The sequence below is a fragment of the Rattus norvegicus genome, chromosome X, assembly GCF_036323735.1.
Source record: "Rattus norvegicus strain BN/NHsdMcwi chromosome X, GRCr8, whole genome shotgun sequence".
Taxonomy (NCBI): domain Eukaryota; kingdom Metazoa; phylum Chordata; class Mammalia; order Rodentia; family Muridae; genus Rattus; species Rattus norvegicus.
Window position 1 is genome coordinate 75,686,920 of NC_086039.1, and position 144,179 is coordinate 75,831,098.

Sequence of the window (144,179 nt, forward strand, 5' to 3'; positions counted from 1 at the left end):
ATTATATAAACAAACTGAAAGAACAAAACCACATGATCATTTCATTAGACGCTGAGAAAGCATTTGACAAAATTCAACACCCCTTCATGATAAAAGACCTGGAAAGAATAGGAATTCAAGGCCCATACCTGAACATAGTAAAAGCCATATACAGCAAACCATTTGCTAACATTAAACTAAATGGAGAGGAACTTGAAGCAATCCCACTAAAATCAGGGACTAGACAAGGCTGCCCACTCTCTCCCTACTTATTCAATATAGTTCTTGAAGTTCTAGCCAGACCAATCAGACAACAAAAGGAGGTCAAGGGGATACAGATCGGAAAAGAAGAAGTCAAAATATCACTATTTGCAGATGATATGATAGTATATTTAAGTGATCCCAAAAGTTCCACCAGAGAACTACTAAAGCTGATAGACAACTTCAGCAAAGTGGCTGGGTATAAAATTAACTCAAATAAATCAGTTGCCTTCCTCTATACAAAAGAGAAACAAGCCGGGAAAGAAATTAGGGAAACGACACCCTTCATAATAGACCCAAATAATATAAAGTACCTCGGTGTGACTTTAACAAAGCAAGTAAAAGATCTGTACAATAAGAACTTCAAGACACTGAAGAAGGAAATTGAAGAAGACCTCAGAAGATGGAAAGATCTCCCATGCTCATGGATTGGCAGGATTAATATAGTAAAAATAGCCATTTTACCAAAAGCGATCTACAGATTCAATGCAATCCCCATCAAAATACCAATCCAATTCTTCAAAGAGTTAGACAGAACAATTTGCAAATTCTTCTGGAATAACAAAAAACCCAGGATAGCTAAAGCTATCCTCAACAATAAAAGGACTTCAGGGGGAATCACTATCCCTGAACTCAAGCAGTATTACAGAGCAATAGTGATAAAAACTGCATGGTATTGGTACAGAGACAGACAGATAGACCAATGGAATAGAATTGAAGACCCAGAAATGAACCCACACACCTACGGTCACTTGATTTTTGACAAAGGAGCCAAAACCATCCAATGGAAAAAAGATAGCATTTTCAGCAAATGGTGCTGGTTCAACTGGAGGTCAACATGTAGAAGAATGCAGATCGATCCAGGCTTATCACTCTGTACAAAGCTTAAGTCCAAGTGGATCAAGGACCTCCACATCAAACCAGACACACTCAAACTAATAGAACAAAAACTAGGGAAGCATCTGGAACACATGGGCACTGGAAAAAATTTCCTAAACAAAACACCAATGGCTTACGCTCTAAGATCAAGAATCGACAAATGGGATCTCATAAAACTGCAAAGCTTCTGTAAGGCAAAGGACACTGTGGTTAGGACAAAATGGCAACCAACAGATTGGGAAAAGATCTTTACCAATCCTACAACAGATAGAGGCCTTATATCCAAAATATACAGAGAACTCAAGAAGTTAGACCGCAGGGAAACAAATAACCCTATTAAAAAATGGGGTTCAGAGCTAAACAAAGAATTCACAGCTGAGGAATGCCGAATGGCTGAGAAACACCTAAAGAAATGTTCAACATCTTTAGTCATAAGGGAAATGCAAATCAAAACAACCCTGAGATTTCACCTCACACCAGTGCGATTGGCTAAGATCAAAAACTCAGGTGACAGCAGATGCTGGCGAGGATGTGGAGAAAGAGGAACACTCCTCCATTGTTGGTGGGATTGCAGACTGGTAAAACCATTCTGGAAATCAGTCTGGAGGTTCCTCAGAAAATTGGACATTGAACTGCCTGAGGATCCAGCTATACCTCTCTTGGGCATATACCCAAAAGATGCCTCAACATATAAAAGAGACACGTGCTCCACTATGTTCATCGCAGCCTTATTTAAAATAGCCAGAAAATGGAAACAACCCAGATGCCCTTCAACAGAGGAATGGATACAGAAAATGTGGTACATCTACACAATGGAATATTACTCAGCTATCAAAAACAACGAGTTTATGAAATTCGTAGGCAAATGGTTGGAACTGGAAAATATCATCCTGACTGAGCTAACCCAATCACAGAAAGACATACATGGTATGCACTCATTGATAAGTGGCTATTAGCCCAAATGCTTGAATTACCCTAGATCCCTAGAACAAACGAAACTCAAGACGGATGATCAAAATGTGAATGCTTCACTCCTTCTTTAAATGAGGAAAAAGAATACCCTTGGCAGGGAAGGGAGAGGCAAAGATTAAAACAGAGACTGAAGGAACACCCATTCAGAGCCTGCCCCACATGTGGCCCATACATATACAGCCACCCAATTAGACAAGATGGATGAAGCAAAGAAGTGCAGACCGACAGGAGCCGGATGTAGATCGCTCCAGAGAGACACAGCCAGAATACAGCAAATACAGAGGCGAATGCCAGCAGCAAACCACTGAACTGAGAATAGGTCCCCTATTGAAGGAATCAGAGATAGAACTGAAAGAGCTTGAAGGGGCTCGAGACCCCAAAAGTACAACAATGCCAAGCAACCAGAGCTTCCAGGGACTAAGCCACTACCTAAAGACTATACATGAACTGACCCTGGACTCTGACCGCATAGGTAGCAATGAATATCCTAGTAAGAGCACCAGTGGAAGGGGAAGCCCTGGGTCCTGCTAAGACTGAACCCCCAGTGAACTAGTCTATGGGAGGAGGGCGGCAATGGGGGGAGGGTTGGGAGGGGAATACCCATAAGGAAGGGGAGGGGGGAGGGGATGTTTGCCTGGAAACCGGGAAAGGGAATAACACTCGAAATGTATATAAGAAATACTCAAGTTAATAAAAAAAAAAAAAAAAGAAATACTAAAGTATAAAAAAAATGGGGTTCAGAGCTAAACAAAGAATTCACAGCTGAGGAATGCTGAATGGCTGAGAAACACCTAAAGAAATGTTCAACATCTTTAGTCATAAGGGAAATGCAAATCAAAACAACCCTGAGATTTCACCTCACACCAGTGAGAATGGCTAAGATCAAAAACTCAGGGGACAGCAGATGCTGGCGAGGATGTGGAGAAAGAGGAACACTCCTCCATTGTTGGTGGGATTGCAGACTGGTACAACCATTCTGGAAATCAGTCTGGAGGATCCTCAGAATATTGGACATTAAACTGCCTGAGGATCCAGCTATACCTCTCTTGGGCATATACCCAAAAGATGCCCCAACATATAAAAAAGACACGTGCTCCACTATGTTCATCGCAGCCTTATTTATAATAGCCAGAAGCTGGAAAGAACCCAGATGCCCTTCAACAGAGGAATGGATACAGAAAATGTGGTACATCTACACAATGGAATATTACTCAGCTATCAAAAACAACGAGTTTATGAAATTCGTAGGCAAATGGTTGGAACTGGAAAATATCATTCTGAGTTAGCTAACCCAATCACAGAAAGACATACACGGTATGTACTCATTGATAAGTGGCTATTAGCCCAAATGCTTGAATTACCCTAGATACCTAGGACAAGTGAAACTCAAGACGGATAATCAAAATGTGAATGCTTCACTCCTTCTTTAAAAGGGGAACAAGAATACCCTTGACAGGGAAGAGAGAGGCAAAGATTAAAACAGAGACTGAAGGAACACCCATTCAGAGCCTGCCCCACATGTGGCCCATACATATACAGCCACCCAATTAGATAAGATGGATGAAGCAAAGAAGTGCAGACCGCCAGGAGCCGGATGTAGATCGCTCCTGAGAGACACAGCCAGAATACAGCAAACACAGAGGCGAATGCCAGCAGCAAAACACTGAACTGAGAATTGGACCCCCGTTGAAGGAATCAGAGAAAGAACTGGAAGAGTTTGAAGGGGCTCGAGACCCCATATGTACAACAATGCCAAGCAACCAGAGCTTCCAGGAACTAAGCCACTACCTAAAGACTATACATGGACTGACCCTGGACTCTGACCTCATGGGTAGCAATGAATATCCTAGTAAGAGCACCAGTGGAAGGGGAAGCCCTGGGTCCTGCTAAGACTGAACCCCCAGTGAACTAGACTGTTGGGGGGAGGGCGGCAATGGAGGGAGGGTTGGGAGGGGAACACCCATAAGGAAGGGGAGGGGGGAGGGGGGAGGGGGATGTTTGCCCGGAAACCAGGAAAGGGAATAACACTCGAAATGTATATAAGAAATACTCAAGTTAATAAAAAAAAAAAAGAATGTGGTCTTGCAAATATCATTAAAGTGAGATATCGGAATAGCAAAAAAAAAAAAAAAAAAAAAAAAAAAAAAAAAAAAAAGAAAACATTGACACAACTGTCAAAGATAATGTAAACCGCAAAGCTCCTAACCTAAAATATCCAGGAAATCCAGGACACAATGAGAAGATCAAACCTAAGGATAATAGGTATAGAAGAGAGTGAAGACTCCCAGCTCAAAGGACCAGTAAATATCTTCAATAAAATCATAGAAGAAAACTTCCCTAACCTAAAAAAGAGATACCCATAGGCATACAAGAAGCCTACAGAACTCCACATAGATTGGAAGAGAAAAGAAACACATCCGTCACATAATAGTCAAAACACCAAACGCACAAAATAAAGAATATTAAAAGCAGTAAGGGGAAAATGTCAAGTAACATATGAAGAAAGACCTATCAGAATTATACCAGACTTCTCAACAGAGACTATGAAAGTCAGAATATCTTGGGCAGATGTCATAGAGACCCTAAGAGAGCACAAATGCCAGCCCAGGCTACTATATCCAGTAAAGCTCTCAATTAACATAGATGGAGAAACCAAGATATTGCATGACAAAACCAGATTTAAATAATATCTTTCCACAAATCCAGCCATACAAAGGATGATAGATGGTAAACTCCAACACAAGGAGGAAGACAACACCCTAAAAAAGGCCAGAAAGTAATCTTATTTCAAATAACCCCAAAAAAGTAGCCACATAAACATAATTCCAACTCTAACAACAAAAATAATATGAAATAACAATCATTGGTCCCTACTATCTCTCAACATCAATGGACTCAATTCCCCAATAAAAAGACATAGACTGTCTGACTGGATATGTAAACAGGACCCAGTATTTTGGTGAATACAGGAAATGCACTTCAGTGACAAAGACAGACTTGCTCAGAATACAATATTAGGGAAGAAAGTTTCTTAGCAAATGGTCCCAAGAAGCAAGCTGGAGTACTGATTCTCATATGGAATAAAATTGACTTTCAACCAAAAGTTATGAAAAAAGATAAGGAAGGACACTTCATATTCATCAAAGGAAAAATCCACTAAGATGAACTCTCAATTATGAATATCTATGCTCCAAATACAAGGGCACCTACATTCATAAAAGAAATTTTACTAAAGCTCAAAGCACACATTGCACCTCACAATAATAATGGGTGACTTCAACACCCCACTCTAAACAATGGACAGATCATGGTAACAGGAACTAAACAGAGACAGGATGAAACTAACAGAAGTTATGAAACATATGGATTTAATAGATATCTATAGAACATTTCATCCTAAAACAAAAGAATATACCTTCTCAGCACCTCATGGTACCTTTTCCAAAACTGACCACGTAATCAGTCACAAAACAGGCTTCAACAGATACAGGAAGATAGAAATAATTCTGTGAATCCTATCAGACCACCATGGACTATGGCTCATTTTCGATAAAAACAAAATTGACAGAAAGACCACATACACATGGAAGCTGAACAATGCTCTACTCAATGATAACTTAGTGAAGGAAGAAATAAAGAAAGACATTAAAGACTTTTTAGAATTTAATGAAATGAAGGCACAACATGTCTAAACTTATGGGATACAATCAAAGCAGTGCTAAAAGGAAAACTCATACCTGTCATTGCCTCTAAAAAGAAACTGGAGAAAGCATACATTAGCAGCTTGACATCACACTTTAAAGCTCTAGTACAAAAAGAAGCAAATGTACCCAAGAGGAGTAGATGGCAGGAAATTAACTCAGGGCTAAAATGAACCCAGTAGAAACAAAAGGAACTATACAAAGAATCAACAAAACCAGGAGCTGGTTCTTTGAGAAAATCAGCAAGATAATAACCCCTTAGCCAGACTAAACAGAGGGGACAGAGATATTATCCAAATTACCAAAATCAAAAATGAAAAGGGAGACATAACAACATAAACTGAGGAAATCCAAAAAATTATCAGATCCTACTACAAAACACTATACTCAGCAAAACTGAAACATCTAGAAGAAATGGCCAATTTTCTAGACAGATATCAGGTACCAAAGTTAAATCAGGATCAGATAAACAATCTAAACAGTCCCATAACTCCTAAAGAAATAGAAGCAGTCATTAACAGTCTCCCAACCAAAAAAAAAAAAAAAAAAAAAAAGCCCAGGACCAGATCCTTTAGTGATAAATTCTATCAGACCTTCATTGAAGACCTAATGCTGGTACTCGCCAAACTATTTCACAAAATAGAAACTGAACACTACCCAATTCGTTCTATAAAGCCACAGTTACATTTATACATAAACCACACAGAGACCCAACAGAAAATAGAACTTCAGACCAATTTCCCTTATGAATATCAATGCCAAAATGTTCAATAAGATGTCCAGAAACTGAATCCAAGAACATATCAAAATGATCATCCATCATGATCAAGTAGGCTTCATCCCAGGGATGCAGGGATGGTTTGATGTATGAAAATCCACCAATGTAACCCACAATATAACCAAACATGCTCATCTCATTAGATGCCGAGAAAGCATTTGACAAAATTCAACACCCCTGCATAGTCAAAGTCTTATAAAGATCAAAAATTCAAGGCCCTTACCTAACCATAGTAAAAGCAATATACAGCAAACCCGTAGCCAATATAAAACTAAGTGGAGAAAAACTTGAAGCAATCCCACTAAAATCTGGGACTAGACGAGGCTGCCCCCTCTCTCCCTACTTATTCAATATAGTACTTGAGATTCTAGCCAGAGCAATCAGACAACAAAAGAGGTCAAAGGGATACAGATTGGAAAAAGGAGAAATCAAAATATCACTATTTGCAGATGATATGGTAGTATACTTAAGTGACCCCCAAAATTCCACCAGAGAACGACTAAGCCTGATAACCAACTTCAGCAATGTACCTGGATAAAAAATTAACTCAAATCAGTAGCATTCCTCTACTCAAAGGATGAACAGGCTGCAAAAGAAGTTAGGGAATTGGCACCCTCTACATTAGTCACAAATAATTTAAAAATCCATCGGGGGTGACTCTAACAAAGGAAGTGAAAGATCTGTAAGACAAGAACTTCGTGTCTCTGAAGAAAGAAATTGAAGATCTCAGAAGATGGAAAAACCTCCCATGCTCATGGATTGGCAGGATTAATATAGTAAAAATGGTCATTTTGCCAAAAGCAATCTACAAATTCAATGCAATCCCCATCAAAATTCCAACTTAATTCCTCATAGAATTAGAAAGAACAATTTGCAAATTCATTTGGAATAACAAAAAAACCCAGTATAGCGAAAACTATACTCAACAATAAAAGAACTTCTGGGAAAATCACCATCTCTAACCTCCATCTGTATTACAGAGCAATAGTGATCAAAACTGCATGGTATTGGTACAGTGACAGGCAGGTAGATCAGTGGAACAGAATTGAAGACCCAGAAATGAACCCACACACCTATGGTCACTTGATTTTTGACAAAGGAGCCAAAACCATCAAATGGAAAAAAGATAGCATTTTCAGCAAATGGTGCTGGTTCAACTGGAGGTCAACATGTAGAAGAATGCAGATCGATCCAAGCTTATCACCCTGTACAAAGCTTAAGTCCAAGTGGATCAAGGACTTCCATATCAAACCAGATACACTGAAACTAATAGAAGAGAAAGTGGGGAAGAGTCTCGAACACATGGGCACTGGGGAAAATTTCTTGAACAAAACACCAGTGGCTTATGCTCTAAGATCAAGAATCGATAAATGGGACCTAATAAAACTGCAAACCTTCTGTAAGGCAAAGGACACTGTCATTAGGACAAAATGGCAACCAACAGATTAGGAAAAGATCTTTACCAATCCTTCATTTGATAGAGGGCTAATATCCAAAATATACAAAGAACTCAAGAAGTTAGACTCCAGAGAGCCAAATATTAAATAGAGCCCTATTAAAAATGGAGTACAGAACTAAACAAAGAATTCTCAACTGAGGAATATCGAATGGCTGAGAAGTACCTAAAGAAATGCTCAACATTCTTAGTCATCAGGGAAATGCAAATCAAACAATCCTGAGATTCCACCTCACACCAGTCAGAATGGCTAAGATAAAAAACTCAGGTGACAGCAGATGCAGTTGAGGGTGTGGAGGAACAGGAACACTCCTCCATTTTTTGGTGGGATTGCAGACTGGTACAAGCACTCTGGAAATCAGTCTGGCAGTTCCTCAGAAAATTGGACATTCCAGTACCTGATTACCCAGCTATACCTCTCCTGGGCATGTATCCAAAAGATGCTCCAACATACAACAAAGACACATGCTCCACTATGTTCATAGCAGCCTTATTTATAATAGCCAGAAGCTGGAAAGAACCAAGATGTCCCTCAACAGAGAATAGATACAGAAAACATAGAAAATGGAGTACTACTTATCTATTAAAAACAATGACTTCGTAAAATTCATAGGCAAATGGTTGGAACTAGAAAGTATCATACTGAATGAGGTAACCCAACCACAAAAGATTACACATGGTATGCACTCAGTGATAAGTGTATATTAACCCCAAAGCACATATCTTGAAAGTAGAAGCCCTTGGTCCTTCCAAGCTTGAACCCCAGTGTAGGGGAATGCTGGGGGGGTCGGGTGTTGGGAAGGGGTATTGGATGGGGAGGGGAACACCCTGATAGAAAAATGGGAGGGGGGAAGGGATAGGGAGCTTATATCCAGGAAACTGGGGAAGGAAATATCATTTGAAATGTAAATAAAAATATCCATTAAAAAAAATTAAAAAAATAGATGGGGAAACTAAAATACTCACAGGAGGAAATATGTAGTCAATGTCTGGAGCAGAATCTGAAGGAAAGTCCATCCAGAGATGGGCCTACCTGGGGATCCGTTCCATACACTGTCAGCAAACCCATATATTATTGTGGATGCCAAGAAGTGCATGCTGATAGGAGCCTCATATAGCTGTCTCCTGAGAGACTCTGCCAGAGCCTGAGAAATACAGACGTGAATGCTCACAGACAACTGTTGGACTGAACACGGGGTCCCTAATGGAGTGGTTAGAGAAAGGACTGAAGTAGCTGAAGGGGTTTATAAGTCCATAAGAAGAACAATAATATCAACCAATCAGAATCCCCAGGGCTCCCAGACTAAACCAGCGACTCAAGAGAACACAGGGATGAACTTATGGCTCAATTAGCATATGTAACAGATGATGACCTTTTCAGGCATCAATGGGAGGAGAGGCTCTTCGTGCTGTCAAGGCTAGATACCCCAGTGTAGGGGAATGTCGGGGTATCGATGTGGGAGGCAGTGGGGAGGTGGGTGAGAGAGCCCACTCATAGAACGGGGGTGGGTGGGTGGAACGGATAGTGGGTTTCTGGAGGGAAAACCAGGAAATAGGATAACATTTAGAATGTACATAAAAATCCAATAAATGAAAAAATGCAAAACGGGAAAAATATTTGAAATTATGAAACAATTTCGACATTTCTCCTTCTCTGCCTCCAAACCCTCTCTTCATACACCCTTTTCTACTCTCTTTCCAATTCATGGCTTATTTTCATTGTTATTGCATGCATATATGTATATTTTAATGAATTCTTAATCATACAGTTTTAGGAAAACATCCAGAGGTCTTAACAGCTGGTATCCTTTAGAATTTGTTTCCAGACTAAAAATGATTCAAGGGCCTGATTTCATTTTCTCATTGAAAACTTAGTGGCTGAACCTCAGAATGATGGCAGATACAGACAGAAGCAAAGATAAGCAGGAAAGGAAAACACAGTCTTTGTGTATCTCAACACTTTATATGTAAACCCAACACTTCAGAGGGTGAGGCCAAGTGAGTCCAGGTTCACCAAAATCCTATAGGAAGGAAGACAACAAAGGAAGATATCATGAATTACAGGAAATAAAAAAATCTGTGCTGAATTATTGTTTCAGTGCTCTGAGAATATTCCCAGTGCAATAGAACTATGCTGCCCACAGTTCACGCAGCAGTAGTGAATATCCCAGTATAAAGTATTTAGAAACTCCAAAGAGATAGAAGACATGGATCTAATTCTCCTTAGAATGAAGCAAACTGAAATGGGTGTTTATTGAGAAGATCAATTTGTGTTTTAATCAGGCAGACCAATTCAAACCAGACTTTGTTTCTACCTGAACATCTAGTATATGTTACCTAGAATACTACCTTTCACCTTCTGTAAAATAATTATGCAGAAGGTTATAATCTCAGAATTTGGAAGAACTATGCACAAGAAATAAGATACATAAAGTGCAATGCTCAGATTTAACAACCAGGGAAGCCCTTAATAGCCACATACACTATACTTAGATATTTTAAATTTTGCATAATTTTAAAGTTTTCTTTGCCATCTGTTCCCAAGTGATTACAATGATTTTGATTAGTTGATAAAATTTCAAGTGAGAATGGTCTTAACATTCTCTCATTAACAGTGCTTTTACTATTACTTTTTGTCTACTCAGACACCCTGCTTAATCTGAACCCAGTCTTCATGCTTAAAAATGATACAAGTTCATCACTGATAGTGAAATGGTCACTTTGTATTCAGTATAATTTGGATAAAAAATTTAAAGTTTTTAAATAGGCAAAACCTCATTTAAAATCTTTGAAAAGCAGTTCTAATTTGAGGATATGTCTCTGTTTTAAAGCCAAACTGCTAGAGTAATAAACAAATTTCTTCCTACTAAGAAAAAATGGAAGAATGGCAATTGGACTAACTAATTATAGATTACTGTTACTATTGCTATAAAAATTTTAACATAAAATGGATTAAAGGCCCTCAAAATCCCCATGGTACACACAGATGTCTTCCTATGTTGGAGTAACTTCAAGTCTATTGACTCTCGTAGGTATGCCTTGCAATTTCCTATTTTTATATAAATTGTATGAATCGATCAATCTCAAAGAAATAATGATTATAGCATTTTATACCTTAAGAATCCACGTTTTATGTTTACATGAGTCTGTAATATGTCACCAAAGAGTTGGCACTATACCTATAACTTTATGTAAGTATATGTAGTTATCTTTATTTGTAAATAATATTCATATTTTGTCAATGAGAACTAGAGACAAATAATCTGACTATTTTAAGTCTCTTTAAAAGTTATTATTGTGAATATCCTAGTAAGAGCACCAGTGGAAGGGGAAGCCCTGGGTCCTGCTAAGACTGAACCCCCAGTGAACTAGTCTATGGGGGGAGGGCGGCAATGGGGGGAGGGTTGGGAGGGGAACACCCATAAGGAAGGGGAGGGGGGAGGGGGATGTTTGCCCGGAAACCGGGAAAGGGAATAACACTCGAAATGTATATAAGAAATACTCAAGTTAATAAAAAAAAGTTATTATTGTACACACCATTGTGTCTTACCTAACATTCTTGTGACTATCAAAACCTTGTATTCTTTGTAGAACATTAGCTTCCACCAATTTAAAAGCTAAGAGTGTCATCAAATAGCATCTGGAATCTATAGCATAGTTTCTCCTATTTTTTTGTAACCCACCCGGGGACTCCATCAAAACATTTAGTAAATATCTCTATTTATGATGGAACATGGTATTTGGGGGGGTAATCTGAGTGTGTGTGTGTTCCTGGACCATGGTTACTAACATTTAGTTCTAGAATAAACTATCCTTTATTCTTTGGATTTGAAGGCTCTGTGGTTTTGCCTAGACAAGAACCAGCAACACTCCCAGCTGTGAACTCTTTGAAGAAATACATTGTTTATTAATTTTTAAATGTACTTCATAGATTTCGTATGTACTTATGAGCATCCATCTTAGCTTACCTAATGTCTGCCACCACATGGAAAGACAGAAGTTTTTTTTTTTCTCTGTAGGCTACATCTTCCTAAAGAATTGGAATATTTGTTAATTGTTCAAAAGGATAGTTTGGATCGGGTTTGATGGTGCACACCTTTAGTATCAGCACTCAGCGGGCAGAGGTAGGCAGATCTCTGAGTTCAAGGCCAGTTTGGTCTACAGAGTTAATTCTAGGACAGCTGTGGCTACAGAGTGAGTTTCTGTCTCCAAAAAAGGAAAGAAAACCAAAACATATGCTTTCAATCCTTAAAGTGCTAGAAGAAAACATAGGCAATACTCTATAAGATATAGATATAGGAAAGGACTTTCTGAATAGGAATCCATTTACTTAGGATTAAAGCCAATAATTTACCATACAAAACTGAAAGTCTGGCCTGGAGAGACTGCTCTTCCAGAGGTGTAGGGTTCAAATCCAAGAACCCACATGGCAGCTCACAACTGTCTATAACTCCAGAATCTGACACTTTTGTGTAGACATACATGCATACAAAACACCAATACATATAAATTAAAGATAAATAAATAAACATTAAATTACTGAAAAGTCTTCTGTACTACAGGAAACAATTGAATGAAAAGTAAGCCCACAGGATGGGAGAGAATCTTTGCTGGGGACCCCTGTGGTTGAATTTGGGAGGGGCTTGAGGAAGCTGAGGAGGGTGACCCCATAGGAATAACAGCAGTGTCAACCGACCAGTATCTCTCAGACACTGAGCCACCCACCAGGAGGCATACACTAGCTGATATGAGGCCTCTGACACGTATACAGCTGAGGACTGCCTGGTCTGGCCTCAGTGGGAGAAGACACACTTAGCCCTTGAAAGACTTGAGGCCTCAGGGAGTGAGGAGGTCTGTGGGTGGGGTGGGGACATCCCCTTGGGACAGGGGAGGAGGAATGGGATGAGGAATAGTCTGAGGGCAGACTGGAAGGGGGATAACGACTGGATTGTAAAGCAAGATTAAATGATAATAATAATAATAATAATAATAATAATAATAATAATTGTGTTTTACCCCTAAGGGAGGGAATCAGAGCTGAGAAAACAAAAACCAAATTAAAAATGGGCTATGGACCTGAACAGAGAGTTCTCAAGAAAAGAAATTAAAATGGTTAAGAAAGACCTTAAAAAGTGTTCAATATCCAACAATGCCAAGCAACCAGAGCTTCCAGGGACTAAGCCACTACCCAAAGACTATACATGCACTGACCCTGGGCTCTGACCTCATAGGTAGCAATGAATATCCTAGTAAGATCACCAGTAGAAGGGGAAGCCCTTGGTCCTGCTAAGACTGAACCCCCAGTGAACGTGATTGTTGGGGGGAGGGCGGCAATGGGGGGAGGATGGGGAGGGGAACACCCATAAGGAAGGGGAGGGGGAGGGGTTAGGGGGATGTTGGCCCGGAAACCGGGAAAGGGAATAACACTCGAAATGTAAATAAGAAATACTTAAATTAATAAAAAAAGTAATAACAAAAAATATATACACACACACAAAAAAGAAGAAAATAATATGCCAGTTGTGGTGGTACACATCTGAAAGTTCAACACTAGGAAGGTAAACTGAGGAGAATCAAAAATTCAGGTCATCTTCTGCTACATAATGAGTTCAAGGCCAGCTTAACCTACATAAATAGTGTTATAAAAATTGGATAGCCATAGAAAACAAAATGTATTGATTCAAATTTATTAAGACCTGAAATATGTAAGATCTGAAACCATTACCTTCCATAATTTGGGGAAACCACCTTGATATTGGTCTCCACAACAGTTTTTGTATATAAGACATCAAAGCACACAGGCAGAAAAATCAAAGATAAAAATCAATAAAAGGAAATTTTTTCATTGGAAAAGAAATAATCAAAAGAATGAAAAAGCAACTTACCAATGAACTTAAGAGTGTTCTGTGAATTGTATATCCGTTAAGTGTTTAAGATCCAATTACATCAAACATTTTTGTCACTGAGTAGAAAAACTACAATGGGCAGATATGTAAAAAAAAAGTGTTCAATATCCTTAACAATTAGAGAAGTGTAAATTAGGACAATTTTGAGATTTCATCTTACCTTAGTCAGAATGACTAAGCTCAAGAAAACAACTGACAACAAACGCTGACAAGAATGTGGGGGAAAAGAAACTCTCACTCAGTGTTGGTAGGATTGCAAACTGGCATAGCCATTCTGGAAATCAGTGTGGAGAATCCTCAAAAAGCTAAAAATTAGTCTACCTGTGACTCAGCTCTACCACTCCTTGGCGTAGGCTCAATTGTACCAACATCCTACTCCACAGATACTTGCTTAGCCATGTTGACTGCCACCTATGTACCCTTCAGCTGATGAATGGATAATGAAAATGTGGTGCATATACACTATGGAATACTAGACATCTGCAGAGAAAAGTGAAATCCTGAAATGTGAACATGAATGGATGGAATTGGAAAGTATACTGAGTGATGTAATTAAGACCCAGAAAGAAAAATGCCACATGTGCACTTTTTATTTCCGGATCCTCCTTCTGAATCTTTAGATGTGAGTATACAACCTGGAATCAGAAAAGGAAAAGGTGGTCATGGGAAGTGGGGTCTTTACAGAAAGGGGTTGTAGTCTACAGGTGATATAAAGGGGTAGATGGGGAAAATGGAAGATGTTTAAATGGGAAGTAGGGAGGAAGGGCCATATAAAGGAAGAGGGAGGAAAGAAGGAAAGAAGCTACAGAGAAACATTACTTTATGTTAACAACAGATGAGGCTGGGCTGTAGGGATTTATCAGAGATTAAGAGCACTTGATGGACTATACTGATAGATTTCCATATATTGAACCATTCCTGAATCTCTGGGATGAAGTCTACTTGATCATGGTGGATGATCTTTTTGATGTGTTCTTGGATTCGAGTTTGCAAGTATTTTCTTGGATATTTTTGTATTAATGTTCTTTCTTTGTTGACTCTGTGTGGTTTGGGTATCAGGGTGAGTAAGGCTTCATAAAATGAATTTGGCAATCTTCCTTCTGTTTCTCTTTTGTGGAATAATTTGAGTAGTATTAGCTCTTCTTTGAAAGTCTGGTAGAATTCTACATTAGAACCATGGAGGAGTGTATGGGGTGGGGACAGAGGGGAAGTGGGGGGAAAGACTCAGGAGGTGGAGAGGAGGGAGGTAAAACTACAGTCTGGAGGTAAAATGAGAAAAAGGAAGAATATATATTAAGAGTACTCGCTGCTCTCACAGAACCCAGGTTCTGTTCCCACCACTCACTTGGTAGTTCAAAACCATCTGTAATTCTAATTCCAGGAGACCCAACACCATCTTGCAGCCTCTGCAGACATCAGGAATGCAAGTGGTGAACATACATACTTGCAGACAAATACCTACAAACAATAATAACAATAAACACACCTTTGAAAATACCTAATATATAATAATATCTGTAAGTGTATGTGCACATACATTATTTTTGAATGAAGTTATGTTACTTGGGATATTAAGACTTCCCTTAGGGTTGGGGATTTAGCTCAGTGGTAGAGCGCTTGCCTAGTAAGCACAAGGCCCTGAGTTTGGTCTTCAGCTCCGAAAAAAAAAAAAAGACAAAATAACAAAAAGACTTCCCTCAAAAGCCATAGAGCATTTAACAAAAACTCTAGTGCCAGGCATGGGATATTTCCCCTCATCTTATTGGTCAGGAGATTACATGACAATGTAGGCTCCCAAAATTATATAGGCTATTGTCATTGCCATTCGTTGCATCCCAGAAGTTGAAGGTAAAATTCTACTGCTGAAAACACCACATATGCTGGACTCAGGACTTGGAAGAATAAAACCTGGATACTACCTCCCTGAGTACTAGTATCTAAAGCTGCCAAGGGAAAAAAAGCAAGCACCAGTCCCATCCAGCTTTAAAGCCTAGGGACTAGAACAAAAGGTGTCTGCAAGGATGCAGTAGTGGCACATCTTGGGGATAAACATCAGCTGTCTAGATGGACTTACGGCTTATTGAGTGGGAGGGAAGTCATGTCAGGTGTTGTAAATCTAGACAACTACCTGTGCATGGCAAGGTCATGAACTCAGGGCACTTATTATTCCTGCGATGCTTCGAAGGCAGTATAGTTCCTAACTGCATTGTAAATTCTTATTTCACACCCAGAGGTAATGTAACTCTTAGCCTTCACCAAAGAAGCTTCTTTTTGAAGCATATGGACAACGTTACAGAAAACTACAATGGGTGAAAATGCAGAGAATAAGTGAATGTGTGTTACCCAGTCCCGGGTAATACATCTACGATACAACCCCTATATCACCAAAGGTTTAGGGAGCGTCATGTAAAAGGAGGCAGAAAGATCATAATCAGAGGACCAGGATGTGTGCTGTGAGGTAATATCTTCTATACATGATATGCAGCTATAAAATCTCAAAAATATGGTCACCTTAAGAAGATATTTATAACACCACCAGCTAATATACCAACATAGATGGAGGAAATCTTACAAGGCTCTACCCCTAGATGCTGAGCTACAGGCAATTAATACCTGCTGAGAGGAAAAATCAGTCTTCTCTAGGAAAGAGATCCCTGATAGGTTATCCAACCCTAGTCAGTCAACCCTAAACACAAATAGATAGGAATCATAGTAAATCAATGCAGCAGCCAGTGTGTGTGTGTGTGTGTGTGTGTGTGTGTGTGTGTGTGTGTGTGTGTATTTAAAGAAGAGAGTCATACATTTAAAAGGAAGTGAGGAGACATAGGAGTTGGGGAGAGAAAGATTGGAAATGATGTACTCATTGTACTCATGTAAGAATTCCTTAAAAAAATAAAAAAGCATACTTCCAAGTGGCTGGACATGTCACATTGGTTAAGAATATGCTCTACTCTTGTAGAAGACTGGCATTCAGCTCCTATTACCCATAGAAGTTGGCCCACAACTTCCCATAATTCCACCTCTAGAGCAGCTTATGACCTTTTCTGGGACTCTGTGAGCCCCAGTTGTCTTAAGTGCATAGACCCACATATATACATATAGTTAAAAATAAAAATTATGTAAAATGTTTAGTTTCAAGAGGTCAGGATGCCCAAATACAACAATTCCTACTCAAGGAAGATAATAACAGCTAACATGTTTTGCTAATTGGCATCAATAACTCAAAGAAACTAAGCTACACAGAGTATTGTATATATGTAATTAACAACTTATTTATGTTTTAATTTCATTTCATTTTTACTCTGACAATTTAACACACAGAGACATATTGTATTTTGTTTATTCTTACCCATATTACAGTGTTTCATCCTCCTCCTCCCGAGTCTGTCCTTTTCCCCAACAAATCTAAATTTCATTTCATTGTTGTTTTGTGACTCACTGAGTTTAATTAGCGTTGTTTGTGTAAGCGGATGAAGGGTCATTTGTTGGAGCATGCACAACTTAGCACTGGTTACATCACTGAAGAAAACTGCTCCCTTCCCCCGGCAACCATTAACTGCCAGTATTTCCTCAAGGAGGGGTGGAGCCTTATTATCTCCTCCCCATCCACGATGAGAAGCCCAGCCTTATTCATGCTTTGTTTAGATAACCAAAGCTTTTGTGCTTATGAGTATGATAGTCATGGCACATCAAAATATAGTTACAGAATATCGAAAATTTTTACAGACTTATACAGAATAATAGAATATTGAGTATAGCTTCATAGCACCACTTCCGTCCTACTATCCCCGTCTTCCAAATGTTTTTTTTTCTTTTTCTTTTTTTTCAGAGCTGGGGACCAAACCCAGGGCCTTGCGGTTGCTAGGCAAGCGCTCTACCACTGAGCTAAATCCCCAACCCCTCCATAATGTTTTTTGAGAGATGATATAGATGTTCTATTTAGATACTAGCACTGAACAGTCACTCATTACCCATACTTGACCATTTATAAGTCTCATTTCTGTTGTCTTCTGCACAAAGAGCCTTTTCTGACCAAGGTTAAATGCATCACTAATCTAGGAATACAAACAGAAATATTTAGAGAATGATTTGACACCATGCACTTTTAGTGAAACATCAGTATTAGATTTTCAACTAGTGTTTACGATCTTTCTAAATACAGGATTTTCAACAGATTTACAGAATCAGGCATGATTACCATCCTGTAGAATTGTTCTCAAATCCAAGTGGAAAATGGTTGGTTGTCCCCATAACTGTCATGCCACTATTGCACCAGTGGGCATATTTTGCCTAATAGGTTGCTATTATAGCATGCAAGATCCTTTATTGCATAAGACTAATGATGTTTTTTTTCCCAAAATGTTCTACATATCACATTTAGGCAATGTGAAAGGTAGTAAGTAGGTAAGAAAGATCAATTATAACTTGATTTCTCTATGTCTAGCAACCAAACTGTGTTGTGTTTTCAGCAATAGGATTTTACTTTCCATCTATTTCTGGGAAGCTACCAAGAGAAATGGCAATAGCCTATGTTATCTTAGGAGTCTCCGGTAACTCATATGCAATATCTCACAGAGATTTTCATTTACTAATTTATGTCTTTTAGGAGAAACATTACTCATGCATGCAGGGTACATATGTTTAAACCATTTTTCCTCTAAAGTGTCATTTCAAACTATATTGCAAAGAGTATTTTCCATGTATCTTTAGTTTTAGTTAACTTATCTCCCCCTGTCTTATCTCCCTTTTTAAAACTTAGTATTGCACCTCATACTATCCTATCACATGGAAGGGGAGAGTAGAATACATAATGACTTGAACAAGTCCTCTTGTATGTCTAAAGACGGAAGAATAAAAAGTCAAGAAAAGGTTCTTTAAGATTGATTTCATGTCAGAATACTTTCTCAACGCTTAGATAGGCTACTTACAATATGCCCTTAGTATTTGTTTTTAATTTTTTTTGAATCAGGACCAGGGAGTGGAAAGTGGTGGTTTGAATGATAAATGTCCCACATAGGCTCATATATCTAAACACATGATCCCCAGTTGGTAGCACTGTTTGGAGAGGTTATGGAATTTTTGGGATGTGGCGCTTGCTAAAGGAAGTGCTGGATGATTGGAGAACTGATAGCTCTACCTTCCATCTGCTTTTCTCTGTTCCCAGTATGTGGTTAGAGATGTGATCTCTAAAGAGGTTTTCTGTTTGTTTGTTTTTTTTTTCTTTTTTTCGGAGCTGGGGACCGAACCCAGGACCTTGCGCTTGCTAGGCAAGCGCTCTACCACTGAGCTAAATCCCCAACCCCGAGGTTTTCTGTTTTGGTTGACTGCAGTTATGCCTCTTCTGTCATTATGAACATTTCCTTTGGAGTTCTAAGCCAAATCAAACTCTTTTTCCTGTAAGTCATATTTGGTCATGACATTTTATCACTACTTCAGAAGAGAAACCAGTAGAATCATATTCAAGTTCAGGGTCATATTAGGCCTTTCCTGAGCATGGATTCAGTTTTGTGTATAAGCACAACATTCCAGATATCTTAGTGTATGCCATTGCTTTAAATATTCTCCCTGTGTTCTTTTCAAAACCTCTTTATCTCCAGGATTTTGCTTCTGTATTTTGCTTGTTCTGATTGTTTTCCTGTGTCACTAAGCCCAATTATTTTACCTTAAAATTTTCTTGGCCATGGTTCCCTAGGAGAGCACTTCTGTTCTGAGATTAATTCATGCCAGTAGAAAGAAAAGAGTCTTCCCGCTAGTTCTTGAGTTAGCTGCCAGACAACTTAAAAAAGATGTGTGTGTGTGTGTGTGTGTGTGTGTGTGTGTGTGTGATTCAATTCTTAGAGAGCTAGCCCATGTTGTTCCTTATGTCACTATTAACCTTCATTGTGAATGAGAGTTGCTGTCTTCCTGGCCAACAGAAAACTATGGGATGACGGAAGATAAACATTGGTCACAGTGTGCTCTTATTACATGTAGCAAAGGCTTTCTTCATTCAAGTTGGCTGAAACTGCTGCAGTATATTTTTAACTAGATTTCAGAGTTCTGTGAAAGTTGATCATGATAGTTATGCCATCTTATTGCTATTTTTTGGTTCTGAATGATGAGAGAGTCCAGACATTGATCGTTTGTTTGTATTATTGATTTTTCAATTTTTACTTAAAAACTTTAAGCACTACATTTGGTGTGCATATGTGTGTGTGTGTGTGTGTGCGCGCGCATGTGTGCGCTGCTATGCATTTGAATGCAGGCATGCATTTTGAGGTCAGAGGTGAACTTGCTGGAGTCAGTCAGTTCCTCTTCTTTCACCATGTGGGGTCTAACTCAGGTTATCAGCCTTGGTGGCAAGCACCAAGCTGCTGAGCCATTGTGCTGGCTAGGTTTTATGTCAACGTGACACAAGCCAGAGTTATTTTAGAAGAGGGAACCTTATTTGAGAAAATGCACACACCAGATTTGCCTGTGGGCAAACTTGTGGCACAGTTTGTTAATTGATGACTGATGTGGAAGGGTCGAGCTCACTGTGGGCAGTGTCACTCTTGGGCTAGTGGTCCTGAGTGGTATAAAAAGGCAGGCTGAACAAGCCATGTGGACTTGCCAGTAAGCAGAACTCCCTCGTGGCCTTTGCATCAGCTCCTGCTGCCTCCATGTTCCTGCCCTGTTTGAAGTCCTGTCCTGCCTTTGATGATAAACTGTGATGCACAAGCACACACCTTTCCTCCCTAAGTTACTTTTGGTCATGGTGTTTGATCACAGCAATACAAACTCTAATTAAGCCATCTATCCAGCTCATGATTCTTATTTTCACACCACTTTAGCTTAAAAACGTATTATTGGTATAACAACAATTTAAATGAGGTTTTATTGGTTTACTCTTCCACATTTTATTTCCATGAAGGGTAAAATGTATTGGAGAAATACTTATAAAAATACACAGAATACAGAGGCAGAAGATGATGACTAATATTCTCTGAGAATTGTCATCTCACAGCTGTATCAGTTTGATTATATAATTTGATAGTCTTCATGATAGTTAAGGAATTCAGAGGAAAAACTGTAGTTCTTGGTTTAACATACTAAAAAGGCAGGTGCATTGAAGAAGCCAGGAAGCAAAATCTGACCACATCATCATTTTCCCAAATCCTATCAGTGGAAAGATATCTACTTCTTTTTAAGGAAATGGAAATTAAATTAAATTTAGATCTTAGACTAAGCCTGCCACAGTGAAACAAATCCTCTGCCTCTTGTGGTGCAGGGATAGAAAAAGATTGGGTCAATGCTAGAAAAAGATTGTTTATTGATATTCAGTGATGGGCTTACTGAGGTGAAACAATATACAGCATGGAACACAAAGGTCTCTTCTTTCTGACCAGAGTTTGTAGATGGAGCCTCCATATCTGAACTGGCACCAGAGTACTATGTGCTACTGTGATGTACTTGAGTTTCAGGTGACACTTGGTTCACTTGTCAGCCTTGGAGTGGGCCTAACACATTGGTATGTCCCCATATACTTGAGGCAGACAGCACAATTATTGTCATACCACTGCTCAAATCTGGAACCTCTAGGCCTGGCTTAGCATCAGGCAGAACCTGTATTTCAGTGAGATGGACTCACATATCAGTTTGCATTGCCACCAGTTGTGACACATGCCTTGATGCACTTCTGAGATTACGTAGACTTTGAAACCGTAAGAAGCATGTGCAATCCTGTTGATTTACATAGTGGAAAGATTGCCTTTACCTATGCCACATCAACCTTGGAGAGGATAGCATCGAACAAGACATTGTTCTCTGTGTTTAGGATATGTTAGAAAGCTCAGGACTTGGCCTTGGAATTCAGTGTTGGGCTGATGAGATGAATTCTAACAAGTATCATTATTCAGTGCCTTTAAAGGCAGCCACTGGAACAACATTACAGGCAGGTATAGATGTGACCCCAGACTGTGAGGTGTCTATTCCATCAAATCTCCACTGTAGTTGGTTGTAGGGATCATAGACCATAATTCCACCTGAGCAGTCAACACGGCCTAAAAGTGTGGAGCATGATCTTACCTCAGAGCTGTATTCACCAAGCTTTAGTTCAAGGCTGGTGTAATGCTGCATTAATATTCACAGGTACAGCACAAAAAGTAGCTGGTCCTTCCATAATGATTCTACCTAGAGTAAAATAGAATCCCAGTGCTTGCCTACTGGCTAGTGGCTATAATTAAGATATCAGGGCTCATGTTGTCCATAGGAGAGTTCTGTTGGGGCCAGTTTTCCCATTTAGATGTGTTTCAAGAGGAGAAGCATTAATTTCACTGGGAAGGAAAAATAAAATAGATAGTTGGTGGGGGAATTGGTGGTGGATGGAGACAGGAACAAGGGGGATTTGATGGGAGGAGACTGAACTGGGAGAAACATCTGGAATTGAGGGTGTGCAAATCTCAGGGATGAGCTAGAAATCTAGTTCAATGGAAACTTCCAGGAATCTATGAGAATGAACCTAGCTAAGATTCATAGCAATGGGTGGGTATAGAGCCTGAAGTGGCCATCTCCTGTAACCAGGTGAGACAGGTACTGGGACACCAAGAGAAACACAAAACCTTTGACCTACATACAATTTGACCTGATTCCAAGGTGTGCTGGGATAAAGGTGGCGCAGCAATTGTGGGAGTGTCCAACCAATGAATGGTCCAGCTTGAGACCATGCTATGAGAGGGAGCCTAGCCCTGACACTGTGTAGAGGCCCAGGACCCAGAGGCTGGGGAACCCAGAGACCTAAGATAGAAGCAAAAATGACTGGTGTACCGGCTAGTTTTGTATGCCATTTTGACACAAGCTGAAGTTATCACAGAGAAAGGAGCCTCAGTTAAGGAAGTGCCTCCATGTGACCCAGCTGTAAGGCATTTTATCAAGTAGTGATCAAGAGTCCAGCCCATTGTGGGTGGTGCAAACCCTGGACAGATATTCTTGGGTTCTATAAGAAAGCAAGCTGAGCAAGCCAGGGGAAGCAAGCCAGTAAGAAACATCCCTCCATGGCCTCTGCATCAGCTCTTGTTTCCTGACCTGCTTGAGTTCAAGTCCTGACTTCCTTTGGTGATGAACAGCAATGTGGAAGTGTAAGCTGAATAAACTTTTTCCTCCCCAACTTGCTTCTTAGTCATGATGTTTGTGCAGGAAAAGAACCCCTGACTAAGAAAACTGACAAAAATCAATGAAATGATTCCTAATTATATCCTGCTAAACTCATAGATTGGTGTCTACCCCAATTGTCATTAGAAACACTCCATTCATCAACTGAATGAAAAATATGCAGAGACATACATCCAAACATTAGGCAAAGCTTGGGGAAAACCTATGGAAGAAGGGTAGGAAGGGTTGTATGACCCAGAGGGTTCAAGGTTACCACAAGAAAACCCACAGAATCAACTAACACGACTCATAGGAGTTCACAGAGACTGAACTGTCAGCCAGTGAGTTTGCATGGGTTTGACCTTGGCCCTCTGCAAATATCATACAACATATGTTATATGTTTGGTTTTCAGTTTGGTTCTCATAGATTCCTTGGTGTTATTCTTGGACTTCTAACAGAGGAAGCATGGGACTGTCACTGACTGTTGCTTGATTTAAGAACCCTTTTCTCCTACTGGGTTGCCTCGTCCAGCTTCAGTGTGAGGGGAAGTGCCTAGTCTTACTGCAATATGAAATAGCATATTTGGTTGATATCCATGGGATGCCTGCCGTTTTCTGAAGAGTAACAGAGGAGGAGATAATATAGGACAGAGGGGAGGTGGTAAGGAAGGGACTTGGAGGAGAATAGAGAGGGGAAACTTGAGTTGGGACATTAAAAAATAAGAAAGAGAAAAGGGAAACAGTTTAAAATATTGTTAAAATAAATATGTCAATGCAAAAAGAGGGCACACCCTGAAACTGAAAATGTGTAAAGCAGAGAACCCAGTCAATAAGACAAAATGGAAGTCTACAGAATGGGAAAAGATTTTTTTTCTGACCACATCTCACATAGGGCTAATATCCAAATATATATAAAGAACTCAAGAAACTAGAAAAACAAACCAAAAATCCATTTTAAATCAATAATTAAAATGAAGAACAGATTTAAATAGAATTCTCAATAGAGTAATCTCAAATGGTTGTGAAGCACTTAAAGAAATGTTCAATATCCTTAGCCATCAGGTAAATGCAAATCAAAATGAATCTGAGATTCCATCTTCTACCTGTCAGTATGGTTAAAAATCAATAACACAAGTGACAACTCAGGGTGGCAAGGGTGTAAAGTAAGGGGAACACTCCTGCATTGCTGATGAGAATGCAAAATTGTAGAGCCACTGTGGAAATCAATATGGCAGTTCCTTAAAAAATTGGGAATTGATCTAATTCAAGATACAGATATACAACTCCTAGGCATATATTCCAAAGATGCTCCACCATGCCAAAAAGACACTTGTTCAACTATGTTCATAACAGCTTTATTCATAATGGCCAGAAACTGGAAACATCTTAGATGTTCCTCAACTGAAGAATTGTACCTTTACACAATGGAATAATACCCAGCTACTAAAAATAATGACATCATGAAATTTGTAGGCAAATGAATGGAACTAGGAAAGATCATCCTGAATATGGTAACCCAGACCCAGGAAGACAGATATGGTATGTATTCACTTCAACTGGATATTGGTTTTTAAATAAATGATAATCAAGCTACAATCAAAAGACCCAGAGAGGTAAATTAAAGAGGAAGGCTCTAAAAGACACTCATGGACCTCCCTGGGAAGGAGAAATAAAATAGATTTTGAAGGTGGATGGGGGTGGGGTCGGTGGAGAGTCTAGTAGGCAAGATCAGGGGGGAAGCAATGCAATGAGTGAGTGAGTGAGTGAGTGAGTGAGTGAGTGAGTGAGTGCAAGGAGACAGCTGGTATTGGAGATTGAAGTGGAAACTTCTGAATATGTCAAGTGATGCAGACTCATGTGGTTTTTTGCTGAGGCAAGACCCATGAGAGGACACATGATGTTTGGAAAGAATATAAATAGGACTCAAGGGATAGTGACAGTGCACTTGCATAGCTAGCCTGGCAGTGCTTTGTTCGTTTCAAGTCCTCATTGATCTTCACTTCTTTGAGAAAGCCATGGCAGAGAACTTCTTCTGGTGTCCTGGCTGGTGCTCCTGCTGACTTTTGTTGATTTGATGGAGTCCTGATGGTTTCTGCTGGATTGTATCATCACTGCTGATTTGTATTTGGTGTCCTGACACTTCTGAACTAAACTGTTGGTATCCTGACAAACAGAGATTTTAATCATCACAAAGTACTATTTCTAAAGAGGTCCCCATCCCCTTATCTTATTTAACATATTTTCTTCCCTACTTTTTGATAGTTGGCTAGAAGAGTAGGGCCAAAGCATTTGAGAATCCATATTAAAAGTAGGTTTTAAAAAATGCAAATGCCTGCACCCGGAGCTGACCCTGTGACACAGCGCTCTGTACACAGATCCAATGGAGAAAGAGCTGGATTCTCAGAAGTGCAGACAATCCTGAGAGCCCAAGTGAGACCACCACTTCTGTTCACATTCCTGGCCCAAGAGCAACTTGCTTGGAGCCCTCTGGGCCCAGGAACCAAAGAGTAGTCTGGGACAGGATCCTTCCAGTTTACACCCATGCCTGGAGCTGAACCTGTAACACAGCTCTCTGTACTCAGATCCTGCTGGGAGAAAACAGGTCTCCAGGACTGCTGACACACAGGTTTACAGGAGGGTAAAGCCACTGTTAGAGACAGCAAGACCAGCTAACACCAGAGATAAGCAGATGGCAAGAGTCAAGGGCAAAATCATAAGCAGCAGAAACCAAGGCCACTTGGCATCATTAGAACCCAGTTCTCCCACCAAAGCAAATACTGGATATTCCAACACACATGAAAAACAAGATTTGGATTTAAAATCGTATCTCATGATGATGTTAGAGGACTTTAAGAAGGACATAAATAACTCACTTAAAGAAATACACAACAGAACCTCACTGATCGGGCCCGCAGTTCCCTGCTCCCAAAACCCGTGGGAGAGAGAGCTGATTGCCCAGACGTGTGGGCAATCCTGAGACTGCAGGGCAGGAGAGATTGGCACTTCTGTCCACCTTTGCCCACATTCCTGGCCCAAGAAGAAACTGTATAGGGTCTCTGGGCACAGGAAGATAGGGGCAGTCAAATTGTAGGAGCACTGTGGTCCAGACTGCACCTGGATCTGAAAGGACCTGGTCAAACAGCTCCATGAACCCAAATCACATGGGAGGCAGAGCTAGACCTTTGGAGGGGCAGACACACCTGGGAAACCAGAGGAGACTACTCTCTGCCCACATTTCTGACTCTAGAGGAAAACACCTAACGCCATCAGGGCTGCCTGCGCACAGGGACCCAGAAGTAGGAGCAGGCCATTCTGGTTGCTGCCCTCACCAAGGACTGAAACCAAGCCCTGAGGAGCAACATCAGCCCGAGACCAGAGGTAAGACCAACTTTTCTGCTCCAAGCAACCTGCCTGGTGGACTCAGGACACACGCCCAAAGGAATAGCTGAAAGCCAGTAGACAGGAACGACTACACACCTGAAAGCAGAACACTCTGTTCCCATAACTGGCTGAAAGAAAACAGGAAAACGGGTCTACAGCACTCCTGACACACAGGCCTATAGGACAGCCAAGCCACTGACAGAAATAGCAGAACAAGGTAACACCAGAGACAACCTGTGGCGAGAGGCAAGCACAGGAACCCAAGAAACAGAAACCAAGACTACATGGCATTATCAGAGCCCAATTCTCCCACCAAAGCAAACACTGAATATCCAAACACACCAGAAAAGCAAGATCTAGATTTAAGATCATATTTGATCATGATGCTGGAGGACTTTGAGAAAAACATGAAGAACTCCCTTAGAGAAATGCAGGAAAACACAAGTAAACAAGTAGAAGGCCTTAGAGAGGAAACACAAAAAATCCCTGAAAGAATTACAGGAAAACACAATCAAACAGGTGAAGGAACTGAAAATGGAAATAGAAACAATAAAGAAAGCACAAAGGGAAACAACCCTGGATATAGAAAACCAAAGGAAGAGACAAGGAGCCGTAGATACAAGCATCACCAACAGAATACAAGAGATAAAAGAGAGAATCCCAGGAGAAGAAGATTCCATAGAAATCATCAACACAACTGTTAAAGATAATGTAAAACAGAAAAAGCTACTGGTCCAAAACATACAGGAAATCCAGGACACAATGAGAAGATCAAACCTAAGGATAATAGCTGTAAAGGAGTGTGAAGACTCCCAACTCAAAGGACCAGTAAATATCTTCAACAAAATCATAGAAGAAAACTTCCCTAACCTAAAGAAAGAGATGCACCATAAATATAAAAGAAGCCTACAGAACTCCAAATAGATTTTACCAGAAAAAAACTCCTCCTGTCACAAAATAGTCAAAACACCAAATGCACAAAACAAAGAATATTAAAAGCAGTAAGGGCAAAAGGTCAAGTAACATATAAAGGCAGACCTATCAGAATTACACCAAACTTCTCACCAGAGAGAAAAAGCCAGAAGATCCAGGACAGATCTCATACAGACCCTAAGAGAACACAAATGCCAGCCCAGGTTACTGTATCCAGCAAAACTCTCAATTAACATAGACGGAGAAACCAAGATATTCCATGACAAAACCAAATTTACAAAATATCTTTCCACAAATCCAGCCTTAGAAAGGATAATAAATGGTAAAGCCCAAGACAAGGAGGCAAGCTACACCCTAGAAAAAGCAAGAAACTAATCGTTTTGCAACAAAACCAAGAGAAGACAAGCACACAAACACAATCTCACCTCCAAATACGAAAATAACAGGAAGCAACAATCACTATTCCTTAATATCTCTCAACAATAACGAAAGAACACCCACATATACATGGAAGTTGAACAATGCTCTACTCAATGATAACCTGGTCAAGGAAGAAATAAAGAAAGAAATTAAAGACTTCTTAGAATTTGATGAAAATGAAGGTACAACATACCCAACCTTATGGGACACAATGAAAGCTGTGTTAAGAGGTAAACTCATAGCTCTGAGTGCCTGCGAAAAGAAACAGGAGAGAGCATATTTCAGCAGCTTGACAGCACACCTACAAGCTCTAGAACAAAAAGAAGCAAATACACCCAGGAGGAGTAGAAGGCAGGAAATAATCTAACTCAGAGCTGAACTCAACCAAGTAGGGACTATACAGAGAATCAACGAAACCAAAAGGTGGCCAAAAGGTGGTTCGTTGAGAAAAATCAACAAGATAGATAAACTCTTAGCCAGACTAACGAGAGGACACAGAGAGTGTGTCCGAATTAACAAAATCAGAAATGAAAATGGAGACATAACAACAGAATCTGAGGAAATTAAAAAAATCATCAGATCCTACTACAAAACCTATATTCAGCAAAACTGGAAAATCTGCAGGAAATGGACAATTTTCTAGACAGTTACCAGTTAGTGAAGTTAAATCAGGAACAGATAAACCATTTAAACAACCCCATAACTCCTAAAGAAATAGAAGGAGTCATTAAAGGTCTCCCAACCAAAAAAATCCCAGGACCAGTTGGGTTTAATGCAGAATTCTATCAGACCATCATAGAAGACCTAATACCAATACTGTCCAAACTATTCCACAAAATAGAAACAGAAGGAACATTACCCAATTCCTTGTATGAAGCCACAATTATGCTTATACCCAAACCACACAAAGATCCAAAAAAGACAGAGAACTTCAGACCAATTTCCCTTATGAATATTGATGTAAAAATATTCACTAACATTCTCGCAAACTGAATTTAAGAACACATCAAAATGGTCATCCGTCATGATCAAGTAGCCTTCATCCCAGGGATGCAGGGATGGTTCAATATACAGATATCCATCATTGTAATCCAATATATAAACAAACTCAAGGAAAAGAACCACATGATCATGTCCTTAGATACTGAGAAGACATTTGACAAAATTCAACACCCCTTCATGTTAAACGTCCTGGAAAGAACAGGAATTCAGTGCCCATATCTAAACATAGTAAAAAGCCATATACAGCAAGCCAGTAGCCAACATCAAACTAAATGGAGAGAAACTTGAAGCAATACCACTAAAATCATGGACTAGACAAGACTTTCCACTCTCTCCCTACCTATTTAATATACTACTTGTAGTCCTAGCCAGAGCAATCAGACAACAAAAGGAGGTCAAAGGGATAGACATTGGAAAGGAAGAAGTCAAAATATCACTATTTGCAGATGATATGATAGGATAATTAAGTGACCCCAAAAATTCAACCAGAGAACTTCTACAGCTAAGAAACAACTTTAGCAAAGTGGCTGGATATAAAATTAACTCAATAAAGGTGTTCTTCTCCCCATCCACCCCTGCTTACCGCCTTCCAACATTCCCTTACACCAGGGGTCCACCTTTGGCAGGCTCAAGGGCTTCTCCTTCTATTGGTGCCCAACAAGGCTATCCTCTGCTACATATGCAGTTGGAGCCATGGGTCAGTCCATGTATAGTCTTTGGGTAGTGGTTTAGTTCCTGGGAGCTCTGGTTGGTTGGTATTGTTGTTCTTTTTTTTTCTAAATTTAATATAAAACTTTAGTGCAGAATTAGGACAAGCAAAAGGACATTTTATAGTTTAGAGATAGAACTTAGGAATATACAATGAAATGTCTCAGAACCTAATAAATTCCAGTAGCTTTTTAAAAAGACCAGAATCTAAGAACTAGGACTGAATCTATTCAAAATAAGTCTGAATAGCTTTGTATAAAAATAGAAATGAAAATATGCTTTTGTATGAATGGGCTTTTATTTTTAACTGAGGGCCTTTCAGCCCCCAACATCTCAGTAATGCATGAAGAAGTAACTAGAAGATCGTAGAGCCTCCTGGCCTCTCTACGAATTACCCAGTTCCACCCACCACCTCATATGAATTTTTTAGATAAACATAATAAATTTGGATGAAAATGAAGGACTAGCAGTTGCTGTCTTGAGTACTTCCTATAATGTAAGATTGCTGATGGTATCACTTTCTCGATATGAGTATGTATATCTGGGCAAATTGACTGAATACTCCTAAACCCTGGTAGAATGCTATCCTGTGGTTTAATATCATACAATTACCTGATGAAATTAACCCTTCGCCTTCCCAACAGCCAAACCTTTGACATCTGTGACAACCAGTGAAGAAAGACTACCTAGGGCTCCAGTCAAATCCTGGAGGATACAGGAGTACGAAGCTGTATCTGCTAATACAAGTTGACTTAGCAGACATAGCAGTGCCTGACCTCACTGATGTTGTGCCGACATCTTGAGATCCAAAGGCACGAGGGCTGGTCTTCACACCAACTCAACCTTTTCACATTGCCCTCCTGGGTAGGTTTTGCTTTGATAGTGCCTGTTTTATATATTCACTGTATACCTTGGTGTTAGTTATCCAAGAGGGTTTTACAAACTATAAACTTCTACCTCACCTTGCCACAGCAGAACACTTGTTTTGTCATAATTCAACGTTTTGGCCTCAGTTTTTCTGCTGTGTTCAACATCATATATTTTATAAAGTTTAAAGCAATGAGAACTAAATAAATGTTATGCAGTCTTCAATTATGATATGATAGAATGTTGATTATGAAAGGATTACTGGGGAAGTAGTGTTTTCCATCCATTAGTATATTTTTCTGGCCTTAACTGCAAAGGTCCCTAAGTGGGGTAAATGCAATGCTTGCAGGAAGACCCTACATCAGAAACTGGTCACGTGACACGCAAGTGCCAGAAAACAGGAACCACACAAGTTGTGGGCACTGCAGTGTCTGGCCAACTCAGAGAATGTGCACAAGAAGTACGCTTGCCATTCCTGTCAACTAGCATATGTAGTATATTAGGCACCTAAATATTTGTTGAGTGCGGTTTTATGAGAGGGACCCAGTGTGCAGAGCCTTGCTGGCAGTGAGCTGTGATTGCCCTGATGTGTTCCTCAGAATGTAGAGATTGCCACACTGCAGAGCCAGGCCTGACAACACTAGTAGGATTTGATGTTGTGAGAGCTCAACTTAACAATATAAACAATGTGGTAAAAGCTAGATGCATTTGACATGGCCAGCATCAGATAAGTCATTTTGCATTTCCAGGGTTTTGGCAGTCATGGTAGCTACCAGCTCCTTACATCCAGCAAATGGATATCACCATCAATTGCTAGTGTGTCGATGCTGCTTAGGTTTTTAAATCTGTGCTTGTACTCCAGGCTGTGCACACCATTTACCACAACCTTATACTCTTGGACATCACAGTAAATTATCATCTCAAGTACATCCCAGAACTAAATGGGAAGCAAGTAATATTTCTCTCCTCTTCTCCCCAGGCAACCTGAAGAAAGGAATTTCTTACAAATGCTTTCACATTCAGGCATGGGTTCAAGTACAGAGCGATATCCCTTGACTTTCCTGCCACTAGGTCAACGTTAAAGCTTTTGGCATTTGTCTTCACTTCTCCTTTAATGACAATAGTTCGTCCAGGGCCCATGGAGGCATTCAACCTTGCTTCAAATGGCAGGCTCAACTGGAGCTTGCCAGATTTTTGTATATTTTCTCTACTTATCTGTGTCACTCCGAGAGTAGATGTTTCCATACTCTGTAAATCGGAGCTGAATCTGAACCCAATAGAGTGAATGTTCACTTTGCTGTAGGTTCCTAGTGTGTCTATCTTCTCTGGGCTGATCCTGTGGGCGTACAGCAGAATGTGCTTTCCATTCACAGCCACCTGGAATTTGTTCTTTAGCACCATGATCATGATCTCAAAGGACTTTTCTTTTCTGAAGGGCATGTCGTGGGTGATCTCCTCCCAGCCCAATTTCTCATTTGTCAGTGTGTTAAAAACAATGCAGTTGAACCTTTTGAAGCGAGGGTTAAAGTGGAAGGCCACATCAGCTCTCGGCTTCAGGCTGTTGCCATGCTGAAAGTCTACCTGGAATCTTTCTGAATCTTTAGGAACATGCCCACGGATTACAATCAAAGAGTCAGGCTTCAACTGCTCAGTAATGGTACTGACATAGGGGATTGTTGGGTTATAGATGATATTTTGTAGATTGCTTAAGGACAATATTTTTCTTCTTTGACTTATTGATATTGTTGATTGGAATCTCTCTTCTGCATATGGGCTTTACCCACTCTTCATTTAAAGATTACTCAAAGTGAAAACTTGTCCCCAGCCAGGTAGTAGTAGGTGCTGCACTCCAGGTATTGTTGTTGCAAGTCCCTTCAGCTCTTTCAATCATTTCACTGATTCCTCCTCATTTCAGTGGTTTGCTGCTAGCATTTGCTCCTGTACTTGACATGTTCTAACTATGTCTCTCAGGAAAGATCTATATCCAGTTCCTGTCAGTGTGCATGTCTTAGCTTCATTAATCATATCTAGTTTTGGTGGCTGTTTATATATGCACCACATGTGGGGCAGGCTCTGAATGACTCTTCCTTCAGTCGCTGCTCTAAACTTTGCCTCCATATTCCCTCCTACGGAATTTTTTGTTCCCCCTTTTAACAAGGAGTGAAGCATCCTTCTTGAGATTCATGTGGTCTGTGGATTGCATCTTGAGTGATTCGAGCTTTTGGGCTCAAATCCACTTATGTACTTACCATTGAGTACAAACCATGTGTATTATTCTGTGATTGGGTTACCTCACTCAGGATGATATTTTCTAGTTGAATCCATTTGCCTGTGAATTTCAGGAAGTCATTGTTTTTGATAGCTGAGTAGTAATCCTTTGTGTAGATGTACCATGTTTTCTCTGTTCATTCCTGTGTTAAAGGGCATCTGGATTCTTTCCAACTTCTGGCTATCATAAATAAGTCTGCTATGAACATAGTGGAGCATGTGTGCTTGTTTTAAGTTTGAGCAAATTTGGGACATATGCCCAGGAGTGGTATAGTTGGTTGCTCAGGTGGCACTATGTCCAATTTTCTGAGGAACCAACAGACTGATTTCCAGAGTAGTTGTACCAGCTTGCAATATCACCAACAATGAAGGAGTATTCCTCTTTCTCCACATCCTTGCCAGCATCTGTTGTCACCCAAGTTGTTTATCTTAGCCATTTTGATTGGTGTGAGGTGGAATCTCAGGGTTCTCTTGATTTGCATTTCCTTGATGAGTAAGGATTTTGAATAATTCTTTAGTTGCTTCTCAGCACTCAATATTCCTCAGTTGAGAATTCTTTGTTTTATTTCTTTATCCAATTTTAATAGGTTTATTTGATCCCCTGGAATCTAACATCTTGAGTTCTTTGTATATTTTGGATATTAGCCCTCTATCAGATGTAGGATTAGTAAAGATCTTTTCCCAAACTCTTGGTTGCCATTCTGTCCTAATGACAGTGTCCTTTGCCTTACAAAGCTTTGCAATTTTATGAAATCCTACTTGCTGACTCTTGATCGTAAAGAATAAGCCATTGGTGTACAGTTCAGGAAATTTTCCCCAGTGCCCATGTGTTTGAGGCTCTTTCCCACTTTTTCTTCTATTAGTTTGAGTGTATCTGGTTTTCTGTGGAGGTCCTTGATCCACTTGGACTTGAGCTTTGCATAGGGCTTTATGTTTACCACCAATTGAACCAGCATAATTTTTTGAAAATGATATCATTTTTTTCCACTGGATAGTTTTAGCACCTTTGTCGAAGATCAAGTGACCATTGATGTGTGAGTTCAATTCTGGGTCTTCAATTCTATTCCATTGATTTACCAACCATGCAGGTTTATCACTATTGCTCTGTAATACAGATGGAGGTTAGAGATGGTGATTCCCACAAAAGTTCTTTTATTGTTGAGGATAGTTTTGGCTATTCTCTGTTTTTTGTTATTCCAAATGAATTTGCAAGTTGCTCTTTCTAACTCTATGAAGAATTGAGTTGTAATTTTGATGGGGATTGCATTGAATCTGTAGATTGCTTTTGGAAAAATGGCCATTTTTACTATATTAATCCTGTCAATCCATGAGCACGGGAGGTCTTTCCATCTTCTGAGATCTTCAACTTCTTTCTTCGGCGACTTGAAGTTCTTGTCATACAGATCTTTCACTTGCTTGGTTAGAGTCACACCTAGGTATTTTATATTATTTTGGACTATTGTGAAAGGTGTCATTTCCTGTTTATCCTTTGAGTAGAGGAAGGCTACTGATTTGTTTGAGTTAATTTTATTTTATTGGATATTTCTTTATGAACATTTCAAATGTTATTCCCTTTCTTGGTTTCCTGTCCATAAGCCCCCTATCCCGTCTCCCTCCCCTTCTTCTATAGGGTATTCTCCTACCTGAGGACCCAGCTATACCTCTCTTGAGCATACACCCAAAAGATGTTCCAACAAACCACAAAGGCTGAAGGAATGGCCATTGAAGAGCCTGCCCTACCTGAGGATCCAGCCCATATACATATAGCCACCAAACCCAAGCAATATTGCTGAAGCCAAGAATTCTGTGCTGACAGGAGCCTGATATAGCTGTCTTCCGAAAGGCTCTGCCAGAGCATGACAAATACAGAGAGACAAATGCTAGCAGCAAACCATTGAACTGAGAATGAGGTCCCCTTTGGAGGATTTAGAGAAAGGATTGAAGGAACTGAAGTGTTTTGCAACCCCATTAGAACAGCAATACCAACTAACCAGAGCTCCCAGGGAATAAACCACAACTCAAAGAAATTCTGTCCAAACACTTGGACAGACCCATGGCTCCAGCTGCATATGTAGCAGAGGGTGTCTTTGTTGGGCCCCAATGGAAGGAGAAGCCCTTGTTCCTGCCATGGCTCAATCCCCCAGTGTCAGGGAACATCAGGGAGGGGAGTTGGGAAGGCCTAGGTGAATGAGTGGGGAATTACCATTATAGAAGAAGGCGGGGGATGATGGAATGAATAGGGGGTTTATGGACAGGAAACCAGGAAAGGGAATGACATTTGAAATGTAAGTAAATAAAAAAATCCAATTAAAAAAATCTAAGCCTATAGGGGAACACTGGGGGTTGTTGGGAAAACCTAGTCCTGTGGAAACTTCCAGAATCTATGACAGTTATCCAAGTGTGACTTCTAGTAAGTGAGGATTTTCAGTCTGGACTGGACATCTTTTGTAGCTAGGCATAGTTTACCCTGCTGAGACTGGGCTACATTTGGTTGGGTTGTTGGCTGAGAACGTCCATTGGTGATCCCTAAACAACCCAGGTTGATGCTAGGACAGAAAGTTGCTCTCTCAATACTCATGGCTGGAGGACATTGCTGAGGACATTATCCACACAGCTCATTGAAAGTATAGAAGTTAAACTGGTTCCCATATGGAGCTCCCACCCACACATGCTAGTCTTTTTGGCTTGAAAAGGTATTCTGTTTGCTACAGAATAGAAATCTGGATACCAAACTAACCATAAAACCCTTGACCTACATTATGTCTTCCCTGCAAAATGTGCTTGGTACAGAATATGTGGGAGTGGCCAATGACTGGTCCAGTTTGAGGTCCAGGGCATGAGAAGGAGCCTATGCCTGACACTGTGTGGAAGGCTAGGAACCAGAGGCTGGACAGTTCATGTATTTCATATAGAAACAAATACAAATGGCTCCAAAAATCAGTGAAATGATACTTAATGATGTTCTCTATACTCGTAGTTTGATGGTTAGTCCAGTCATCATCAGAGATATTTTCTTCAGCATCTGGTGGGAGCAGATGCAGAGACCCACAGCTAAAATGTAAGCGGAGAAACATCTCAGGTTGGAGGTTTATATCAGGTCCCTCCATTTGGAGCTTGGGGAATCCTGCAGAGGTTTGGGAAGAGGAATTGTGGGAGTTAGAGTGGTCAAGGAGCAGGAGAACACAGGTCACAGAATAATCTCAGAAGGGCTCATAGGAGTTTACAGATTGAAATGAAAAACACTGAGCCTGCATTAGGCTAACCTAGGTCTTCTGCATATATGCTATGGGTGTTAGCTTGGTGTTTTATGGGACTCCTAACTGTGGCAGAGGGTGAGTCCCTGGATATTTTGCTTTCTCTGAGACTCCTTTCCTCCTACGGGGCTCTCTCATCCAGTCTTGATGTGAAGGTTTATGCCTCATCTTATGAATCTTGTTGTACCCTGTTCAGTTGATGTTTCTTGGAGGCCTGCTACTTTCTGGGGGAGACAGGGTAGGTGATTGAATATAGGGGAGAAGGAAGGTCTGGTACAGTGAGAGGAGTAGAGAGAGGGCTAACTGCTATCAGGGTATATCGTATGAGAGAAAAATAAAAGTAGAAGAAAAATGAAGTTAAAAAATTACAGGAAAATGGATGGACTTCGAATGTATAACATTAAGTGATACCAGACAATTTTAGAAAGAAAAAAATCCACATGTCAAATGTGAGATTTAGCCAATAACAAGTGTATATGTGTAAATAAATTTGTAAGTGGTTAAAATATAACATGAAGAGATAAGAAATGCTAAATATAAGGGGAATGAAAAAATACTGAATGCAGGTAATGAATGTAAGTTGTGAAAGAGGATGAAGTGGAAACTTACGGGTTCTTTGGAAAGTCAGTTGTGTTGGAGGGTGTTTTGCTGGGGCTAACATGTGAAGGAATATTTTGATGAAATGACACAGGTGAGAGGATATTCTGCTAAAACAATCACATGAAAGGACAAGTAATGAATTTTTTTCTAATGACACACATGTATTAGTCTGCCTTACATTGTGTAGTTGAGCTCTGTTTGTCAGGACTCCATAGAGAGAAACTCACCAAAAAACTTCTGGTGGTGTGTTGCAGCTTCTTGCTGTTTCCACAGACTCAGGATGATTGGCACAGTGTATTAACTGAGACAGACTCAGATGCTGAGACAAGACATGTAGTGAGACAAGACCCATAGAAGACACATGATGTTTAGTGGGAATATAAAAAATGTCTCAACGGACCGTGACATAGGTTTGGCCAGGCTTGCTTATAGAGCTAGTTGTACAGTGCTTGTTAGTCTTTAGTCTTCACTGATCTTGGATTCATGGAGAGAGAAACAGCCAAGAACTTCCCCTGGCATTTCTGTTGGCCCTGTCCCCTCCTGCTGACTCATAGTGTTTCGGCTGAGGCCTGACTGTTCCTGAAAGGTCTTTAACACTGCTGCTGCTATTCTGACACAACCAAATTGTACTGCCGATATATCCGTGAAGTGTTTTCTAGTGGATCAAGCTGCAGCTACTTACCTGTAAACCGAACTGCTGATTTCTTGACAATGCAGATTGCATCTGCTCCAAAGAACCATTTCTAAACAGATCCACTTCCCCCTTATCCTTTCTTTTCCACTACCTCTTGTAGGTGGTGAGCTATAAGGGAGGCTAAAGCATTTAATAACCATCATTACTAATAGGGTTAAAAAATTAAAAGTTACAAGAGGATATAAAGTTTTATTCTTTTGTTTTGGTGGTGGGCAAATGCATAAAACATATTAGATACTGAAAATGTAAAATTTGGTATGAGGCTCCACAGCTGCCATTTGATTGCCTATTCTAACTGTATAGAGGTTCATTGAGTTGTATAGATTTTGAATCTGGTTAATTTTGGTGCATGATGTTTTTAATTATTTGCAAGTTTTTAAAATAATAAAGTTAAGTAAAACCAAACCAACTAACCAAATAAACAAACAAAGAAACAAAATTGGGGTGGGGTTGCCTTCAAGTGACCATTGACAACACATTAAAAATTGACTTGTGACAAATCTGAGCCTCTGTGCCACCTCGCTATAAGAAAGGGGAAATGACTATAGGTGCAAAGACAGTAAGCCCCTGATTAGAATTTCTTGGAGTGCAGGAAAAGACAAAGCCACATGCACTATGGAAGTGCTCAATCCTTCAATGTGCAGATGATGCTGAGTACTAGCAAGGATTATGAACTTTGTGAAGGATGACACAAAGAATCTTTACCTTTTTTTGTTTGATTCTCTTGAATATAGTTCTTTATGGGGGGGTCTCTCTCATATCTGATCCATCTAACTCTGGAAGGTGTCCAGAATCTAATCACCTTTTCTAAGAACACAAACACAAACCTTCCTCCCAAATTTGTATGATCTTTAGCTAGTAACTAGGAAAAGTTTTAGCTTGACCTTTCTCCCAGAGGAATAATAAAATAACCACAAAATTCAAAATCACACCCATCTTGATAATTAAACAATTTAAAACAAGTAAAGAAAATTAAACAAACATAGTATAAGCCTATTATTCAGGCTTCTCTAATTTGTCAGTCTAGGATATTTAACTAAAAATTCCCGTGGAGCCCACATTAAAGAGAATATGAGTATCTTATAGGACTATTAGAGCATTTTATCTTAATATAATCTCCCTATTATCTTTTTTGGAGGCTGCAGCTTTTTCTGTTAGCTCAGCCTGCCCTTGTAGCACAGGGGCTTCCAGTACATCTGGGACCAAGCTCCCTGATTGGACAAATGTGCCCTACATTACTCTATTGCCCATCTATGAAAACCCTAGCTACTTGCAGCTTGTCCAGGCCACATGGTTCTGGTTCATCTTCATCTCCATCTTGTCTCCCTCCATCCTCCATCTTGTCTGCCTCTGTCCTTCTCCCCTTTTCTTCCTCTCCTGCCTGGAAGATCCAGTCTCCTTATCTTTGCCCAGTGATTGGCTTCCGGTCATCTTCATCAGCCAATCAAATAACTTGGGGGAAATTCCCCTACATAATATTCTGTGTCGGTAGTTGCGATTGTTCAGAACTTGAAATACATCTTTCCAAGATCTTCTGGCTTTGAAAGATTTTATTGAATAACCAGCTATTATTATTCTGAAGCATGTATCTTTACTGTGATTTGGCCCTTCTCTCTTGTAGCTTTCGATGCCCTTTCTTCATTCTATATTTTTAGAGTTTTAACTATATCATGGAGAGCTTATTTTCTGGTTCCGTCTATTTGGTGTTCTAAAGGCCTCTTGTATCTGGATAGTTCCTGTTTTCTTTAGGTTTGGGGAAATTTCTTGCATGATTTATTGAGAATATTTTGTATGCCTTCGATAAGATACTCTTCTATGTCCGTAATTTAGAGGTTTGGTCTTTTCATTGGCACCTCATAGCACTCCCATGTTTATTCATTTTAATACTTATTTTAAAAATCTATCATTGACTTTTACTGAGTGATCAAATTCTTCTACCTTGTATTTCAGCCCTGGTACTTCATTTTTCCTATGAACCACTGTATCAGTATGGCTTTCTATTTGGATTACTGAGTTTTTAATTTTGAACTTAATTTTAGTTTATGTTTTCTTAAGAAATTCTACAACTCTTTCGTTCTTCTTTGAACAAATTTGCATGTATATGTGCACAAATATGTACCCTGGCATGTGTATGAGGGTCAGTGGACAACATGTGGGTATTGGTTTTCTCTTTCCAGCATTTAGTTCATAGGGACTAAATTTAGGTTATCAGGCTTGGCTATAAGTGCCTTTACCCACTGAAGCCATCTCACTGACCAGATTTTACTTCTTTATTAAATTCTATTTTCTTATCCCGAATCGAAGTCCTATTTTATTCAGTTCTTTGTTTTTATTCTCTTGTAATATTTCATGTTTTCTTTGAGTTGTTAGCTATGTTTATAATCATTATTTTCAGCTCTTTTTTGGAAGCTCTCCAGAGTCATTCTTTTGGGGGAAGGCATTACTGTGGGCCTGGTAATTTTCAGGGAAACATGTTGCCTTGTTTTTTTTTTTTTATTTTATTTTATTTTTTTTTTATTATCTTGAGTATTTCTTATATACATTTCAAGTGTTATTCCCTTTCCCGGTTTCCGGACAGACATCACCCTCCCCCCTCCCCTTCCTTGTGGGTGTTCCCCTCCCAAACCTCCCCCCATTGCCACCCTCCCCACATAGTCTAGTTCACTGGGGGTTCAGTCTTAGCAGGACCCAGGGCTTCCCCTTCCACTGGTGCTCTTACTAGGATATTCATTGCTACCTATGGGGACAGAGTCCAGGGTCAGTCCATGTATAGTCTTTAGGTAGTGGCTTAGTCCCTGGAAGCTCTGGTTGCTTGACATTGTTGTACTTTTGGGGTCTTGAGCACCTTCAAGCTCTTCCAGTTCTTTCTCTGATTCCTTCAACGGGGGACCTATTCTCAGTTCAGTGGTTTGCTGCTGGCATTCGCCTCTGTATTTGCTGTATTCTGGCTGTGTCTCTCAGGAGCGATCTACATCCGGCTCCTGTCGGTCTGCACTTCTTTGCTTCATCCATCTTGTCTAATTGGGTGGCTGTATATGTATGGGCCACATGTGGGGCAGGCTCTGAATGGGTGTTCCTTCAGTCTCTGTTTTAACCTTTGCCTCTCCCTTCCCTGCCAAGGGTATTCTTTTTCCTCATTTAAAGAAGGAGTGAAGCATTCACATTTTGATCATCCGTCTTGAGTTTCCTTTGTTCTAGGGATCTAGGGTAATTCAAGGGTAATAATAGCCACTTATCAATGAGTGCATACCATGTATGTCTTTCTGTGAGTGGGTTAGCTCACTCAGGATGATATTTTCCAGTTCCAACCATTTGCCTACGAATTTCATAAACTCGTTGTTTTTGATAGCTGAGTAATATTCCATTGTGTAGATGTACCACATTTTCTGTATCCATTCCTCTGTTGAAGGGCATCTGGGTTCTTTCCAGTTTCTGGCTATTATAAATAAGGCTGCGATGAACATAGTGGAGCACGTGTCTCTTTTATATGTTGAGGCATCTTTTGGGTATATGCCCAAGAGAGGTATGGCTGGATCCTCAGGCAGTTCAATGTCCAATTTTCTGAGGAACCTCCAGACTGATTTCCAGAATGGTTTTACCAGTCTGCAATCCCACCAACAATGGAGGAGTGTTCCTCTTTCTCCACATCCTCGCCAGCATCTGCTGTCACCTGAGTTTTTGATCTTAGCCATTCTCACTGGTGTGAGGTGAAATCTCAGGGTTGTTTTGATTTGCATTTCCCTTATGACTAAAGATGTTGAACATTTCTTTAGGTGTTTCTCAGCCATTCGGCATTCCTCAGCTGTGAATTCTTTGTTCAGCTCTGAACCCCATTTTTTAATAGGGTTATTTGTTTCCCTGCGGTCTAACTTCTTGAGTTCTTTGTATATTTTGGATATAAGTTGCCTTGTTTTTTTGTGTGTTATTTTTCTTTCTATGCTGGGCCTTATACATCTGGGCAGACTCTGGGCTTAATTGATTGAAGTTCTGCTGAATAGGGTTCTCTTTCATGTCTACTTTCCAGAGACGGCTCAGATAATGCTTTGGCTTTCTAGTTCACATCACATTTTGGTATCATTTAGAACCATCTGAAACTAGACCTTACTGTTCTCTTCCTCAGTCAACTTGCTGAGGGAATTCCCCATGAAGTGTATTACATCCTACATTCTCTTATAGGTATTGGTTGAGGGAGAAAATATAATGTAGCTGGACTGGGAACCATGGACATTTGGCCTACTTTCTCAAGTAAACTTGTTGGGTCTTAGAGTCTGGTAAGTTTGTTTATATGTGTGTGTGTGTGCATGTGTGTGTGTGTGTGTGTGTGTGTGTATTTATCTTTCATTTGATGATGAAATCTTATGCCATGGATGTGTAACTATGTGACTTAATGGTCAGAGAACATTCAATTTCATAATGGGTTGCTCAGATTACATCTGTGAATCACAGTGATGGTCTAGTAGCAAATCTCAAACTAGTTCTTAAAAATGAGTATAATAATCTGAAGAGTATAGTAGAGCTTTGCTCCAAAATTCTACGTGTTGGACATGTGATGATAGAGGAACTGTAGCAAAGCCTTTTTAATGTAGGATATACTCAAAATCAGTAGCTTTTAAGTCTTGTGGTAAATAGCCTGAAGTAGCACAATTGACAAGAAAAGGGGGCTTTCATGATAGAAAGATACTTACTGAACATTTTTAAACATTTGGTTACAGGACAGGACTTAGAAGTGTTAGCTGGGCAGATTCCTGTTGGTTCTCCAGAAATTTTTCTAAGGTGGAAGACTTCTAAATCTGGGTTATATTTATACCCCATTCTCTGACATTCAAATATCTTAACAACATATTTACCCTAGTTATTTCTTCTGTCTGAGTTTAGTCCACATAGTACCAGGAATGGAAAGGTCCAGCATATCTTTGGAAATGTCAAGGCGAATGAGTATTCTTCAGATTAAATTATGACAAAGGGACCATGAATTTACATATCACTGAGGTGGGGATGGTAAAAGTATATTACTAGGCTTGGCGGCTGTAAAATGAACTGCTTCATGGTCTTTTGAACAGATATGGAGATAAAAGACTTGGCATATAAATAGCTACAGACTGAATTCCAGGGGATGAGTTAATTGGCTGAAGTAGCTAGACCAGCTGAAGCTGGTATAACAGCTGCAATGTAGTCATCACCAAGTTAAGCCTACAATATTGTACTGTTATTCTTCCAGGTCCATCTGTTTTATGTACAGACTGACTGTGTGAGTTTAGTGAGGCTGTGGTAGAAATCACTTGTATCTTTCAAGCCCTTGACAGTGGCATTAATCTCTGAAATTTCTCCAGAAATGCAATATTGTTTCATAGTTAAATATGTTTTGTAGAAGAGGTTCTGGAGTCTACAAATTATTGACTATGTTTATACACATTATTCCTTTCAGCATGTGAGTAACAGTCACAGCATATACTCAGAAATCCACTAGACTCATTGAGATATCTGAGTTTAGGCTCTGTGATCACTACATCACAGTGGAACTTCAATTTTTCTGAAATGACTGCCATTTTAGAGCTAATGTCTAGTAATCCTCCAAAAGTCTATTCTTTTTCTTACTATAATGTCACTTTATGATATAGTGAACCCAAGAGAAGTCACATTTCCCCTCTCTTAGTGGAGGAAGTAGAATGGATATTATTTGCAAAATGCCTTGTTCATTCTGGTAAATATTTGAGAGATAACTGAAATCAGATAGGGAATCATAGCATAGCTCATATTTCATTCCCAGGAAAAGGGAAAGATTTTGGATAAGAGATCACAGAGAGTAATATGAGAGAATGTCTAAACTGTCTATAAGGATCTGGAGTTCTTTGGTGGTTCAGTCTTTGAAAGCTCCCCTGAGTATTCCCTTACCCTCGGTCATCAAGTCTTTGCATGATTAGTTGTCCTCTCCCACTGAGGTCAGACAAGGCAGCCTTGTCCTACATATGTTCAGGGGGCCTTGGACCAGCCTGTGTATGCTCCTTGGTTGGTGGCTTCATTTCTGGGAGCTCCCAGGGGTCCAGGTTAGTTAACACTGTTGGTCTTCCTTTGGGGTTGTCATTTTGAGAGCCTTCAATCCTTCCCCCAACTCTTACATAGAAGTCCCTGACCTCTGTCTAATGTTTGTCTGTGGGTATGTGCATCTGTCTCAGTCAGCTGCTGGGTAGAGCCTCTCAGAGGGCTGCTCTGCTCGGCTCCTGTCTGCAAGCATAACAGAATGTCAATAGTGAGAGGGCTTGGTGCTTGCACATGGGATGGGTTTCAAATGGACCAGTCACTGGTTGGCCATTCCTTCAGTTTCTCTTCCATCTGTGTCCTTGCATTTCTTTTAGACAGGACCGATTTTGGATGAAAAGCTTTGTAGGTGAGTTGGTATCCCCATCCCTCCACTGAGCGTCCTGTCTGGCTCCTGGATGTGATCTCTTCAGGTTCCCTATCCCTACTATTGGATATTTGCACACACACGGGCTGTAATGAGGGCCCTGGCACATAAGTAGCACACTTGCAGCTCAGTCTCCATGTGGCCCTCTCAACAAGTGGAGCACAGGAGTTCCTTAAAGCTGTAGCCTGTCTGTGATATCCGTTCCCCAACAGTGCTGCCTCCTTTGGCCTCAGTGGGGGATGATGCATCAAATCCTGCAGAGACTTGATGTACCAGCATAGAGGGAATACCAGGGTGGGGTGCTGCCCTCTCATAAGCAGAGGGAGGGGGGCTGGGAGAGGAACTCTGCAAGGGTGGACTGAGAGGGGGAAGCATTTTTGGGATGTAAATAAATAAATAAATAAAATCCAGAGTGATGTATTTTTGAAATTAAGACATTTAAAAATACCATATAAATTGAGCAGGTATCTATCTTCTTTGTATCATATGTATCTCTGTCTGTCTATCTATCTATCTATCTATCTATCTATCTATCTATCTATCTATCTATCTATCTATCTATCTATCTATCTATTTATCTATCTATCTGTCCCCAGCAGAGACAGGTCAGTGAAGAACAAAGAACCTTAACCTGCTACCCAACACTGACTCAACACTCAAGGCTGAGGCTATGCCTTGCTAATTAGCAAAAATCTTTCTTGGCTAGTTAAACTGTGAAATCCAGAAGAGATTGTTATGCTTTCAAATTTCTAATAACCTAAATTCAAAAGACATCTATAAAGAGAATAAAAACATTATCATTATTAAAAGGAAATAAACTGGCATAAATCATTTAGAGGGAAAATTGACATCAAACATGTAAGTCAAAAACTTTTGTTATTTATATTTTAAAATTAAAAGTTTAGGTTACCATGAATGTATTGGCATCTTCAACGTGTATGTTATTATAAATTGTCCTTATTCATTTCTTCCCTACACTGATATTTTCCATGCTTCTTCTCTCCTTCCTCAGTTAAGGCCTCTGCTTTCTTATTGTAGGTATTCAATCACCTTCTTTATTTTCCACCTCCTTAAGATCTCTACTTCCCCCTTTCATAGCCCACATATAAATAATATGTATAAATAAACATATAGAAATGTAAATATATTTCTTCATATGAAGTATTTGTTTCTTTGAGTCCAGATAAACATAATGGCTTCTCGTATCTGCTTCCCTGAAAATGTCACAATTTAAGTTTTCTTAGCAGCTGTACAGAATTCCAACTTTTTTCACTTATTTGATGATGGATATCTGAGTGGCTTCCACTTTTTGGTTACTTTAAGTAGTGCAGCAGTAAATATGTATGTTATGACTAGAGTCCTTCAGGTATATATCTAAAAATGATATTCTTCATATAATAGTTCTGTCATTTAGGGTTTTGAGGAACCTCTAGATTTATTTGAATAATAGCTAAGTAAGTTTATTTTTCCCTCCAAGAGTAAAATTTTATCTTTTCTTGTATTAAGATAAATACCTTAAAACAACTTCCCAGTTTTTTAAAAATTATTTTTGAAGTAAACATATAATGGGCTTCATTATAGCATATATATCTATATATGTTATTATACTTTTTTATAGCTTTTTAAAAAATTTTATCTTCATTAACTTGGGTATTTCATATTCACATTTCGATTGTTATTCCCTTTCCCAGTTTCTGGGCCAAATCCCCCTAACCCCTCAACTCCCCTTCTCTTTGGGTGTTTCCCTCTCCATTGTCCCCTCAATACCGCCCTCCTCCCAACAATCACGTTCACTAGGGGTTCAGTCTTGGCAGGACCAAAGGCTTCCCGTTCCACTGGTGCTCTTACTAGGCTATTCATTGCTGCCTATGAGGTCAGAGTCCAGGGTCAGTCCATGTATAGTCTTTGGGTAGTGGCTTAGTCCCTGGAAGCTCTGGTTGGTTGGCATTGTTGTTCATATGGGGTCTCGAGCCCCTTCAAGCTTTCCAGTCCTTTCTCTGATTCCTTCAACGGGGGTCCCGTTCTCAGTTCAGTGGTTTAATGATGGCATTCGTCTATGTATTTGCTGTATTCTGGCTGTGTCTCTCAGGAGAGATCTACATCCAGTTCCTGTCGGCCTGCACTTCTTTGCTTCATCCATCTTATCTAGTTTGGTGACAGTATATGTATGGGCCACATGTGGGGGCAGGCTCTGATTGGGTGTTCCTTCTGCCTCTGTTCTAAACTTTGCCTCCCTATTCCCTGCCAAGGGTATTCTTGTTCCCCTTTTAAAGCGAAGCATTCGCATTTTGGTCATCCTTCTTGAGTTTCGTGTGTTCTGTGCATCTAGGGTAATTCAAGCATTTGGGCTAATAGCCACTTATCAATGAGTGCATGCCATGTGTGTTTTTCTGTGATTGGGTTACCTCACTCAGGATGATATTTTCCAGTTCCATCCATTTGCCTGTGAATTTCATAAAGTTATTGTTTTTGATAGCTGAGTGATATTCAATTGTGTAGATGTACCACATTTTCTGTATCCATTCCTCTGTTGAAGGGCATCTGGGTTCTTTGCAGCTTCTGGCTATTATAAATAAGGCTGCTGTGAACATAGTGGAGCATGTGTCTTTGTTATATGTTGGGGCATCTTTTGGGTATATGCCCAAGAGAGGTATTGCTGGGTCCTCAGGTAGTTCAATGTCCAATTTTCTGAGGAACCTCCAGACTGGTTTCCAGAATGGTTGTACCAGTCTGCAATCCCACCAACAATGGAGAAGTGTTACTTTTTCTCCACATCCTCGCCAGCATCTGTTGTCACCTGAGGTTTTTATCTTAGCCATTCTGACTGGTGAGAAGTGGAATCTCAGGGTTGTTTTGATTTGCATTCCCTGATGACTAAGGATGTTGAATATTTCTTTAGGTGCTTTTTGGCCATTCAGTAATCCTTAGCTGAGAATTCTTTGTTTGGCTCTGAACCCTATTGTTAATAGGGTTATTTGGCCCTCTGGAGTCTAACTTCTTGAGTTCTTTGTATATATTGGATATTAGCCCTCTATCAAATGTAGGATTGGTAAAGATCTTTTCCCAATCTGTTGGTTGCCATTTTGTCCTAATGACAGTGTCCTGTGCCTTAAAGAAGTTTTGTAATTTTATGAGGTCCCATTTGTCCATTCTTGATATTAGAGCATAAGCCATTGGTGTTTTGTTCAGGAAAATTTCCCCAGTGCCCATGTGTTCTAGGTTCATCCCTATGCTTTCTTCTATTAGTTTGAATGCATCTGGTTTTGTGTGGAGGTCCTTGATCAGAAATATATTCTTATGAGTTAGTGGTGATGATGGAAGAAATTATATAATACATAGAAACGTGAAACGATTAGCAAATGAATGAGGATTTAGAAATTCTTTTGTTTTTACACTTGATCTTAGACAAAAGGCCAAGAAATGACTTGTAATTTCTTTTAGACTAACAGAGGGCTGAACCAAAGAACAACATTCTATCTTTGTATTGTTCAAAGATAATCTAACCCAGGTCACACACATGAAGCAAAGTAGAATATATTATTTTCCAACCTTCTAATGTGATCATCTTCATGAAAATGTATCTCTTGAGTTTATATCACTATAACACTAATCTCACCTTTCAAAGTTGTAAATTTTTTTGTAGTGCGAATCACTAGTGTTTTAGTAAGAGGAAGTTCTTGAAAGATATATTTGATTATCTTAAAAGGCCAATTAAAATTGTACTTGGATATTTACTTTCCTGCAAACTCAGGAGACTTTATAATCACAAAAACCAGTTTACAGTCTAAGAAGAACCCACAAAATCAATTGTTTATTTTAAAACTTAACATACAGAACATTTGCTTAAGACCAGAAATGCATTTTAGGGATACATACAATACTTGCTGAATGAAATAAAAAGTTAAGTATACAATGATAAACAGTTTTGACTACCTGATGAGATTTGAAAAGGCTGCTAGTGACCATAGGGATATATGTAAAGACTGTGGAGTGTTAATGCTATAGATTATTATTATTTTGCTACTAGGAATTGCAAATATGAAGCACCTTCTAATTTCAATATTCTAAGTGACTTTTACAGCATTCTTTGGGCTAAATCATAAGTATGTGTAATGCTCATCATATAATTTACACATTTAAGCATTCAAAGACACCAGGAGAACGTGGCCCACAGAATCAACTACGCAGGGCTCATAGGGGCTCACAGAACTGAAATGGAGATCAGGGAAGCAGTTGAATGTGTATGGGTCTGAGCTAGGTCCACTGCATATTACATTATGGTTGTATAGCTTTGTCTTTTTTATGGGAGTCCTAACAGTAGGAGTGGGGTTGTTTCTGACTCTCTTGCCTGTTCTTGGGATCCCTTTTTCTTACTGGGTTGATATCAGGGTTTATGCTAAGTCTTATTGTATTTCATGGTATGTTTGTTTGAAATCACTGGGAAACCTGCTTTTTTCTGAAAAGAAGTTGAGGAGGAGAGGATCTAGGGAACACAGGAATTGGGGAGAGGGAGAACTGGGATGAGGGAAAGGAGGAGAAACTGGAGTTGGGATATAATATATGAGAGCATAAATAAAAACTAAAAATTCATGCAGATACATATGTATAAGTAAAATATTTTAAAAAGCGTTAAAAAGCATACACTTTAATTTATCATCGATTCATCCAATTTCTCTCTCTGTCTCTCATTGCTCAATCATGTATTTCTCATCTGTTTGCAGTAAGAGCAAAGCATATCTGTCCTATTAAAAAAATAAAGGCACAGTGATAATGGAAGGCATAATTTTACATAGTAAACCTCTAGAACTTATTTATCATGTATACCTGACACTTTGTACATGAAAATGATGGCACAGATACCTAGCAAATTAAGAATATAGTTTAGCAACAGAATGCCTAGAGTTCAATCTTGGTTAAAGCTTGCTGACAAAATGAGGCTTTTGTACTTATGAATTGGCACAGATAAAGCATTTAAAACATTTGAAAAGCTTTTAAAATAAAAAATTATATATATATATAATGTATTTTTACCTCAAGGATGTAATTTTTAACCTCAAGGAATTGATACTTCTACACAGAGCACTTCCCTTTATGAGAAAATACTAAGACACATGGAGAAACTGGAAAAAGTAGTAAGAAGTAAGTTGTATGGTATCAGCTATAAAGGCATAGTTCAAGAAAGAACAATACATTCATTGTACGTTTGCATGTGGCTGAAGTTTTGTGGAATATCTATATGGTACATATGGGTACATATGTGAGTGAAATTGCAAATACAGACAAAAGCTTGGACATAGGAATAAATGAGCAACATGATTATATGCATTAGAATTAAATTGTGGCAGTATTTTGTTCTCATTCTTTCAAAATTAAAATGGATACAATAGATATGAGTTAGCATATTTAACAACTCTCCTAAAAATACTTTAAAATGGCATCTTATAATACATTTTAGGATACAATTTTAACATATCTGCCCATATTTGAATCCTGCAAATGTCCATAAGAAAGCAAAACAAGTATCATTCTCATCTTACAGCTGAGAAAGTTAAGGTTTTAGGCTTATAAGATTTGGTCATAGTTACGTTAACTTTGTTAAAAGTTAAAAGAGACCAGGTTAGCATGCAGACATCTTGGCTTCCAGTGTTGGGCCCTTCTACTACAAAGCAGAAATGTAGAAAATGAGGCCTGAAGTCTTATGACAAATATGTTTCATATTTGTCTCAAGCAAGAGGTAACAAGAGTAATAGGCACTGTCAATTTTCAGACATGTTCAACAGAAATCAATGAGTTCCAGTTAGTTTTGATCCTCAGAGTCCTCTCTTCATTATGCTTTAAATTTTTTCCCAAGGGGTCCAGCAGAAGTGAAATTTAAAAAGTTTACATGTGGCTGGTGCAGATAGAACTCCATTCATGGTTTTTCTTTATTCCATCTCTATTATCATTTATTCCTTCTGATGTAATGTGACTTTTGAAACTCAGAGTTGGGGCAAAGTGGCCTTCAGCAAAACTTTGCCAATGAATATCATATCAAACAATCAAGTTGTTTTCAATGGTTTGCTTTAAGAACAAAGTTTCTGCTATAATATGAAAATCACTATAAACAATTATTACTTTCAACATGCTAATGAAAAAAGCAGGAAGTATAAAACAAAAATATATTTCATAATTAACTTACTATAAATGCATGTCATAGAACAAGATATATTACTTATATTTATATATATACATAAGTGCATATACTTATTAAAGAATTAATGACATGGATATTCAAATTTTCTTCTGGTATCTGACATAGTTAATTTTGATTCCAACAAAACTTGTGTAGAATAGTAGACCTATTTCCTTTACTTCAGATGAATTTTGATTGCTTCTGCTCATATATGGAAATGCCAGTTGCCTTACTCATTAAGGAAGGATTACATGTAGAATTGGGATTGAACTGTAGTGAGCAAGAACAAAATCATTCTTTGGGGGGGGGGAGTGGACAGCTTGAGTCAAAGGCAGAAGAAAATTAAGAAACAAACTGGCCTTTGATCGGATTTATCTTCCTTACTTTTCAGATGGTAAATTTCCTGCAGCCTGCGGAGCTCTTGGCTGAATCTTGGTGTGTTCTAGCACTTGAACATTCTCTTCTGGAAGACAGTGCACTGCTTTACCTAGCTAGTCTGTACTACAAAGGAAACCATGACCGTACATTTCTGTAGGTCCTGGGTCATCTCCAGGTCTCATCTCATGGCATGCATGCAAAGGGATATGTTAGGGTGACTGATGACTATTTGCTAATTTCCAAGCTATATTTAAAAGCTGGACTCAAAAGTCTAGTACATAACTTTTGTAACCCTTTTGATATTCTTGATTTCATACTCAGTTTTATAGTTCAGAACCACAAACATTCTCCACTTTCTGGTGAGTCATTGAAAAACCGAAGGGTTGGTTCACAGTTAGAAACTGAATTTTGAACACTTAAAATATCAAATAATGGTATTTATAAATGTCATACATATAATGATTTGTAAACTACTCATGGGAAACTTTTTTAAAATTGTGATTTAAAAAAATGCTTGTCAGGAATTTACTTTTCATTGCTCTGCACTGGAAATGGGTCTGAATTATTCTTTACACATTTCTTCTCCTTTTTCTGGCAAGGAAGCTTTCTTTTTGGGTATGTAAGTCATACTGGACAAAGAATGCTTTCTAAATGTAGACAGCCTTCTCCTAAAGTTTCCACCTGAAAAGAAATATAGCAGAGGATCAAAGCAACAATTTGATGCAGCTAGAGATAAGGTTATGACCACTGACTTCTGCATCCTAAGGACAGAGTCACAGGATCTAGTTTCACTGTGTAAAAAGTGAAGGTGGATAGCTCGTTGAATATGATATGGCATGAAGCTGACTAAAAAGGCAGCTGTCACAACTATGATCATTCCTATAGCCTTCCTTCGACTTGGCAGGTTTTTCTTCATTGTATTTTTTAGTAAGGTCAGAATGATCATTGTGTAACAGACAATTATGGTGACAAAAGGGATGATGAAACCAAAGATTAATGACACATAATGCAAGACCAAAACATATTTTTTAGTTTGTTTGTCCTGTGGAGGCTCAAAACATTTAGTATTGTTTTTCTCATCTTGGTAAGATTTGCTCAGTAAAAATGGAGAACTTGTCAAAATCACAAAAATCCAAATTCCAACACACACAAACCTGGCTTTTTTCTGTGTAACCAAATTAATGTTCTGGACTGGAAAGACAATTGCAACACACCGGAAAAAGCTCATGGCTGTCATAAAGAAGATGCTACAATAGAGGTTAACATATAAGGCATAGGTGGTGAGGCGGCACAAAAAGTCACCAAAGAACCACTTGCCTTTGTGAACATAGTAGACCACACGGAGAGGCAATGTACATACACAGAGTAGATCTGCTATGGCTAGATTAATCATGTATACTTGGAAGGCTGATTTCTCATGGTATGTTTTTATGAGGACATAGAGGACAAAGCTATTGCCAAAGAAACCCACAACGGAGATCATAGAGTACATTGTGGAGTACACCTGATTTCGGAATTCATCAATTGTGTCATGACATCTGTTATTACTGAAAGATGCTGTCATATTTTCAGCTCCAACCATGTTCTCCAGGAATGTCTGCTTGGTGCCTATAACATATGAAAAGGATCTTGTTAATTAAACTACATCTTTATAGTGCACCTCAATGTTTCATTTCATAGTATCACTACAATTTTCTGTGCAACTAAAAATTAATACATTTTTATTACTCTTTGAAAATTTCATACTTCTATACAATGTATTTTGATCGTGTCCAACATCCACTTTGCTCTCCAAGCTCCTCATAGCACAGCCTCCCTCCCAACTTCATGCCCCCCCTCTGTTTAAGAAATAATCCACTGAGTCCAATTAGTGCTGCTCACATGCAATCCACCACAGCTGGAAGCAATTGTTGTCAGGTTATGAGGAGAGAGTCAGTTGAACTTTGCCCCCAGGAGGAAGGTTTGGGTCCTCCAGACATCCCCTTTTGTCATCTATGTTTGCCTGGTAGACTTCTTGTTAATCCCAAATCTAGATAAAATATTCCCTTCCTATTGTAAATTGGACTGCTCTAAATTTTCACTTCAAATGAATTTATGATTTTTCACTTATAGAAAAAAACTTCAACTATATCAATTTTACACAGATGACTGTGTATGTATGTATCTGTCATCTTCTTCATGTTTATCATGTTTAACATATCAGCATTTAATTATCAGTGTATTGCTTATAAGAGCTTTAAGTTCAGTTAGAGACTAAAATCTGCAGAAAACACTTGCTTTCCCCTAAAAGAGAATTTCTAGGTAACATCTTTTGGATGGAGGTCATACCTAGGAAAAATGATCTAATTTATGTTGGTGAAATTCAATCCTGTGGGAAAGATTCTTAATTTGGGATCAATCTCTATTTAGATCCATAGAACACCACATCAGGAGAAACCTAGTGGCCACATAGTTATAATACTGATGAGAGAAAATTTTCCAAAGAGGTTAAATTTACAGTTTAAAAACGTGTACCATAATTTAAGGCTCTGAGGAAAACTGTGATATACTTAGTTAGAATATACTTGTTGGATGAGGAAATTGCTGGCTGTTCATTCCTGTTCTTTTCTCAGATTTATTCTCAAAGCTTTTCGTTTAGGCATATACAGTTAGCTCTTTCATAACAAAAGATTGTTACTTGGCCTGTCCAAGTTCTTCTGGGCAGACAATAAACTCCGGTTCGAAACAGCCAGGGATAAGATAGCAAAATAGAGTTACTTCTGTAGTGCTCTTCAGGTCCATTTAGTTACTTATTAAAGTGGAAGCAATTCAATACCGAGTCTTGTATTGACTTGTTGACTTTTATTTGGCTCTTGGTTTCTGGTAAACAAGATGTGTGGAAGAATGCCAGCATATTAAAGAGCTCCTACTAGTGTGTAATAGGATGAATCTTGTCCACATAGTGGGTATATGGAAATAGACAGCTCTGGTAGTTGTTACAGGTAGGATAGAATGTGTCAGGTTTCTAACCAAGAACATTTTCATCCAATCAACATGATGTCTCTTCCATCCATCTTGCTATACCACATACTTATATCTTTCTAGTATTTAAAATTCCATTTCTCCCAAGAGCTTTTTATATGAGATTTTAAAAAAAGATGAGGAATAATTCCAAGACCATAGAGAAAACCTATTCCTAATATCTGCATTCGTTTTCAATTTGTGTTGTTATTTTTTTCCTATTGGCTCTATGAATTCAGGTAAAGGAAGGGAAACGTTCCCAAATTAATCTTCTCTTTTTGTTAATATTGTCTTAGGTATTTTCTTCAAACTGAGCCATTTTATGTCATGAGGCACTAGATGGTGCTATTGAGATTTTTGATATAGCTTTCCCCTTAAGTTTTACTCATGATATTTGAGAAATAAATGTAGCATGTTTTAAATCTGTGTCTATAATGTGATATACAACATTACCTTATATGGTCACCATGAAATGGTTACTAATCATGTCATAGAATGATAATTTGATATAGACATATACTGTGGAATGCCTGCCACTATAAAGCTAATTAGCAGCTCTATCACAAGCCCTCCTTGGAGGTACATTTCTGCAATCACAGCCCTTGAGAAGCCAAAGCAGGAAGAGGGTAATTTGAGATCAGCCTGGTCTCTACACAGAGAGACCTTGACTCCAAAACAATACACAGACAAACTCAAAACCACATCCATCACCTCATATGTTTCTTCTTTTGTTGTTCAGACTAAGCTGCACCTTTTTGACCATGCCTCCTCTCATGCTCCATTCAAAGACATTTCTATCGTTGTAGAACTCCTAGAGAGTTTTCGATCTGCCTTGCACATAAATGATGTGGTATCGTTCCTTCCAGGCTCTCTGGTTGATAAATAACCTTTACAGCACCTTGCACAAGAACAGCCACTCATCTTCTTTGCCCATAAATGCTCAGTGTTAATTGGAGTGGTAGAAACCATTTATCATTTGAAAGTATAATTATCCATTTGAAACCACTTAGAGTGACCATCTTATTGCACTATAATTTAAAGTCTTTTCAACCCTAGAGACTAGAGATGTTGATGTAGACAAAATTGCTTCTTAAAGTACTAAGGTACTAAGTTATAAAGCTTAATTGCAAGGGTCAAAAATACCCATGCCATTTATCCACAAATTATTTGTTTGTCCGTTACATGTTACAAATGACTTGCAACTCTCAGCTTCCTGAACAAAAGATGCCAAACAGAGCCGATAAATAGTAATTAAAAGTACACAAAGAAGGGAAAGCCATTTAATTCCATTAATAAGCAGACCTCTTTGAAACAGAATAAACGTTCTTTAAAAATGCAATATTTAGGTTTGATTATTTGCACAAGAATCAAACCAATTATTTATATTAAGGCAAAAAAGAAGATTATAAAAAATTTTAAACAAGGACTAGATTTTAAAGGGGTAGATATGATTTAATGTAAAGTAGTCACTTCACTTAAAATGATATAAAGTATCTAAGCAGCATTTAATTAGATTTTGAATAATTTACTATGATTTTTTTAATGATGTGACTCCTACGGGATGGATGCAGAGAGTTAACTCCTTTGGAAGTCTATGATTTCTTAACAACCCAGTCCTTCAAACAGCTCACAGTTGGGGAAGGAAGTGGGTGCTGAGGAGTAATAACTCAAATGTTTGGGGAGGTTGTGATAAGTCTAGTAAAAGCAACCTTAGCACAAAGCAAACGAATCACGAATTGATTAATGAAAGGAAGCAGTAAACACAAATGGTGTCGACTTTTACTTCAGTACAAATGATAAGGAGTGTTGCTTCATTAAGAAAATTGCACAATGAGCAAACTGGGTTTTGAAAAGGGAGTCATACCTCTTTTTGGCCCCACAGCACCTTTCACAAATTTTCCTTCTTACTGTGGCCACTGTCCTTACGTTGTAGTGTCAGGGTACGTTCAAGCTGAAATCATAAGATTAAAAAAAAGGAGTTAGTGACCCTCAGAAGCAATCTGGAAGGGTCATGGGAATTTAGCAGCCTTAAATACAGATCCAGAGTGTGATGGGACATCAAAGCTATACTGACAGATTTAGGGCTGGCCATTGGCTTCCATGGTCCGTTGTTTTCCCTTTATTCTTTTTTACATTCCCAAGGGGAGGGAGACTTGGAATACGGACCATGAGTGGTCGCAGATGTTTGCTGATGTATGCATTCAGCCTCTATACCTAAAGATAAGCATAACATTATAAAATGTTTCTTTATATGAAATCGTGTTTCCTTTCATAAAGATTTAACTGTAAACTTCAAAGAAGGAATGATTTGGAAATTTTCATCCAAGGATTTAGTTCACTAGGATTAGGAGTTAGAATACTAAACAAACTTTTCTGAAATGGCTTAGGACACAGTGTTCTTTGAAAGAAGAATGGCTTAACAGAGCTTCAACTAGACCCCAAGACTCATAAATAGTACTTGTTGGTTTTGGTCACTAGTTTTACATATGTACTTCTGGAGAGCAATACTTTTAGAGTCTTGGATACTTAAACTTTAAGGGGTGTTTATCCTTTTAACAAAATTACTGTTGAGAATCAAACAGAAAAAACAAATATGTCAGAAATGAATAAAGAAAGGCTTTCCCTAGGCAATAGCAACCTGACACCTCTCAATTTTTGTTGTGTTATGGAGACCCTCATTCTTGTCTGCCAGCAAGATTCCCTAGAGGCTGGCCACTTTTTCTTTATGTGTGGTCCGAGAGCTAATAAAATAAACACCTTCCTCCAGTTTATTTTTATATAGTAGAAGCTGACTGGAACTTTCCAAAGGAAGTCTACTAACAAAAGAGGGGGAAATCAAAAAGAAAATAAAGGAAATTCAAAGATATAAAATGTGTCTACTCCATACGTAGATAACCATTTTTCAGAGCATCTCCAGATTCTTCTCCCTCTTCCATTGTCCTCCTTTCTCCAGGTAAGTAGTGAATCCTCAGAACCTGCTAGTCTGTGTCAAGTGTTGATTGCTGATTGAGAATTACTCAGAATTTGCTCTTAAACTTTCTTTTTCAAGAAGTAACATTTTAAAATGTTTTTTCATGTCTTAACATGTGAATAAAGATATACTAAATGAATATTAAATGTACAAACTAGTTCTGATCATAAAATTGTGAGATTTTACTTATCTGAGCTAGAAAGAAAATTAACTTCAACACTGTCAGATTCTTGTTCAAACAAAGCTGGCATTTCATCCTAGATTACTGCAAAAAGGGAAGCTTACGAATTTCTAAAATACATATATGAGAAGTGTGATCTTACAAATATAGCATGCTGAGAAGTTATTCATTTCCATGGTGGTTGTGCGATTACAATCTAACCTAACAGTTACACGCACAAGTGAGTAAGTGTCACATTGTCGGGTAAATAGCATAGTTTTTTTGTTCTTCAACTTAGCAATTGTAAGGCAACCCCAGTTCCTTTTCAATTCCTTCTTTACACATCGCAGGCATTTGGTGCTCTGTGATCCCATATCTGGCTCCTCTTTCTCTTTCAGTTTACTTGCAAACTCTTGTTTCTGAAGGCAGGCTTTTCCTGCCTGTATTAGATATTGACATTTTTAACTGTGTGCAGGAGAGGTGATGGAGTAAAAGCATAATTATGTGATTTTTATGTGTGTGTATGTGTACTGGCTATTGAACCCAGGCTCTTACCAATGCCAGCAATCTTATCAGCAGCCTCTCTGTCTCTGTCTCTGTCTCTGTCTCTGTCTCTGTCTCTCTCTCTGTCTGTGTGTGTGTTTGTGTATGTGTATATATGTGTATATATGTGTGTGTATGTATGTATGTGTATGTATGTATGTATGTGTATCTGGGTATGTGTGTATTTTCTGGATACATATGCTGTGTGGTGATGCATGGGGGCCCGATGAGGATACCAGGTATCTTTTTTATCACTCCTCTTTATTCTCTTAAGACAGAGTCTTTCACTTAACCTGGAGATGTCCTTTTTCAACTGATTTGACCAGTCAGCAAGCATAGCCCCAGTGCTGGGGTTATAGATGTTAGTGGCTATGCCTGGGCTTTTACATGGATGCAGGGGATTTGAACAAGGGTTTTGATGCTTGTATAGTAAGTCTTCTTACCACAGAGCCATAATTCCTAGCCCTAGATATATGATTCTGATACAAATAACTTAATTATTTTACTTGGCACAAGTTCAGTTAATAAAATTTATAGAGCTCTTATTATTTTTTAAAATTATCTTTAATCCCTTTTTACAGTCCAGTCATTATCCCCTTCCTGGTATGCCCTCCAACAGTTCCTCATCTCACTCCTCCTCCCCCTTACCCCCTTCTCAAAGAGAATGCCCCACCCCCACTCCACCCTGCCAGACCTCCCCACTCTCCACTCCCTGGGGCCTCCAGCCTCTTGAGGGTTAGGTGCATCTTCTCTCACTGAGGCCAGGCCTGTCAGTCCTCTGCTGTATATGTGAGAGTTCTTATTCTTATAAAGGATATTTTCTTATAAGGGAAAGGGTATTTTCTTGTTAGACTTTGAATACATTAAAAGAAAATAAGAGAATAAATTAACAAAATAAATAAGAGAGCTCAGAAATATTATAAGAAGAAATGGGCCTAACTTATGTACCTACAGCTCTGTAGATGTGATGTGATGTATGTATGTATGTATGTATGTATGTATGCATGCATGTATGTATCAGCTATGTATTATTTTAACCTAAGTAGTCCCCAGGCTGGTATATTTTAAACAAAATGGTACTGGTGATGTTTTGACTTAGCAAAACAAAAGTCATTCTTGACCATCTTAACCCATTTTAATATTTTTTCTCTTTTGATGTGGGTGTGATGGAATATGTTGTTTGTACCTTTCTTGATTTTTATTTATTGCTTTGTCATATTCATCTGTGATCACTCAATATAATGTTCCTTATTATTCTTGCTTGAATTCCACTAGCAAAAGCAGAGCATTTTCTTAATTTTATATTTCCTGCTGGGCATAGTATATGTACACTTTAAATATTGGTTGGTTTGAGTCTAACTTTCTATATCATTTTATTATGTGTTTTGAAAATGAGAGAGAATTCTTGTATGGAGAAAGACCATGACTGGAAATTTAAAGGACTAGGTTCCAGCAGACCTGGTTCATACCTCAGGCTGTGGTGGGAGATTAATTAAGTGATTTTTAGAAAATCACTTCCTTTCTGTCAAACCTATGCTTATTTGTAATACAATAGGGTTAGAATTTATGACCTTTAAAGTCCCTTCTAATTTATCATTCAATAAATCTGTAATGATCAGGGCTATATTTTTCTCTAGAGCATGTAATATAAGTGATTTATAGTTGCAGTGATGAACGCAGACATAAATTGTTTGCAATCTTGGCTGTGTTTAGAATCTAATAGGCTTGGTCAGGCCTTATAAAGGCAGCACTTGTAGGTCTGATTCTGTTTTCTAAACTAAGTGATAATTACTATGATTAGAAGTTGCTCTACTTGCCAGGGCTCAACGAGACTTCTCTATGCTCTTACCCCTGTTAAAGTTACATTTCTGCTTCCGATAGTACATATTTTCATATGAAAGTAGCTTTAATAGCTTACACTCATATATAGGCTGTATATCTCTATTCAGTGAACTCACTATATAAACTTCAAGATAATGCGGTAAAGTAAATGTTGTTAGCCCAGTCTCACATTTGGGAATATTGAGGCAAGGAGAAACTACTAGCTTTGGAGCTCATTAAACTTTAAAGTTATTGTTGTTTGTTCCTTTTGATTATGCCCTGCTTGATCACATGACTCCAAGGTTCCATAACCAATCATTTAACCACCCAGATCTTAGTGGATGTCTGAAACCTCTTTGCAAAGTAAAGAGTCTTGGAATGCTGGCGAAGAGTGTCTTTTCCTTAATATGGACAATAGTTGTTTCCGTGCCTTTAATAATCTAAATAAATGAGTCCTTTCCTTCCCAAGTAGAAAGGTTTTTTTCTTTTTAAATTTTGTTTTATTTAAACTAAGTGGAGTCAATGATGTAAAGATACCAAATTTCACTTAAGACAACTGCTATTTCCTGTGTGTTTCTGGGAAATTTCTTAGTCTTCAGGGATCCAAAGTGTAAAATTAGATCATTTGTTTTAGATAACTTTTGAGTTCAAATGCCTCAAAGCACGCAAATTTGTTCTCTTCTCCCTACTGATCAAAGTTGCCCTTGTATCTCTGCTGGTTGCCAGTTATATCTAACTACATTTGGATAAGCTTCCTGTAATAAATCAAAACTATTTTGATTAAATTAATACTATTAAAATAAACGTTTTTGTGTTAAAAAAAACCTGACCATGTAGTGTATTCTTCTTACCTGATTGAAAAGTTTGTTGACTGGTAGATTCGTGTATTCTATTCTCTGATTCCCTGACCTTTTACTCCATTATTCTGATAATATAACTATTTTAGGTAATTCATGGAAATAGAATGATGCAGTATTTGTCTTTCTGTGATTAGCTTATTTCACTTAGCATAATCTTGTCAGTATACATCAATGCCATTGAAAGTTTCTTCTCTTCTAAGGATGAATTTTACTCTGTTTTATGAATATACTGTCTTTTGTCAATGGAGGCTTATAATTATATCCTATATTCTTTTATTAAAAAGTTGCTTATTTTATGAAGGAAGACTGCTCTTTCTTTTTAAACTGGGAGGAGTGCCAATCCCAGTCCCTCCACTACCAGGAATTATGCAGTCAAATTTCCCACATGGAGAAATCACAGAGGTCAGCACATCTGGAGGGAAATGAGTGAGTTTAGCCCTGGGAAGACCACCTTCTCGATCATTGTCTCTTCCTTGTCAGGTAAGTATAAAGACTACTTCTTATAGATAAGGCAAATCACTTCTCTTTTTTCAAGAAAACAGAAAACAAACCTTAATTTTCTAAGTAGGTTAGAAAAATATAGACATAGAGGCAAAACTGCAGTAATCTTTGAATGAATGAAGAGAGTTTTGATCATAGTTGCATCTGTACTTAACTGTCTGATCTCGGCAAGTTGCTTAATCTTTCTGATATCTGGTATCCTCTTGTTAGTTGTGCGAAAATAAGATAACAAAACTAAAGGCAAAGATATGTGTGCGTGTGTTTCTGTGTCTGTGTAAATGAGTCTTTGTTAGGTAAAGTCTAAGAAACTCGGAAGAAGATCAAGAAAGGACAAAAACAGGTGATGAGAAAGCATGAGGGATCAATGAAGGGACATGGGACATCAAAGAAGAAAAGAGACTTGGCAGAAGATAAAAGGAGGGGTTCAAGTTAGAGAAGAGATGAGGGGGAGGCGGATCACCAAAATGCACTTTGCTCAAAAATGCCCTAATGAGATCTCTGATACCTTGTATAGTAATTACAATAAACATTTTAAATGATGACAAAGGAGCGCAACTGATAAAAAAAAAAAAAACCTGAGAACATAGCTGAAGGTTCCAAGGTGAAGGCAGGTTTGTGAAGTGTTGAAAGGTGTTACTGCAATGTATTATGCCATGTTTGGCTGGTATCCATGGAAGGCCTGCCCTTTTCTGAAGAGAAACTAAAAAGGAGTGGTTGGGGGTAGGGAGCAGAGAGGGAAAGTGGAGAGAGGGCCTGGGAGGGTAGGAGAGAGGAGAACCTGCAACTGTGTTGGGCTATTACAAATTTTTTAAAGGAAAGGAAAAAATGATATTAAGTGAAGCTTGGGGAATCATTCAGAAGAGGAAGGGGAAGGAAGGGATGAAGGAGCCAGAGGGGTTGAGGACACTACAAAAAACCCCACAGAATCAACTAATCAGGGTCTCATACCATCCCACAGAGACTGAACATCCAACAAGGGACCATGGACTGACCCAGGTCCTCTGTAACATGTGTAACAGTTGTGTAGCTTGGTCTTCTTCTGGGACTTCTAGCAGTGAAAGCAGGGACTGTCTCTGACTCTGTTGCCTGTTTTTGGGACTCTTTCCCTTTACTGGGTTGCTTTGCCTAGCCCCAGTAGGAGATGTTGCACTTTGTCCTACTGTAACTTGCTATGCTAAGGCAGATTGATATCCATGGGGAGGTCTTCCATTTTCTAAGGAGAAAGGAATGAGTGGAAGATGGGGGTCCAGAAGGGAGGTGAAGAGAAAGGACTGGAAGGAGAGGAGAGAGGGAAAACTGTGTCGGGGTATATAATGATGATGACGATGACTACAATGACAAAGATGATGGTGGTGATGGTGGTGATGATGGTGATGATGGTGATGATGATGATGATGATGATGATGATGATATAATGTGATGGTAATCACAAGATGCCACTGAAGAAGAAACCAAGAGGAAAGCTGACTATCATTGCTTGCTGTTGGGCACTATTGATCTGAAGAAGTGAACTGTACCATATGTCCTCAAGTGTGGCAAAAACAGTAATATAGATAACATGTTTCTCAGGCACACTTAGCCAGGTAACTTGTCTTAGTGGATAGAATGAATTGGAAGTTAGCCCTGTGGCTATGGCACATAGAAGTTATAAATTGACTCAACATGCATTTGGACTAACTTGGCTTTGCCTATACAGTTGAAAGCTTATAGTCTAACCATAAACAGAATAAAATGAAATGCCCATTTAAGCTTATCTAAATTACTCTAAACTGCTAGCTTAATTAATTTTACTAAATATATCGATCTCCAACTAAAATTTTAAAGACTAGAGTTTGATATTGACTCTCTAAATTTAGCTTTATTCTCGAAGGTTGTTTACACATAGTCTCAAGGTAAATTTATACTAAATTCTAAAAGGTATCAACATTAAGTTAAGCAGTTTTTATTCAGACAAACCAACTAGTTTGGTCTAAAACTCCTCCCTTGCATAACGAAGCACATTGATATAGTATAACTGCATAATGTCCTCATTTAAAAATGTTTTCTAAATGCCTAGGTGCCTATCTACACATTTTGCTTAGTTTAGCTGAATCTGTGTAGGAGAGTATATCTTATCCATCTCAATCTTCTTAGCAAGTAAAACTGAGGGCTTGGGACACACCATACCCTTAGTAGGTGTTTATGTTTTGCAATGACTTGGTAGCAGGAATCACAATTGAGGATGATACCTGGTTCTTATTGGTTCAGGAATACTATGCAGCAACTGGGTTAGCCTTAGCTATCTGTGTTATTTGTATCTTTGATAAAGGAAAAGAATGGGGATTACACAGATATTATTAGTTGGTGAGTGGGGTTAGAATTCCAAATAACTTTGAAAAACTTAGGTGAAATAGGTGATGTTAGTAAGGTTGCTAGCAATTATATTTATGTAATTTGTTAAATACCAGACAAGAGTGTGCCCATCAGAGGAAGGAGAATTTGAAGGGGAATGAAGAAGAGCAGAGAGGATAAAGAAAGATGAGAAGAAGAGAAGAGGAGAGGAGAGAAGGGGAAGGGGGAAAGGAGAAGGGGGAAGGGAGGGAGGTGGGATGTATGGAATGCAAACTTCAATTTGTTCATAAATCAGAAATAAAAAAGTAGATGCTATTAACACCATATTTATCATGCTTTCTCTTGCTGTAGAATCTTCTGATTGCCTATAGCAAGAGTGTTAATCTCCCTCAGTGGCATTTTGAAAGACTAAATGCTATCATAATGTCAAATTTGCTTCCCTAATCCATATTCTGCTATAAAATCTTACTCTAAGAATAACTTGAGAGTGTCATGCTTCAGGATTTCAGGAGAAGCCAAGAAAAGACATAACCACAAAATGAGTCATAAAGAGCATAGCAATAAAACGATTCCTTATGACATATTACTATATCCATAGGTCAGGGCATTGGTCAACTTTTATGAGAGAAACATCTCTCATAATGGTAATTAACAACAAGACGCACAAGTGGACAGTGACTGGGGGTAAGAGACTTTGAAACACTCGGCTCTAAATAGGATATCTTTATCAAAGCCCTCTTATCAAGGCTTAGGGATCTATGCAAGAGATTATAAGATTTGAAGAACCAGAGGGGGATGACTCCGAGGAAACAGCTTCTTCTAGACAGGACAGAGGCACAAATGAATTCACAGATTCTGTGACAATATGCACAGGACCTGCACAGGTTCAAACCAGAAAAAAAGTCCCAGCTCCAAGAAAGGATGGTGGGCATAAAATCCCACACAATCCTAACCAAGAAGCTATTTGCAATGGATGCCTGCTGGGAAAGGCGATATCAGTCTCTCCCAATGGAAAGTCACTGGGATATCAACCATACACCAGAGCTTCCTGATTTGTGTTGGTGTTTTTCATCTTCCCCACAGTCCCAGAAAGAGCATGACACTGAGTGGCAGTGATCTGGGAGGAGTTAGGGGACTGCAAAGAATATGATCTGACAATATTGTATGACTGTTTTTAAATTAAAAGGAAAGGAAATGAAAGCTATATTTGCACACAGTGTAAGCTAAATGAGATCACTAAACAAGCAAATGAAAATGGAATACATATTAGAATACTGAAAAGAATCTCGGAGCTACTCAGTAAAAAGGAAGCTACTGGAAGGGACTATAAAAATGGTTTGATATCCATGAAAGAAGAAAAGAGACCAGAGTGGGGAAGCTACAAGTGGGGGATCAGAGTAGTAGGAGGGTTTGGGAGGTGGAGGGGAAGGAGGATCATGACACTTTGTTCCAAAATGTCATAAGACTACCTAACACTTTATAAGGTGATATCAATATTTGACAATTAAAAATGGTTTTTTGGAATTATGTGGAGAAAGACTCTAAGTTGGAGGTCTCCACTGGGTTCCTCCTTTCAGAGATTGGGGAACCTTCACAGAGAAGGGGAAGAAAGATTGTAGGAGTCACAGGGGATGCAGGACACCAGAAGAAGAAGGTCCTCTGAATCAACTAAGCAAGGCTCCAAAAGGCTCGCAGAGACTGAAGCAGCAAGCAGGGGTCTGTCGGGTCCTGTGTATATGTTATGGTTGTTACTTTGTTGTTTTTGTGAGACTCATAACAGTGGGAGCATGTGTATCTCTGACTCTTTGCCTGTTCTAGGGACTCCTTTACTCCTATTGCCTTGTCTATCCTTTATATGAGGACTTTGCCTTGTCTTGTTATATCTTGCTTTAGCATATTTGCTTATAATCTCGTGGAGGCCTGCTCTTTTCCAAACGAGACAGAGGGGCAGTGCATGTGGGGGAGAAAGGAGGTGGGAGGAGGTGAGAGGAGTGGAGGGAGGAAAAACCATGGTCAGGATGTATTTTATGAGAGAAGGGTCTATTTCCAAAGGAAAATGTATGGAATGAAATCGTTTAGACTCATGATTAGTGATAGAAGAGCATCTAGAGAACATCTAATAGAACCCGATTTTCTTTATGACTCAAAAAGGCATTGGTGGAAGTAGCCGAGTGAATTAGTGGCCAACCCTGGATACCAGAATGGTCCTTTAGCACACCATACGGTTAGGTTTCAGATGCCTCAAAGTGTTTCACTAAACACTGATGCATATGTCAATGCCAGGTAATGTGCAAGCCACAGCAATTGAACACAACCTTGCATAGAGGGTCATAAAATTGCTGTGGATTCAACTGTGCCTTTTGCTTTTGTCGCTTCATACTATGAGTATATCATTCACTGGGTATCAGAAATGTCAAAATATTCTTGTTTCTCTTCAGTTTACCCTGTCTTAAAGCACAGCCCAGTCTTATTTAATCCTTCTCAGGGGTGTCCAATGAAATCTTAATTCAATTTGGAGAAGTATTCAACAATACAAAAGGATTGCATTTCAGTCTTGTATTCACTTTCTCATTGTTTTTTTATATGGACAGCTTATAGACATGGCCTTCTCAGTAACTCCATTTGATTTCCTTTCCTTTGCTTGGGCCACATAACCACATGGGAAGTATTCTTCATTCGCATTGACATCAGATGTAATTCAAATCATCTTTAAGCCAATCATTTACATCATACTCTTCATACAATACTTTTCTATACCCTGTGGTGATATGCTAGCTATATAAAAAAAAGATACTTTATTAGCCATTTAATATATCTATGTTTTCTCTTACGTCTTTGAAGTACATATACCTTCCCCATGAAGATTTTCCTGCCTTCTAGAAAGAGGACACAGATATAATAACAAATTAATATACAATGTCATTACAGCTGCCGCAATGGAAATATATAAATACACAGATAAACTGGGCCTGGTGGTTAATGCCTAAAAGCCTAAACCTTGAAGGAGTGGGAAGATTGTGTGTTCAACTCCAACTTAGGCTACATAGTAACTGTCTAGCTAACCTGGGCTACATAGTAAATCCCTACCTTAGAAAAACAAAACCCATACAAAATAAAATGAAACATAATAAAAAATATGTTATGAATAATTAGTACATGTTAGAAAAGGCCTTCTAAAAGCGAATAGGGTGGGAATAGGTGAGTAGAAGTGTAATGAATGAGAGACTATGGTGTGAAAGAGCCTGGCTCATTCAGGGATTATGTCACTTTGATCGAGCTGCGACATAAGATGGCAGGTTATTTGCAAATATATGTATATTTGGATGTGTGGGTGTCTGTGCTTGGCTGGCCTATGAGAAATAGAATTAAAAGTGAGAAATCAATTCGGGAAAGAATGCAGGAACTAGGTGATAGAAAGTTGCAAAAGGTATTGTATACCATTCTGGAAAAAGCTTAGTTCATGTAGGTAATGCTAAGCTTATAACAGAATGCAGACTAAGGAAGGAATACTGACAAAGACAAAAAAACACAATCTGTGTGGATGCTGAGTTCACTGAGTTATGGTCTGCTATAGTGAAAGTGAAGCCAGGAAATTCAACTGTATTGTAAATTCCTTGGAGATGGGAACTACATCTTCACATTTCCTCTTTCAACCATTTAATTTCTTCTTCTACTTTCCCAGTTCTCTCTTGAGTGGTTAGCATAATCCTTTGCGTTTGCAACAGAAACACAATTGGTAAGATTCTATGCCACACCTTCAAAGAAACTCATGTACATTGCACCCTTTGTTGCTTCAAGAATCTTTACTAATTTGAGTTTGAAGGGGTCTTTGAACGTGTGGCAAAACGGAAGTCTGGGGCTGAAAATAGAGTGGTAATGACTTGGTAAAGAACATACCTCTCTTGGGCATATACCCACAAGATGCCCCAACATATAACAACGACACGTGCTCCACTATGTTCATAGCAGCCTTATTTATTATAATAGCCAGAAGCTGGAAAGAACCCAGATGTCCTTCAACAGAGGAATGGATACAGAAAATGTAGTACATCTACACAATGGAATATTACTCAGCTATCAAAAACAATGCCTTTATGAAATTCATAGACAAATGGTTGGAACTGGAAAATATCATCCTGAGTGAGGTAACCCAATCACAGAGAAACACACATGGTATGAACTCATTGATAAGTGGCTATTAGCCCAAATGCTTGAATTACCCTAGATGCATAGAACACATGAAACTCAAGACAGATGACCAAAATGCGAATGCTTCACTCCTTCTTTAAAAGGGGAACAAGAATACCCTTGGCAGGGAATAGAGAAGCAAAGATTAAAACAGAGACAGAAGGAACACCCATTCAGAGCCTGCCCCACATGTGGCCTATACATATACAGCCACCCAATTAGACAAGATGGATGAAGCAAAGAAGTGCAGACCGACAGGAGCCGGATGTAGATCGCTCCTGAGAGACACAGCCAGAATACAGCAAATACAGAGGCGAATGCCAGCAGCAAACCACTGAACTGAGAATAGGACCCCCGTTGAAGGAATCAGAGAAAGAACTGGAAGAGCTTGAAGGGGCTCGAGACCCCTTATGAACAACAGTGCTAAGCAACTAGAGCTTCCAGGGACTAAGCCACTACCTAAAGACTATACATGGACTGACCCTGGACTCTGACCTCATAGGTAGCAATGAATATCCTAGTAAGAGCACCAGTGGAAGGGGAAGCCCTGGGTCCTGCTAAGACTGAACCCCCAGTGAACATGATTGTTGGGGGGAGGGCGGCAATGGGGGGAGGGTTGGGAGGGGAACACCCATAAAGAAGGGGAGGGGGAGGGATTAGGGGGATGTTTGCCCGGAAACCGGGAAAGGGAATAACATTCGAAATGTAAGTAAGAAATACTCAAGTTAAAAAAAAAAAAGAACACATAGTTAGTCCAACATAGTGGCACATGCTTTTCACCCATAGCACTCAGGAGGCAGAGACAGGCTGGTCTATGTAGAGAGTTCTAGGCCAGCCATGGTAGTGAATGATACCCTGTTTCAGCAAGCAAGCAAGCCAGCCAGCCAGCCAGCCAGCCAGCCAGCCAGCCAGCCAGCCAGCCAGCCAGCCAGCAAACAGACAGAAACATTATACACTGGGTCAAAATTCACTGATAATCAGAGCAATTCTACTAACACACTGCTGCACCCATCCCCATTGTTTCTCTTAATACCATCAGAGGTCTGTTTTTCAGATGCCTTATTGAGGTAGGCAGTGTGGTCAGGATTTGCAAAATTTGCATTTGTTTCTGTTGTTTTGTTTTTGAAACAGGGCCTCATTTTGTATTCCAGGATAAACTTGAATTCGCAATCCTTCTGCCTTAGTTTTCTGAGTGTTGAAGTTCTGCTTTTTTTTCTTTCTTCTTTTGAAGTATTTATCAACGTCCATGGGGGTGACAGAAATCTCTTACTAACAAACTATATACTTAATCTTTAGTATTGCATTTCCCATGTTCCTTTCAGCTGCTGTACATGGGACATTTGACTTTTAAAAAAATTTAAATTTCAGCCATCTTCTCCCTTAAGTTAGCTTCTTCAAGAGACTTTTCTGCTTTCTCTTTTTCTGTATTATACAACTAACTTTCTAATTATGAGTGCACAGAATCTAGTAGTTATATTTGACACCAGCCACCCTTGTCCTTCATCAAGTTCTGTTGAGTCTTATTTTGAAATACATGACTCTGTTTTATCATCTTAGTTCAGGATCCTAACTCTTTATTCCTTGTCTCCTTGAAGACACTGGAACAGTATATCCTTTTGTACCTCCACACAGCCAGAGGTGAGCCTGGGAACTTGAGCCATCATCACTTGTTGTATATCAGGGTTCAGTTTAAAGTTGTCCTCTATGAATGCATCCATGTACATAGTCTACTACCTCATCCATCACAGCAATTATTCTTTTTTGTGTGAGTACTCTTGTTTACATGACTACTTAGGCTGCTAATGAGCCCAGTAATGAGCGTGAGAGTGCTCTATTCAGTTTTGCTCCTTTTTCTCCCAAGTGGTCCATTTCAGAGGGGTAACAATAGTTTTAAGTGTTTTTTCATATTAGAGTACTTAACTTCCAAAAGTGGGTTTGGATCTACCCTTTGATCTAAGGGGTAGAGCAAAGATAATATTTTGTGGGTGGAATGTTGGTGCCATTGTGCAGGAATATAAATAATTGTGTAAAACAGAAAGGAAAGGTGGGTACCTACCTGTATCAGTGTAGAGGCTACTAAAAACACTTGAAAAATATTTAAAAGGGGCAGAGAACCCTGTGTTCAAAAACTGGCTAGATCTGAGACTGAGAACCCAAAAATCTGATGATGTGTTTGATAACGCGTCTAGGAGAGGCTGATGATGTGTGTTTTTAAATCAAAATCAGAAGAGATCAGGTGATTAAATCAGTAGTTGGATGCAGTTTTGTGATTGTTTTGAGTTCTATGTTTCCTGAAGACTTCCTTTACCTTTCTAGTAAATGATGGTCTGTGCTTGTGCTGTTGGAGAGCTGCCATCAGGGGTGGGTAGTTAGGCTAGGGCCAAAATGGAAGGGGAAGTTGGGGAGGCTGGGACTCAGGGCTCAGTCTCCTCCAACAGACACTTCCTCCATTTCTACTGGGCGGTGGCCAGATGTAGATAATAAGTTGGTGAAGGTTCAGCCCTGTAGAGGCCCAATTTGTTTGAGCAAGTCCCGAGAGCCCTCTTCTTCTTTATGTAGCTTAGTGCTGGGACACGAAAAATAATTTACTGTTATTAATCTTGTAAGGCCACAGAGGGCAGTAATTCTGTTATATTGATTTTTTGATAGAGCAGCCACTTACTAATATTTGTTGGATGGATATATAAACTAATAGGAAGATCAACAAATATGAATGTTTTATAGACTGAAAACATGGAAATACTAAAGTCTTTTTTCCTATTTATACAAGAACGAATTTAGGTGTGACATTGTGATACTGACTTTGTCTGCCTAATCCCTCACTTCTCTCATTTTTTACTTACATTATGCCTATTATCTGTACCATAATATAGTCATCAATATATTTTAATATAAGGCATTTTCAACATGTAGGAATCTTGTATTTCCAGTGAAATTCTCCGAGGTAGGAGAAAAAGAGCCAGTTATTGTTTTCCTAAGCACTCTGATCCCAAAGCGTCATCCCAGTGTTTCCATTTATAAAAGCATGTAATAAAAATGCTTATTGAGTGATGGGCTATTGATTGTTTGGAATAAGATAACCCATCTTTCATAAGGATTTATCTATATAAAGTCAAGCTGTACCTACAATTTTATGGCACTTCCCTGTGGTGGTAATAAGAAATCTTCAGACAGATGTATGATATGCCCCTGTCCTACCATTCCTATAAGTAGTTCGTTCTCTCTCTCTCTCTCTCTCTCTCTCTCTCTCTCTCTCTCTCTCTCTCTCTCCCTCTCTCTCTCAGACATGGTTAGCAGCATTTCCACTGCTATGGAAAGCTCCATGTGTGCTGAGATGGCATTGCTGATATCTCTCGCGTGTTGCTTTAGTGAGAGCTTCTTTCTGTTAAGAAGATCTAAGCAGCTCTGCTGTTGGACAGTTGGAAAGCAAACACAGGACAATATGAAGCTCCAAAGAGCCTTAGACAGTGACATTTCAGAACTGAAAATACCGAATGTCTCACTGCACACAGTAGTCAGATCAAAGTTTATGTAAGACCTATCCAGAAGGGAGCTACAAGTCACACAAAGGCTACAGAGCTCTTGATGATTGCATAAGGGTGGGTATGTGGTGGTGGTGGCAGTGGTGGTGGTGTTAGTGATGTTGTTGTTGTTGGTGGTGGGTAATTTTACTCCTGTATTGGATGATAGAAATATATTAGAGAAAATCTGCATGCTTTTGAACATTTTGTAAGGACTAACCAGATGGCTCAGTGTCTTCCAGACTTAAATAATTTTGTGCTAATTAACAGCAATTTGGAATCTCATGAAATACTATGGTTATTGTTCACAGCTAGTTCTTAGTCATGCTCTTAACCTCTTAGTATTTGGATCCCTGGATCTTGGCAGCAAACTCTCTCTTATCAAGGGGATCACTTGTGTATATTTACTAAGAATTTACGTGAAGATTAGGCATAAATGTTAACCAGCTCGAAAAGAAGAGCAGTAGCATTTAATAACACGTGACACCTGGAGACTCCTTAGGAACATTGGAACAAGTGCATAGGATGTGTCAGAAACTGTTTGAGTCTTATTGTTAGCTCAGCTCCATGGAGCCTGTTTTAGTTCATGACAGTACAAGCATAATCCTATGCAAAAACAAAGGCTACTGATCCGACAGATGAGAAAGCTTATTCAACCTTATGTTTTAAATTTCAAAAATGTATCGCTTCTCGGCCTTTTGGCTAAGATCAAGTGTAAATTTCAAAAATGTGATGACAAATCCCTTTTATCAAAAGGGAATTGATGAAAGATTAGAACAGAACAAACAAAATAAAAACAAAAACAACCTCTCCCCGCCAAAATCAAGCAGACAAAAATTCTTGAGGGTGTCCAGAAATTCTTTAAATCTGTATCTCAAGTAATTTTCCTTTTATGCCAATTCCTTTAAAGTGAAACCTCAATTGCTTGCAATGTATTCATTCTACAAGTACCAAAAAATTTAAAAAATGACAATTTGTTCATCAAAAGAAAAGCCAACCCTACATTTAATTGTCTATGAGTCTTTACTTATCCTTTTTTTGTGTCCCTTCCCCATTTTATTCCTATAAGATCCCCTCTCTGGTAAATCTTTTATGAAATTTTAAATGTTTTTATTCCCCTCAATATAATCATACTCATCTTGAACCTACAGAAAAGAGTGGTGGGGGACCAAGAAGGGAGAAACCATGATGTGACAGCACAGAGTGGTGGAGAGTGAATGAGCAGAGTACAAGACTTTGATTCTGTGCAAGCTATGTTTAAACAAACACTCTAGTAACCTATAAAAATTCTGAAAGGTGAAAGGAATTGCAATGTGAGGGTGTTTTAAGATCAGGACTATAACATGGATTAATGTACTTTTGATGTCTTTATTTAACTGAAGCAAAAGGCTTCCTCTATTGGCTTTTGTAGGCACAAGGATATGCCACTACTTGCAATGAATCTGTCAGACTTTAATAGTAGTTGTATTTCCTCACTGAGGATAAGAAAATTGGCACTCTGCCTTGTGAACCAGTCTCTTTTGTAGGGCTGAGTAGTATTAATATATCTCTCAGGTGGTTGCTCATGCTAGGAAGGTTTTTCTTGCCACTCCTTAAATCATACTACATAGATGTTCACATGGCCAGAAACCCAGATGACACTGAGGTAAGGGGTAAAAGTAGCTATAAGGTGTTTGTATTTTAGAAAGCGATATATGATATATAGGTTATGTGTGTATATGAAATATATTGTATGGAGTTATTTATAGGAAAGAGATGTACATTATGACTAGCTATATTATTATACAAATGGCTTTAGCTTACAGTAGTGGAGTGCTTGTATTATATTCTGAACTTAGTGTATTCTGAACTCAATGTTATTTTGATAACTAGCTTTTGATTGTAAGAATCAGCAGGTTTAATGGAGTTAGGCTAATAAAATCAAGTAAATAGATCTTAAATGCTATTTTTGCTCTTCTCAGAATGCACTTTGAAACATGCACGGCAGGCGCTGCTCCTGGCAAACCAGTGGCTAGACCATGGTAACAGGCCATTATCCTATAGCTGTGGTATAGAAAGTGGGAAACAGCTAGGCCTACAATCTCCCATAAGCATTCAGTTGTATGAGACTTTTTTTGTTTCTGAATTGAATGAACTTTGAATAAAGCCCTTTGGATGATTTGAGCTGTGAAGTTTCTTTCACATATGTCATTGTAATAAATTTAGAAAAATACTCCTATCACTAACTTATGGCATTTAATACACAAAGACACAAAAATATTGATATTCAGTAACTTGTTAGATAGAACACAGTTAAATGCCAAAGCCAAGGCTAGGATGAGCTCCAAGTTCTCTGGCCTAGATTCCTTCTTAATGACATGTGCCATGGGACAGTTCAGAGTAGCTACTGAAAGGGCGCAAAGAACTTATGAATTCAAGCTGGAAGACATCTTGAGGCAGAAGTTCCCAATGCTTGATTATGCTTATGCTAGAGTCATTATGTTATGTTCATTTCTATGTTCATAGTGTATATAAGACATCATTCTAGTTACTGCTGGGTCAGGGGAGCTCGAAAAATCACCTATTTGAGAGAAGGGGAAGAGGAGGTATATTTTAGGGGTTGGAGGGAAGAAAGGAAAATATGTATTTTAATTTTAAATAAATACATGGATAAGTAGATATCGATAGACAGACAGACAGACAGACAACCTGGCACGTTCACTCAAGACTTGGCTTTTGGGAAGCATAGTAATTATCTTTTTGTGGGTCACGTTCCTATGGAGTCTCTTCTCTCTTTTGCCTGAAGATATAGGCATTGACATTTTCAGCCCTTAATTTGTTCACTGAAAATATATTTTGGGTTTCTGTTTGTTTTTTGAGACAGGATTTCTCTGTGTAGCCCTGGCTGCCCCGGAACTTACCTTGTAGATCCGGCTGACCTCAATCTCAGAGATTTTCCTGCCTCTGCCTCCTGAGTGCTGGTAGTAAAGGAATGCACTACCACCACCAGTACTTTTGGGTATTTATTACCCTTTGTTAGCACGTTCCGTAGATTTAATATTAGTCTTAAGCGCTTATCTGTCATTAACTTCTAATCACCATTAGACATTTCCTCTTGGATTCTTGCCCTCACCTTAAACTCAAGAGCTCATCTTGTCCTGCATTCCCACTTTTATCCAGGTTACCTGTTGTTACCATTAGCATTAGTACCACTGCCTGTGTTCTACAGGATTACTATCTTAAAGTAAGTTACTCTAACAATGCCTGCAATTTTACCACTTCCCAATTTACATTTGGTCTTTCTCTTGAGTTCTCCATCTCATTTCCATGACCACCAACCTAACTTTGAACTTTTATTCAAATTTCCTTTATGTTATTTTTCAACCCAGTCTGTTTAGATTAGACTTCTTTGTGCACCGGGCAGGTATAAAGCACACCCCTGATGCTATTTGTGGTACTAGAATGAATGGAGTTTAAGTACTGCAGGATTTTGACCATTTACCACAGGCAAACTTGCTCAACATAGTCCCAAATTTTGTCTCCTTTCTGAAGCCAGCTCCACTACCTCTGGCCTTATTTAACAATAAAAAATGACACTAGGTAATTATCTAGTCTTGTTACATTCTTTATGTTTTATGGTCACGACAGCACTGTAGTTTTCCCTAAGCATAGGAACTATGTCTTATCCACATTGGAGGTTTGTATTAAACTTAAACAATAGATATTTGGATAGGAATACGAGAAATAGTAAAATAGACAAAAGTAATAGCTAGGGATGTAGCTCAGTAGTAGAGTGGTTGCTGAGCATGTGCAGAAGCCTGTGTTCAATCCCCTCGCCCCCAAAGTGGAAGCCAAGAGAGAGAGAGAGAGAGAGAGAGAGAGAGAGAGAGAGAGAGAGAGAGAGAGACCAATTGAGAAAGTATTATATGGTATCAAGGCCTTAAAATATGTCATGTCCTTTGAGTTCTTTCTCTTTAGGATTCCTCATTATCAGCCCATGGTACAACAAAGGCCAATTTATAATTTCCTGGGCCATAGAAGAGTCATTCTTCACAGATAGCCTTTATAAATTCATCAGAAGTTTGATTCAACTTAGGAGGGCGGGGGAATGGGAAGTGAGAATGGCTAACAGTTAGTCAGGAAGACTCTGACAAGGCTGTCTCAGCCTTGCCTCAATCTGCGACATTTTCTGTTTTGATTTATTGGTCTAGATTATTTTTTGTAGGACTCAAATGACCAGCGTAATTAGGATTTTCAGAGAACGAGGAGCAGGATTGTTAAAATAGATGTAAACATAATATTTTTGATTATGTTTATTTACTATGTAGACACATGTAGATTTTAGTCACAATTGGGTTACTAATAGTAAAATAATGACAGGCAATAATTTTTCAGTGACTAAAACTTGATGCCACAGATATAATAAATTTAAAATTGTGTAGACTCAAATTTTATCTAAAATATACTCTGGTCATAGTACTTTGTAAAACTTTATAATATGTTTGCTATCGTTCTTAAAGCCTTATAAAAACAGATCGATGTTAGTTGCCCTCTAAGTATATGGTAGCTTGATCTCCTTGATTTCAAAACAATTGCAAAAACGGGGATTTAGAACCACTGGATTTAAAGAGGTAGCACCATTGAAAATAACATTTGCATACTATTGAAAATAGCTAAGAAATGTTCTTGTCCCAGACAGTTGATTCAATTGTATGATTTCTTAGTCTAATGTTAACCTAGTGAGTTTAATACTAAGTTACAAAATAGGTCATAGGTATTTCTACTAGCTACCTGTAGTTGATGGGGCTTTCTTTCGGAAGTCTTTAGTTGAATTGCCAATTTCCAGCAGCATGGTGTGTTGCAAGGAAATTCCTTAACCTATTTGAGTCACTTTTCTCTTTTTACCTAAAAGAGGGGCCTGGGGAGATTAGAATGAGAACTACGATGAGAATGAGGGAGTGGTGGGGAGAGGAACATCCTGTCTCAATTATAGGATGCCAGAGAAGTTTAAAAGTGTGAAACTGTGAGCAGGATGTAAAGTGAATGAGTAAGAAGAAAAAAAAGTGTGAAAGTGCCTTGTGAAAATTCTGGGTCAGCCTTTGATTGTTTGGTTTACCTGAAGCAGCCGTTGTACACATTCTTTCCGCATTTAAAGGCGTTTGCCACTGCATCACAGAAGCTCCACGGGTAGCCTTAGGTTAGGAGCTTAAGATCTGTTTTGCACTTCTGGCGGAGTTGTAAAGGTGCTGGAGGCTTGGGGAATGCCACCTCAACAGTTTGCGATTTTGAGCCTGCAACCGAGGCAGTGAGCTACAATTGCTGACAGGCTGATTAGACGATCTGGCCAAGAACCAAAGCCGAAAGAATTCAGATGTTCAGATTAGCAGCTTAATTCAAGGCAGATAAGGCAGAGCAGTTATCCCCAATCTCTGAGGTATTTGGTAAAATCTGCCGTCAGTTCAACTTTACTCCACCCACCGAATTTTCTTACCTGCTGGTTCCAAGCTTCACAGTTTAAGGTCCTTTTGAAGTTGCTCCCTGAAGCAACATCCAGATCTTCAGAAAATCCAACCTGCTAGTCCCCTGGTGAGCTAACCCTGGATGGTGAGCTGCAGAAGAAATCTGGATACTCTGGATGGTCCACTCCATTCACAGGGCTCCCGCTTTTTAGGAACGTTTCTTTTCCAGAGGAGAGAGGTCAGGGCATGGCACATTTGCTAAACAATATACACCGACTCTTCTTCCTCTTTCTTAGTAGTTCTCAAGCTGCTTCAAGCCCACCAGAGTTTAGCTTTCCTGGTTCAAAGTGGGGGAAGGAAAAGAACAGAGAGGGAAGAAGCCTAGAAACTTAGAAACTGGAGACTTGCAGGTTATGTGCACAAATGAGTGTTTATCTCTGGCTACTGCAGTAGAACCCTCAGGAAGTCATGCAGCTGCTCTGAGGTGGGAAGTAAGGAGGAGTGTCTGCTGTTCAGCTTACTTCTCTCTGATTTTTATGACTGGAGGGTGGTTAGGCTATTTGTAGGCGGGGAAAGATAATCCTACCAGTATACGCTAATATAACTGGCATTATGTGAAACTGGATCTTAAGATGTATTTCCTCTTTCCTCTCTCTCTTTCCATATCTCCTCCCTCCCCCACCGTGTGTGTGCGTGCGTGTGTCTCTCTCTCTCTCTCTTTCTCTCTCTCTCTCTCTCCCTCCCTCCCTCCCTCCCACCCTCCCTCCCTCTCTCTCTCTCTCCCTCCTTCCCTCCCCCCCCCCTCTCTCTCTCCCTCCTTCCCTCCCTCTCTCTCTCTCTCTTTCTCTGTCTCTCCCTCCCTCCCCCCTCCCTCTCTCCCTCCCTCCCTCCCTCCCTCCCCCCCCCCCCTCTCTCTCTCTCTCTCTCTCTCTCTCTGTGTGTGTGTCCCTCCAGGACATTTGTGATTCTATAAACATTTTAAAAAGCCATTTTCTTTTTGATGCCTCATATCCTAGAAGAAAAAGGACATGCCAATCTAGTATGTGCTCATTAGAACCTGAGGTACAATTTGATGTTGAAAGCAATTTGATAAGGCTATGCAGTAAACTGGGTAAATGAACTACATTGGATTTTACTATTTAAGTCCTGTGTTGGGAGACTTATCCTCACTATTAATAACTAGTTGGAAGGACTTGTAAATGTCCTTATAACAGTCTAACAGTGCTTTCTGGCCTGTTATGGGCTACAAGAAAGAAATTCCTCGAATTTTCTATTTTTAGGCAGCAGAGTGATTTTACAGACACTCTTCATCCTCTTCCACAGAATCCTTGAATTCAGTGGTAATAATTATGCATGGGAGAAAAGGTCATCCAAGAACATTTAAAAGGGATGAACATTTGGATTCAAGAGCAGGCTTTAATCCTAACCTTGGAAACTTTACTATTTTAGCCAGTATTTATTCAATGGAACTGGGATCCCCTGAGATCCACAAGGAAGTTTATAAGAATACAGAGTGTAAATTTTTATTTCCCCTCCAGTATGTGCTGTTTACATGGAGTTGGAGCTATGGTGGAAGGGGTTTTTATATTTAGACCCTGAAGAAGAGTGCTTTAACATAGCACCACTGTAGGAATAGCATGGGGGGTGTACTTTACTTCTTTAGTTGTGTCTCTGTTCCTGAGGGATGGGAAGAACAGGGTTTTTTTTTTCTCAGCCCCAACAGGGCTTGACTTTCTATTAGCTGCTCCAATCTTACTGTTTTTCTGGAATTGACTGCATTCCATTTCTCCGTTCTTCCTCTTCCCATCCTCTCTTCTCCATCCAGTTTCATCACAGCTATCTCCTCACATTTTCAGAAGATGTTGAATTGGGTAGACTGACACCGCTCTGCTGTTACCTCCCCACTTCCCGTCTCATTTTTCTAGATCCTTTTCAGTTCTGACATTTTAAAAAGTGTGGCAGAGAAGATCAAGTAAGGAGGGCAATGGAAAATGGGGACTTACATCTATATTACGTGGTGAATCTGTTTTAGTAAAACACCACTTAGGCAAAAAGTTAAGGGGTTTTCAGTCATGTGGTATTCACACAGCAACTGTAAGCCACCAGATCTTCTATGGAGAGTATACAGATGCGGAGCTGAAGGGGCATGGAAAATGACCTTGTTTAGATTTAATTTTAATTGAAATGGATATGACATTCCCGTTTTATTATTGTTTTCTCCAGGTGTTTAAATAATACTGTTCAGCTTTCTCATACTTCAGATAAGAAAATAGACCGCAAGAGAAGAAGCTCTCACAAGTTGTATTTCGGCTTACATCTAAACTGTCTTTCGCAGGTTCACATTTTTATCATTTTCTTATGCAATATAGTCTGGTAACAGTTTTTCTTTCTTAATATTCTCCCAAATCCTCCCCTACTCTCCGGATCTCCGACTCTATTGCTTCTTTCTCTCCTGCTTAAGAAAACAGACAGACAAATAAAAAAACCAAAAAACAAAAGCCAGGATTAAACAAACAGACAAACAAAATAATGAGAAAAAAAGAAACAAAGAAAGAATATGAGAAATGATATACACACGTGAAGAAAATAAGTCTTCACATACTTTTCTCCAACATCTCGCCATTTAGCTTTTCTATTTGCTTATTCTGTGACATAACCAACATATTCCCTAACACTCTCTCTCACACACACACACACACACACACACACACACACACACACACATTAAAAAATATTCTGTTAAATGTTATAGTGTCTAGCCACGTGCAGTCACTTCAACTTGAATGCAAATTAATAAAGCATAAAATATATCTTTTATGGGCTCTGGCTACATTTCAGGGGCTCAATAGCATAGCCACACGTGGATATAACTACTGTATTTTAAAAATAATGATCTAGAACAAGTTTTATAACTAATACCTGGTTTGTGGTAGAGGATGCCACAATGGCAGGCATGAAATTTACCAACCCTAAGAGGTATAGCTTAGTCAAACTTTTGTTTATTGTTATAACATTGTATAAATGGAAAATTATCATGAAGAACCCAGATTTCTCTCCTTTTCAATCAAGTGTAAACAATTTTATTTCGACCTTCTATGTGGTCATTTCTCTCGGGTGTATCTGTGACTACTGCTCAAAGCAGAGTTTTCCTGATTCCATGTGTGGGCTTTGAAGGTTTTGGTGTGAGGAAAAAAGTGGAGGATTTGTTTAGTATCTGTGAGGGAGGTCTTTTGTATAGTTTTTTTCTTTCCTGCTAGAACCAAAAGAAGAAATACATATTGAACTACAAAGAACAAGTTATGCAAAATTAAAAGCTCTATTAATTATAATGATCTCTCTGGTTTTACCTTCCCTTACACAATGTATGTCCTGTGTCCAGCTGATGATTAGTGGAAATGGAGACTAGAGCTGGTTTGGTGGGTTATTTGATAGCTGAGTATTTTGGGGGCGTGGTCAGGAAACTCACAGCACTATGAGTTCAATGTCATCCTTGGCCACATAGCGAGTTTGAGGCCAGCTTGGATCATTCTCTCTCTTAGAAGCAAAAGCCCAGAAAGTATGGTACAGATAAAAACATGTTCACCTCTTCCCACAAAGTTCCTTTCTTTCACTGCAAATGTTCCATGACTTGTTTAAGGTTTTGGAATGAGATGACTTGGGATCATGTAGAGCATTATACTAGAAGTAGAAGGGACTGGGGAGCTACCTTATATCTGGAACTATGTTTGCCACCATGGTGGCATTTACCAGGTGTATTTGTATATCCTCTGTCTTTCTCTGTCTCTGTCATTCTCTCTATCTCTACTTTGAAACTGTAGCTTAAGCAATACTGAAGCACTATTTGTAAAACTAGTATATGAAAGTAAAATAAAGGTTCTCATTTGAGTCAAAGCTGGAGTTGTAAGATCAAGGTTTATTGTAACTCTATCCCTTTTTGACCTAGGACATAATAAATAATTTACATGTAATGGTTGTCACTTTTTCCAGTTATGATGAGTAAAAGTAAGGGGGAGGTGATGATACTTCTTCACTAGGATGAGACTCCAAGTGGGATAATGTAAGTTAAAGGCCTTGCGATCTGCTACAAAAATAATCTTTTGATTATTTCCTAGTAGCAGGGGAAATCCCCCAGGGATGTGCTCATAAATTATCATTGGTCTCTTTCCTTTATCTCATCAGCAACCAGTAAATTCTTGAGAAAACAAGCAAAATTTGCTTAACTATTTGATTTGCGGCTTAGTCCTTAATCTAGATTCCCCTCTTTTGTCAAGAAGCCCTGGCTTTCAAAAAAAAAAATACCAACAGAAAGGCACAGGATGTAGTTAACTATGAAAGGTACTGGGTTCAGTTAGTTTGCTTACAATAAAGTACTTATAATATATTTGAAAAGATAAGATATGCATCTATATTTTAGGGCTGTGGCTCCCTGTAGAGTGCGTGTTAAGCATGAACAGGTTTCTTTGTACTGTTTCTAGCACCAAGGTAGAAACAGAGCTAGACATGGGAAAAATTTTTGAAATCAATTGAGTTTTCAAAGATTGCATTTTTTATTTTTTGGCTGTTTGAAACCCCCAGAGTATGGAGCAGAAGATAATAGGAAGAGAGGCTTCACTCCAAGAGGTTGAGTACCTTAGTAGATAGTTAACACCTTAAACTCTGTAGGTAGATCTGGCATAAATGTTCTTTTTTTTTAAATTGATGAGTTATGCTTTGGATAACCAATTAAACTTCTCGGCTTCTCAGATCTCTGGTTTACAAAATGAAAGTACTGTCTTATGTTATTAGGCCTAAATGTAATATTTTCTGTCAAATATTATATTTCCAATAAATATAATTTTTGGTTCATATTATAGTTCTTGTTCTTTCAGGACTACTTATATTCTAAAAATTTCAGCCTATAATTAAAGAGTATTACAAAGAATGATATCTGGTTTCAAGTTTGGTAATATTGGACATCAATTTGAATTCAAAATGAGATCTCGACTTTTTTTTTTTGTTTTCTTTTTTAAAAAAGACTTATTTATTCACATTACATCCTAATCACAGCCTTCTCCCAGTCCCACCCTCACAACCCCCTTCCCCAATACCCCCTCATTTTCTTCTCAGAGAAGGGGAGACCCCCCTCCCATAGTTACCAACCTGCCCTGGCACATCAAGCCTCAATAGGAAGATCTCGACTTTTAAAAAATATTTTTATAGCCACTTGATTTTGGGGGCTATATTTTTGGTGTACAGATGATCAGCAATGATTTTCTTTATCATTATCTCTCTTTTTTTTTTATTAACTTGAGTATTTCTTATATACATTTCGAGTGTTATTCCCTTTCCCGGTTTCCGGGCAAACATCCCCCTCCCCCCTCCCCTTCCTTATGGGTGTTCCCCTCCCAACCCTCCCCCCATTGCCGCCCTCCCCCCATAGACTAGTTCACTGGGGGTTCAGTCTTAGCAGGACCCAGGGCTTCCCCTTCCACTGGTGCTCTTACTAGGATATTCATTGCTACCTATGGGGTCAGAGTCCAGGGTCAGTCCATGTATAGTCTTTAGGTAGTGGCTTAGTCCCTGGAAGCTCTGGTTGCTTGGCATTGTTGTACTTTTGGGGTCTCGAGCCCCTTCAAGCTCTTCCAGTTCTTTCTCTGATTCCTTCAATAGGGGACCTATTCTCAGTTCAGTGGTTTGCTGCTGGCATTCGCCTCTGTATTTGCTGTATTCTGGCTGTGTCTCTCAGGAGCGATCTACATCCGGCTCCTGTCGGTCTGCACTCCTTTGCTTCATCCATCTTGTCTAATTGGGTGGCTGTATATGTATGGGCCACATGTGGGGCAGGCTCTGAATGGGTGTTCCTTCAGTCTCTGTTTTAATCTTTGCCTCTCCCTTCCCTGCCAAGGGTATTCTTTTTCCTCATTTAAAGAAGGAGTGAAGCATTCACATTTTGATCATCCGTCTTGAGTTTCGTTTGTTCTAGGGATCTAGGGTAATTCAAGCATTTGGGCTAATAGCCACTTATCAATGAGTGCATACCATGTATGTCTTTCTGTGATTGGGTTAGCTCACTCAGGATGATATTTTCCAGTTCCAACCATTTGCCTACGAATTTCATAAACTCGTTGTTTTTGATAGCTGAGTAATATTCCATTGTGTAGATGTACCACATTTTCTGTATCCATTCCTCTGTTGAAGGGCATCTGGGTTCTTTCCATTTTCTGGCTATTATAAATAAGGCTGCGATGAACATAGTGGAGCACGTGTCTCTTTTATATGTTGAGGCATCTTTTGGGTATATGCCCAAGAGAGGTATAGCTGGATCCACAGGCAGTTCAATGTCCAATTTTCTGAGGAACCTCCAGACTGATTTCCAGAATGGTTTTACCAGTCTGAAATCCCACCAACAATGGAGGAGTGTTCCTCTTTCTCCACATCCTCGCCAGCATCTGCTGTCACCTGAGTTTTTGATCTTAGCCATTCTCACTGGTGTGAGGTGAAATCTCAGGGTTGTTTTGATTTGCATTTCCCTTATGACTAAAGATGTTGAACATTTCTTTAGGTGTTTCTCAGCCATTCGGCATTCCTCAGCTGTGAATTCTTTGTTTAGCTCTGAACCCCATTTTTTAATAGGGTTATTTGTTTCCCTGCGGTCTAACTTCTTGAGTTCTTTGTATATTTTGGATATAAGGCCTCTATCTGTTGTAGGATTGGTAAAGATCTTTTCCCAATCTGTTGGTTGCCGTTTTGTCCTAACCACAGTGTCCTTTGCCTTACAGAAGCTTTGCAGTTTTATGAGATCCCATTTGTCGATTCTTGATCTTAGAGCATAAGCCATTGGTGTTTTGTTCAGGAAATTTTTTCCAGTGCCCATGTGTTCCAGATGCTTCCCTAGTTTTTCTTCTATTAGTTTGAGTGTGTCTGGTTTGATGTGGAGGTCCTTGATCCACTTGGACTTAAGCTTTGTACAGGGTGATAAGCATGGATCGATCTGCATTCTTCTACATGTTGCCCTCCAGTTGAACCAGCACCATTTGCTGAAAATGCTATCTTTTTTCCATTGGATGGTTTTGGCTCCTTTGTCAAAAATCAAGTGACCATAGGTGTGTGGGTTCATTTCTGGGTCTTCAATTCTATTCCATTGGTCTATCTGTCTGTCTCTGTACCAATACCATGCAGTTTTTATCACTATTGCTCTGTAATACTGCTTGAGTTCAGGGATAGTGATTCCCCCTGAAGTTCTTTTATTGTTGAGGATAGCTTTAGCTATCCTGGGTTTTTTGTTATTCCAGATGAATTTGCAAATTGTTCTGTCTAACTCTTTGAAGAATTGGATTGGTATTTTGATGGGGATTGCATTGAATCTGTAGATTGCTTTTGGTAAAATGGCCATTTTTACTATATTAATCCTGCCAATCCATGAGCATGGGAGATCTTTCCATCTTCTGAGGTCTTCTTCAATTTCTTTCCTCAGTGTCTTGAAGTTCTTATTGTACAGATCTTTTACTTGCTTGGTTAAAGTCACACCGAGGTACTTTATATTATTTGGGTCTATTATGAAGGGTGTCGTTTCCCTAATTTCTTTCTCGGCTTGTTTCTCTTTTGTATAGAGGAAGGCAACTGATTTATTTGAGTTAATTTTATACCCAGCCACTTTGCTGAAGTTGTTTATCAGCTTTAGTAGTTCTCTGGTGGAACTTTTGGGATCACTTAAATATACTATCATGTCATCTGCAAATAGTGATATTTTGACCTCTTCTTTTCCGATCTGTATCCCTTTGATCTCCTTTTGTTGTCTGATTGCTCTGGCTAGAACTTCAAGAACTATATTGAATAAGTAGGGAGAGAGTGGGCAGCCTTGTCTAGTACCTGATTTAGTGGGATTGCTTCAAGTGGGATTCTTTCAAGTTTGGGGCATAGATATTTAGGATTGAGAGTTCATCTTGGTGGATCTTTCCTTTGATGAATATGAAGTGTCCTTCCTTATCTTTTTTGATGACTTTTAGTTGGAAATTGATTTTATTTGATATTAGAATGGCTACTCCAGCTTGCTTCTTCTGACCATTTGCTTGGAAAGTTGTTTTCCAGCCTTTCACTCTGAGGTAGTGTCTGTCTTTGTCTCTGAGGTGTGTTTCCTGTAGGCAGCAGAATGCAGGGTCCTCGTTGCGTATCCAGTTTGTTAATCTATGTCTTTTTATTGGGGAGTTGAGGCCATTGATATTGAGAGATATTAAGGAATAGTGATTATTGCTTCCCGTTATATTCATATTTGGATGTAAGGTTATGTTTGTGTGCTTTCATTCTCTTTGTTTTGTTGCCAAGACGATTAGTTTCTTGCTTCTTCTAGGGTATAGCTTGCCTCCTTATGTTGGGCTTTACCATTTATTATCCTTTGTAGTGCTGGATTTGTAGAAAGATATTGTGTAAATTTGGTTTTGTCATGGAATATCTTGGTTTCTCCATCAATGTTAATTGAGAGTTTTGCTGGATACAGTAACCTGGGCTGGCATTTGTGTTCTCTTAGGGTCTGTATGACATCAGTCCAGGATCTTCTGGCCTTCATAGTTTCTGGCGAGAAGTCTGGTGTGATTCTGATAGGTCTCCCTTTATATGTTACTTGACCTTTTTCCCTTACTGCTTTTAATATTCTTTCTTTATTTTGTGCGTTTGGTGTTTTGACAATTATGTGACGGGAGGTGTTTCTTTTCTGGTCCAATCTGTTTGGAGTTCTGTAGGCTTCTTGTATGTCTATGGGTATCTCTTTTTTTAGGTTAGGGAAGTTTTCTTCTATGATTTTGTTGAAGATATTTACTGGTCCTTTGAGCTGGGAGTCTTCACTCTCTTCTATACCTATTATCCTTAGGTTTGATCTTCTCATTGAGTCCTGGATTTCCTGTATGTTTTGGACCAGTAGCTTTTTCCACTTTACATTATCTTTGACAGTTGAGTCAATGATTTCTATGGAATCTTCTGCTCCTGAGATTCTCTCTTCCATCTCTTGTATTCTGTTGGTGAAGCTTGTATCTACAGCTCCTTGTCTCTTCTTTTGGTTTTCTATATCCAGGGTTGTTTCCATGTGTTCTTTCTTGATTGCTTCTATTTCCATTTTTAATTCCTTCAATTGTGTGATTGTGTTTTCCTGGAATTCTTTCAGGGATTTTTGCGATTCCTCTCTGTAGGCTTTTACTTGTTTATTAATGTTTTCCTGTGCTTCCCTAAGTGTGTTCATGTCTTTCTTGAAGTCCTCCAGCATCATGATCAAATATGATTTTGAAACTAGATCTTGCTTTTCTGGTGTGTTTGGATATTCCATGTTTGTTTTGGTGGGAGAATTGGGCTCCGATGATGGCATGTAGTCTTGGTTTCTGTTGCTTGGGTTCCTGCGCTTGCCTCTCGCCATCAGATTATCTCTAGTGTTACTTTGTTCTGCTATTTCTGACAGTGGCTAGACTGTCCTATAAGCCTGTGTGTCAGGAGTGCTGTAGACCTGTTTTCATCTCTTTCAGTCAGTTATGGGGACAGAGTGTTCTGCTTTCGGGCGTGTAGTTTTTCCTCTCTACAGGTCTTCAGCTGTTCCTGTGGGCCTGTGTCTTGAGTTCACCAGGCAGCTTTCTTGCAGCAGAAAATTTGGTCTTACCTGTGGTCCCGAGGCTCAGGTTCGCTCGTGGGGTGCTGCCCAGGGGCTCTCTGCAGCGGCAGCAACCAGGAAGACCTGTGCCGCCCCTTCCGGGAGCTTCAGTGCACCAGGGTTCCAGATGGTCTTTGGCTTTTTCCTCTGGCGTCCGAGATGTGTGTGCAGGGAGCAGTCTCTTCTGGTTTCCCAGGCTTGTCTGCCTCTCTGAAGGTTTAGCTCTCCCTCCCACGGGATTTGGGTGCAGAGAACTGTTTATCAGGTCTGTTTCCTTCAGGGTCCGGCGGTGTCTCTGGCAGGTGTCCTGCTGCTCCTGGGCCCTCCCCCACGGGAGCCCAGAGGCCTTATACAGTTTCCTCTTGGGCCAGGGATGTGGGCAGGGGTGAGCAGTGTTGGTGGTCTCTTCCGCTCTGCAGCCTCAGGAGTGCCCACCTGACCAGGCGGTTGGGTCTCTCTCTCCTTTATCATTATCTCTTAATAAGTATGTGTGTCTATATTCTGTCCAGAGGCATCTTACTCTTGGCCAGACGGAGCCTAGATTACACGATTGAGGTTTTGACCTTAATTAAAAGAAAGAAACCCATAAATAAAGATTTTTTTCATTATGGATTTTAGAGAACGGAAAAGATGATGTGTGTCTCACAGGGCTTAGCTGGATCTCTAGATGTTTAATTGATTTGCTTATAAAATCTAGATTCCGTTTGTTTAGTTTCATTATTTTTGACTTGACACATGCCAGTGTGCATCAATCTCAAATGTATTTAGATGACAGGGTGGTATTTCCTATGCATACAGAAAATGTGGGTAAAACCATATGGGCAACTAACAGATGACTGCGTTTTAGTTGAACATGTTCCTCATGAGACCAGGAAAAAAGGAAAATGTTGAATGCCTAGTAAGAAGTGAAAGTTTATTTGTTAAATCTCTTAAAAGAAAGGTTGAACTATTAGCTTTCTCTTTCTCAATGCTAAGCAAATATGGTTTATGAAAAGTGTTTTGATGCTGGGAGGACATAATTCTGAAATTATTATTTTCTGTCATTTTAGTGTTGGCTATGGTGATTTTGAACTTTCTCGCAACAACATGCTATGTGTTTCTCTCTACTCTGAAATGATTCTAACCTGTTTTGACTTCTAAATGAAACATGTTCTTGTTTCTAATAGCTATTCAATCTCTAGGCTTTCTTGAGTTCAGTATTCTAGATGAGCAAACAAACACATGAACTTACAGCCATGAGCAGTCAAAATGGACACTCTACAAGTTTTCCATTTTGTTCCCTAGATAAAAAGAATCAGCCCATTTGACTCCTTCTGGGTTTTTAACTGTCAGTTCTTCCCTTCCTTCTTGGTTTACACAGGACATGCGATAGCATTCTATATACATAAGTATCCCACATTTCACAACTGCTGCCCCTTTCTGAACTTGGAGAGTGCTTCAGAGAGCCTTGTAGCACTTAGCAACCCAGGGGAGCCAATGTGATTGAAACAACACTTAGAAACATTGCAGGAGCAGCCCTGAGGAAAATTAGGGAATAAAAAGAGCCTTTTGACTTCTCTTCCATGTAGAGCTATCTTTTCTTTCTTTTACTCTTCTTGGCTTCCAACCGTGCAGTGCTTCTATTCCTTTCAATTTTGGTTTCTTTCAGCAATAAGTATTTGTTAGGAAGTAACTTTTTGTTCTTGATTTACAAATGCACAATTGGAAAAACTTTCCCTAATAATTGCTGCAGAACACATTGCACCATTTAAGTGCATTTTCCACTTTTGATTTTGGCACATCAGAAACAAGTGCAAGCATTAACTTCAATTTGTGCAATTTATTTTCTTTAGAACATTAATGCTGTATCTTTTTTTCTGATTTATTTTCCAAACACTGCTCCCTCTCCCTTTCCCTCCCTTACTGAGTCCCTTCTCCCATCCCCTCTCCACTTTTCCTGTGAGAGGGTAGAACCCCTCTAGGTATTCCCCCACCATGGTACATCAAGTCTCTGCCAGATTAGGTGCATCCTCTTCCACTGAGGCCAGGCAGGGCAGCCATGAAAATTGAGCTGCCTGTCTGCTACATATGTGCCTGGGGGCCTCATTCCAGCCTGTGTATGTTTTTGGTTGGTGACCCAGATTCTGAGAGCTTCCAGGAGTCCAGGTTAGTTGACTCTGTTGGTCTTCCTGTGGAGTTCCCATTTACTTATGGGCCTTTGATCCTTCTCCCAAGTCTTCCATAGGTGTCCCCACCCTCTGTCCAATGTTTGGCTGTGGATATCTGCTTCTGTTTCTGTCCTTAATGCTGTATCTTATCTCTGTGATATTCTTATTTAAATGTTTATTAATGTCCTTCCATAGCTCAGCTGGCTGAGCACAGGATTGTACAGATGTCTCTTTGAAAGTCTATAGAAGAATTTATACTCATTCAATCATTTAAAATACTTTTGTCTTTCATGGGAACATTGAAATGATATTTATAACTACTGGTCACTATGTAGCATTAAATCTCTCAAAGTCAAGAAGGAGGAGGAGGAGGAGGAGGAGGGGAAGGGGAAGGGGAAGGGAAAGGGGAAGAAGAAGAAGAAGAAGAAGAAGAAGAAGAAGAAGAAGAAGAAGAAGAAGAAGAAGAAGAAGAAGAAGAAGAAGACAATGAAGAAGACAACTTCTAGCTTTGGAATGTTGGAGATTTTAAAAAATAACTCTTCAAGAATATTATACATTCTCTTTTGAACAAGTTTACCTCCATAAGGCCTCCAAAACCAATGGCCCAACATTGACTCATTTTCTGAGGATAACTCTTTATTATAGTTATATTAGATTTTGTGTCATATAAATGAAGTTATACTATGCAATATAATTTAATTTGTACTATGCAATATTAAATATTGTTGATTTAGCTATTGGTTAAACAAGAAATCCTGACAATGTAATTTTTTAAAGTATGTTTTCTTTTTATGTTTTAAATTGTTACACTATTTCTATTTTGTTCCATGTACCACATTATTTTTCTATGCTTAATTTTCAAACGGTAAGCTTTCTACCTCTCAACAAACTTAGTATTATTATAACCATAATATAGGCCTGCACTCTTCCTTTTGGCTGTGGCAGCTAACTTCTGGTAACTCACAAATGACTAACACAAAGGGAAGGGGGGACACTTGCTATATATTCTCTAGGTCTTTTAGGAAATGTGGAGTTGTTCCTTTGGCCACACACATGTCAATCTACAAGAAGAGTGATCTTGTAGGCATCAAGGGAATGGGCACTGTTCAAAACAGGAATGCCCAGCTCTCTTCTGATCTCTTTGGCCTCACGGATAGAAGCAAGATGATGAAAGGAAAGTCATCCTGTGGAAAGAATCATGATGAGATGCACGTGCTGTGCTGCTACGGTGACTCTAAAGCCTTCAGAAGTTGACTTGTGACACATGTAGCTACCATGCCAAGCACAAGAGAAAGGATAACTGGAGTGCCAAAACTAAGAGACAAAAATACCACCAGGACTGGTTGGATGAGGCACCTAAAAATTGTCTATTGCAGATTCAGACATGGATTCCATGAAGGAACACCTAAACCCAAGAGGGCAAGCTGTTGCAGCATCCAGTTCATCTTGAGGATTTCAGTCAGTCATAAAATAAATGTTCTGGTTTTTAAAAAAAGAATGCCTCATACATATTACCATGGCAAAACCGGAAGAGTTTACAATGTCACCCAGCATGCTATGGACATCATTGTAAAGAAGCAAGTAAAGGGCAAGCAAGATTCAGGTCAAGAGGATCAATCAACATGTGGATTGAGGACATAAAGCACTTGAAGAGCAGAGACAGCTTCCTGAAGTGGGTGAAGGAGAATGATCAGAAGAAAAAGGAAGCCAAAGAGAAGGGCACCTGGGTTCAGCTGAAGTGCCAGCCTGTGCCACTCAGAGAAGCCCACTTTGTGGCGACTAACGGAAAGGAACCTGAACTGCTGGAGTCCATTCCATACAAATTCATGGCCTATTGTATAAAAACAAACAGAGGACCCGGACTGCAAAGTGTTTGTTAGGTTAAAGTGTGGTGTCTTTTCCCTGAAAGAAAATGTTAAAGCAAACTTTCATTCTCTTTTCTGTTCAAATTTTACTAATTGTTCTTCTAAATGATAGGGCTTGGTGAGCAGAAAATACACTCTTGGTTAAAAATAACCAAAAACATAAACATAATAACCATAATATATAGAAAGGAAATGTAAAGTATAATAATAATAATTACAATAATAACACAACAATAATAATGAAGTCCTGATAAAGTATTATGAGATGAAGAACCAAAGATACCATTGGATTTGTTTTGTGTTGGCCACCTACTGCTGGGTATGGGGTTTACCCTTGAGAATAGTTTGTATACCAGTTTTACTTTGTTAGACAAAACTAACTTTTTCTTTGTGAGCAGTTAACAATTGGAGTTAGCTTCTTGGTTAGGGATGTGACCTGGTGTCCACTTCCCCTCTTAGTGCTGGGACCACATTTGTCTCAGACATATGCTGACCCTGTGCATGTTGCTGTAGTCTCTGTGAGTTCTTATGTACATCAGTCCTGCTGTGTTTAGAAGGTTGTGTTTCCTTGGTGTTTTCAATCTCCTTTGGGTTTTACATTCTTCCTGCCTCTTCTTTCACATGGTTCCCTGAACCTTTGGGAGTGGGAAGGGAATTGATGGAGACATCCAATCATGAGTGTTCCAAGGTTTCTTACTATCTACACATTGTACAGTTGTGGGTCTCTGTATTTGCTCCCATCTGCTGCAGGAGGAAGATCTCTGATGATTGATAGCTGAGTAGGACATACTGCTCTATACGTATAGCAAAATGTAGGTTGAAGTCATTAGCAGAACAGTAGTATTTTGCTGCTTGCCTTATCTCAGGTCCTTGATCACACTCACAGTGTTAGGGATGGCTTCTGTCTCATGGAATGTGCTTTAAGTCAAGCCAGATATTGGTTGGTTACTGCCACAAGCTTTGTGCCACCATTGCACTAGAGTATCTTGCAGGCAGGACACTATTGTAGAATGTAGGGGTTTTAGCTGGACCATTCTTCTCCATTTCCTTACTCTATATCTAATCTCTATGGTTCTCTAGATTGCCCTCGGCTGTTCAAAGATTTAACAGCTAACATCTACATATCAGCAAATATGTACCATATGATATTTGTGTTTTGTAACACACTCAACATTTATGTGAATAATATTTTATATTTTTCTCATTTATCATCAAATGAGATTAGTTTGTACCTATTGTCTTCTTATTTAAAACATTACACTGTCAATGTCTTATTGTATTAGTATTTTATTCTTTTTGCTGAATGTCTTATTTCTTTTAAAAATATTTATTTCATATGTTTGTATGTATGTGTGCTTTGGTGTGTGTGTATGTATGTATGTATGTATGTATGTATGTATGTATATATGTATGTATGTCTGCATGTATACCGCATATATGTAGGAGCCTGTAGAAGTCAGAAGAGGGTATCAAATTCCCTGGAATTGGTTGTTAGCTGCCATATGGGTGCTGGGAATTGAACCCGGGTCCTCTTCAAAAACAGGAAGTACTTTTATTTCATGAACTATTTCTCAGGGTTGACTTTGTTTCTTATTTGAAAAGTTTAAGTTTTTGATTTGTAGTAGTTTAAAAAAAATATCAGAAATGGTATGCTTCCCAAAGTTTTACTCATTGGCAGCTTCTGACAATCAGGATGCTGACACTAATGTAGTTGGATACAGAAAATTCTAAAATTTGTGGGAGGGGGAGGGGTTAGGGGAATGTTGGAATGGAAACTGGGAAAGGGAATAACATTTGAAATGCAAATAAGAAATACCCAATTTAATAAAGATGGGGGAAAAAGATTCTAAAATTTGATTTCAGACTTTGTATTTGGTCAATTGATTACTTATATATGTATTAAGTTTCAAGTGTTAGTAGAGCCTCTATAAGGCAAAGACATACTCAATATGACAAGTCAGCAATTTACAGATTGGGAAAAAACTTCACTAACCCTAGTCCTTCAGTGGTGGTGGGATTGCAAACTGGTATAATCACCCTTGAAATCAATCTGGTGGTTCTTTAGAAAATTGGAGACTTCTGAAGACCCAGCTATACTACTCTTGGGTATATACGCAAAAGATGCCTTACCATGCTACAGGGGCACATGTTCCACTATGTCCATAGCAAGCTTATCTGTAATAGCCAAAAGCTGGAAACAAGCCAAATGTCCCACAATGAAAGAATGGATACAGAAAATGTGGTTCATTTACACAACGGAATACTACTCAGCTATTAAGAATGAGGATATCCTCAGTTTTTCAGGCACATTGATGGACCTATAAAATATCATCCTGAGTGAGGTAAGCACACCAGAGCATCCAAAAGGACATGCATGGTATGTATTCACTAATTGGATATTAGCCAAAAAAGTACAGACTATCAAGGATACAATTCACAGAACTCAAGAAGGTTAACAAGCAGAAGGCCCCAAGTGAGGATGCTTCATTCCTACTTGGGAGGGAGACGAAAACAATCATGGATGGCTGAGGGAGAGAGGGACCTGCATGAAAGAAGGGAATGGGAAAGGAAAGGGGAACATGATCAGATATGGGGGGTAGAGACAAAGCAGTAGCCTTGAGGGCCAGCAGAATGAGTGGAAATATGCAACCTCAGGGAGTGGGAGGGGGGACCCTCTAGAAAGTGCCAGAGACCTTTAGGTGAGATACCCTCAGGGCTCAAAGGGAGGGACCTTAGAGGGACTTTTCTCCCTACAGTGGGGAGAGGGAACTTGTAGAGCCCACCTCCAGGAGAAAGACAGAGTATCAAGTGTTGGGTTGCCATCCTATAGTCAAAAATTCTTACCCAGAATTTTTCCTGTCTAAAAGAACTGCAGTGACAGAAATGAAGAAGAGACTGAGGGAAAGGTGGTCCAGTGACCTACCCAAATTGGGATCCAGCTCAAGGGGAGGCTCCAAGGCCTGACACTATTACTGATGCTGTGGTGTGCTTACAGATAGGAGCCTAGCATGACTGTCCTCCAAGAGGCCCACCAAGCAGCTGACTAAGACAGATGTAAATATTTATACTCAACCATTGAACTGAAGTCAGGGATCCCTGTGGTAAAATTACAGAAATGCTGGAAGAAGCTGAGGCAGAGGGAGACTCCATAGGAAGACCAGCAGTCTAAACCAACCCAGACTCCTGAGATCTCTGACACTGAGCCACCATCCAGGCAGCATACATGAGTTGGTCAGAGGCCCGAGACACATATACAGCAGAAAATTGACTGGTCTGTCCGTACTGGGAGAAGACAAGCCTACCCTTGAGAGACTTGAGGCCCCAGGGAGAGGGAATGCCTGGTGGTGGTGGTGCAGCTTTTTGGAGACACGAGGAGGAGAAACTGCAGGAAGGCAGACTGGGAAGAGGGGTAATGACTGGACTACAAAAATAAGGTAATAAAAAATAAAATAGGGGTTGGGGATTTAGCTCAGTGGTAGAGCGCTTGCCTAGCAAGCTCAAGGCCCTGGGTTCGGTCCCCAGCTCCGAAAAAAATAAAATAAAATAAAATAAAATAAACAGAAACCAAAACCAAAATACTTCCCCTATTACACCCTTCCCTTTTCTTAGACATCTAGACACACACATCTCCTACTGAGACCTAATCAGACAGTCTAGAAAGGGTATCCAGTGGCAGGGAAATAGAGTTAGAAACAGTCCCTGCTCCAGTTGTTAGGGGACCAGGTCTCTGAGCCTTGTGCCTGCCATTGGGGCTTCATTCCGTTGGTTTATGTTGTCCAGCATTGGTGTGCAGGATTTTTTTTTTATCTTATTATATTTTGTCATGTTTTGTTGTACCCCTTCTAAACCTGTTCACTTCAAATGAGAGACAGAAGGGGGTGGATGTAAATAGGAGAAGGGCTGGGGGAAGGAACTGGGAGGAATAGAGGGAGGGGCACTGTAATCAGGATATATTATATGAGAAAAGAATCTATTTTCAATAAGAGAAACACAGTTGTTTGTTACTCTTATGAGTTTTGTGTCACTGCTTCACAGTTTGGTGAATTAAATTTGCACAATTGAAAAGAATAATGTATACAAATATATAATTATATTTATATACTGATAATATCTAATTACATTTATAAATATTCCATATAGTCGTAGAATATAAATTCTTTTTATAAATATAATTTATAAATATTATTGTTCCCTGAACATGTGGTTTGGATCTCGATCTTTATGATTGCAGTGTAGGTAGTTATTGATAGGGTATATTAAAATCAACTGTAATTATATAAATTTTTCTTTTTCAGTTCTTCTAGAATTTTGTTGTATAATTAAAAATGGAATGTACAAGGCAGAAAATTTTCAAATTTTCTTCGAAATGGGTGCACTTACCTTGCCATATCAAATATTTCAACTCTATTAGCTTAATGAACTATATAACCTTTATATAACTAGAGAGAAGGCTTTTTTCCTTATTTAATGAAAACTAAAACTTATTTTTTCAAAACATGAGTTGAATCCACTAAATGTGTCTATTTTATGACTACATTTTTATTAAAAGTAATATTCATTCTGGGTCATTTTAGAAATATTTCCTACAGCAACTCAAAGACTATGATCAGATTACTTTTCTTATGTTCACCAATACTAATGGAACAGTTTTTACTTATTATATTTTGAAATAAAAATTATACCCATTAACTATATATTTCTCTGTTTCAGTATCTTAGTTTGCACACACATGTGTATACTGTAGAGAGAAAGAAATATGGATTGAAATTGACTTTTCTGTCCACTCACTCTGTGACTTAGTAAACCTGTGGAGCCATGCACAAAAGTCCAGACTGGGAAGCAATTCAGCTTTTCCTCAGACTCCACATCTATTGAACAAAGACATACTTTTTAATGAGTCATTTTTAAAGTTCAAAAATGATTCTGTAATTGTTTGAAGGGTCCCTTTTAATCCCTTACTCTCTGAAGTTAAATATTTTCTTGTGTTCCTTACAACCTGCTGCTTGTTAATGTCAATGGTTTCCTCATTACTGCTGTCTTTTCTGTTGTTCTCATAACTCCTTTTGATTAAGTTCCAAGTGCTTGATTAGCTCTGATTAGCTTCTAGTCTATGTTTATGTGCTTAAAGAATGTGTGGAGAGACATCAAGGAAGAACCCTTTGGAGTTGTTACCATTTACCATGCCAGTCTTGGGTTGCCGTTATTTTAACTTCTTCAGTTCTTTTCTTTGCATTTTTCAATTATAATTTTTAAAAAATTGAAATTGTAATCAATTTACTATTATACTTGTATTATCCTTTTGATAGCCATTAGCAATGTATGTTCATCTGTTTATTTGATTTCTTATTTATTTTGTGACTCTGCGTATTTATTTACATATATGTGTATGAGTGTGTGTGTTCCTCTGTGCCATAGTATGCATGAGGATGTCAGAAAACAACTTGTGGGAATCCGTTATTTTCTTGCATTATGTGTGTTCTAAGGATTGAACTCAGGTCATCAGGTTTGGTGGCAGACACCCTTCCCTCTGGAGCCATCTCACAGCCAGCAGTTAACAACTTAACTATTGTCTTTGATATGTGCATAGTATGTTACAGGGGTGTATGCAGTTCTTTGATCCCTTGTGCAATTCTCTAACTCGTGTCTTCTTTCTGGATTCCCATAACTAATGCGGAGCATGGCTGATGTTTTATAAGCTTTTCAAGTTTTATAATTTCTTCTTGAAACTACTTCACTGTGAGTTCTGAGTGCCTTGTTCTGCTCAGAGACACCACTGCATTGTCACTATCTCTGTCTTTCAACAAAGGCTTTAGCATCAGCAATGAAGACCCAGAGCCCATGCCAACAGGGAACTGAGTATCCAAAGGCAGAATGGCTCTGTCCCTTTGTTCTACCTCTTCGGTGAGAAACTCAAAGACACAGTGGTAGGTACACTAAGGAGCTGACTTGGCTTGGCTCAGTCATGAACCAAAGGGACAGTTGGTGCCCCAGAAGGGCAGAACTGTTTTCTTTAACAATTAATGTTGTGGGGGCTGGAGAGATGGCTCAGTGGTTAAGAGCACTGACTGCTCTTCCAGAGGCCCTGAGTTCAATTCCCAGCAACCACATGGTGGCTCACAACCATCTGTAATGGGATCTGATGCCCTCTTCTGGTGTGGTCTGATGACAGCAACAGTGTACTCACATACATAAAATAAATAAATAAATATTTAAAAAACCAAAACAACAACAACAACAACAACAACAACAACAACAACAACAAAAAACAATTAATGTTGTAGGCCCAACAAAATATTCAGGTTTCCAGTTTCCCCAAATGTTAGTTTTGTAGGGAGCTAGCCATCAGTCCCATAAAGGGAATAGAAATGACTGGCGCATTTTCCTGGGAAAATGTGGAGATACAAAGTTTAGCATGACTTGCCTATGCTGTTGACTGGTGAGGCAAGTACTGTGGAAGCTATTTTAGGGAGTCTGAAATCAAACGGGATTTATTTTGCTGATATCATTCCTTGCACTCATTTCTGTGGCTCCTATGTCAATCTTGTCATTGTTTAGTCTTTACCACTTTAGTGGTTTTGATCATTGACTCATTGCTTCTTTGGAAAGGATCTTGCCTGTTGATTTTAACTGGGGTTGTCGGATTCCTAGGATAATATATTGTCATTAGGCCAATGTTTCCCTGATTGTTTTAGCCTGGACTTCTTGTGGTGATGTAGGATTCTGGTTCTGAGCTGTATGTACCTATCCATCCCTGCCTTTCCACTACCACTTGGTAACTTCTGGTCTGTCTATCTCCATAGTTTGTCTCTTCCAACATAGTATACAGTTAGACTCTTATCATATAGCGCCCTTTTCTATTGACTTTTTTTTACCTAATAATGTAAACTCAGTAGTCGTTGTCTTAGCACAAATAATACTTGGATTCTTTTGCAAATAATATTAATTTGTGTGTGCTTTGTCAGAGTATATAGATGTATATGCTGATGTGCATGTCTATCCATGTGAATGGTAAAGGTTGATTTTGGGTGTCATTCTTTATTACTTTCCACTTTATTTTTTGAGACAAGGTCTCTCAGTGAAACTGGAGAACACTGATTAGCCAGCAAACAGCTCAGATTCCTCCTGTCACCATCTCCCAGCACTGAGATTATAGATATGTGCTGCAGATCTTAGCTTGTTATCTGGATGTTTAGGCTCTGAACTTGTGTCCTTGTGCTTGCAACCCAAATGCTTTATCCACTGAGCCATGTCTGTATCCCTTAAATTTCTTTTCCTGTAATAGAGCTTGGCACACATTGAAATATGTAACAAAACCAACAATCATAAATAAACCTAACAAAACCAAGATCATATATAAAGTTGTATAATATCACTGACATTTATCTTTTGAATACAAACATATAAATATCTGTCTTCTTATAAATATGATACGTGTATATTATTTCCCTAACATGATTTTCACTTGTCTTATGAATACACCAGTATAATTTTATCATGATTTTGATTTAATATTTAGAATACATAAGAGTTGCATAGTTCAAATTCAAATGCTATAAAATGATGAATGTTTGAGTGACGTATCATCATTCTTATCAATGTTCTCTTTTTAATTAGTTTCTAGTCTTTTACTTTACCTTTTGTGCATATTGCCACCACTTCAAAATAAATACAAGCACAAATATTACAAAATTACATTTTACTTCGCTTTCCCTCATCTTAATAAGCAATACATGACATTCTATATATGTTGTCTTATACATTTTTTGTGTTATACATTTTTGTTCATGTCACAATAAATCTTTTAGTTTTGTCTTATAGATACAGAACTTTTTACCTAAATAGGAACATAGTTTTCAACATTAGATCTTTCCAATATTTTATTAAACATTATGGTGCAATAAACATCATATTTTTAACATATATATATATATGTATATATATATATATATATTATCCTAGAAGGGGTCCCTACAAGCTGCATTTTGTAGCATCAGTTCTTTTGGATGTATATATACTGCAATCATAATTTAATTGTATATTCCTCTGAGGCAGGAAACTTTAGTTAGTACCCTATGATACCAAGGATATTATCATATTCATATAGGAACCCAATTCATATACATTGGCTGTAGGGACGAATTTTGGTCTAAGGATATTGCCTTACATTACTATAAGGATACAAAAAGAATTATACTTCTTAGCCTGGGGCTGTAGAAGAAACCTCTAACTCAGAGGCAGCTATCAATGGTCACCACTGTCATAAAAGTAATAAAGAAACACTGGATTCTAGGGTACAGGAAGTGAGTGGCGAGAACTAAGATAGTACTCTGCTCACCTCTTCCAGTGGCATCACAATCAGACTGACACTAGAGAAGAGAAATCAAGGCCTATACCAGGAATCTAGACAAAAACCCACCATTGATACACACAGATTGTCACCAATTTAGAGCTGTTCCTTCACTTATAAAAATGACATATGCATGTCCCTTTTGTGATTTATAAATTCTCATAGGGAGATGGTTGGCTGGTTATAATGCTGATGCCTAAAGAAGCAATCTCCTGATTACATTAAATCCTGCAATCTTTAGCACCCAGCATAGAAATCAAATGAACTAAGTAGAATGGTGTCAGAGGCATGCCATGAATATGTTAGAGTATGCTCAAAAGGAGGCACAGGCAATGCGTGTTTCTGTGGCCAAGATTTTCTTAAACATCTAAAATAATCCCGATATCTTACTGAACGCATGATAACATACAGAAGCTCATCCTAGAAAACTCATCAAACAGGGTGAACAAGTTTGAGAGCAGCTTGCATAAAAAAAAAAACCCACATTGCTTCTTGTAGACTTGTGTACTAAATGCTATTACTGGCATCCCGTTATGGACTGGAAATGCTCAAGTATTGCTGTAGCTTTAAGTGGCAAAGAGACTTAGATGGTGTTTTGTACCAGAGGCATATGGCCAAATTTCATTTGAGAGATGTTTTATCAATACTTCCTCCATTGTTTGGGAAGATTGAGAAATGTGGAGGCAGATTAAAGTTTCTTCAGAACTGTTTAAAGCTCTGTAGTGCTTTATGAGTGCTACCTGGGAAAGGGTGGTGCAGGATGCCGAGATGTTTCAGCAGAACTTTCATTGTTGGATGTGCCTTCGGGTGTCTGATGGTTGAAAAGATCCTAAGATATGGAAGGTTACAAGTTAGTTCAGTGTTTGAGAACTAGATTCTTTCAGCTCACACAATGATCATGCAATGTTCTTTCATACATATGGGGACAATCATAAACAATCAAATCTAATAAATGTTTGCTATTCTTTAACAATTAAATTAAAAAAAAACAACAACTCAAGTGTTTCTGGCAAGCTCATTTTTCTTGTAAATGCTGTTGAGAGGAAGTTGGCTTGTTGCCATTGGCCCTTTCACCTTAATCAAGGTTATGTAAATTCACGAAGGCTTACAAAATAACATTATAGGTCTCTTGGCTTTCTCTGCTACTTTATTTTGACTACAATTGCTCGTTTATCTCCATTGCTGATTAACTGTGGGTGTTTTCTTAAAACTGAATTATCCTCAAAGACCCTTAAGCTTTTCTCAATTCCACTATTTCTGTATGGTTACCGAATCAGTCTTTATGCCGTATTTCACACCTCTTCCTGTTTTATTTCTTTTTTTTTTTTTTTGGCCTTTGGAATACCATTCAAACTCCTTCCCTAAGTCTCACTGTTTGATATAGATCCTAACATATTCTACTCAGCCATCTAGTGATATTATTTCTACAGTTGAACACGTGACACTTAGGGAGTAAAAAGAAGTTCCAGCAGATAATAGCTCAACAGTGTACTGTCCTAGCTTACACCCCACCTGACTGCCACTGCCATTATTCCATATGTCATCTCTGACATGGGTCCGAGGTTACATTGGTGATTGACAGATCTTCCAGGGAAGAAGAACATAAATTTAATATACTGAAGCATCTATTAATGCGTGAATTAATAGAAAACTAAAATTCCTTGATATTGATATTTTATAGCAGTTCACATATTTTCACTCAAAGTCTGAATGTTTTCTATATAGTTTCTGGAGTACTTCTTATAGAAACCTACCCAAATTCTGTTGTAGGCTTATAATACAGCAAGAGTGGAGTAAGACAGGCTCAATTACTAGAAGTTACAGGAAGGTTGCTTGATTTTGAGACACAGTCTCTTTTTAGCCCATGCTGATTTGGAAATTGCTATACAGCTTATACTAGTCTCAAACTTACACCGAATCTCCTGCTTTAACCTCTTCCATTATAGATATATGTCACCACACTGCAGGAGCTATGGTCTTCTTGAGAAATAAGTTGCAGATGGAAGCCATCTTAATATTTGAAGGACTGTTTTTGAATTAACTAAACAACTGAACATTAGTATAAAAAAAAGACATTTTAAAAGCCACACTGCACTGTCTTTACTGCCTAGGAGCCATATGAGTAGACAATCATAGTGGTGTAGTTAATGCCGTGATACTGCACTGTGGCTGCACAGACATCAGAAACCTAACCTAGTTCACACTGATAATGATCAGGGGCAGTTTTCAGTTACTCTCTTTATCTTAGAATCTTTTGAGATTATTTTTTTGTTATAAAAAAGAGTCAAATGTTTATTGCACCCTTAGTTTAAGAAGTATGTAAGAACATAAAACACAGTTTAGAAAAAGAGTCCATTTAAAATGGTCAAAATAACTATTATTTTTGTTTGCAGGGAGCCATCAGACCACAAGCATGAGTCACCAGACTTAGTTAAAAGTATGTATGTGAAAAGTTCACAACAGACTTCACTATTAGTGACGTCAGAGTAAGATGCTTGATTTGGGTAGTACTGAGTGTCTACGTTAGTCCCTTTCCTTTTGTTCAGGTACTTTTTGATTTTTGAAGGAGAATGCAATTGCATTCTTAATCTTTTTTGTTGAGTTCCTGGAACTCAGACCAAGGTTTAGTTCATTGTAGATTGTGGAGATATATATGTCCTAACAATGTTGACACTGTTTCTAGTAGTTAGGTGAGGTAATGGATGACTTAGCTAAATTCTTGGTGCATCTTGTGAGTCTTTTAATTGAAAGTACATTAGAATAAATTAGATCATGGAGGTGAAAGTACTAATCCAAACTTACTTTCTGTTGCTATGATAAACACTGTGATCAAAAGCAACATGGAGCAGAAAGGACTTATTTAAGCTTACACCTTATAGTCCATCATGGGCATAAATCAGGGCAAGAACTCGAGGCACAAACCTGAGAGCAGGAATGGAAGTAGAGACCATGGAGGACTGCTGCATACTGGCTTGCTCTCCATGAGTTGCTCAGCTTGCTTCCTTATACAACACAGGCCCATCTGTTCGAGGGTAACACCATTCACCATGTGCCCAACCTTCTCACATCAATCACTAATAAAGAAAATGTCCCGCAGACTTGGCTAGAGGTTAGTCTGATGGAGAAATTTTAACTGAGGCTTCTCTTTCCAGATAACTCTATCTGTGTCAAATCATCAAAACAAACAAACAACCTAACCAGCCCAGTTCTTTACAGAGTTTAATGTAAAATGTTAATTATTGTTATTGCTAATTGAGTAGAAATACTTAGCAGGGATTTTGAAATGAATTGCATATCAGCTGAGATCACATGATTAGCAATAGGAATTTAAGTGATACACACAGAGAAAGCAATTAGAACTGTCCTAATAGGTCAAATGAAAACTAAACAGAAAATAAGACAAGGTTGAAAATAAGGTGGTGGTTAAAGTGTACAGGTGGTACATTCTAATAACTAGAATTAACTGAGGGGAGAAAGAATTGCTAGAGATCAAAGAGGAAGCCCCTTTATGTAATCTATAGATGAAAACAGGAAGCCCTCTAAAGAGAGGCTGGTGAGCATCATGTGCCAAGAATTCAAAATGACAGAAAACTGAGAAGAGTCTGTGGAAATGACCAGCAGCAGGATTATAATGGAAGAGACCAGCTGCACTTGAGGTCACTGCCAGACGCTGCAGGAAGATGGATCACTGGGAGAAACAGGAAGGGAACTCTGCTTCTTGGGGACTTTTGAAGGAAAAGTGCACTTTTTTTATAGTGAGTGTGCTTGACTAAAAGGAGTCCATTAAGCTGGTTATGTTGTAAAGTGATTATCAGGACAAACATGACATTCTTTGGGATATTTTCTGGAGCTTGGGAGATATGACATGGAAGAGGAGTATTCTACTTTTCTGTGACTGTAGTTTGGAATGCTGTCTCCAATAAATAGTCTTGCAATGAGGTGGGGGAAATGCATCAATAGCTGAGATTTGAACAATGAAATTAGTGTTTGTTTTATTTCTTCTGGTTATTTGCCAAATCTTTTTTTCCTTGATATTTTGGCCCTCTATTACTTTTCATTTTTTTCTGAATCTTTTTTCTCTTCCCACCTAGTTTCCCAGTGGGAACCTCGAGAAAAATGATACTTGGCTCCTCCATCGACCCTTACTAGTCATTAGCAACTCAGGAGGAGATGGAACCTCTGGGCATCTCCTTTATCTACATCGGAAAGTTCCCATAGCTCCTGTGTACTCATGGTTGCAAAGCCAATGTCATGTTGGGATGGCAGCATTTTGTCACAGTCTTCTCCATTTTTTGGCTCTTAATTCCTTCTGCCTTCTCTTCTGTGATGTTTTCTGGGCCTTTTTGGGGAGTGACAATATAGATATTCTATGATGTGTGTCTATATTAACTGTCACCCTCTGCAAAAGAAGCTTTTCTGCTCCACTACTTGTCCACGTATATAAACACAGGCATTTAGAAGGTAGTTCATTCAGTACACAATGTTAGTATATTATTTCCTTAGCTCCATGCTCTCCAGAGGTATTAACTTTTGATTGGATTCGTAGTACCTTCCATGGAGCAGGGCTCTCATCTAATCACAAAAGTGGTTGAAAATAAGATAGTGGTAGGCTGGAGAGATGGCTCAGCAGTGAAGGACACATTCTCATGGAAGATCTCAGTCCAATGCCCAACTTCCACGTGGTGACTCACAACTATCCATTATTCCAGTTCTGGGGATCTGACACCCTATTTTGTCCTCTGTGGGCACCATACATGCATGTGCTCCACAGATGCACATGTGAGTAAAACACTCAAACACATAAAATAAGTAAATCTTAAAAAAGAAAATATTAGGCACAGGAGTTGGGTCATTTAATTTAATGAGATAAACAACTGGCACGACTACTGTCAAGTAACATACATCTGCGAAAGTTAGACATCAAACACTCTCTGTGTATTATTCAACGAGTAATACAAATTTAATTTCATGTGTGTTATTTTTCTTTGCTTCTTTGCTTGTTTTTATTTTGTTGTTTTAAAACAGAGTTTTATATAGCCTTAGCTGTCCTGGAATTTGTCCTGGATAGCCTCAAACTCACAGAGATTTGCCTGCCTCTGCCTCCTGAAGGTACTATGTCACCATAATTAGCTGGTTTTTGAGAAAAGTTCTTTGCTTTGCAGTGTAGGATGGCCTTGAATTCCTTATTATTTTGCCTGAACTTCCCAAGTATAGGGTATATAGATTGTCACAGCATCTTCTCCCAACATTTCTTCTAATATACACAACAGATTTCCTTCATTAAAGACATTTTAGGAAGTTTAAAAATGCCATTTCTCGTCTGGAGGTTCCTCAGAAAATTGGACATTGAACTGCCTGAGGATCCAGCTATACCTCTCTTGGGCATATACCCAAAAGATGCCCCAACATATAAAAAAGACACGTGCTCCACTATGTTCATAGCAGCCTTATTCATAATAGCCAGAAGCTGGAAAGAACCCAGATGCCCTTCAACAGAGGAATGGATACAGAAAATGTGGTACATCTACACAATGGAATATTACTCAGCTATCAAAAACAATGACTTTATGAAATTCGTAGGCAAATGGTTGGAACTGGAAAATATCATCCTGAGTGAGGTAACCCAATCACAGAAAAACACACATGGTATGCACTCATTGATAAGTGGCTATTAGCCCAAATGCTTGAATTACCCTAGATGCCTAGAACAAATGAAACTCAAGACGGATGATCAAAATGTGAATGCTTCACTCCTTCTTTAAAAGGGGAACAAGAATACCCTTGGCAGGGAATAGAGAGGAAAAGATTAAAACAGACACAGAAGGAACACCCATTCAGAGCCTGCCCCACATGTGGCCCATACATATACAGCCATCCAATTAGACAAGATGGATGAAGCAAAGAAGGGCAGGCTGACAGGAATCGGATGTAGATCTCTCCTGAGAGACACAGCCAGAATATAGCAAATACAGAGGCGAATGCCAGCAGCAAACCACTGAACTGAGAATAGGACCCCATTGAAGGAATCAGAGAAAGAACTGGAAGAGCTTGAAGGGGCTCGAGACCCCAAAAGTACAACAATGCCAAGCAACCAGAGCTTCCAGGGACTAAGCCACTACCTAAAGACTATACATGGACTGACCCTGGACTCTGACCCCATAGGTAGCAATGAATATCCTAGTAAGAGCACCAGTGGAAGGGGAAGCCCTGGGTCCTGCTAAGACTGAACCCCCAGTGAACTAGTCTATGGGGGGAGGGCGGCAATGGGGGGAGGTTGGGGAGGGGAACACCCATAAAGAAGGGAAGGGGGAGGGTTAGGGGGATGTTTGCCCGGAAACCGGGAAAGGAAATAACACTCAAAATGTAAATAAGAAATACTCAAGTTAATAAAAAAAATGCCATTTCTCTGAAGCAATCCATCTTGCACATGATGATAGTTTAAGATTTAAACTTTGTCATTATTTCTTCAAGTTTTGAACTATAACACCCTAGATTGATTCTTTAATGTAGTTTTTATATATTAGGCTCTGCCTGAGTAGGTAGATGCAGAGAGAATGTTTGGGGAAGGGGGGTCATGGGAAAGAGTGCTATGCCTGATGTTCAATAAAACAACTAAAAATAAAAATCCCACCAAGCTTTAGAAATGTGTAGTCAGTTCAAAGATAGCAAAAGTGTCAAATTAGAATAGTTCAGTGATATTTAGTCTCTGTAGGAGCATACTGTTTCATAGCATTCATGAAAAATGAGTAAGAGAATAGTGATTTTAACCATTGTATCTTGTCACTACAACTTGAAAGATAAGACTACAAACTGGTGGTTTTTTTTTTTTAATCTTACTTTGTGTCTTAGGAAATAAGGCATTTTTTGAGTTTATGTCTGGAAAAGAACTGCTTTTATCTTCCAAGTTACAATGTCCTTATGAATAACCTTGATTCAAATACTGCAAATCATTCAAGTATTCAAGCAAATAAGTTTGAATTGTATGTAATGGTATAGTTGCATATTTATAGCACTATAAATGTATTTACCCATTTGGTATAAATCATCATCCTTGACCTCCCTGCTAGGTTTTATTTCCTGCTATTTTCCTCAGTGAAAATGTGGTTTCTCCTTACTCCTTAAGCATGTTAAAATTGCTTTGTTTTCAAGCTCCTGCATAAGCCCTGCTTCTTCCTAAATACTCGGGCCACATGGTCCTCTCTTTTTCTGACTGCCTATCATTTCAGAAGTTACACTGAAAAGAGTACACAGCTCTCACTTATACAGACTCTAGGAGACCATAAAATCTAGAACCACTCTTAGCCCTTTCTGTTGGCCAATTTATTTAATATTTCTGAGCTTTGTTTCCTCCTATGTAAATGAAGTAGTGGTAGGATTTATGTGCCACTGTTAGTGAAGAGAAAATGGACTAATACCTAGAAATCACATCGATTGATGCTAGCACACAGCAAGTGTTAGTCACTATAATGTATAGAAGTACCTGGTCTCTAATGGTGAGATATTTTGCTTACTTAGATTACTGATGATTGAAAAGGCAAGACCACTCCAAAGCAGCTACAAACTCGAGCTTCCAACTAAGCAAAATGAGACCCCTAAACATTAGAGGCTCCATTGTTTTTAAGAATGCAAGTTCTTACCAATGCTTGCTAGCTGAGTGTGATCTGAATCTTTATCCTCACTCTAACAAGCTTATTGAAGAGTGCTGTCTAAGCACCCTTCATTTGTATCATCATTTCCTGGGATGTGCTATGACTTTACAGACTGGCATCCTTTGCTCAGTAGGCTCACTTCTGGAGTGGGCAGAATTGTAAAACTTAGAATAAAAGAACCCACAAGCTAAGCAGTGAGGTTTGAATTTCACATAAGCGGGAAGAACTTTTGTGTAAGTTCATGTTTAAATTATTTATCTTAAATTCCAATTTACTTTGATATTTTCTCCAAGAATTACATAACTGTTGTTTATTCTGATGCTTTCATTTGTAAGGCTAAAGAATGGAATCTTATGATATAAACTGAAAGGGGGACCCAGGGCTATAGGAACCCAGGCACATGGATCTCATCACCTGTTTTGTAGCTAAATAATTCTAAGAGAGTAAGCCATGAGTGAAAAAGGCTGTCTCATCCTGGGCTCATCTGCCTCTCTTTTTTGGGAAGCAAAATTATATGCTTTCTTAACTTTAGTTGTAAATTATTTACTGTATAATATAAGCAACATATGCTTGATAGAGAAGATTCGAGAAATACAGATGGTATAAGGACACAAAGAAGAAAATTAAAGCCACCCACAGAGTGGAAAATCAAATTAAACTTTAAACATATTATTTGGTGTCTTAAACAGTTGAGGCATTCACATAATTGAAAAGTAAGTATGCATACACAATTTAGAGTATAGGTGCTAGAGAGATGGCCCAGTGGTTAGGAGCACTGGGTGCTCTTGTAGCAGACTTATGTTTGATTCCCAGTACCCATATGGCAGGTTACTGGAACTCTAGTTCCAGGGTATCTGACCCCTTCTTTTGACCTTTAAGGGTACCAGGAACCCATGTGGTACACATACATATATGCAGGTTAAAACTCATACATATAAAAAGTAAACTAACTTGAAGTCTTTAATCCATGGAAGTCAGAACAGGAACCAAGACACAAATCTGGAGGCAGGAGCTGATGCAGAGGCCATGGAGTAGGGTGCTACTTACTGGCTTGCTTGAGTCACTTCCTTAAAGCACCCAGGACCACCAGCCCAGGGGTGGTATTAGTCACAGTGATCTAGCCTTTCCCACATCAGTTAAGAAAATAACACCATAAGCTTGCCCAGAAGTTGGGAGCACAAAGGTTCTTGCACTCGCAGATGAGTTCTGGCGAAACCAGAAATGTTAATCATGCAATGTTGTCTCATCAATGAAAGAATATATAACCTGTTCTCTGCCTAGAGGCTGGGAATTGAGCCTCGGTGACATTTGCGCTTTGTAGGGCCAGGCCATACCCAGCTCTCTCAACCTTCTCCAAGGAGAACCAGAGGTGGCTAAAAGTCAGGGTATCTGTATGGCCAGGGGCTTCCCCAGGCTCCTAACACCAGGAATCGAGATAATTAACAGTCTAGGTGACCACTGTGCTATCTGTATGACCAGGGGTTCCAATAAACAGGACTGGAGGTTGCTAAAACCTGGATGACCTCTATGTTATCTGTTTGACCTAGACCATACCAGATCCTCCCTCAGGTCCTTAAGAGAACACATGCAGACTATCTATAGAACCCATCTTCGTGGAAGACATGGCATGCACTTTGAGTATAGTTCCAAAGAAATTGTGCCTCTTTGTGCCCAAGGCATTGCTTTGCACCAGGAAATATTTTCCCAGATTGTACTGTACTTACATATGTCTAAAATCAACTGCTTGGTGTCAGGGTCTAGAAATGTCAAGCTTCTTCTTGCCTCACTGGGATTGCTACTGTACTGGCCATGCCATTTGCAGAGACCCTGCACACTGAGAGGTCAGTCAATGTGTGTGTGTGGGGGGGCAGGTTTTCAATTGACCCTCTCTCTTCTAAAATAATTCTGTGTCAAGTTAATATAAAACTAGCCAGCACTGGTAGAATGCTCTGGGTTTTATTACTTTCTTATCTGATTTTTTGCGTTGTTTCGTTTTTCTATAGATTGATATGACTTGAAATTTGCTATGTACCTCATACACCTTGCACTAGCCTCAAACATTTGACTTCCTGCCACAGTCTCTTCAGTTCTGGGATTACAGGTAGGCGCCGCCAAACAGAGCCTTACTCAGCTCTTTTTTGACTTACCATTATTTCATGACTATATCATGGTAGTATGTAAAATGCTTCCTCATCTTTCTGTTTAAATGTAACCTTTTCCAGCTCATGCATTTACTTCGATTTACTTAAGCAATTCCATATTGTTGGCAAGTTAACTGGGGAATCCCTTGGTTTCTGGATCTTCCATCACCACATCAATTCATGTCTCATTTTACACTATCTTACTCTTTATTGGGAAACAAAGGATTGGAGACTTCAGTTTTTAAAGCCAATCTCAGAATGTCTCCTGTGTTGTTTTAGATGTGCAGATAGATGTCCCACAGACTGGTCATTAAGAAAATTGTTCTCATTGGTTAGTGAGGACATAGGTGAGTAATGGGGCCCAAGGGTTTTATCCTGGACGTAGAACTAATCAGTGATGTTTTATTTTATTTAAAAATTCTGCTAAGAAAACAACAAAATATAGAACATTCTACCTCTGCTGCTTCGTATTATTATTTTCTCCATTTTTAAAGAACACAAATGAAGAAATAGGCCTATTGTAGTGTTCTTAGTTGTATAATGTGGTCTTACTCCATCAGAGAATCCATGACTTCTGGGTGTTCAGGATCTATTTCTCATCATTCTTAATTACACCCTCTGAGTATTTTGTGAGGTTATAAAACTTGTTTGGTTTTAAATCTGTATAAAATACTTTCTGAAGTGGATTGACAACTCAGATGGAACAAAGGTTGCTAGATAAGAGACACAGACGATAGGACACAGGCCAATAGTCTGTATGTGTGTATGTGTGTATGTGTGTATGGACGTGTGTGTGTGTGTGTGTGTGTGTGTGTGTGTGTGTGTGTGTGTGTTAGGAAATTTGTTGCTAATGTCACAGGATAAGCAACTAGGAGAGCTGAATTGCAAGGATTTGAGAGAAGTGTGCAAAGACATTTTTAGTTTTCTTCATAGCTATGCTAGGTGTGGATACTCCAGGTACAATTTATCTGTGATGCGGAACTCATTTGGGAATGCTTCTCTAATTTCTGGGATTCAGCATCCTTTTATAAATCATTAATTTGACTGACAGCCATGACAGATCTTCTTACTATGTCATCATCTCCAGGCTGTAGCCTCAATTTAAAAGAAAGACAAAAATATGAAAAGCTATGATGAGACTTGCTATCCTTAATGCTTTTACTTATGCTCCTTGGGCCCTCTTCCTTTCCATTCAGGCTTCTAATGGTCCTGGTCCTAGATTTCATATATCCTTTTTTATGGTGAAAAGGAGGGTATATTTAGAGTTACCCATCTGGACTCAGTTTAGATAATCCCAAACTTGTTGGCAACATCTAGAACATCATAATCAGGATCCAATCAAACATATGCCTTCTTCTCTCTGTCAGGCCTTATTAGAGTATTGACTTTGGCCACATCAATGTTGTAGAGTTTCTTCAAGGCCTGTTTGTTATGGTGCTTGTTGGCCTTGATATCCACATTGAACACAAGCGTGTTGTTGTCCTCTATTTTCTTCATGGCTGACTCAGTGGTCAGTGGGAATTTAATGATAGCATAATGTTCAATCTTGTTTCTCCTGGGTGCACTCTTTTAAGGATATTTGGGCTGCCTCTGGAGTCACAGGGTCTTGGGCTTCTGGAAACTGGGTGACTTGCCAACGTGATCTTGTTTTTGTGGCTGTGGATGCCTTTCAGCCCTGCCTTCTTAGTTTTCAAGGCCTTCACTTTGGCTTCAGCTTTGGGGTGGGGTGGGGTAAGAGCTTCCTTCTTAGCTTTCAGCATCATCTTGGCGAAAAGTCTTTATATCTCTTAATCCTTGAAGCAGGACTTGGAAGTCTTAATTATTCTGTGACCTTTTATTGGCTTTTGTGTGGGAACAATTATTAGTTTATGGGTCCCATCTCAGATGAGTTACTCATCTAACTCAGACAAATTGGGAGAGAAGGGTTCCCTATTCTGAGCTTGTATTTCTGGGTAAAGTCTCAGTTAATGGGGAAACAAGGCTATAGATAGTAAGCAGGAACATTGGTTGTCCCTCAATCCTGAAATTAGAACAAGATATTTTCTCTCATTTAAAGAAAGTAAAGTGTCACAAGAAAAGAATAGTCAGAGTCTTGTATGAGACATTCCAAGGCTTTTTACTTGAACAAGAGAAGCTTGGCTTAGAGTTTAAGATAAGTTCAATTGGGCTGAGGTCAGCTGTGGGTCTTGCAGAGCCTTACAGATTCTGGGAAGGAAGAGGAAGAAGGGTATTAAAAACAACATCCTCCACCCCTTGGTTGTGAAGAGGAGTTTCTTCCTCTTCTGCTTCAAATTTATGCTTTGACAAATGCAAAATTAAACCACAACATCTTTAATATATTTTAAAGGTCTCTCAATCAAAGGCAAGACACAGGCTCTGTCTGTGTGTGTGTGTGTGTGTGTGTGTGTGTGTGTGTGTGTGTGTGTTAGAGCACTCACTCACACATGAGTGTGCCTGTGTGAAACAGGGACTGCAAATTATCCATTTGTGGTGACAATGCCCCTCTGTCCTTTTCTCTCTTTATTTCTTATTTTTTACTTCTTTCAAGTACCTAAAGAGATGCTTTATATGATTCTTAAACTGTTAAAATACAAACCCTGCCAAGACCTTGTTGAGCAATTTAGTTTCTTCTGTCATTGTATCTTAAAAAAATTCCTTAGACCTCATTTAAGGATAAACTCCAAGAAATCTCCAGTAAGGTTTAAATAGAATTAATTTATTTATTAAGTTTTTGAGACAGGATGGTCTCACTACATAGCTCCAGCTGGTCTGGAACTTGCTATCACCTTAAACTTGTGATCTGCTTGCCTCTGTTTTCCAAGTGCTGGGATTATAGGTATGCACCATCAATGGCCAGCACAAATAATTTTCTCTTTATTTTATGTCTTAGAAACTATACAAGATGGCTAAAACATCTCACATGTTGAATAATCCAAAGAGAGAAGGATGGGTGGAGACACTTCCTCATGGAAGCAACTGACATCTATAAAGGCATACAGGATATGTATGTGTCCCAAAGTTCTCTGACGGAAACAACCAGAAATTAATAATATTTTATATTAATGAGATTAAGTTAATCAGACACAAAAGGGCAGTTTAGGAGAAGTTAAAAAGCAAAGTCATAAGGGAACCTAGCTTTGCAGAGAGATGTACATTATACAGACATGTCTGAACCTCTGTCACCGTGTTTTTAAATTTGAAAGCACCAATAGAAAGAAAGACATGTTAGCAAACTTGGGGATTTTGTTGATATACTCACATTATAATAGACAGAAGAGTAGGCCCTTGGGTGGAATATATACTTTATTTGCTCCTAAGGTTATAAATACTTGATTACAACACTTACTCATCCATTAACTTAGCTAGCATACAGAGTAGCTCAGATGACAGAGAAGAAAACATTCCTAATGAGCCAAAACAAGTGAATTCTACCTTCAACAGTTCCTAGTAAGAGTGACCTTTGGGCAGCTGCTTCTCTTTTTCATTTCTAACTCATCATATTTATAGTAGGCCTCTTCATGAGACCCTTCCTTCTCTGGTTTAATGTTCTAAGGAAGTGAGAGGTTTTCCAGCAGTTATGGAGTCTACACAACACAAGGATCTTTCTGCTTAAAGTTAAAAACAGGAAGAATGTTTTAAATGTATGAAGAAATGGACAAAGATGACTTCGAGATTTTATGAATTGCATTGAACAATGGAGACACATGTAGCACATGCCATATAATATGGAGCATTCATGGTGTTACAATATTTATGTTGAGAATTCAACCTGTTGACTACAGCTTCAGGATATGCTCCAAGAGCTCAAGACTGCTTAATACACTTTGAACTTGTCTAGCCAGTCTCTACTGTTGCATAAACTAATTTCCTGAAAGAATCTGTAATTCCTACTTGTTCTGCTTTTTTGTGGTTGAGTTCTGACTGACAGACTTTGAAAAGCATAACTGGTCTATGGGATTGTAAGTCTATTCATATATCCAGAGTTTCATTTTTAATCATTTGTCACGTTCAAACAATGATAAGCCCATCACTGGAGTGCAAATGAGCAGTGCATCAACACATGCTGTTTCCTAGGACAGAGATTTTTTTCTTTCCCACATATTTTCTATAAAAGTGCTATGCATTTTCAAGAGATAGCTCAGCTTCTTTTCTCTTTTCCCTCTCAGTCAGAGTCAAATACTTTCTGCCTGCTTAGAAGACCACAGTTGTTTTAGTTAATGTTCTATTGCTATGAGGAGATACCATAACTATGGGAACTCTTATAAAAGAAAGCTTATAAAATCAAGTTTTGAGTCTGTTTTCCCCCACTAAACTGTGAGCACTTGGAATAAAGTACTAAGCACATAAAATTAAAAGTAAAAAAAATATAAGCACATAGAGTTTGCTAATTAAACAATGGCTGAATCAAATGAATTACAGTGAAAATCTAGTTTGTATATAGTGGGTCAAAATTAAGCAAAAAGCACAATTCATCATTGATATGACTGTTGGTGTTATAGATGGAACAAGTCAAAGCCGAATTGTTCTCTTGTCTCACACTCTTTTTATACCATCTAGCACTGACCAATAGAAATTTTGTGGACATGTAAATGTTTATACTGGTGCTTTGCAAATATTAGCCATATCTGACTCTTAGAACTTGGATATGTGGCTAGTGTGATGGACTGATTTTTTTTTTGTCAAGTTGGCACTAGATAAGCTCATCTAGGAAGAGAGAGAAAAGTATCTCCATTAGATTGTCCTATAAACAAGGCTGTGGGGGCATTTTCTTTGTTGATGATTGATGTGGGAAGTCCCAGCCTCTGCAGGCCATGTCATGCCATCCTTGGGCAGATTGTGCTGGATTTCATAAAAAAGCAGATTGAACAAGCCACGGAGAGAAAGCCAGTAAGTGGCATTCCTCCACAGCCTCTGTCTCCAGGTCCCTGTTGAGTTCCTGCCCCGACTTTGCATGATGGTAAGCTGTAAAAGGAAATAACCCCCTTACTTCTTGATTTTCTTTTGGTCACGGTGCTTTTTCACTGCAAAAGAAACTGGTACAGATTGGTACCAAAAGTGGGCTGCTGGTTTTACAGATCTAGCCATGTTATTTGGGGGAGGATTGTGGAAGTGCTTCAAACTGTGAGCTGGAAAAGTCATTAGTACTCAGAGATTAATGGGCTGTTCTGTGGGAACTTCGAAGATAAGAATGCCGAGAGCAAAACAGATGATGGAGACCTGACTGGTGAAGTTTCAGAGGCAAACAAAGATTGCATCAGGGCTGTTTGTGTGATATATTTGAATTAAGAATTTGTGGTTTCTGGTCAACTGGGAATGAAGAAGGAGGTTCAATCAACAAAAGACCAGTACCACAGAGATGGTTTGCTATGCTGGCAAAATCAATGCTAGTTAACTGGGTGTGAGAATTCGTCTGTGATTAAGCTGAATTTTTAGGGGAATATTTATTCAGTATCAACACACAAAAGTTTCATTCAGAGGGGCCAAGAATTCATTTGAAGCTGACAGCTAAACTTGGTAATCTAGGAATTTTCAATGTGTTATTGGTTTTGGACCATGAGCGCTGCAGGGCTAAAGGGCTCATGGAGAGCAACTAAGTTTTGGCACTGGGAAAGGCCAAGATTTGTGAAGGTGTGGCCTCACTTGCAGTGGAAACCCAGAGTAATGGAGAGTGTCAAAAAGAGTGCCAGGAGTGAAGTGGACCAGCCTGAGATAATATGACAAGCTGTGTGTGGCTGAGCCCAGTCCCAGTCCCAGCACTGGAAGTCTTGCCTGGTTACAGGAGATGGCTGGTAGAGTCTCCATATCCCCCAATGCTATGAGTTTTACTTAGGGTCACCCTCATAGATTCCTGGGAGTTTCCATTGCCTTAGATTTCTATCCCATCCCAAAGATGTCCCCACATTCCAGGTGTCTTCCCTAGCACTCTCTTCCTTCATCACCCCTCAGCCTAATTCCCCTGTTTCCATCCCCATCCCCACCCCAACTCCAGACCTCTCACACTTTGTAGCCCTGATGTTTATTCTATTTCTCCCTCATAGTGAGATTCACATGTCCCTCCTTAACTCCTCCTTGTTACTTTGTTACTTAGCTTCTCTGGGTCTGTGGATTTTAGCATGGTTATCCTGAACTTTATGGCTAACATCAACTTATAAGTGAGTACATACCATATTTGTCTTTCTGTGTCTCGGTTATCTCACTCAGCATGATATTTTCTAGTTTAATCCATTTGACTAAAAGTTTTATGAAGTCATTCTTTTTCATTGCTGAGTAGTACTCCCGTGTGTAAATGTACTACATTTTCTATATCCATTCCTCTGTTGAGGGACATCTGAGTTCTTTCCAGCTTCTGGCTATTGTAAATAAGGCTGCTATGAACATAGTATAGCATGTGTCCATGTTATATGTTGGAACATCTTTGGGGTACATGCCCAGGAGAAGTATAACTGGATCCTCATGAGAACTATTTCAAATTTTCTGAGGAGCCACCAGACTGATTTTCAGAGTGGTTGTACCAGCTTGAAATCCCACCAACAATGGAAGAGTATTCCTCTTTCTCCACATTCTCTCCATCATCTACTGTCACTTGAGTTTTTGAACTTAGCCATTCTTACTGGTGTGAGGTAGAATCTGGGTTGTTTTGGTTTGTATTTCCCTGATGACTAAAGATGTTGAACATTTATTTAGGTGCTTCTTAGCCATTCAATATTCCTCAGTTGAGATTTCTTTGTTTACCTCTCTACCACATTTTTAATAGGGTTATTTTACTCTCTGGAGTCTAACTTCTTCAGTTCTGAAGAACAATATCAACTAACTTGGACCACCAAATGAAGGACAACTTGGTTGTTCCCAGTTTCATGTTATTAAAAATAAAGCTGCTATGAAAATAATTGATCATGTGTCCTTGTGGTAGGTTGGATGGTTCTTTGGGTATATGCTTTGCAGTGGTACAGCTGGGTCTTTGTAATTGATTCCCAAATTTCTATGAAACTGTCATATTGATTTTCTTTTTCTTTTTTTGAAGATTTTTTTAATTGGATATATTTCCTTATTTACATTTCAAATGTTTTCCCTTTCCCTGTTTCCTGTACATAAGTCTCCTACTCCCTCCCTCTCCCCCATAAGGATGTCCCCCCACATCCACCTTCCCTTACCACCTCCCCAAAATTCCCCTGCACCGAGGCTCCAACCTTGGCAGGATCAAGGGCTTCCCCTTCCACCGGTGCCTCAACAAGGCTATTCTCTGCTACATATGCAGTTGGAGCCATGGGTTAGTCCATGTATAGTCTTTGGGTAGTGGTTTAGTCCCTGGAAGCTCTGGTTGGTTGGCATTGTTGTTCTTATGGGGTTGGAAGCCCCTTCAGCTCTTACAATCCTTCCTCTAATTGCCCCAAAGGGGCTCCTATTCTCATTTCAGTGGTTTGCATTTACCTCTGTATTTGACATGCTCTGGTGTGTCTCTCAGGAGAGATCTATATCCAGTCCCTTTCAGCTTGTACTTCTTAGCTTCATCAATCTTATTTAGTTTTGGTGGCTGTATATGTATATGGGCCACATGTGGGGCAGGCTCTTAATGGTCGTTCCTTCAGTTTCTGCTCTAAACTTTGCCTCCATATCCCCTCCTATGGATATTTTTGTTCCACCATTTAAGAAGGAGTGGAAGCAACTGCATTATGCTCATCCTTATTCTTGAACTATCTGTGGTCAGTGAATTGCATCTTTGGTAATTCGAGATTTTAGGCTAATATCCACTTATCAATGAGTGCATATCATGTGTGTTTTTCTGTGATTGGGTTACCTCACTCAGGATGATATTTTCTAGCTCATTCCATTTGCCTATGAATTTCATGAAGTCATTGTTTTTGATAGCTGAGTAGTAGTACACCATTGTGTAAATGTACCACATTTTCTGTATCCATTCCTGTGTTGAAGGGCATCTGGGTTCTTTCCAGCTTCTGGCTATTATAAATAAGGGTGCTATGAACATATTGAAGCATGTGTCTTTGTTATATGTTGGAACATTTTTGGGGTATATGCCCAAGGTGGGTCGTCAGGTAGTGCAATGTCCAATTTTCTGAGGAACCTCCAGACTGTTTTCCAGAATGGTTGTACCAGTCTGCAAATCCCACCAACAATGGAGGAGTGTTGCTCTTTCTCCACATCCTCGCCAGCATCTGTTGTCACCTGAGGTTTTTATCTTGGCCATTCTGACTGGTGTGAGGTAAAATCTCAGGGTTATTTTGATTTGGATTTCCCTTATGACTAAGGATGTTGAACATTTCTCTAGGTGCTGCTTGGTGATTCATTATTCCTCAGCTGAGAATTCTTCGTTTAGCTCTGAACCCCATATTTAATAGGGTTATCTGTCTCCCTGCAGTATAACTTCATGAGTTTTTTGTATATTTTGGATATAAGCCCTCTATCAGTTGTAGGATTGGTAAAGATTTTTTCCCAATCTGTTGGTTGCTGTTTTGTCCTAACCACAGTGTCCTTTGCCTTTCAGAAGCTTTGCAGTTTTTTTGAGGTCCCATTTTTCGATGCTAGATCTTAGAGTATAAAGCCATTGGTGTTCTGTTCAGGAAAATTTTCCAGTGCCCATGTGTTCCAGATGCTGCCCTAGTTTTTCTTCTATTAGTTTGAGTGTGTCTGGTTTGATATGGAGGTCCTTGATCCACTTGGACTTAAGCTTTGTACAGGGTGATAAGCATGGATCGATCTGCATTCTTCTACATGTTGACCTCCAGTTGAACCAACACCATTTGCTGAAAATGCTATCTTTTTCCAATTTGATGGTTTTGGCTCCTTTGTCAAAAATCAAGTGACCATAGGCATGTGGGTTCGTTTCTGGGTCTTCAATTCTATTCCACTGCTCTATCTGCCTATCTCTGTACCAATACCATACAGTTTTTGTGACTATTGCTTTGTAATACTGCTTTAGGTCAGGGATGGTGATTCCCCAAGAACTTCTTTTATTATTGAATATAGTTTTCACTATCCTGAGATTTTTGTTATTCCAAATGAATTTGCAAATTGCTCTTTATATCTCTATAAGTAATTGAGTAGAAATTTTGATGGGGATTGCATTGAATCTGTAGATTGCTTTTGGCAAAATGACCATCTTTACTATATTAATCCTGCCAATCCATGAACATGAAAAATCTTTCCATCTTCTGAGATCTTCCTCATTTTCTTTCTTTAGAGACTTGAAGTTCTTGTCATACAGATCTTTCACTTGCTTGGTTAAAAATCATACCAAGATATTTTATATTGTTTGGGTCTATTGTGAAGGGTGGTTTCCCTAATTTCTTTCTCAGCCTGATTATTCTTTGAGTAGAGGAAGGCTACTGATTTATTTGAGTTAATTTTATACCCTGACACTTTGGTGAAGTTGTTTATCAGGTTTAGTAGTCCTCTAGTGCAACTTTTGGGGTCACTTAATTATACTATGATATCATCTACAAATATTCATATTTTGACTTCTTCCCTTCCAATTTGTATCCCTTTGACCTCCTTTTGTTGTCTGACTGCTCTGACTAAGATTTTGAGTACCATATTGAATAAGTAGGGAGAGAGTGGGCAGCATTGTCTAGTCCCTGATTTTAGTGGGATTGCTTCAAGTTTCTCTCCATTAAGTTTGATGTTAGCTACTGGTATACTGTATATTGTTTTTACTATGTTTAGGTATGGGCCTTGAACTCCTGATCTTTCTAGGACTTTTATCATGAAGGGGTGTTGAATTTTGTCAAATGCTTTCTCAGCATCTAATGAAATGATCATATGGTTTTTATCTTTGAGTTTGTTTATACAGTGTATTACATTGATGGATTTCCATATTGATGGTTATCCCTGCATCCCTGGGATGAAGCCTACTTGGTCATGACGGATGATTGTTTTTATGTACTTGGATTTGGTTTGCAAGAATTTTATTGAGTATTTTTGCATCAATATTCATAAGGGAAATTGGTCTGAAGTTCTCTTTCTTTGTTGGGTCTTTGTGTGGTTTTGGTATAAGAGTAACTGTGGCTTCATAGAAGGAATTCGGTAGTGCTCCATCTGTTTTTATTATGTGGAATAGTTTGGATAATATTGGTATGAGGTCTTCTATGAAGGTCTGATAGAATTCTGTACTAAACCCATCTGGTTCTGGGCACTTTTTGGTTGGGAGACTTTTAATGATTGCTTCTATTTCTTTAGGAGTTATGGTATTGTTTAAATGGTTTATCTGTTCCTGATTTAACTTTGGTACCTAGTATCTATCTAGGAAATTGTCAATATCCTACAGATTTTCAAGTTTTGTTGAATATAGTCTTTTGTAGTAGGATCTGATGATTTTTTTAATTTCCTCAGATTCTATTTTTATGTCTCCCTTTTCATTTCTGATTTTGTTAATTTGGATAAACTTTCTGTGACTTCTGGTTAGTCTGGCTAAAGGTTTATTTATCTTGTTGATTATCTCAAAAAACCAGCTCCTGGTTTTGTTGATTCTTTGTATAGCCCTTTTTCTTTCTATTTGTTTAATTTCAACCCTAAGTTTGATTATTTCTTGCCTTCTACTCCTCTTGGCTGAATTTGTTTCCTTTTGTTTTAGAGCTTTTAGGTGTGCTGTCAAGCTGCTGACATATGCTCTCTCCTGTGATTTGAGCTTTAGTAAGGTTTCTTTTATGAATGTAGATGCCCTTGCATTTGGAGCATAGATATTTAGGATTGAGTGTTCATCTTGGTGGATTTTTCCTTTAATGAATAGGAAGTGTCTTTCCTTATCTTTTTTGATGACTTTGGTTGAAAGTCAATTTTCTTCAATATTAGAAGCTCAAGTCCAGCTTGTTTTTTGGGACCATTTGTTTGGAAAGTTGTTTTCCAGCATTTTACTCTGAGGTAGTGTCTGTCTTTGTTTCTGATGTATGTTTTTTGTAAGCAGCAAAATGCTGGGTCTTCTTTATATATCCAGTTTGTCTTTACATATCCAGTTTTTTAGTCTATGTCTTTTTATTGGGGAATTGTGTCCGTTGACGTTGAGAGATAGTAAGGATTAGTGATTGTCACTTCTTTTTATTTTCATTGTTAGAGGTGGAATTATGTTCATGTGTCTCTCTTTTGGTTTCATTGCAAGGAGCTTATATTCTTGCTTTGTGTATGGCGTAATTTTTCTCCTTGTGTTGGAGTTTTCCATCTATAATCCTTAGGTTTGATTTTCTCATTGTGTTCTAGATTTCCTGGATGTTTTGGCCTAGGAGCTTTCTCCGTTTTACATTATCTTTGATCATTGTGTCAATGTTTTCTATGGTATCTTCTGCCCCTGAGATTCTCTCTTCTATGTCTTTTATTCTGTTGGCGATGCTTGTGTCTACGGCCTCTGATCTCTTCCTTAGGTTTTCTATCTCCAGGGTTGTCTCCCTTTGTGCTTTCTTTATTGTTTCTATTTCCATTTTTAAATCCTGGATGATTTTGTTCAATTCCTTTACCTGTTTGGTTGTGTTTTCCTGTAGTTCATTAAGGGATTTTTTGTGTTTCCTCTTTAAGGGCTTCTACTTGTGTAAAATGCTTTCCTGTATTTCTTTAAGAGAGTTATTTATGTCCTTCTTAAAGTCCTCCATCATTATTATAAAACCTGATTTTAAATCTAAATCTTGCTTTTCCAGTGTGTTTGGATAACCAGTGTTTTCTTTGGTGGGAAAACTGGACTCTGGTGGTGCCATGTAGTCTTGGATTCTGTTGTTTAGGTTCCTGCACTTGCCTCTAGCCATTGAGTTGCCTCTGGTGTTTTCTTGTCTTGCTGTTTCTGCCAGTGGCTTGACCCTCCTGTAGTCCTCTGTGTCAGCACTCCTGTAGAACTGTTTTCCTATTTTCTTTCAGCCTTTTCTGGGAAAAGTGTGTTCTGCTTTCAGGTGTGTAGGCACTCCTGGTGACTGTCTTTCAGCTCTTGGCACAGGCAGGAATCAGAAGGTTCCTGCTCCTAACTGCTCTTAGTTCCTTGTGCCCAGGGGGCACAGCTGCCACTATGCAATTCCCTCTTGGGTCCGGAATGTGGGCAGTGGGTAGTCTCCTCTGATTTCTCAGGAGTGTCCGCACTTCTGAATGTCCAGCCCTCTCCCCAATGGGATTTGTGTGCAGGGAGCTGTTTGACCCGTTCAGTTCAGTTCAGTTCTGGGCGCCGACTGACTGCTCCTATATACCTGTGTCCAGAGGCAATATGCAGTTTCCCCTTGGCCCATGGGTGTGGGCAAAGATGGGCAGAACTGGCAGTCTGTCCTGTGGTCTCAGGATGGTCTGCACTTCTGGGTGTTCAGCTCTCTTCCCCACGGGATTTGGGTGCAAGGAGTTGTGGGATGCAATCAGTTCAATTCCTGGCACAGCTGGAAACTGGAAGTGCCCTTCCCCATAGGACTTTTGCCTCTGTGTGCCCTGAGTCCACTAGGCAGGTCACTTGGAGCAGAAAAGTTGGTCTTACCTCTGCTCTCAGGTGTGTAGGCACTCCTGTTGACTGTCTTTCAGCTCTTGGTGAAGGCAGGAATCAGATGGGTCCTGCCCCTTACTGCTCTTAGGTCCTTGAACCCAGGGGGCACAGCTGTCACTAGGCGATTCCCTCTTGGGTCGGGAATGTGGGCAGAGGGTAGTCTCCTTCAATTTCTCAGGAGTGTCTGCACTTCTGGGTGTTCAACTCTCTCCCGCATGGGATTTGGGTGCAGGGAGATGTTTGACCTGTTCAGTTCAGTTCTGGGTGCAGACCAGAACCGCAGGTACCAGCAGTTGACTGTTCCTCATATTGATTTTCTAATGGCCCATACAAGGTTTCACTCCCTCCTGCAATGGAGGAATGTTCGTCTTACTCCATATCTTCACCAGCATGAGCTGTCGCTTGTGACTTTGATCTTAGTTATTCTCAAAGGTATAAGATGGCATCTCAGAGTCATTTTGATTTGCTCTTTACTTGATGGCTAAGGATGTTGAACACTTCTTTAAGTGCCTCTTGGCCATTTGTGATTCCTTTGTTGAGAATTCTGAATTCTGTTTATATCTATATCCCATTTTCACTGGTTTATTTTGTTTGTTGATTTCTAGTTTCTTTAGTTCTTTATAGATTTTGGATACCAGTCTTCTGTCGGATGTGGGGTTGGTGAAGATCTTTTCTCAATCTGTTGGCTGCTGTTTTGTCCTTTTGACGGTGCCCTCACCTTACAGAAGCTTTTCTGTTTCATAAGTTCCAATTTATTAATTGCTTATCTTAGTACCTGCACAATAGGTTCTGTTAAGGAAGTTGTCTTCTGTGTGTCTCCTGACAACAAAGGAAGTTGCCAATGTGTTCAAGGCTATTCCCTACTTTCTCTTCTCTCAGGTCTAATGTATCCAGTTTTATGTTGAGGTCTTTGATACAGTTGGAGTTGTGTTTTGTGCCGGGTGATAGATATGGATCTATTTTCATTCTTCTACATGCTAACATCCAGTTAGTCCAGCACCATTGTTGAAGATGTTTTCACTTTTCCACTGTATAGTTTTGGATTCTTTGTAAAAAATGAAGTGTCTATAATTGTGTTGATTTACTTCTGGATCTTCAATTAGATTCCATTGATCCACCTGTCAGTTTTTATAGCAATAACATATAGTTTTTAGTACTATTATTCTGTAGTATGGCTTGAAATCAGGTACAGTGATAACTCCAGAAGTTCTTTTATTTTACAGGATTGTTTTAGCTATCCTGGATTTTTTGTTTCTACATGTGAAGTTGAGAATTGTTCTTTCTTTCATTGTCTATAAAGTATTTTTGTGGAATAATTTAAGGAGTATTTGTATTAACTTTTTTTTGAAAATCTGGTAGAATTCTGGGCTAAAACCTCTGGCCCTGGTCCTGTTTTGCAGTTGTTGTTGTTGTTTGATTTTTTTATTTGTCTATCTATCTATCTATCTATCTATCTATCTATCTATCTATCTATCTATCTATCTATCTATCTATCTATCTACTTTTGCTTTGGAAACTTTGATGATTGCTTCTATTTCCTTAGGAGTTATTTGACTGTTCAGATAGTTTACTTGATTTTGATTTAACTTGTATTTGTCCAGAAAAATCTTCCTTTTGTTTAGATTTTCCAGTTTTGTACAGGCTTTTGAAGTAAGACTGAATGATTTCTTTCAATTTCCTCAGTGTCTGTTATGTCTCCCTTTTCATTTCTTATTTTGTTTATTTGGATATTGTCTCTCTGCCTTTTAGTTAGTTTTACTAAGGGTTTGTCCACCTTATTGATTTTCTCAAAGAACCAGATCTATTTCTTTGATTCTTTGTATTGTTCTCTTTCTTTCTAATTTATTGATTTCAGCCATGAATTTGATGATTTCCTGTCCTCTACTACTCCTGGGTGTGTTTGCTTCTTTTTGTTTTAGAGCTTTCAGGTGTGCTGTCAAGTTGCTAACCTGAGATCTTACTAATTTCATTATGAAGGTGCTTAGTGCTGCTTTCATTGTGTCCCATAAGTTTGGGTATGCTGTGCCTTCATTGAACTCTAGAAGGTCTTTCATTACTTTCTTATTTTCTTGACCCAGTAGCAGAGAGGTGTTCAGTTTCCATTAGTTTGGAAGCTTTCTGTTGTTGTTGAAATCCACCTTTACTCCATGGTGGTCTGATAAGATACAAGGTGTTATTTCAATTCTCTTGTATCTGATGAGGCTTGCTTTGTGACCATCTGTATAGTTAATTTTGAAGAAGGATTCATGAGGTGCTGAGAAGGTAGAGTCTTTTATTTTAGGGTGAAATCTTCTGTAGACATGTGTTAGCTTCATTGGAATCATGAGGTTTGTTATTTCCATTATATCTGTGTTTAGTTTCTGACTGAATGACCTGCCTGTTGGTGAGAGTGGAATATCAAAGTCTCCCACTATTAGTGTGTGGGATTCAATATGTGATTTAAGTTTTAGCAATGTTTCTTTTATTAATGTGGGTGCCCGTGCATTTGGGGCATAGATATTCTAACTTGAGGCATCATCTTGGTGCATTTTTCCTTTGATGGGCATGAAGTGTCTTTCCCTATTTCTTTTGAATAATTTTGGTTGAAAGTCTATTTTATTGGATATTAGAATGGCTATACCAATTTGCTTCGTGGGTTAATTTGCTTGGAAAATCTTTTTTCTGCCCTTTACTTTGAGGTAATATTTTCTTTGGTGTTAAAGTCTATTTCTTGTATGTTGTAGAATAATGATTCCTGTTCTTGCATCCATTCTCTTAGCCTTTGTCTTTTTATTGGGGAATTGAGTCCATTAATATTGAGATATATTAATAACCAATGATTGTTAGTTCCTTTTATTTTGATGTTGGTGGCGGTAGTCTCTCTCTCTCTCTCTCTCTCTCTCTCTCTCTCTCTCTCTCTCTCTCTCTCTCTCCTCCCTCCTCCCATCCCCCTCCCTCCTTTCCTCCATCCCCCACTTCTCTTATTTTTATTTTGCTTGTGTGAAATCATTTATTTCCTGTATTTTCTTGGGTATAGTTATCCTTGGGTTGGAGTTTTTCTTTTAGTCTTTAGGGCTGGATTTGTGGATAGATATTGTTTAAATTTGGTTTTGTCATGGACTATCTTGTTTTCTTCATCTATGGTTACTGAAAGTTTTGTTGGGTATAGTACTCTGTTCTGATGTCTGTGCCCTCTTAAAGATTGTAAGACATTAGCCCAGGCCCTTCTGGCTTTTATAATCTCTGTTGAGAAGACAGGTATACTTCTGGTAGTTATGCCTTAATAGATTACTTGGACTTTTTTTCCTTGCAGATTTTAATATTCTTCCTTGATTTGTACATTTAGTGTTTTGATTACTATTTCGCAGGTGGACTTTATTTTCTGATCCAATCTATTTGGTGCTCTGTAATCTTGTATGTTTATAGTCATTTATGTCTTTAGGTAAGGGAAATTTTCTATGATTTTGTTGAAATTATTTTCTGGACTTCTAAGCAAGGAATCTTCTATTCCAATTATTCTTTTTTATTGGATATTTTGTATATTCACATTTCAAATGTTATCCATTTCCCCTCCTCTCCCATCCCTCTTCCCCTTCCCAGTGATTCTATAAAGATGCTCCCACTCCCACCCACCCACTCCTACCTCAACTCCCTGGCATTCCCCTACACTGGGGAAATGAGTCTTCACAGGACAAAAGGCTTCTACTCCTACTGATGCTAGACAATTTTGTCCTCTGCTACATATGCAGCTGGAGCAGTGGGTCCATCCATATGTACTTTTTTCCCCCATCTTTATTAACTTGAGTATTTCTTATTTACATTTCAATTGTTATTCCCTTTCCCGGTTTCTGGGCCAACATCCCCCTAACCCCTCCCCCTCCCCTTCTATATTGGTGCTCCCCTCCCCATCCTCCCCCCCATTACCACCCTCCCACTAATAATCATGTTCACTGGGGGTTCAGTCTTAGCAGGACCCAGGGCTTCCCCTTCCACTGGTGCTCTTACTAGGATATTCATTGCTACCTATGAGGTTGGAGCCCAGGGTGAGTCCATGTATAGTCTTTGGGTAGTGGCTTAGTCCTGGAAGCTCTGGTTGGTTGGCATTGTTGTTCATATGGGGTCTCAAGCCCCTTCAAGCACTTTCAGTCTTTTCAAAGATTCCTTCAACTGGGGTCCCGTTCTCAGCTCAGTGGTTTGCTGCTGGCATTTGCCTCTGTATTTGCTGTATTCTGGCTGTGTCTCTCAGGAGAGATCTACATCCAGTTCCTGTCAGCCTGCACTTCTTTGCTTCATCCATCTTATCTAGTTTGGTGGCTGTATATGTATGGGCCACATGTGGGGCAGGTTCTGAATGGGTGTTCCTTCTGCCTCTGTTCTAAACTTTGCCTCCCTATTCCCTGCCAAGGGTATTCTTGTTCCCCTTTTAAAGAAGGAGTGAAGCATTCGCATTTTGGTCATCCTTCTTGAGTTTCATGTGTTCTGTGCACCTAGGGTAATTCAAGCATTTGGGCTAATATCCGCTTATCAGTGAGTGCATACCATGTGTGTTTTTCTGTGATTGGGTTAGCTCACTCAGGATGATATTTTCCAGTTCCAACCATTTGTCTATGAATTTCATAAAGCCATTGTTTTTGATAGCTGAGTAGTACTCCATTGTGTAGATGTACCACATTTTCTGTATCCATTCCTCTGTTGAAGGGCATCTGGGTTCTTTCCAGCTTCTGGCTATTATAAATAAGCCTGTATAAACATAGTGGAGGATGTGTCCTTGTTATATGTTGGAGCATCTCCTCCATGGGGTTTCCTGTGCTCAGTCTGATGGTTAACTGCAAGCATCCTCATCTGTATCAGTAAGTCTCTGGCAGAGCCTCTCAGGAGACATCCCTATCAGGCTCCTGTTAGCAAGCACTTCTTGGTATCAGCAATAGTGACTGGGTCTGGCTGCATATGGAACGGATCCCCAGGTAGGGCAGTCTCTGAATGGCCTTTCCTTCAGTCCCTGCTCCACTCTTTGTCCCTGCATTTCTTTCATGAGTATTTTGTTCCCCCTTCTAAGAAGAACTGAGGCATCCACATTTTGGTCTTCCTTCTTCTTGAGCTTCATATGTTTGATCTTTTCAGAATGTCCCAGATTTTCTGAATATTTTGTTAAATCTAATCTTTTTGGTTTAACATTCTTATTGACCTATGCATCAATTTCTTCTATCATATCTTCTTCACCTAAGATTCTCTTCTTCTATCTCTTTTAATCTGTTGTTGATGTTTGTGTCTGTGGTACTTGTTCTCTTCCCTAGATTTTTCCATCTCCAGTGTTCCCTCAGTTTATGTGTTTTTATTTCCATTTTCAGGTATTGAACAGTTTTATTCATTTTCTTCACCTTTTTGATTGTATTCTCCTGCATTTATCTAAGGGACTTATTTATTTCCCTTTAAAGGGCTCTATCATCTTCACAAGTGTCATTTCCTTGTGCTTCAACTGTGTTGTAATACTCAGGGTTTGCTGTAAACTCTGATTGTGCCACACTTCCTAGGCTATTGTTAATTGTGTTCTTATACTGGCCTTTAGTCATCTGAGTTTGGGGATTATTATAGGTTTAGGTACTGATTTCTGAGTTTATCTTTTTTAGATTGGTATGTTTGAATATTTTCCCCCCTTGGTTTCTCTTTCCTCACAGTCTTCTGGCCTGAGTGCACTGGAGTTGTGATGGTCAGCAAGTTTTCAGGTTCTACAGGGTGTCGTTTTTGTTTTTGTTTTTTTTTTTTGTGGCCTGTGTGACCTCTGGGGCTTTGGGTGCCAACATTATCTCTGGGGTCCCTAGTACCCACATGGCCTGAGGTCCCTGGTGCTAACATGGCTTCTGGGAAGGAATCTGAGTTATGGGCCAGAAAATGGAACCCAGGGGATGGGGTGCAGTTTAGAGCTGTTGGGTGTGCTTTAAGGAGAGTTGACAGGCATAGGGCTTGGAGCAGGGTCTAGTGTCTCTTGTGTCAGTGTGGCCTCTGGGAAAGCAGGCAGAGTTCTGTTCATTTTCTTTTTATCTGGATAACCTGTCTATTATAAAAGTAAGATATTAATGTAAGTCATGATTATTTCATTGAATTTAATCTGTACCTTTATATGAAGTGGTATTTGATTTATAAAATTTTGTGTGATAATGTTTAGTTCATATAGGTTTATAATTGTTATATCTCCCAGATGCATTACTTCTTTAATAACTATGAAGAGACTCATATGGCTAATCTTGGTTTGAAATCTAGTTTCTCAGATTTGACTATTGGTATACCTGCTTGATTCCTAGTCCAATTTACTTAGAATATATATATATATATATATATATATATATATATATATATATATATATATGAGGACACTGTAGTTGTCCTTAGACACAGCAGAAGAAAGCATCGGAGTCACCACGTGGTTGCTGGAAATTAAATTCAGAACCTCCGGAAGAGCAGTCAGTGCTTTTAACAGCTGAGCCATCTCTTCATCCCTAGAATATACATTTATGTCAATTGTTTAAGGTTATATTTGTCTTTGTCAGTAAAATATGTTTATAGGCAATAAACAAATGGCACTCATTTTTCATATAATCTATTAGTCTGTGTCTGGATTGGAAGATTGACATAATTAACATTCAGAGTTATTACTCAAAAGTGTGCAGGGATTCCTGTCATTTGTGTTTGTTTTTATAATGTTGGTTACTTTACTAATCTAGTGTTCATTTGCTTTCCTATTATTTTACATACAATAACATCCTGGGTATGTTTATCTTTTTTCTTTAGTGTATAGGAGTCTTTTAAATATCCTTTGTATTACAGGCTTGGTGGTCATGAATTCCTTTACTCTGTTTATCAAAGTAAGTATTTACTTCTCCTTCAATTATGAACTATAGTTTTATTGGATTTGGCTTAGGAGTTCCTGCCTTTCAAGTTTGAATTATATAATCCCATGCCATCTTGGCGTATAGAGCTTCTGCTAAGAAATATTCTTAGTATGATCTTTGTATGTGGCTTGGTACATCCTTCACAGCTATCAATGTTTTTTATTCTAACTTATACCATTTAGTGTTTATCTATAACACAGGATGGGAGGTTGTCTTCTCATATTTGTTTGATGTTTTATATGTCTCCTGCAACCAGACGGCCATCTCTTTCAATAATCCATGCACTCAGTAGGTTGAGGCCTCAGACTAATCATTCTATGGGCAACTATGCTTCAAAAAGGGAAGAAGAGACAGAGAGAGATGGGGGGAGGAAGGGAGGGAGGGAGGATGGAAGGGAGAGAGAGATAGATTGATTGATAGGGAGCGAGGGGAAAGGGAGAGAGAACAGGACAATGCTTCACAAGTAAATGTTAAATAAAAGAACTATAACAATGAAGGAAATAGAATAAGGTCAGATTCTCCCTTGGTGCTGTCATGCAGCTTGGTAGACATGTGGAATCTGTTTTTTTTTCTAACAGTTGTTTTCTTCTCCTGTTATATATAATGCTATCTTCATTGAGATCAGATCCTATGTGGTAGTTTCCTTCGTATCTTACATGTGGTTTTCTGTCTGGCAGTGGTTGTTATTACTCTGGGCAGTCATTCTGTTACTAGGTATTAGATAGGGCTGACTGTTGAAAAGTTTTCCATTGGCACCACTTAGACCCTGGCACCTTTTAGGACTTGCCACTGGTTATTCCTCTTTTTTTCACTCCTGTCTGTCTCAGACCAGATTTCCACTGTAGAGAACACTTCATGGTTCTGAGTTAGTATTCTTTCACCACAGCCAGAGGGATTCTATAAGCCACTTCTCAGACTATGTCCCCTGGGTTCTCAGTGTGGGTTATGCCACACAGGAAATGATTTGCCTCTTACCCCACTTAGCTGCTGGCTTGGCAGGGATGTCTTTACAAACATTTTTTCCCACTTATCCATTCAACTGCTGAGAAGAGAGAATTTTCCAGCTCCTATGTGTTATTCTGACTGCAGGATTTCTGTCTGATCAGACTGCAAATATATTGAGGAAAGAGACCAGTGTTGACTGTGTTTTGAGTATTCATCCCCTCCACCATTCATTATCTTCATCTTTCATCAGCTTTTATCTCTTACTCATACTGCCTCTGTCTCTCTTCTTGTTAGACTATTTGGTATTGAAAGTGTGCTTTCTGAGACTCTCTCTTTGTCTTAGCCACGGCTCTCACCTTCTGAAGCTGTACTTATTACACTTAAAGCTGGGTCTCCCTTAATTGGGACTGGACACTCTAGAAGACTCTCCGTTCCATTTTCTAAAGTTTTCTTTCTTTCTTTGCTACTGAAACTTCACTACTTTTTCTACAGTCGCCATCTCAGAGTTTTGTTTTCTCCAATTACCATCTAGTTGGTGATTCTAGCCATCTCCCTGTCTAAAGTTTCTTTCAAGCAATATGTAAGTGGGTCTTATAATTTTTTGAAAAAAAAAACTGTTTAGTAACTCCCTGTCTCTTAAGTTGAGAACTCAATTCATTGCCATTTACACCAATTGTTCATAAATGACTCCTCACCACATCCATTCTGTAACTCATGATGATTCAACTCAACTGTCAACTAGACTGGATTAAGAGATATATAGGAGATTAGGAGCCCATGCAGCTCTGGGTGTTTATGTTAGAATGTTTCCAAAGAACGTACAACTTCTTACACTAAGGTTACATATCTGAATGTGGGGATTGTGAAAAATTTGGCAACAGGAAAAGGTTTCTGAATGTGCACTGACCTGTGGTGTTTTGACCTCTCTGTACCACACTGTAGCCTTAGCCTTGGTTCCATACACAACACCACACTTTCTACTATACATGCCATCACACTATGCCAACACCAGCAGCACTGGTTTAAACAATTTGGCTCAGATGTTATGAACTGCACTGTTAGTACATCTAAGCTTTCTGCTCTTGTATATTTTAATTACAGAAAGCAAAGGCTTTGGCTGTTCTTCTCTGCCATTCTTCAGCACAGATCAAATGGACTTTTTTATTGTATTGTGTTAGAACATTTGACTTGAAAGAATGCTGTTTGAGTGACTAACTTAAATTTCATAAAATGTCATGGGATGAAGTTTGGTTTAGGATTAGGACAGAATGCTGGCTGACACTTTATTTCCTCAACTGTTGTGAAAATACCAAGTATTCTTTTCTGGCCAGTAAGGCAAACTCAGAGATGTCTGTCTTGTAAATTAAGATGCCCGTATGTGCTGTTTCAATATTTCTTTTTCCTTGAACATCTTTTTCTTTATCTATGAACATTCTGGGCTTGAGTGTAATATGACTTGGCTGAAAAAAATGACAACTTTGACCCTCATATATATGGATATTTGTATCCCTTTATAGATTTGAGAAATTTTCTGTTCTTTTGATTTTGACTATGATTTATCCATTGTTGGCAATACTAAGATTTGAATACTAAAACTCCAAATATTTGGTCTCCTTATGTAGTTTCAAAGTTTGCATGAGCTTTCTTTGTTCCTCATCAGTACTTTTTCTTTTTTCCTTGGTATATTTTATATTTATTTATTTTTACAGTTTTTATTTTGTAACATTATAATTATGTAATTTCTCCCCTCCTTCCTTCCATCTAATCCTTCCTATGCACTCATCTTGTACTTGTTCATATGTGTGTATTTTTAAATATATAAATACAACCTGCTCAGTCTATATAATGTTGCTTGTATGTATGCTTTCAGACTGGCCACTTGCTATTGGATAAGCAGCTGGTGTATTCTTTCTTGGAGAAGGCTATTTCTCCTGCTTTAAGCATTCCTTAATTGCTTGTAGCTTTTGACATAGCCTCTGCTTCAGTTGTTGGGAGACCCACATGGAGACTGAATTAGATGTCTGCTACATATGTGCTGGGGACCTTGGACCAGCCCTTGTATGCTCTTTTTTGGTTGGTGGCTCAGTCTCTGAGAGCTCTCAGGGATACAGGTTGGTTGGCTCTGTTCGTCTTCTTGTAGAGTTACTATCTCCTTCAAGGCCTTCAATCCTTCTCCAACTTTTCCACAAGAGTATGAAACCTCCATCCAATGTTTGGCTCTGGGTATCTGTTTCTGTTTCAGTCAGCAGCTGAGTAGAGTCTCTCAAAGGACAATTATGATAGGTTCCCATGAGATGGGTCTCAAGTTGGGCCATTCCTTCAGTCTCTCCTCCATATTTGTCCCTTCATTTCTTTTAGACTGGACAAATTTTGGATTAAAATTTTTGTGGTTGGGTTGGTGTCCTTATCCTTCCACTGGGGGGTCCTGACTGTCTTCTGGAGGTGGCCTTTTCAGGTCCCATGTGCCAACTATTAGACATTTTGGCTAAGGTCACCCACATTGACACCTGGGAGCCTCTCCCATCCCTGGTCTCTGTGATTACCTGGAGACTCCCCAGACATATACCCCTAACCCGGCAGCTGCAGATTTCCCTTCATTTCCCTCTATCTCACCCTCTCTCCTCACATCTGACCCTACCTATTCTTTTTTCCTTTCTCTTCTCCCATTCAGTTCCCTCCTCCTTCTGCCTTCTATGACTATTTTGTGCCCTCTTCTAAGTGAAATTAAGTACATCCTCTCTTATGCCTTACTTCTTGCTTAGCTTCTTTGGGTCTGTGGGTTGTATCATGGGTAACTTGTACTTAATGGCTAATAGGATGAATGCTCCTTTGGGTCTGGGTTACCTTGCCAAGGATGATCTTTTCCCAGTCTGCCATTTTGTCCTAATGATAGCCTTTTTTGTTGTACAGAAGCTGCTCACTTTCATGAGGTACCATTTATCAATTCTTGACTTTTCTTTATTATTCAACATCACATTCTTTTTTATTGAATATTTTTATTTACATTTCAAATGTTTTGCCCTTTTCCAGTTTCCCTTCCATAAATCCCCATCCCTTCTCCCTTCTTCTATGAAGGTATTCCCCCACCCTTCCACCCACCCCCTTCCTGCCTCCCTGCCCTGACATTCCCCTACACTGGGGTGTCCAGCCTTGGCAGGACCAAGGGCTTCTCCTCCCATTGCTGCCCAACAAGACCATCCTCTGCTACATATGCAGCTGAAGCCATGTGGATGGTGGTTTAGTTCCTGGGAGCTCTGGGTGGTTGGTATTGTTGTTCTTATGGGGTTGCAAACCCCTTTATCTCCTTCAAACCTTTCTCAGTTCAATGGTTGGCTGCCATCTACTCCTCTTGGTTGTATTGCTTCTTTTTTTCTTCTAGAAATTTAGGTGTACTGTCAAGCTGCTATAGTATGCTCTCTCCAGTTTCTTTTTGGAGGCACTCAGAGCTATGAGTTTTCCTCTTAGCACTGCTTTCATTGTGTTCCATAAGTTTGGATATGTTATGTCTTTATTGTCATTAAATCCTTAAAAGTCTTTAATTTCTTTATTTCTTCCTTGACCAAATTATCATTGAGTAGAGCATAGTTTTCATGTGTATGTGGGCTTTCTCTCATTTTTTGTTGTTACTGAAGACCAGCCTTAGTCCGTGGTGATCTGATAGGATGGATGGGATTATTTCTTTTTTTTTCATTTTTTCTTTATTTTTAACAGGTTATTTTATTTATTTACATTAGAAATGTTATAACCCTTCCCACTTTACCCTCCACAAATGTCCTATTCCTTCCCCCTTGCCTCTATGATGGTACTCCCCACCAATTCACCCACACACTACCCCCTAAGTAACCAAGTATTCCCCTATTCCTTATCATGGACCCTACACAGAACCAAGTTGCTTCCCTCCTATTGATGCCAAATAAGGCAACCCACTATTAGATATCCAGTTGAAGCTATGGGTGCCCCTATGTGTACTGTTTGGTGGTTTAGCCCTTGGGAGATCTGGAGGGTCTGGTTGGTTGATATTCTTATTATTTGTATGATGTTGCAAATGCCTTCAGCTCTTTCAGTTCTTGGCCAAACTTCTCCATGGGATCTTACACTCAGTCTGATGGTTGGCTTCAGGCATCTGCTTCTTCTTCTTCTTCTTCTTCTTCTTTTTTTTTATTAACTTGAGTATTTCTTATATACATTTTGAGTGTTATTTCCTTTCCCGGTTTCCGGACAAATATTCCCCTCCCCCCTCCCCTTCTTTATGGGCGTTCCCTCCCCCTCCACCCCCCTTGCCGCCCTACCCCCAACAATCTAGTTCACTGGGGGTTCAGTCTTAGCAGGACCTAGGGCTTCACCTTCCACTGGTGCTCTTACTAGGATATTTATTGCTACCTATGAGGTCAGAGTCCAGGGTCAGTCCATGTATAGTCTTTAGGTAGTGGCTTAGTCCCTGGAAGCTCTGGTTGCTTGGCATTGTTGTACCTATGGGGTCTCGAGCCCCTTCAAGCTCTTCCAGTTCTTTCTCTGATTCCTTCAACGGGGGTCCTGTTCTCAATTCAGTGGTTTGCTGCTGGCATACGCCTCTGTGTTTGCTGTATTCTGGCTGTGTCCCTCGGGAGAGATCTACATCCGGCTCCTGTCGGCCTGCACTTCTTTGCTTCATCCATCTTGTCTAATTGGATGACTGTATATGCATGGGCCACATGTGGGGCAGGCTCTGAATGGGTGTTCCTTCTGTGTCTGTTTTAATCTTTGCCTCTCTATTCCCTGCCAAGGGTATTCTTGTTCCCCTTTTAAAGAAGGAGTGAAGCATTCACATTTTGATCATCCGTCTTGAGTTTCATTTGTTCTAGGCATCTAGGGTAATTCAAGCATTTGGGCTAATAGCCACTTATCAATGAGTGCATACCATGTATGTCTTTCTGTGATTGGGTTACCTCACTCAGGATGATATTTTCCAGTTCCAACCATTTGCCTATGAATTTCATAAACTCGTTGTTTTTGATAGCTGAGTAATATTCCATTGTGTAGATGTACCACATTTTCTGTATCCATTCCTCTGTTGAAGGGCATCTGGGTTCTTTCCAGCTTCTGGCTATTATAAATAAGGCTGCGATGAACATAGTGGAGCACGTGTCTCTTTTATATGTTGAGGCATCTTTTGGGTATATGCCCAAGAGAGGTATAGCTGGATCCTCAGGCAGTTCAATGTCCAATTTTCTGAGGAACCTCCAGACTGATTTCCAGAATGGTTGTACCAGTCTGCAATCCCACCAACAATGGAGGAGTGTTCCTCTTTCTCCACATCCTCACCAGCATCTGCTGTCCCCTGAGTTTTTGATCTTAGCCATTCTCACTGGTGTGAGGTGAAATCTCAGGGTTGTTTTGATTTGCATTTCCCTTGTGACTAAAGATGTTGAACATTTCTTTAGGTGTTTCTCAGCCATTCAGCATTCCTCAGCTGTGAATACTGTATTTAGCTCTGAAAACCATTTTTAATAGGGTTATTTGTCTCCCTGCAGTCTAACTTCTTGAGTTCTTTGTATATTTTGGATATAAGGCCTCTATCTGTTGTAGGATTGGTAAAGATCTTTTCCCAATCTGTTGGTTGCCGTTTTCTCCTAACCACAGTGTCCTTTGCCTTACAGAAGCTTTGCAGTTTTATGAGATCCCATTTGGTGATTCTTGATCTTAGAGCATAAGCCATTGGTGTTTTGTTCAGGAAATTTTTTCCAATGCCCATGTGTTCCAGATGCTTCCCTAGTTTTTCTTCTTTTAGTTTGAGTGTATCTGGTTTGATGTGGAGGTCCTTGATCCACTTGGACTTAAGGTTTGTACAGGGTGATAACCATGGATCTATCTGCATTCTTCTACATGTTGACCTCCAGTTGAACCAGCACCATTTGCTGAAAATGCTATCTTTTTACCATTTGAAGGTTTTGGCTCCTTTGTCAAAAATCAAGTGACCATAGGTGTGTGGGTTCATTTCTGGGTCTTCAATTCTGTTCCATTGGTCTATCTGTCTCTGTACCAATACCATGCAGTTTTTATCACTATTGCTCTGTAATACTGCTTGAGTTCAGGGATAGTGATTCCCCCTGAAGTCGCTTTATTGTTGAGGATAGTTTTAGCTATCCTGGGTTTTTTGTTATTCCAGATGAATTTGCAAATTGTTCTGTCTAACTCTTTGAAGAATTGGATTGGTATTTTGATGGGGATTGCATTGAATCTGTAGATCGCTTTTAGTAAAATGGCCATTTTTACTATATTAATACTACCAATCCATGAGCATGGGAGATCTTTCCATCTTCTGAGGTCTTCTTCAATTTCTTTCTTCAGAGTCTTGAAGTTCTTATTGTACAAATATTTTACTTGCTTTGTTAAAGTCACACCGAGGTACTTTATATTATTTGGGTGTATTATGAAGGGTGTCGTTCCCTAATTTCTTTCTCGGCTTGTTTCCCTTTTGTGTAGAGGAAGGCTACTGATTCATTTGAGTTAATTTTATACCCAGCCACTTTGCTGAAGTTGTTTATCAGCTTTAGTAGTTCTCCGGTGGAACTTTTGGGATCACTTAAATATACTATCACATCACCTGCAAATAGTGATATTTTGACTTCTTCTTTTCCGATCTGTATCCCCTTGACCTCCTTTTGTTGTCTGATTGCTCTGGCTAGAACTTCAAGAACTATATTGAATAAGTAGGGAGAGAGTGAGCAACCGTGTCTAGGCCCTGATTTTAGTGGGATTGCTTCAAGTTTCTCTCCATCTAGTTTAATGTTAGCAACTGGTGTGTTGTATATGGCTTTTACTATGTTTAGGTATGGGCCTTGAATTCCTATTCTTTCCAGGACTTTTATCATGAAGGGGTGTTGAATTTTGTCAAATGCATTCTCAGCATCTAATGAAATGATCATGTGGTTTTGTTCTTTCAGTTTGTTTATATAATGGATCACGTTGATGGTTTTCCGTATATTAAACCATCCCTGCATGCCTGGGATGAAGCCTTCTTGATCATGGTGGATGATTGTTTTGATGTGCTCTTGGATTCAGTTTGCCAGAATTTTATTGAGTATTTTTGCGTCGATGTTCATAAGGGAAATTGGTCTGAAGTTCTCTTTCTTTGTTGGGTCTTTGTGTGGTTTAGCTATAAGAGTAATTGTGCCTTCATAGAAGGAATTCGGTAGTGCTCCATCTGTTTCAATTTTGTGGAATAGTTTGGATAATATTGGTACGAGGTCTTCTATGAAGGTCTAATAGAATTCTGCACTAAACCCATCTGGACCTGGGCTCTTTTTGGATGGGAGACCTTTAATGACTGCTTCTATTTCCTTAGGAGTTATGGGGTTGTTTAACTGGTTTATATGTTCCTGATTTAACTTTGGTACCTGGTATCTGTCTAGGAAATTGTCCATTTCCTGCAGATTTTCAAGTTTTGTTGAATATAGGCTTTTGTAGTAAGATCTGATGATTTTTTGAATTTCCTCTGAATCTGTAGTCATGTCTCCCTTTTCATTTCTGGTTTTCTTAATTTGGATACACTTTCTGTGTCCTCTCGTTAGTCTGGCTAAGGGTTTATCTATCTTGTTGATTTTCTCAAAGAACCAACTTTTGGTTCTGTTGATTCTTTCTATGGTCCTTTTTGTTTCTACTTCGTTGATTTCAGCTCTGAGTTTGATTATTTCCTGCCTTCTACTCCTCCTGCCTGCTTCTTTTTGTTCTAGAGATTTTAGGTGTGCTGTCAAGCTGCTGACATATGCTCTTTCCTGTTTCTTTCTGCAGGCACTCAGCGCTATGAGTTTTCCTCTTAGCACAACTTTCATTGTGTCCCATAAGTTTGGGTATGTTGAACATTCATTTTCACTAAATTCTAAAAAGTCTTTAATTTCTTTTTTTATTTTGTCCTTGATCAGGTTATCATTGAATAGAGAATTGTTCAATTTCCCCGTATATTTGGGCATTCTTCCCTTACTGTTATTGAAGACCAGTTTTAGGCCGTGGTGGTCCGATAGCACGCATGGGATTATTTCTATCTTTCTGTACCTGTTGAGGCCCGTTTTTTGACCAATTATATGGTCAATTTTGGAGAAAGTTCCATGAGGAGCTGAGAAGAAGGTATATCCTTTTGCTTTAGGGTAGAATGTTCTATAAATATCTGTTAAGTCCATTTGGCTCATGACTTCTCTTAGTCTGTCTATGTCTCGGTTTAATTCCTGTTTCCATGATCTGTCCATTGATGAGAGTGGGGTGTTGAAGTCTCCTACTATTATTCTGTGAGGTGTAATGTGTGTTTTGAGCTTTAGTAAGGTTTCTTTTACGTATGTAGGTGCCCTTGTATTTGGGGCATAGATATTTAGGATTGAGAGTTCATCTTGGTGGATTTTTCCTTTGATGAATATGAAGTGTCCTTCCTTATCTTTTTTTTTTTTATTAACTTGAGTATTTCTTATATACATTTCGAGTGTTATTCCCTTTCCCGGTATCCGGGCAAACATCCCCCTCCCCCCTCCCCTTCCTTATGGGTGTTCCCCTCCCAACCCTCCCCCCATTGCCGCCCTCCCCCCAACAATCTAGTTCACTGGGGGTTCAGTCTTAGCAGGACCCAGGGCTTCTCCTTCCACTGGTGCTCTTACTAGGATATTCATTGCTACCTATGAATTCAGAGTCCAGGGTCAGTCCATGTATAGTCTTTAGGTAGTGGCTTAGTCCCTGGAAGCTCTGGTTGCTTAGCATTGTTGTACATATGGGGTCTTGAGCCCCTTCAAGATCTTCCAGTTCTTTCTCTGATTCCTTCAATGGGGGTCCTATTCTCAGTTCAGTGGTTTGCTGCTGGCATTTGCCTCTGTATTTGCTGTATTCTGGCTGTGTCTCTCAGGAGCGATCTACATCCGGTTCCTGTCGGTCTGCACTTCTTTGCTTCATCCATCTTGTCTAATTGGGTGGCTGTATATGTATGGGCCACATGTGGGGCAGGCTCTGAATGGGTGTTCCTTCAGTCTCTGTTTTAATCTTTGCCTCTCTATTCCCTGCCAAGGGTATTCTTGTTCCCCTTTTAAAGAAGGAGTGAAGCATTCACATTTTGATCATCCGTCTTGAGTTTCATTTGTTCTAGGCATCTAGGGTAATTCAAGCATTTGGGCTTATAGCCACTTATCAATGAGTGCATACCATGTATGTCTTTCTGTGATTGGGTTAGCTCACTCAGGATGATGTTTTCCAGTTCCAATCATTTGCCTACGAATTTCATAAAGTCGTTGTTTTTGATAGCTGAGTAATATTCCATTGTGTAGATGTACCACATTTTCTGTATCCATTCCTCTGTTGAAGGGCATCTGGGTTCTTTCCAGCTTCTGGCTATTATAAATAAGGCTGCAATGAACATAGTGGAGCACGTGTCTTTTTTATATGTTGGGGCATCTTTTGGGTATATGCCCAAGAGAGGTATAGCTGGATCCTCAGGCAGTTCAATGTCCAATTTTCTGAGGATCCTCCAGACTGATTTCCAGAATGGTTGTACCAGTTTGCAATCCCACCAACAATGGAGGAGTGTTCCTCTTTGTCCACATCCTCGCCAGCATCTGTTGTCCCCTGAGTTTTTGATCATAGCCATTCTCACTGTGAGGTGAAATCTCAGGGTTGTTTTGATTTGCATTTCCCTTGTGACTAAAGATGTTGAACATTTCTTTAGGTGTTTCTCAGCCATTTGGCATTCCTCAGCTGTGAACTCTTTGTTTAGCTCTGAACCCCATTTTTTTTCAAGCCAATAGAAAGCCTTTATTAGTCAGTAGGCAACTGCACTAGGTGCTCTGAACCCAAGTAAAGTTCTGAACCTTTCTCAGGGTGAGACTTTTTTTTCTTTTTTTTTTTTATTAACTTGAGTATTTCTTATATACATTTCGAGTGTTATTCCCTTTCCAGGTTTCCGGGTAAACATCCCCCTCCCCCTCCCCTTCCTTATGGGTGTTCCCCTCCCAACCCTCCCCCCATTGCCGCCCTCCCCCCATGGACTAGTTCACTGGGGCTGAACCCCATTTTTTAATAGGGTTATTTGTTTCCCTGCGGTCTAACTTCTTGAGTTCTTTGTATATTTTGGATATAAGGCCTCTATCTGTTGTAGGATTGGTCAAGATCTTTTCCCAATCTGTTGGTTGCGGTTTTGTCCTAACCACAGTGTCCTTTGCCTTACAGAAGCTTTGCAGTTTTATGAGATCCCATTTGTTGATTCTTGATCTTAGAGCGTAAGCCTCCTTATCTTTTTTGATGAATTTTAGTTGAAAATTGATTTTATTTGATATTAGAATGGCTACTCCAGCTTGCTTCTTCTGACCATTTGCTTGGAAATTTGTTTTCCAGCCTTTCACTCTGAGGTAGTGTCTGTCTTTGTCTCTGAGGTGTGTTTCCTGTAGGCAGCAGAATGCAGGGTCCTCGTTGCGTATCCAGTTTGTTAATCTATGTCTTTTTATTGGGGAGTTGAGGCCATTGATATTGAGAGATATTAAGGAATAGTGATCATTGCTTCCTGTTATATCCATATTTGGATATGAGGTTATGTTTGTGTGCTTTTCTTCTCTTTGTTTTGTTGCCAAGACGATTAGTTTCTTGCTTCTTCTAGGGTATAGCTTGCCTCCTTATGTTGGGCTTTACCATTTATTATCCTTTGTAGTGCTGGATTTGTAGAAAGATATCATGTAAATTTGGTTTTGTCATGGAATATCTTGGTTTCTCCATCTATGTTAATTGAGAGTTTTGCAGGATACAGTAACCTGGGCTGGCATTTGTGTTCTCTTAGGGTCTGTATGACATCAGTCCAGGATCTTCTGGCCTTCATAGTTTCTGGCGAGAAGTCTGGTGTGATTCTGATAGGTCTGCCTTTATATGTTACTTGACCTTTTTCCCTTACTGCTTTTAATATTCTTTCTTTATTTTGTGCGTTTGGTGTTTTGACTATTATGTGACGGGAGGTGTTTCTTTTCTGGTCCAATCTATTTGGCGTTCTGTAGGCTTCTTGTATGCCTATGGGTATCTCTTTTTTCCTGCGCTTGCCTCTGGCCATCAGAATATCTCTAGTGTTACTTTTTTTGCTATTTCTGACAGTGGCTAGACTGTCCTATAAGCCTGTGTGTCAGGAGTGCTGTAGACCTGTTTTCCTGTTTTCTTTCAGCCAGTTATGGGGACAGAGTGTTCTGCTTTCGGGCGTGTAGTTTTTCCTCTCTACAGGTCTTCAGCTGTTCCTGTGGGCCTGTGTCTGGTGTTCACCAGGCAGGTCACTTGCAGCAGAAAAGTTGGTCTTCCCTGTGGTCCCGAGGCTCAAGTTTGCTCGTGGGGTCCTGCCTACGAGCTCTGTGCGGTGGCTGCAACCAGGAAGATCTGTACTGCCGTTTCCGGGAGCTTCCGTGCACCAGTGTTCCAGATGGTTTGGTGTTTTCCTCTGGTGTCAGAGATGTGTGCAGAGTGCAGTCTCTTCTGGTTTCCCATGCATGTCTGCCTCTCTGTAGGTTTAGCTCTCCTTCCCACGGGATTTGAGTGCAGAGAACTGTTTATCTGGTCGGTCCCTTCAGGTTCAGGTGGTGTGTCTCAGGCGCAGGGGTCCTGCCGCTCCTGGGCCCTCCCCCACGGGAACCCAGAGGCCGTATACAGTTTCCTCTTGGGCCAGGGATGTGGGCAGGGGTGGGCAGTGTTGGTGGTCTCTTCAGCTCTGCAGCCTCAGGAGTGCCCACCAGACCAGGCAGTGAGGTCCCTCTCCCACGGGGTTTGGGAGCAGAGGGCTGCTGCGGGCCGGGATCCGTGGTTTTGGGACTCCCGGTAAAAACAGGAAGTGCCCGGTCCTAGAGGAATTTTGCCTCTGTGTGTGCTGAGTTCACCAGGCAGGTCTCTTGCAGCAGAAAAGTTTGTCTTACCTGTGGTCCCGAGGCTTATGTTTGCTCGTGGGGTGCTGCCTACGAGATCTGCATGGCGGCTGCAACCAGGAAGATCTGCACTGCTGTTTCCGGGAGCTTCCGTGCACCAGGGTTCCAGATGGCGTTTGGTGTTTTCCTCTGGTGTCAGAGATGTGTGCAGAGTGCAGTCTCTTCTGGTTTCCCAGGCGTGTCTGCCTCTCTGTAGGTTCAGCTCTCCCTCCCACGGGATTTGGGTGCAGAGAACTGTTTATCAGGTCTGTCCTTTCAGGTTCCTGAGGTTGGATGGGATTATTCCAATTCACTCTTGATCTGATAGCCTGAGCCATTGATGTTCTGTTCAGGAAACTGCCTCCTGTACCAATGCATTCAAGACTAGTTCTCACTTTTCTCTTATATTAGATTTAGTGTATCCAGTTTATGTCAAGTTCTTTGATCCACTACGACTTGAGTTTTGTGCAAGGTGATGAATATGGATCTATTTGCATTTTTCTTCATGCTGACATCCAATTTGACCAGCAACATTTGTCTAAGATGTGTTCATTTTTTCATTGTATGGTTTTGGCTTCTTTGTCAAAATTCTAGTGTCCATGGGTGTGGAGGTTTATTTCTGGGACTTCGGTTTGATTCCATTGATCAAGCTGTCTGTTTCTGTACTAATACCATGACATTTTTGTCAATGTTGCTCTGTATTACAGGTTGAAATCAGGGATGATGATTCCTTCAGAAGTTCTTTTATTGTTTAGTGTTGTTTTGGCTATCCTGGGTTTTTTGTTCTTTCCATATGAAGTTGAGAATTGCTCTTTCCTTGTCTGTGAAAAATTGTATTGGAATTTTGATGGGGATTGTATTGAATCTGCCGCTTGCTTTTGGAGAGATGACCATTTTCACTGTACCTATCCATGAGCATGGGAGGTTTTTCCATCTTCTGATATCTTCTTCAATTTCTTTCTTCAGGGACCTTAAGTTCTTATCATACAGATCTTTCACTTGCCTAGTTAGAGATACCCTAAGATATTTTATGATTTGTGACTATTGTGAAGGGTGATATTTCCCTAATTTCTTTCTCTGCCTGTTTTACATCCTATTCATAAAAGAAGGCTACTGATTTGTTTGAGTTAATCTTTTACTCAGCCACTTTGTTGAAGTTGTTTATCAGCTGTAAGCACTCTCTGGTATAATTTTGGAGGTTGCTTATGTATACTATCATATCATCTGCAAATAGTGATACCTTGATATCTTTCTTTCTAATTTGTATTCCCTTGATACCCTTTTGTTGTCTAATTTCTCTAGCTAGAACTTCAAGTACTATATTATATAGACTGGAAGAGAATGGGCATCCTTGTTTTATCCCTGATTTTAGTGGAATTGTTCAAATGTCTTCTCATTTAATTTGATGTTGGCTATTGGCTTGCTGTGTTGCTTTTATTATGCTTAGGTATGTGTCTTGAATCCCTTATCTCCTCAAGACTTTTAGCATGAAGGTTTGCTGTATTTTGTCAAAGGCTTTTTTTTTTCAGCATCTAATGAAATATGACTTTTTCTCTTTCAGTTTGTTTATATAGTGGATTATGTTGATTGATTTTCATATAGTGAACCATCCCTGTATCCCTGGAATGAATCCTAGTTGATCACAGTGAACAATGTTTTTGTTGTGTTCCTGAATTCATTTTTGTGAGAATTTTATAGAGTATTTTGGGTCAGTGCTCATAAGCAAGATAAGTCTGAAGTTCTCTTTCTTCGTTGAGTCTTTGTGTGGTTTATCAGGGTGACTGTAGCTTCATAAAATCAATTTGACAGTGTTCCTTCTGTTTCTCTTTTGTGGAGTCGTTTGAGAAGTATTGGCATTGGCTCTCCTTTGAAAGTCTTTTAGAGTTCTGCACTAAAACCACCTGTCCCTGGGCTGGTTTTTGGTGGGAGATTTTTAATGACTGCTTCTATTTCCTTAGGAATTGTGTGACTGTTTAAATAGTGGATCTGATCTTTACCTGGTAAGAGGCACTTATCGAGAAAAGTATCCATTACATTTAGATTTTCCAATTTTGTTGAGTACAGGCTTTTGAAGTAAAACCTAATGCCTTTAAAAATTTCCTCAGTTTTTGTTGTTCTCTCTCCTGTTTCATTGCTGATTTTGTTAATTTGCATACTGTTTCTGTGCCTTTTAACTATTTTGGCTAAGAATTTGTCTATCATGTTGTTTTTTTTAATAGAACCAGTTCTTGGTTTTCTTGATTCTTTGTATTATTTTCTTTATTTTTAATTTATTTATTTCAGCCCTGAGTTTGAATATTTTCTGCCATCTACTCTTCTTGGGTGTGTTTGCTTCTCTTTGTTCTAGAACTTTCAGGTGTGCTGTTATTTGTCACTATGAGATCTCTCTAATTTCTTCAGGAAGGCACTTTGTGCTATGAACTTATCTCTTATCACTGCTTTCCTTGTGTCCCATAAGCTTGAGTATGTTGTGCCTTCATTTTCATTGAATTCTAGAAAGGTTTTAATTTCTTTATTTTTTTTTACCTTACCAAGTGTTCATTGATTTGAGAGTTGTTCAGTTTCCATGAGTATGTTGTCTTTCTATTGTTTTTGTTGTCAAAGTCCAGCCTTAATCCATGGTGATCTGATAGAATGCATGGGGTTATTTCAATTTTCTGATATCTGTTAATGATTGCTTTAGAGAAGCTTCCGTGAGATGCTGAGAAGGTATATTTTTTTTTGTTTTGGGGTGAAAGGTTTTGTAGATATCTATTAGATTCATTTGGATAATAACATCTATTATTTTTACTGTTTCTCTCTTTAATTTCTATTTCAATTACCTGTTCATTGGTGGAAAAGGGGTGTTGAAGTTCCCCACTATTATTGTGTGGGGTTCAATATGTGAGTTGAGCTTTAGTAAACTTTCTTTTACAAATGTGTGTGCTCTTACATTTCAGACATAGATAGTCAGAATTGAGATGTCATTTAGGCAGATTTTTTTCTTTAATGAGTATTAAGTTTCCTTTCCTTTATCTTTTGATGACTTTTAGTTGAAAGTCTATTTTATAAGGTGTTAGAATGGCTATTCCAGCTTGTTTCTTGGGTCTGCTTGCTTGGAAAATGTTTTTCTAGCCCTTTACTCAGTGGTAGTGTCAATCTGCTTGCTGAAGTGTGTTTCCTGTATGCAGCAGAATGATGGATTCCATTTATATATACAGTCTGTTAGCCTGTGCCTTTTTATTGGCAGTTGGGTCCATTGATATTGAGAAAAGACCAATGATTGCTAGTCCATGCTATTTTGATGTTGGTGGTGATACTGTGTGTGTGTGTGTGGGGGGGTGATTCTCTTCTTTTGGCTTTACTGAGAGATGATTAATTTCTTGTGTTTACTTGGGTCTAGTTGCCCTCATTATGATGGAGTATTTTCTCTAGTATCCTCTGTAAGGCTGCATTAATAGAAATATATTGTTAAAGTTTGGTTTTGTCTTGAATATCTTGGTTTCCCCATCTATGATGATTTTTCTAGGTGTACTGGTATGGGCTGGCATCTCTAGTCTCTTACAGGCTGCAAGACATTTGTCCAGGACCTTCTGGCTTGTAAGGTCTCTCTTAATTAGTCAGGTGTAATTCTGATAGGTCTGCCATTATATGTTATTTGGTCCCTTACCCTTGCAGCTTTTAATATTCTTTCTTTGTTTTGTACATTTAGTGTTTTGGCTATTATGTGGCAGTAGGATTTTATTTTCTGATCTAATCTACTTGGTGTTCTGTTGGCTTCTTTTACGTTTATGGCCATCTCTTTATTTTATTTATTTATTTATTTATTTATTTATTTATTTATTTATTTATTTATTTATTTATTTATTTTAGGTTAGAGAGGTTTTCTTCTCTGGTTTTGTTGAAGATGTTTTCTGACCCTTTGAACAAGGACTCTTCATCCTCTTCTATTCCTACTATTTTTAGGTTTGGTCTTCTCATAGTGTCCCAAATTTCCTGGATGTTTTGATTCAGAAACTTTTTATATTTGGCATTTTCTTTGACTGTTGCATCAGTTTCTTCTATGATTCCTTCTACGCCTGATACTTGCGTCTGTAGATCTTGTTCTCTTTCCTGGGATTTCCATCTCCAGGGTTGCCTCCATTTGTGTTTTCTTTATTGCTTTTATTTCCAGTTTTAGGTCTTGGACCATTTTATTTATTTCCTTCCCCAGTGTGACTATATTTTCCTATATTTCTTTAAGGGATTTACTTGTTTTCTATTTAAGGTCTTCTACCAGTTTAATTGTGGTTTCTATATTTCTTTAACGGATTTATTTATATCCTCTTTAAAGGCTTCTATCATCTTCCTGAGGTGAGATTTAAGGTCACAGTCTTGCTTTTCAGATATGTTAGGATATTCAGGGCTTGCTGTTGTAGGGGGAGCTGGGTTCTGATGGTGCCATATTGCACTAGCTTCTGTTGGTTATGTTCTTGTGCTTGTTTTTCACCATCTGGTTTTCTCAAATGTTGCCTGGCCTGGTAGTCTATGGGAGTAATAAGCCTCTGGGACTGAATTTCTCAGACAGCTGCAGGCCTCCCAAAAGGCAGGAAGAACTGAGGGCTGGGGTGTGAGGTGCTGATAACTGATTGCAGGTGGAAGTATGAACCAGAGCGATGATGAGCTCTGGTTGGGCAGGGCAGAGCTCATGGCTTCTAGGCTTGCTGGGGTCCCAGCCAGCCAGGGGATTGGGGCATGGGCATCTCACCTATGTCTCTAGGTTGGAGCAGCCCTCCTGGGAAGCAGACATAGCTGTGGGGTGGTGAGCAGTTTGATGATCTGAGATTGCAGGTGAAGGTGTGATATGAATGTACTT

The 144,179-nt window shown here is 39.1% G+C and overlaps 1 protein-coding gene, 1 non-coding gene and 1 pseudogene across 2 annotated transcripts; all 3 read right to left on the reverse strand.

Annotated features, from left to right (window-relative positions):
* Positions 1-31,090: 31,090 nt before the first annotated feature.
* Lgals8-ps1 (galectin 8, pseudogene 1) lies at positions 31,091-37,214 on the reverse strand (annotated as a pseudogene).
* Positions 37,215-47,361: 10,147 nt separating this feature from the next.
* Positions 47,362-75,954, reverse strand: Cysltr1 (cysteinyl leukotriene receptor 1). Its single transcript, NM_053641.2, has 3 exons — positions 75,487-75,954; positions 54,985-55,071; positions 47,362-51,728 (listed from the first exon to the last, which is right to left on the reverse strand). Exon 3 carries the CDS (start codon positions 51,700-51,702, stop codon positions 50,683-50,685), a length of 1,020 nt encoding a protein of 339 aa, NP_446093.1. The 5' UTR covers positions 51,703-51,728; positions 54,985-55,071; positions 75,487-75,954; the 3' UTR covers positions 47,362-50,682.
* LOC120099436 (U1 spliceosomal RNA) lies at positions 59,802-59,963 on the reverse strand. Its single transcript, XR_005498619.1, has one exon. It is a non-coding gene; the product is annotated as a U1 spliceosomal RNA (small nuclear RNA).
* Positions 75,955-144,179: the final 68,225 nt, after the last annotated feature.

Excerpts from the sequence above, each read along its gene's own strand:
- Cysltr1 (NM_053641.2), bottom strand. The coding sequence starts at position 51,702 with ATGGTTGGAGCTGAAAATATGACAGCATCTTTCAGTAATAACAGATGT.